The sequence below is a fragment of the Phycodurus eques genome, chromosome 1 (genome assembly GCF_024500275.1).
Source record: "Phycodurus eques isolate BA_2022a chromosome 1, UOR_Pequ_1.1, whole genome shotgun sequence".
Taxonomy (NCBI): domain Eukaryota; kingdom Metazoa; phylum Chordata; class Actinopteri; order Syngnathiformes; family Syngnathidae; genus Phycodurus; species Phycodurus eques.
The window spans coordinates 28,420,369-28,528,236 of record NC_084525.1 but is presented as its reverse complement, the minus strand read 5'-3'; the positions used below and the strand labels follow the sequence as shown (position 1 = coordinate 28,528,236).

The following is a 107,868-nucleotide window of genomic DNA, read 5'->3' as shown; positions in this document are numbered from 1 at the left end:
GGGCTTTTCGGGCCGCACCCAAATAAATCGCCCGTTTCTTCCGACTAAACCTTTTTTCCCCCCTCACCCTGGGATCCCACCAACAGCATCATGTGTTCCCAAAACATGGTACACTAGTAAGGCTAGATTTGTAATAATTGAATAAGCATGAGGTTTCCTCTCTGGGCAGACTTCCTACGAAATGTTGGAGTTCTTCATCCCCAAGTTGTTTGATGAGCTTGAGGTTGGGGTTCAGCATAAGCAACAGTTCTTCCACCCCAAACTCATCCACTGTTTTTGACCTTGCTTTGCAAAACAGCCTTGCAAGATGTTCCACCACATGGACGCTTGTAAGAGAAGGCCTCTTAAAGGTTAATTCATCGACTAACCCTCTTGTTATGTTCCAGGTTAAATTGACTGGTTTCAATTTTGAAAATCCAGACAAAATAATGCGCATATTTGTATGTTGTTTCCTTATAATTTAAATATTTTTACATTTTAGTGTTTCATTGAAAGAAATATATCAGCAATTATAATAATTTCAAAATAATGTTCCTGTTATCTCCTGTTATGTTAGGGCTCCAATTTACTGAAGTAGAATAAAACTTCTGTTGGTCTTTTTTTTTTTTTCCCCCTTCTATTTTTTTTTTTTGCATTATTCAATTAAAAATATTTTTACATTTTAGTGGTTTATGTACAAAAATATGTAAATGATAATTTTTTGAAAGTTTTTCACTCAACCTAATGCTATGTTGTGGGTCAAATTGACAAAAAAAGAATTTGAATACAAAAGTAAAAGTTAAGATCAAACTATTTAGCCTGTTCTGCTGGACTTTTCCCCTTTTGTCTGTTGGAATAAAAATGTAAAAATGTTTTTTTTATGGTGTTGTTCATATATATATATATCTGTGTGTGTGTGTGTGTGTGTGTGTGCGTTATTTCTGCTATTTTAAAGATTATTTGCCATTTTTTTGAATTAGTTGAACAACTTTTCACCTCACCTCAAAGAAAACTATCATTTGCAGTTGTGTTTCTTTTTTTTCATTCACTTTGTTAAACAGACTTTGATTGGTCAGAAGTGATCCAAGGTGTGTCAATACGAAACGTAACAAAAGAAATACACCGTTTTTCTTGAAAGATGTTACTATAAAAATAAGAACAAATGTCACCAGTATGGAGTAAATAACTATGTTATCAGGGGAATTCTTAGAAACAACATCAAAAAATGTGGCTTTTAAACAATTTTGGCCCACTTCTTGGTTAAATTTGTCACTCGTGTTTATTAAAAATAGAATATGAAATTTATACATTATTTGGTTGGGGAGTTCTCTATACTTATTTGGTGATTATTATTGGTTTTTTTTTTAATAATTGAAAAATAATCCATTCAAGGTATGCCAAATTGATTATATCGATGATTTTCCATCCTTTTATTGCATATGACTGTTTGACATATGTCAATGGCTTGTTTGTCAATTGCTTGTTTGAATAAAGTATTTTGAAAATGACGATATCAATTGTTGGTCATTTAAGAAGTCCGGCTCAATTCTGTAAACATTTTGGGCTCATATTTAAAGTCAGATAATGACGTCAAATCAGAACGCGACTTGACATTGCAGCAAGTTGTCCACGTGCGTCACGTGATAGGCGTGTGTGCGTGTGTTTTCAGAAGTGCAAGCTCGCCCTTATCTGTAGCGCGCGCACGCACACACTTAACATTAACATCTGTTATCTGACAATTATCATATACATTAGTCAACACCTGTTTCTCCTAACCTGCTTTCATTAGGACGACAATAGCCGACAAGACCATGTCAAAAGGGACACTTTGTTTACCCCGCAAATCGTACGAATAATTAGAATACAACACGCATGTGCAGCATATTTATGCCCTTCAATAATGTCACGTCATGCAAAAGGCACTTCGATGCATAATTGATTGACATGCAGCGATGTGGACCCCCCCGCCCCCCTTTTCTTTTTCTTCCCCCCCCCCCACCCGGCTGCGACGTACCAAAAAGCCTTTGCCTGCATGATTTATATATTTGGGGTGTGGTTAATTATGTTATGCTGCAAATACAGATATATTTTGTGTCATATTCCATTATAAATATATAGTCTACCTTTCCAAAAATCTTTGTCATTTTTATTTGGACTGTGTTTTATAGTTGAATTCTTATTATTTTATTTATTTTTTTACTATCCGTCCATCCATTTTCGGTACCGCTTTTACTCACTTGGGTCTAGTTTGTCTTAGTGAAGAAGAAAAAAAGTCCAATTTAATTTGAATTACAAAATACATATACACAAAAAAGAACACGTATTACAATTAATTGTATTACTGTAACTGTCAAATGTCACTACGATAATGCTTTCTGTTTACTTTCCACGGATTGGTAGAGAAACAGATAGAAAGAGAGTTTTTCAAAATGTCCATGCTACAAGCCAAAAATTGCACTTATTCATTAGAATAACTGACGTATAGATTTTTGTTGTCCAGTGGATGCGGAGAGACGATTAAAAACAAACAAACAAATGCAACGATAACGTCACAAATAATATTTCTGAATGAAATGTTGACCTTTTCCTGCACATTTCTACAAAAGTTGAATGAGCGCATCTAAACACTAAAAGGAACAGCAGAGCTTTGCTAGGATTTAGTGAAAGCTTGACCTGTCAGTCAACACCAGTTGTGCCCCCCTCCTTCACCCCAAGGTCCTCCTCCTCCTCCTCGCCCCCACCCCCAGGCAGCTGGCTGGATATAAGCCCAGACGGTTCCGGCAGCAGCCCCACTACCTTTCTTCGCGACTCATCGGCGCTCAGCACGCAGGGAAACATGCCCGCCACGCCACCAGACTTCGGAGGCTTCTTCGTGGACCGGAACTTGGGGATGATGGCCATGGGGGCCCCCGGCCCAGGTCCCGGCTATCTGGGGGCCCAGCAGCGGCAGGATCTCGGGCTCCCCGTCACCTACTCGGGACTGCACGGATACAACTTGCTCCCCTTGGCGGCCCACCAACACCACCACAGACACGTCACACACATGGTGAGCGCTCTTAGGATAAAGTAGAAATTTCACATATTAGCACTTTGCTATTCATATTTCTGCCAACTTTAACTTGTACTTCATGACAATACTTTTTCAATTTTCACCTGTACCTGACTTATTATAGAAGCCATCCCACCAATCGCAGGGCACATAGAAACAAACAACCATGTACACTTACGGGCAATTGAGAGTCATCAATGAAGCTACCGTGCATGTTTTTGGGATGTGGGAGGAAACCGGAGTACCCGGAGAAAACCCAAGCAGGCACGGGGAGGCCGGATTTGAACCCGGATCCTCAGAACTGCGAGGCAGATGCGCTAACCAGTCGACCGCCGTACTGCCTTATTTCTAGCAACTTCCCTCCACGTACACGTATACGTTTCCCCCAAACCAGCTTTGTTATTCGTTACAACAAAATGACTTTTAAAACCCATTTCACTGACTAATGCTTAAGAACATTTGATAGCAGAAAATTCCTTTTTGACACGACAAATGTCAGACTTTGACTCAAATAGGTCAAGTTGGCCTTTTAATAAGAGGGGAAGTGCCCTGAGACAACTTTGTTTGTGATTTGGCGCTATATCAATCAAATTGAATTCAAATTGAAATCACCACGGTGACTGACTAACTTCGACCAAAGTTATTTTCTGTTAAGATAATTGTACTGTTATCCAAGTACTATCGCTCTCAGGTAAGACTGATGGCGAGTTTGTCTGATCCATTATGATTTGCAACTTTTCCCTCACATTTACGGTAGTACTGCTTTAGTAAATGTACGCAGAAAAGGCACACGATATGAGGTCCAATTGCACATATTGGGGACTCCCCCACGTGATGCAACTCAGCCAATTGAATTCAAGATGATTTATTAGTCCAACTCAATACGGGGCAGGTGCTCCTTAACTCCTCCGGCAGCAACGTAACCCCGAGTTTGGACTTAAGTCGCAATACGTGGCAGTTGATCACTAACAATGAAGCCAGAAGTATTGTAGATTTTTGGGAGACTTGTAGCTTATGAATGAAAATCAACTAAATCAACACAGTAAAACTGTTCTGGCATGAAAAGGATACAGATTTTCCATTCTGGTTGACCTAACAGCCGAACAGGTCAAAAACAAAAACTAATTCTTATGCCCGCTTTATTTGTAACCCTGAAACGTTTTATGTCAAACAGTTGTACGACCTCTTGTCAAATAGAATGCAAAGCCTTTATTGTCATTGTATGGTTTAGTGGGGTACAACTCAAGTTTGTTTTATTCAAGAATTAAAAAAAAACTGAATATGAAAATAAAGAATATCATTAAAACAATATTAAACAAGTATATATTATGAGAATGCAGAATACCATGCTATTATATAAACTTTCTTATGACACAACGAAGTACATTTTACAACGAGGATTCACAAAGTGTTTCACATAGTTATTGAATACGTTCCTAAATATATCAAATTAAGAAACAATATTTTACATCTTATGGTTAGTACCAGTGAAACAGAAATCTCTCTCTCTCTCTCTCTCTCTCCATATATATATATATATATATATATATATACAGTATATTTATTTGTGTGTAAATGTATTACGTTTTATATAAAATAAAAGTAAAAACAATCTCGTCATCCTGGAATGCATGCCTCAAACAAACTGTCCACTGAAGAGGCAAAAAAAAAAAAAAAATGCATTCCATAGGACACGTAGAGTATGTAGTACCTTTTAAAAGGTTGCCCACTGGCTAAATTGTTGATCGGTCAAACTGGGGGCAATATATTTTCTAGGTTTTATGCTCGTCGTGTTGGACACCAATATGGAAACGTTCACAAGGATAGACGTGTTTGCAGAAATTGTTCAGTTTTTGGCCATGTTGAATCCCCCAAAATAGGCATTTGTTTTTCCATCTCACTGATAATCACAATAGTAAAAATTGCGATCATATTCAGTGAACCCCCTCTATAGGAACAGGGAGCGAGCCCTGCCTCGAAAACGTAAGCGTAATTGCACACCAAAGGTTTATCATACCCTACAGATGCCACAAAATGGTGGCAAAGAACTACTTTTGCCAAAATGAAGCTCCTCAACTAAATTTTACATACTTAGTTCCTCGGAACCAAGATGCCCATAGGATGGCAGCAAAGCAATACTTTTATTTATTTGGGGTCGGCACAAAAACAGCGAAAAGGGAAGATAGGTTCAAAACAAAATCTGCAAATATGTGATTTGCGAATGCCAAAGGGCAAATACGCGGGGTCTTCACTTTACGAAGACATCAGGCGTTCCCCCCCTTTGATGCATTTCGGGTTCGGCCACGTGTCGCCAACTTTGCCTCTCATTCCCAGGGCAACACCTTTGACCTGAAGACCGCCATCTCCCCCTACCACCATGCGCTGCTGGCCCGCGGGGGTCCCTTCTTCCCACCCTACCGGCCCGGCCCCGCGGAGGAGCCCGGGCGCGGGGGCGCCAAGGTGGCCACTCGCGAGAGCACGGGGGCGCTGAAGGCCTGGCTGGGCGAGCACCTGAAGAACCCGTACCCCACCAAGGGCGAGAAGGTCATGCTGGCCATCATCACCAAGATGAGCCTGACGCAGGTCTCCACCTGGTTCGCCAACGCGCGCCGCCGTCTCAAGAAGGAGAACCGTGTCAGCTGGGCCTCATCCAGGTCCAAGTCTGACGAGGAGGACGAGGAGCAGGAGAGCGAGGACGAAGAGGAGGAGGAGGAGGAGGAGGGGGAGGGGGAGGGGCCCCTGAGGAGGAGCCACGCCCGGGAGGAGACGGAGCGGCCGGCCGGCGAGAGCTCGCCGGGGAACGCGGCGGACGTGTGCGTGACGTCGCGGGACAGGGGCGAGGGAGCGCACGGGCGGGCCCATCACACGCCATCCCCTCCGCAGAGCAAAGACACTCCGAAGCCCAAAATCTGGTCGCTGGCCGAGACCGCCACATCGGAGACGGTGAAGAAACCAGCGCAGCACGAGTACCAGTCGGCAGGGAGGATGTGGGCCGAGTGGGCCTCCAGAGGCGCGCTTCTGGTGCCCGCCTGCTACACTGCCCACGAAATCCACTAACGACACCCCCCACCCTCCGAAACCCTCAGACATTGTCCACTATTGATGCACTTTAACCTCTCAGACGACAGGGATCCGAGTTCAACCCTGGAAATCTGTTTCCACACCAAAGATGTTTGAAATGTAAATAAATGTAGATGTATTTTTCCAACAAACCTGTAAATTATATTTCCTTTGTTCTACTGACGAAGGAATATTTTTACTTAAATAAAACCAGATTTACGGGAAACAAATCTGATTCGCCTTCTTTTTATTCAGATCTCATTTCTCATTTAGGAGAAGAAATTAGGTCTGCGCATTCTAATGAGATTCAATACAACTGATTAACAAATGTTACCTTTAAAGAGTACACTATATATATATATATATATATATATATTTATTTTTTTAAATAATACAAGTTGAAAGTCCCTTATGAGTACCACCACTTTTGAGATTTTGGAGATACGAGCCGTCGCTCGGTCGACATTTTGCTTTGTTTTACAAGAAAAAAATGAATTGACCAGTCAGCCGCAGTCACTCCGCCACTAGCGAACTTCACAACTTGTGGCCACTATCAGTTGTGAACGTGCACTTAACTGTTGTGTTTGGTGCTCGCATTTTCAGATTTTTTTTGTACAGGTATTTTTGCCATGTCTTTTTTTCTAACCTTGGGTCCAATGAAAGTGAGTGCTGAGAAAAGGACGCAGACGATGTCCGCTGAACTCAACTTTGAAATCACAGCAAAACATGAGCAAGGAGTGAGTGTGGAGCGCACGATACTGAAAAAAAAAGTAGGAGTCGCTTTCATGCCGGCCAAAGGCGTTACAAGTGGGGGAATAAAGTAGGAATTGACTTGAAAAGTTTTTTTTCTTCACATTCTATTTGAATGTTATTACTGCATGCTTTATACAGGACAATACTGCATGCGCAGTATTTTCTTGTTTCAAACCTTCCAAAAATGTTTTGCGTTTTAAGGGGCAGGAATAGATTCATGGCATTTCCATTCATCTTCATGGAGAAGTTGATTTGAGTCCCTCAAATTTCTTTCTTTTTTTAAAAATATTTTTCGATAACAAAATAAAATGCCGGCAACAGTGCCAGAAGGGTAAACTGTATGCTTAGTAGCTATAGTTTGTTTCATGTTGAGAGCATATTTTCTAATCTATTCCAGTGCTAAATCATTGTCTTTATATTACTGCATTATTGTTTTATTAGTACAATATATATTATGTATTTCATTTGATCGTCAATAAGCTGTCCAAACTAATATCATTTTTAGTATAGAAACAGCTCTCGGGGTAATTCAGTCCAGTTGTACACCACTGCAAACGACAACCACAATAGTCAACAGATTGTGAAATGAATAAACCCCAAAGTGAGCTTTATTACCTACGGAAAAGCATTGGATGCGGACATTGTATTAGATATTATTAAATTGTGTCGGTGTCTATTTGATGAATAAAGTTGGATGTCATTCTTAATTTAAAAAGTATTTGTCCCGAATATCCATGTCAAAGTGATCTCAGAAAATGAGATGACAAGATTACCTCATTTTATTTGAAATCCTGTGAATGGAGTTTGACGTCAAAGGTTTCTCTCTCCAGGGTGAATTACTTTCATTTTTCTTTCCCGTGTAAATTCCTCAATCCATTCGGGGCACAATGTAGAACCCTGCAAATTGTCCCCTTGTCTCGATTAGCTCTCGTTGCCAGAAGACAAAACAAACTGATGGGCAATTGTCTACTCCCAACAGTTTGCACTGCAGTTTAGTTCTGTTGCAACGCTCCATCGCTAAAGTGGAACCTCTGGCGACCTCTTGTGGCCACGGGCATTGACTACAACACAGCCCGGAATCCGTCCATCCATTTTCTACAGCGCTTGCCTATATTCGGGTCACAGCTGAACAGTTTAAGGTGGGGCACACCCTGGACTGGTCGCCAGTCATTTGGAAGAAGACGGGACATTTGAAAGAAGATTTAAGGTTTAACCTGGCTAATAATCAAGGACGTATTGTTGAAGTGATACTACTTCACTGAGAGACTAAGATCTATGTACATCAGGGAGGAGCTAAGTTTAGCCTGGGTTGGTCGAGGACGTTACAGAGTCTTTGTTGCATGTTCATGTACCGACACACATTTCTTTCTCTCCCAAATTCAAATAGTTTGTAATCCATTTGCTTTTAAGGGTCATGTTGGAAGAAGAGTTTGAAAATATATTCAAGTGTTTTGGGATCATAGTTTGGAGTATATTTACAGTTTAACCTCTAAATATAGGCACTTCTGAACATTTTTACGGTGCACAGCATCAAGTTTTGATTATTTTACATGGACAGATTAGCATTATCTTTTGATAAGCGGCACATACTCGATCGATCGATGAAGTTGTTGACACGGTGGAGGTAGTGTCGTGTATGAGGTGCTGGCCCAATGAAAACGCTTGAGATGACGCTTACTTTTCTGTCAGGTCTGCTCGCTCCATCCCAGGTTGTTATGGTAACAAAATCTATAATTGCCATTGGCCCAGCATTATGTGTCATGCGGTGTTCAGTTAAATGAGAAAAGGCCACTCTCTTAAATGGGTTAATTTCAGCAAGTCAAGAAACGTGGTGTTTAAAGTATTTATAAAATTCTATCTTTGGGTATTTTTGAATGAAAGCATGTCAGAGACATGTTATTTAGACACCTGGGAACTTTTTAAAAATGCGATAAAAACGGCATAATCGGTCCCTCTAAAGGAGACAATTGAAATATTTAGAATACAGAAATACTGTAAATATCATTTTGTTGAGGTAACATGCAACAAAAAAAGAAATTAACACAAAGGCCTCTTTATACTCCCGCGGTTGCGTAGCCGACAACGCCTGCATTGCATCACGTGACCGACGAATTGCCCCGCGCAGCACCTCTGCCTAGCTTGCCGCGCACATGACAAAACTAGTTGCTGCGCGTCGAACGCCGCGGAGATCCTCTCTCGTGATTGGTCCGTTTTAGTCGCATGCTGTGATGACGTACTCAGCGTGCCACTTGGATCTATGCCGCCGCCTTCTCGATCGATTTTGCAGCATAATCAAACGTATCATCTGGTCATCTCGTTCCATTTGTTCCAGCAGACACTGTTCCACGGTCGCCATTGTTGTTGCTTTGTTCCTTGTTCCGGAAAGGAAAGTAAAAACAACTACCGGAAATGGCCCAAAAAAATGCAGAGGAAACTCCACCCTGTGGCGTCCTAGCCAATACCAGCCGTAGCGACACCCTCGACTTGGAGGTGAACTGCAGTACATTTTCATAACTGCGTGCGTGGGTTGCGCTCCAGTATAAAGGCAAACTACGCACCGGGTAGCTGTAGTGACGTCAGCGCGGTTGCTGTCAGTGCGAGTATAAAGAAGCCTTAACATTCTTAATCGTCAGGCAAGTGTGAAAATAAATTAACTAGTCTTTTTATTAACATTTAACTATGAACCCTCTTTCACGTCTTGCAAAATTCGCGAATAACATGGAATGGCCTTTGCCTTTAACACGGAATGCAGTGATGGATGTTGTGGCAAACTTTCACAAAGTGACACGTAATCTTGCGGCCAAGACAGTTCGATGACGGTGGGAGACGTGAGGGTCGGGTGTTCAACTGAGAGTCTATGCACGCACGTCAGTTGTTAAATTGTACACCCCTGCTTTCCGCGCTCACACAGCCGCCGTCCCACCTCTGCTACGCTGCTGATACTCCCTCTGAAGGTGTTTGATGGACGGTTCAGTAACCTATAGAGACAAACCACGGCATTGAAAAAAATCAAGGTGGTCATAAAGTGGACGCAGGTGGTTGTTCAGGGCCATGTGCAGAATTAGGCGCCACACGGCAGAGCGCTCAGCAAGATATTTCATTCGTCACAGTCATGCTTTGTGATTCCTGACGGGAGAGCACTTCTGCTTTCCCGTTCTCCTGCGTCACATAGTTGCCTTTATCGGTGAATAGTAAATCTCCCGGGGCCGCCTGACTGGGACTGTCCTCGTTCTCCTCTGGCTCCCCCGTGCCGCCGCTGCCGGTGTCCTCCAGCGACGCTTGCGCTACAGGCGACACGGCCTCTTCGTCGACGCTGTCAGGGATTAGCGACGTGATGAGCACCTTTCTGGGGGGGTCTTTGTCATGTCGCACACACTCCTCAATGCAGCCCTGAGGACACAAAGATAAATGACATACTGGACTGTACTTGGGTTTTGGTTATAAAATAGCCTCCTCCAAATTCACGAAACATAAGTTATGGTCCAACTTTCCATCCAGTTTCTATACCGCTTATCCTCATGAGGGTTGCTGGTCTCTTGAAGCTTATCCCAGCTGACATTGGGAGCACACCCTGCTATTCACTAGCGTAAACTCGCTACCTTATCTTAGCTTAGCATACAGTTTGGTGGTCATGGAAACGGGCCAACTCTTCATAAGGATTTTATTATTATTATTATTATTATTACTACATGGATGGCACGCAATAAAAGTCCATCCGTCCATCCGTTTTCTGAGCCACTTCTCCTCACGTGGGTCGCGGGCGTGCTGGAGCCTATCCCAGCTGTCATCGGGCAGGAGGCGGGGTACACCCTGAACTGGTTGCCAGCCAATCGCAGGGCACTGAATACAGGTACAGGTATGGCGGCACGGTGGCCTCACTGTTCTGAGAGCCCGGGTTCAAATCCAGCCTCACCTTTGTGGAGTTTGCATGTTCTCCCCGTGCCTGCGTGGGTTTTCTCCAGGTACTCCAGCTTTCCTCCCACATCCCCAAAACAGGTCAATTGAAGACTCTAAATTGCCTGTAGGTGTGAATGTGAGCGCGAACGGTTGTTTGTCTATATGTGCCCTGGCGACCAGTTCAGGGCCGAGGACTCGGGTTCAAATATGGCTGGCGACCAGTTCAGGGTGTACTCCACCTCTCGCCCAGAGTCAGCTGGGATAGGCTCCAGCACGCCCGTGACCCTAGTGAGAATAAGCGGCAAAGAAAATGGATGGATGGACGGATGTACTGGTATGAACAGTAGTTTCATGCATTGAAGATGAAGAGATTCTTTGGTTTGTTGTTGTGTAATCATGACAGGTGAAAACAGACTAGAAACAATACAAATGATTTACCTTTCCCTTGGAATCTTCTTCTTTGCCTAACACAAACAAGAACAGGACAACATGTTATAATATCTTTGATCGGACAATTACATTAAGTCAGAAACAAAGTCGACTTAAGAAGACTGGCCCGTGTGAGGACTGAACCAACGACCTTCGGATTCTAAGACTGACATGCTACCAACTGCACTAAGGCACAACATTGAAGCCCAAACTCTCAAGAGAGAGGTGGGAGGGACCACAGGATGCTACGACAAAATCCACCTTTTCAGGAACGGGAAATGCATGGTCCTAATGACTACAGCATTTACCACCATCCTTATGCCCCTCATTGTTGTACTCGACACTTTGCGAGCCATGAACTTCACACTCCCTACTTTAGCGCACCCCTTTTGTGATGGAATGTAGACATGTAGAGAGACAATGTTGGCTTTATAACGGCTGTGTGGCCCAATGCATAAGGCGTCTTGACTTTCAATCAGACGATTGAGCGTTTGAGTCTCTTCGTGGTCACATTTAGTGCTTTGTGAAATCATTCCAGAACGGAATTACTTTGATGTTAATGATCTGATCACCATGTGATCAGAGGCTTCAGAGCCAACTCCTGAGAGGTGAAGCTGTACCCAGGGAATCCTGAGTCCCTGAGGTTGTGGGTTCAAATCTTCAAATCTTGACCCTGGGTGGGCATCTATACTGACTCCCCCCCTGCTCTCGCTTACATTGCCTGGTTATTATGCCTTTTTTTGTGATTTGCTTTACCACACAGTAACAATATCAATTGGTGCAGTTGAATGGGTAATATAACACATTTATTCACTAGAAGGCTGAAAAATACTTTAAATACATATGAAATACAATGAAGTGCAAAACAGGCAAAAAATAAATGCTTTCCACAATAACCTGCAACTACTTATTTTGTAAGTAGTATAAGTTTGTTAGTCCTGCAACTACTTATTTTGTAAGTAGTTGCAGGACTAACAAACTTATTTTGGACTAACAAACTAAAGGTAGCAAATATAGGCCAACAGTAATGTAACTAAGCCTTATCCTTCACTCTTCGAATATTATTGTGCGTGGTAACCAGAAGTGGGTAGGAACGTGCTACATTTACTCAATTTCATTGACTCAAGTAACTTCGGATAAATTGTACTTTTCAGAGAAGTTTTAATGCAACGTGCTTTTTACTTTGACTTGACTATTTATGTTAAGAAGAAACAGTACTTTTACTCCGTTACAATGATCTACACTACATGCCGTTCGCAACTTTCATTCATCAATTATTGCTTGGGTGATCTATTTGTCTAGATTACAACTTCTGCATTTGGCGCTGTTCAACCAGTCCAATGTAACTTCAGTTTGACCTCAGTTCACCAATCAAACGGCACAAAGCGGTCACATGACCGCACACAGTCTTTTATTGGGCTTTGCAGGACTGCCAAAGTGAGAAAAACAAATCTGTGGCGCGTGACTCGTGTTTGCATTTCAGACTAGGAAAAACAAAAGCACAATGAAGCAGTATAGTTTTGTGACTGCCCAAACGTAGATATTTCATCCCACTTCTAACTTGAGAAAACACATTGCGGTAAGTTGGAGATGTTTTTGTTTTTCTTTCTCAGTCGCTTTCCCTCGCACATGCATGCACGCACGCATGCTAACTACAGTGCCAACCATATCTATTAAAAGGCCTATTCTTTATCAATAAATCTGGTCAACCAGCAGCGTCTTCATTTAGTAATTTCAGTAAACGCACATAATGTTTCTGTAAGTGCAAGTCCAATTTGGCAGACAGGTTTGCGCCAGGCTGGGCGTTTTGGTGCAGCAAGGGTGTGTGTCCTTGGAGATGCGTCCAGCGGAGTGACGTCAATCTAAACTTACCCCGGCTCTGACCACATCTAAATAATGGCACACTAAGTAGACCGCCGGTCTAACGTGATTTTGGATAAGGTGACTGGGGCACAGGCAGGCAGAAGCTGAGCTCCGTGGACATATTTAAGTCGCCAGCGATTATTACCAGCTCATTCTGGATTTAATAAGGATACCAGCTCAGAATGTCTGTTGGCACACCGGCCAGCAGTGAAAGTAGGGAAAGTAGTTTATGTTTATGAAAGTAGGGATCATTGCGTTAAACTGTTCACCATTTCAGTTGTCCGGATTTCTGGGGCGTGGCTAAAACAAAGCCCAGGTACACACTTGGGTTTTCTGGCATGAGCTGGCCCTCCCCCACTATATACAGTACACACTTAGCGTCTTCATTGCATCAGTGGCTATGCGGCGCAATTGCGAGTTACTTACTGGCCAATTTCTACCACTACATTGTGCAGTTAGCTAGCAGCCTATGCCTACACGCTGAAAAACGCATCTTCCCTGGACAGAACAGCTCGGTGTCATAAATTTAATTCCTAAGTGTTATGTGTTTTGTGATATTCTGGCTACCGTACCGTATTGAAACGCAATGCATTGTGGGCTTCTAACTAGCATGATGTGCTCAAACGTCTCGAGACTTCGCCACAGGCTGAAAACATACGCCTTTGTGTTTAATAAATGGTTAATTTTCCCTGAAACGTCTCTGTTATGTCAACCCACACACAATGTCAAGCGAGGGAGCGCCGGATTATACGACACCGCCGCCACCAGTTGCCAGCGTCCAGAAGCAGGCGTCCAGAAGCCTGTTAGCCCGCGAGCTATAGCGGCTCGTACCAAGTCGTGGCAAAGAAAATCCTCGCAACGACTAGGTGGAATATATTCCAGGCACTGGGGGCTTTAAGCGTGTATATTTTCTCATGGAGTAGTGATTATCCACCCCGCGCCACAGTAATCAAACAGACGAGCACGCAGTTGCAGGCTGAAGTCTCCGTTGTGGCCCAACGAATAGATTTCATTCCGCGAGCCGGAATATGTTGCAGTGGGATGACGTGTAAATGTTGCTCAATGAGGCTGCGTGGCATAACAGATAATGTCTGAAAAGCTGAAATCAAAAGCAGCTAAGCCTGTACCTCTTGAGAACCAAATCTTGATTGCAGCTATTAGCAGGATCCCGATCGCAAGTAAAACCACACATGCGATGACGACATGCTGCCGCTGGTTCTTCTCTGCAACACAGTAACAACACTTATTTAAACAGTGCAACTGTAGTAATTCACAAATGAAAATAAGTATATGCAACAATGAAGAGTTAGATCAAGAAAATGTAATCAAATACATTGAAAAAGGTATCATTTAGCCCAGTTAATCTCAAAATGTGGTTCACTGGCTCGCTCTTGGGCTAAGAAAAATAATTATTGAGTTAAATACAAAATAAAATCCATTTAAAACATGAAATACAAGAAAAATGATAGAATGATTGAACACATCAAATTGGATATTTTGAATTATATACGTTAAGCCTTTTAAAAAGTTTGCATGTGCATTTAAAACCATTAGCCAGATTAGAGGAAGCAGCCCAAGTACAATTCAGTTGTATTTGACTTTTAAGAACAATCCATTTGCATTGAATCTTTAAAAATGTTTTGTTTTTAAACATGTATTTAGGTTCAACTTTTATATAACTTTTAATGTGGAAGTGTTAATGTGCACACTGTGCATCATGTTACTGTGGCTTACAATAATACTAAATACTAAAACCTGTGCCTTGTGTTTTTTGATGAACACTTATTATGGTCATGATATATATACAGTATCAGACTGTAGCGTAGAGACTATAATATGATATTCTTTAAAGTTTGTGTACGTCTAAGAAACCACAGAAACCACACAAGGTGACGTGACTGATCGCGGAGCGGCACATGGAAGTCTCACATCCGGCCCGTGCCCTCAACTTACCACATACAACGTCAGAGTGGTCTGATCCTCTTTGACCGATAGCGTATCCGCTCTCACACCTGGAAAGAATGGTGGCGTGCTAAATGATAACTGGACAGTTTTATTTAAAATACCAGACACAATAAGAGAACATAACAGTACGTTTGCATGTACACATTCGTCAAACTACCGCTAAAATACAGCAAAAAAAACATTTTTTTCTTAGCTATGGAGCAACCTAGGCTCACCAGACATGCTCTTTTATTGGAAATTTCATATGCTTTTTAAAAACAATTTTAGTTGTAAAACGATTTCTATAATATAACATGGATCATTTTACACTTGAGACTATGTGAGTCCCGGCACGCACATGTCCTTGAAACAATGAGTCCGAGCCCTGGAACAATGAGTCCCTGCAATTTATCATCACGGAATACAGATACAGTAATCCTCCGCAACGTAACAGTTCTTGCTTTGTGGTCCCGCTATATTGCAGATTTCTATTACAGTTGTTACTCTATCTTTTATACTGTTTGTAAAATATGTTTGTTATCTATTGCTCTTGATCTCTCTCTCAATATATATTATATGTGTTTGCCACGATGGCAAATTTTTTAGAACAATATATTTTCCCAAAAATGTTAATGATAAACGATAGTTTTTTTTAAATGCCACTGATATAACAATAGAGCATAATAAAGAATTGTACAAATGATGACCTGGTAATCAAACATATGAGCACAACTGTGGACTGTTGTCTCATTGACTAAATAAACACAATAAGAGCATTTCACAAAAAGAGCAAGTAAATAAAAAGGGAAAGTTATACGTGTTCAAATAAAATGCTTAGCCACAATAAAAAATAAAGTTTTAGGTTCCCCATTTATAGTGACCTCTGTATGTCGCCACGATCAAGCGAGCCATTGCGAGCTGTTTAGCTCCTTAGCTAGTTAGCTCAAGGGATAGCGAACTTAATAAATAGTTAACTTTCCCTAAAGTCTCCCAAGTGTGTGCATCTATGGAGCCAAAGCTGTTCCGCCAGCGGCTAGCAGTGTCGTGAGCGGCGTGCCGGGTGTTACCACAACAATGAAAATGTATCGAGTCCGAGAAAAAATATTGTGCCCATTGTATTTATGGAACGAGAACCCGCCCGACTCGACCTCTGATTGGTTAGCACCAAGGCAAGACTCGTACTTTTAGTGGATAATGATTCGCTGAAGCACTTCAGCAACACACACATACGGTGGGTAAGCAAGACGCAGATTGACCAAGCTTTCTGCGTCCCTGCTCATTTTTTTGCATCCCAGACGAGGGGCACACATCAAACGAGATCCCTGATATAATACTTCTATCCATCCATTATCCCAGCTGACATTGGGCAAGAGGCCCCGCACACCCTGGACTGGTCGCCGGTCAGTCGCACATATTGAAAAACAACCATTCATTCAAACCTATGGACAATTTAGAGTCTTCGATAAACCTAACACACATTTATTTGAAATGCAGGACGAAGCCGAGGTAAACGGAGAAAACACACGCACGCGCAGGGTGAACATGAACATATCTTTGTCCACATAGTACATATACTCTGTACTAAATAAAAATGTTTTATAAAAACATGCAATATACTAACTTGGTCCATGTAATACAGCTGCTGTCCCACGAGCTCCGGTTGGAAAATGAGCCTTCAGGACATTTGTGGCACACTGTGTCATGGGTTTGATTCCCTGGCAACAAAAAAGGAGATGGAGTGCAAAATGACAAGAAGAACTGATTTTGTTAAGTGCAAATGGTAAAGGTGCCACACCTTTAATGAGCACCCCCCATCTGGGCTCACAAGACATGTGCGGTACACAGGTGAGGCACACGTCACTGGAGCAGTGGAATCCCAGTTCACACATGCAGGTGCTTTTTTCGGTTTTGCTCCTCTGCTCCGCAACCTGAAAGTTTTTATCTAGAAGAAAACAAAAACAGTGAAATTTAGCACCAGTGAATAAATCAAAGCTGTGATGGATGTGAGGTGAAGACATCTCACTCGGGTCGCAGTACGGCTGACGTTTACACTTGTCTTCCGTCGTGTATGTATCCTGATACTCGTTGTCGTTGCATTGGAGGCATTGAGGAGCTGCGCATGTGCCCCATTTAGCCATGCTAGTGCCTGAAAACATGTTTATGTTGTGAAAAGGTACCCTCAGTCATGTTAAAGATAACTTAAAGGTTTCAGATACAGTATGCACTTCTTCACATTATTGCTGCTGAAAGAAAATTGCTGAGCCTGAAGACTGTTACCGTAGCTTGTTGGTCACCTGTACCGTTTCAGTCTTCCTTTTAGGCAACTTTTGACATTTTTTGGCATTATTCTTGTCCTTTGTGCGTATCTATGTGTGTACACATTTTTTACATAAAAATGGTAGGTAATAGTGGTTTACCTGGATGACACATTTGGCAGCACTGTCCACTGAGTTTGTATTGAGTCAGAGGGTCACACGGTGGCTGAGCTGCAATATTTACCTGGACAACAAAATGTAAGACTTCATCACTTCAATTAAGAACAAACGGGTAAATTGTATAGAATTATAGATTGCAAATGAACAAGGGTTTCAAATTTCTGAATGTCGCAGAATGAACTGGTTTAAAATACGCAGAAAAAAAAGGAATGCTCCGTTACTGACTCTTTTTCATTATGATCGTTTTATATTTCTGGCCTACAATTGTTTTTCATACAATCATTTACCATAATTATGACTTTATTACAGCATTAGCATAGGTGAGTAACAGACTACAGCAGGGTTCACCAACCCTTTGACACTAAGAGGTACTTCTTGGGTATTGATTAAGGCGAAGCACTACAAGGTTGATACACACTTTTAAAATAAAACATGTTTTCAAACCATACATTTAACAATATGTTATTATTAAAAAATAATGATATTCATCGACGTGAAGACAAACTTTTCCTCAAAAATTATCAATGATTTAACAATGTAAGACACAGATGTATATCAAAAGGCCATACAAAATTTCTAAAATCTCTGCATTTGTAACCGCATAACATCTACTTAGTACAATGAATATGTAGTTCAATGTAAAATCACGAGTTAACTTTCATTGGGCAGGGTTCGCGCTGCGCGTGTGCCACCTCGCCAATGGTGAAATGAAACAGGACGTGGCGAAGCGAATATTGCCCACGTGAGCCATGCTGGCGAATCAAAATTGCCTGCGCCAAAACTCAAAAGCCCATCCTGACAAAAGATAAAGTGAGCACGCTCATTCTGCCGTGTGTGAACGGTGTTAGTAGTTGAGTCGTGTCACACTCCACTTTATCTCTATACTCGGCTGACACTGACAGCAGTGCTATTGCTACTTGCAAGATGATCATTACACAGTATTACATTTTTACAAGGTATGAAGTTAAATCAATATGTCAATATTCTACTGCTTCACAGTTCTGAGGACTCGGGTTCAAATCCAGTCTCGCCTGTGTGGAATGTGCATGTTCTCCCCGTCCCTGCGTGGGTTTTCTCCGGGTACTCCGGTTTCCTCCCACATTCCAAAAACATGCATGGTTGGTTAATTGAAGACTCTAAATTGCCTGTAGGTGTGAATCTGAGTGAGAAAACGGTTTGTTTCTATGTGCCCTGTGAGTGGTTGGCGACAGGTTCAGGGTGTAGCTCAGAAAATGGATGGATGGATGGAAATATCCATCCATTTTCTGTACCGCTTTATCCTCACTAGGGTCGCGGACATGCTGGAGCCTATGCCAGCTATCTCCGGGCGAGAGGCGTGGTACACCCAGAACTGGTCGCCAGCCAATCGCAGGGCACATATAAACAAACAACCGTTCGCACTCACAGTCAAACCTATGGGAAATTTAGAGTCTTCAATCAACCTACCATGCATGGTTTTGGGATGTGGGAGGAAACCGGAGTACCCGGAGAAAACCCACCCAGGCACGGGGAGAAAATGCAAACTCCACACAAGCGGGGCTGGGATCTGAACCCCAGTCCTCAGAACTGTGAGGCAGATGTGCTAACCAGTCGAACACCGTGCCGCCCAATTACTATCACTTATGTGTAATTGACAGATTACCAAATTGAATAAAAAAAAAAAAATACTATTAACTGCAATTAGAGATGTTAGAAAATGTCCTCCATGACGCAACAAGCATCATGTTTTTATTGATTTTTGGTGAATATTTTGGACAATTTATTGCTTTTTGGTGAAAAGTAAGTAGTGGACTCTCATTGCCAACTACTACTACAATCAGAATGAGAATTTATTTTTTTTATTGCTTTTTAGTGACTTCACCAAAAGCCTCGGCCGTGTAACTTGTAGACGGTCCCTGGCGAATGTCAGGCGAACATCAAACGTCCGGCTAACTTTCTCTCGCTGCCGTCAACCGAGGAGCCCTTGTATTAGTACAGTAAATAGGTAACACTGTACACTACTATGAAACCGCAGGGGCCCAAACCATGCTGTGAAAACGAAAGTGAACGTAAAAGCGTTGGTGTTTGGAAATAATCATCTTTTTTTTTTAAACACCTTTTTTTTCCGGTGACAACATGTCGTGTGGTGTCCAGTGTTAATGAACACTCACCGGAGCTGCCCACAGCAAGGTCATCATGGTCACCGTCACCACCGTCGTCATCGTCAGGCGAGGACGAGACCTCTCTGAGTGTCTCTCTCTGCCACAAGGCAGCTGCTGGCTTGCCGAGGTCGAGGTCTCCCTTTAAGAGGGAGGAGGAGGACGAGGAGGAGGAGGAGTTTGGGGGACTTTCCTCTGCACTGACCAATTTGTGACCATTTCCCGGAAGACATTTACATTTCTTCTCTAACTAGGGAAACATGCATTCATTCATTCAAATAACAACAATAACTTACAAAATACGATTGCGTTTGAATGCTGAAAAGCCGAAGGGCACTGAAATGCTGTGGAATTAACTACATTGTTGAAATGGAGCATGTGATACTTGGAATGGTTTGAGATGATCAATCAGAATCAGTATCAGAATCATCTTCATTTGCCGAGTATGTCCAAAACACACAAGGAATTTGTCTCCGGGAGTTGGAGCCGCTCTAGTACAACAGACAGTCAATTTACAGAACACTTTGGAGACATAAAGACATTGACAAAAAACAATTGTGCAAAAAGATGCAGAGTCCTCGAGCACTTAGAGCAGTTCGAATGACTAATATTGCAACAGAAAGAAATGTGGAAGAAGTCGGTAAATATGTAAAATATGTTTTGGGTTGGGATTTGTGTGTGTGTGTGAAAATGTAGGAATTGGGGAACACTTCCCAAGATGTCTTGAATCAGCTAAACAGTTTGACGTTGGAATGGTTTGAATCAATCAAGCTTTGTGGAAGGAGGAGATAAATGTGTAATGTTGCTCTCAATATGTGAATTTTACTGTGAAAATGTGCAAATTTTGGGAATGGGGATAGTTTCCAAGATGTCTTTAATAGTAACACATTTTATTTGGAGGGGCCTTTCAGGGCAGTCGAGGTCACTTTGCAGTCCACTAATAAAAAAAATGACAATTAGCATATTTTCATTACCGTCCATTTTTTTATGGCGCTTGTTTTCATTGTCCTCCTGACTGGTCGTCGGCCAATCACAGGGCAGATTAAGACACATCTGTGGACAAGAGTTTCAGTTAACCTAAGTAATCATGTTTTGGGACTCTGTTGGAAGCAAAAAAAAAAAAAAAAAAGCAAGCACGAGATCTGAACCTCAAAACTCACAACTGTGAGGTAGATGTGCTCATCATGAAGCAAGTGTTTCCCAACCTTTACTGAGCCGAGGCACATTTTGTACCCTCAAAAATTCTCATGGCACCAAAAGTCACAAAGGTTGCTAAGACACATTGATTATGCACCCTCTGGCATCTAGTCAAAGAGCATTTCATTGTTCTGCCTGTCACTATGTGTCACTGGCATAGATAGTTGAATAAAGATAGCGTACATTCGTCATGAATATTCTACCAATTAAGTGAAATTGAATAATTTCCTGCGGCACACCTGATGATATCCCACAGTACACTAGTGTGCCATGGTACAGTGCCTGGGGATCTTTGCACTCGGCCACCGTGCTGCAGTTAGCAATCCTATAAAAATAAAAATAACAACACACCGAGCAACATGACCAAACGCCACTCAACTGTCACGCAATGAGTCGGGTTCGGCAGCTAATTATATGTATATAATTATTATTTAAAAATTATAATTAAAAAAACAATATATATATATGAATATATGGTGTTGAGCGGCACGGTGGACGACTGGTTAGAGCGTCAGCCTCCCAGTTCTGAGGACCAGGGTTCAAACCCCGGTCCCGCCTGTGTGGAGTTTGCATGTTCTCCCCGTGCCTGTGTGGGTTTTCTCCGGGCACTCCGCTTTCCTCCCACATCCCAAAAACATGCATTCATTGGAGACTCTAAATTGCCCGTAGGTGTGAATGTGAGTGCGAATGGTTGTTTGTTTGTATGTGCCCTGCGATTGGCTGGCAACCCGTTCAGGGTGTACCCCGATGACAGCTGGGATAGGCTCCAGCACGCCCGCGACCCTAGCGAGGAGAAACGGCTCCGAAAATGGATGGATGGATATGGTGTTGAAAAATAATACTTAAGCATATTTATAATTTCATATCTACCCGTGGCTAAAATGCAAAGCATGGAGAGTATCTGTTGCCGAAATACACGAGTGGAAGCAAGAATTGCTCTTGGCAGAGCCTCTCAAATATCCATACTCTCACCTTTCTCTCACCTTTATTTCTCGGGCGTTTTCTCTCTTTGTATTATCATAATATTGCTACAACGGCCAAGGCAATCCACTTCTTCCTGAACAATCACGCCGTGCTGTTTGTGGTTCAATAAAAAATAATACAGTAGTATGTGGTGCCTCAAAACATTGCTTCTGAATAAGAAAACTAGGATTTGCAGTTTCTGTGTTGCAGTATGTGCCAGATTCAATCAGCAGATGTGCGGGTGTGAGTCGCCAACTGTATTTTTTCACATTTGTCCAGTTCAGGCGCATTTGTCTGTGTTGCTCGGTGTGCAACTCCAAAGATGAAGTATGCAGGCCATCAAAGAACATACATTTTTAAAAAGGACTTCAAATTGTGGAAACATGGAAAATCTCAGAGTGATTGGTGAGGTCCATACCTCTGGACCCAAATGTGGATAAACAGGCTGGAAGTACAATGAGGAAGAAGAGTGCACAGCCTCAAAAATAGTGTTATGTATGAATTACACAGTTGTCATATAGGGGGCCCCTGGAATTCAACCAGATACCTCTTGATCCACAGTCAAACACTCTACCACTGAGCTACACCCCCACAGGAAAGGTCCACCCATTAAAACAATTCCTACGTTTATGATCAAGCTACCAATTAACAGTTAATCAAGTGCAGTACCATGTCACAAAAGCTGAAGTCGTGGTACTGTTGTGCTTGACCACACCTCTGTAGCACACCAAAACTGCTAAGGAATTCCCCCGTACAATTCTCATGCTGGGATTTCCCACAAAAGGGATTTGAGAGTCTCTGGTGTCCCCAGAGATACCATTCTGGATTCAAAAACAAAACAAAAAATCCCTTTCATGATTGGTTAAAAAAAACAAAAACAAAACCTCACCTGATTTCATTTGAATGCCTACAGGGCCGAATGCAATGCACCTCCAGTGAAAAATCCTCCAAAGCAGAAGGCCACACATTAAACAAAAGACAGCAATGGCAGACATCTTTCTTCTTGACACATGGCTCTTTATTACAAGAAAAAGAAGACACGCTTTGCTTTTAGCTACTTCCCATTCTAGGAGTGATCATTTTCTACCCAGCAAACAACACACTTCACTGTGCCTAGCTTCGACCTTTGGGTACCCTTCCACTGCCAAAACGTGGCACATTGTAAATACTAAATATATAATATTATATTATCTACACTATATAACACACACACACATATATAATACATCATACTACTTATGAGAACATGAAGTCATGTGCCTTTAAATCACTTTCCCCCAAAGCAGCATGCTTTGCTTTTTCTTTGGCTTTTTTTTATTCCAAAAGAAGCAGCAGCTGTACCAAACAGTATCAGATTCAAAGCTGTATGACTCCAGCCTCATCGTCATATTGTATAGCCCGCTCAGTTCTTTAATGACTATCAAAACGTGTCATTTGTTGCATTAATTTAGCCGTTTTTCTTCCTAAAATTGGTTGATTAAAATGGATGTATCAATAGTTTTTGTTCATTTATCTCATTAAATAATTGGTTGATTAATAATAATTAGTTATAACGCAAATGAATAAAAAACAGTTTTACAGTTTTAAATATACATTTTAACTTTTTTTATATTGTTTATACATTCATCTACAACTGACATGGCCCATCTGTCCATTCAAATATTCAAATGTGGCCTTTGAGGACCAATGTTTACCCACCCCTGTCCTACACTGACCTACTATTAACAGTGGTTAACTTACTTTTGCATTTGTATCACCTTTGCTCAACTTTTGTTTTGTAATGGCAACAGTTTGACAAGTTTGATCTTTTTTCCCCCCCAGTTTTTCCTAGAAAAAATAAATTATCAAAGGAAAAAAACGGTGCCATGTAGTGGATCTAGTACAATGCTAATTCTACCGCAGAGTCACCAGTAAGTTAGCAAATTCAATTCGTAACCTGAGGTTCCAGTGTAATAGAACATTAAGTGTTGTCACTGATGGTGTAGTGGTAAATCTGCCCGACATTGGTGCATGCAGCATCGGTTCAGTTCCCACTCAATGATGATGTTAACATGAAAGGTTGTCTGTCTTTATACAGCATGTGCCCTGTGCCCTGCAACTGACTGGTGATCTTTCGCCTGATGTCAGTTGGGACAAGCTCCAGGTTCCCACAGCCCCAAATAAGATAAGCGGTATAGAAAATTGATGAGCCATTATGCTTTCACCTATTGAATATGCTACTTACATTAACATCTGCTTGGTTAACTGCATTCATAATTGATATTACATTTATTGTCTCGCTCATATTGTACCTAATAGCTAGATGCTCTCCTGTGTTACATTGTGTGCAATTTTTATTCCTCTTTGTTATCACTGGTAGTTGTTAAAACACAAAAAAGCAGAAGAAAAAGAAAGAAACTAAAAGCATTCCTGTTGAGAGCCAAATTCTCAAAACATTATCTGCCTTGGGTGATGTTAGCACGTGACTATACTGTAGTTTCACCTCCACGTTTAGTTTCACCTTTTTACCTATATTTTTTTCCAGAAATATTGTACACGTTTTGGGGCATTTGACTTTTGTGGTTCCAATTAGTCATATAAATGAACCAACTCAAATTCTGTGATTTGTTGGTATTTCACAAGCCATGCTATAAAGGCAAAGGGCTGGGGATAGTTGCAATGAAACATTTGGTTCCAGTTCCCCGTTGCTCCATCTTCCTCATTTCAAACCGCCCTATTGGAGTACATATCCCACCCGAATGATGATGTCAATGTGGTGGAGTGTGTCACTGCTTGATGCGGCCGCACACTTGTGCAGACGTGCGCGCCCCGAGGAGAAAGCTGAAAGGTAAGCAGGGAGAGGTGGGGCCTTAGTCAGGCCTGACATACCTACAAGTACTGGAACCTGAGCTGAAGTGGGCGGGGAACTGCCACACACACATACACAATACGACAACAGATGGACTTTTTTTTAGGAGCAGATCGGTGCCGGAAAAGAACCAAACAACTCCACTGCAGTTTCGAGGTGCACTCGATTTGAAGAGGAATTCTGAGAATGCCGAGTTTAGGAGCAAAGAAGAAGGACAATGTGTCCAGAATGGAGAGATTCATTGAGGATTTGCCACAGGTGAGAGACCACTTGTGTGTTGGGACGAGAAAGATTATGTTAAGCAGCACTTGTTCAAAGTGTATTTATACCACTTCTATATGTTCTTCTATATGTGCCCGTGCGATCAGGGCGCATATAGACAAGCAACTATTCACAATTACATTCACACCTCTACAGGCAAATGTGCTAACCATAACATCACTGTGCTGCACTCGGACTAAAACCAGACTAAATAATTTCCTTAAACCTTTTTGCGAGGGGTGGTACATCAGGCCGAAAGAGGAAGCAATTCAATTTTGGTGATGATCTGGAAACAGAAATTTATTTTCCATTTTTGGATGTTACAGTCCACTTCCATCTGGTCTAAGTCTTAACCATCAGACTCACTTTTAATATTTATTTAAATGTATGCGTAATAAACAGGCTTGGGGACTAACAGAATACATGCAACAGAATTATGTAACCAGAATGCCCCCTCCTGCCCCCCCAGAAAAGGTTACTGTATTAGAGTTACTATTGCATTTATTTTTACTGCATTACAGCGACTGAAAAAAAACTTTTAATCAGATTACAAGTACAACTATTTTTAAAAATCAGATTTTTTTTTGCAGGATTACAATTTTAATGTGCAGAGAGGCTGGTTGTTGGTTTTGAGCTGCAACTTTTTTTTAGAGTTAGCAGCGCATCACTGTGTCATAAGTTGGAAGGCAGGCGTGCTATTGATATTGAATTTATTTTGTCACAGTTTGTGTAGGAGTAATCCAAAAATAATTGAAAGTAATCAAGTTACATTACTTGGATATTGTGGAACTTGGATTACGTTACTGCATATATGTATTTTTTAAAACAGGTAACTAGTAACTGTATCGCAATACATTTTTAAAGTAACCCCCCCCCCCCCCCCCCCACAACCCTGGTGATAAATATAAACATATTAAAAACATATTTAACATGTTTTCATACAACATTGTGGAGGGTAAATTTGCATATGACTTGATCAGAAACAAAGATTTTTCTGTGATGAATTGAAATGCCAAATGTAAATTCATGGATAAGGCAGATCTTCTGACATTACAGAGATTTAAAATTTTCATACAGGTATGAAGAAAAGTGCACAAGAAAACTTTAAGTAAAACTACTCACCCTGAAGATGGATAGTAGTGGTGTGCTATTCTGCATATTTTGCTATCGATCCAATACCAAGCAAACCTTGATTCGGTTGTGATGATTTGTGATTTCAGCTGAGCAATGAGATGCAGCTGAGCATCATGAACAAGGTGAAGACTGGAGAGTTGTCCATCGACGACGCTCTGGACCTGGCCAGGAAGGACCGGGGCCAGTTAACCAAACTACATCGTGCCCCTGAGGAGGTCAGAATATTTTATCTAAGACCACATCCAATTCATACCTTCTTTATGCTGACCTGAGGTCACGATGCTATCATCCCATGATGGCAACTGTATTGCTCACAGTTACTATCAGGGATATTTGCATGATATCTGGGATTTGCCATGTTAATTGATGATGTATTTACAAGTATACACTCCATTCATCTAAACTGTCATCCCCTTTCATACCTTGCAATGAAAAAAAGTATCCATATCGCACACACTTTTCATCCGATCTGGCCAAGTTTGAGCTATTTAAGAAGAATGGGCAAAAATGTCTGGATGTGCAAAGCCGGTAGAGAAATACCCCGAAAGACTTGCAGGTCTAATTCCAGCGAAAGGTGGCTCTACAAAGTATTGACACAGGGGGGGATGAATACAAATGCACACCACATTTTTCAGATTTTTAGTTTTCTTAAAATTTTGCAAACTATGCACAGTATAATTTCTGTTCCAGTTTACAATCATGAGCTACTTCGTGTTGATCGATCACATAAAATCTCAATTAAAAACATTTAGGTTTGTGCTTGTAAAATGGCAAAATGTGAAAAAGTTGAACACTTTTTCAAGTAGGTGAGCTGGGTACATATAGAAAATGCGCAGGAATTAGTCCCCTACTGTTACTACATGAACACATTAATTTCTTCCTTTGAAATTTCTGTTCAGCGACATCTCAGTTTTCATGTGCAATATCTGAGTGTCATTTCATTTTCCTGTTTGAATATCATTGCTCTCGAGTGAACACCTTGTGGGTCCACTTCACAATGACTTTGACTTTGTAATATAATGAAATTTTCCATGTTCTCTTGCATCAGCTGTTATAAACATTCAGCTATATAACCAATGAAAAATGTTTTTTTTTTTAAAGTGCATCCGTTGACCGCCAGAATTATTCTCCCAAAACCTTCACTCAAGAGCCGATCGCTATCACTTTGCTGTAATGAGCCAAGTGCCAACAACCTTGGATAAAAACAGTCATGTTAAAAATGTATTTTGAGGAGATGATTGAAGATGGAGTTATGCACCAGTAGTGTAGTTGTGCATGCTGCTTATTTTTCGGCAGAGGGTGTGGGTTCGAATCCCGGTAAGTGATCCCATACCCATCCAGTGAGTTGCGTCAGGGCGTCTGGCATAAAAACTGTGCCTCACAAACTATGGGAATAATTTGCTATGGCGACCCCTGATTGGACAAGAAGAAATGCACAACATTAACAAAAAGCTTGAAGAACTGTTTTCAAGAATGCTGTAAATCCATTTGGATCACTCTGAGAAAAAAAAATGCATTTGCGCAAAACTGCAAATTTTACCAATCAATTTGATCATGTCAAAAGAATTTACCGGCTCAGATGGAACATGTTCAGTAAAGAATCATATTCTCTTCCAAATAGAATGCCATGTCTGTATAGATTATTTTAAATTTTGCATTTATTGAATTCTGGAAAAGGGATCTTAATTTGGTCCATGCAGGTGAAAATGGGGTGGGGAATAAACGATGAACTCTGAATTAATGGGCTTTCAATGTAACATATCAGCTTTATTGGCTATATTGCTATATGCTGAAAGGAACATGAACAGCTATTGAGACATTCCAGACAAATTTGCTTCAACATTTTAAATAATTAAACAAACAACATATTTTTAGGTTTGTGAAAAGATAGATTGAAGTTTCCGGTGCAAAAGTCCATCTGATAATACTCGATTGATGGTGTATTTTACGCAATGTTTCGTGTTAAAAAACTATTTTTATTGATCTAAAATGTGACATACACAGTCGTCAGCAATGGACGATGATGGGTATGTTCAAATCACTCAGTCAGACATTTGGTAGCTAATTTGTTTTTGACAGGCAACAACCACAAAATCGACTTGTTTTGAAAATGGTGATACTATCAGGTAGTGCTGGGCGATATATCGAGAAGCTCGGTTTGATCGATATTTTATTCATGCTTGATATGGAAAAAGGGGATCACCAATTTTATTTTCTATACTTTTCGTTATTCCGTGAGACTTCCGCCAACATGGAGGCGAAGATGCTCGCAACTAGCGTGCCATAAATAAATACTCCGAAAAAAGGGCACGTCTATCATTTGGAAAAAAATGTCGCAAGCAAAACCGTGTATAAAAGGTGTTACGAAGAAGACAGGCATAGCCGTGTAAAATCACCTGAGGATGAAGCATGTTATTGAGTGCGATGCATGTATCACGTTAAAGAGAGCCGCAACTCCATGCTGATCCTGTAACGTAAACAGAACAACAATGGAGAGCGTAGCGATCGTGGTGGAAGTTGAAGCGCTTGTGTTTTTGTGTTCGCTCTGTGAACGGGGGGTCGGAAGGTCACAAGATAGTTGTTTGTTGATCATAGACAAGATAGAAAGTGTTCACGGGATTTGTTTACATTAGCATTAGCAGCTACTAGCTAGCTCCGTTGCGTGAGCCACCGCCGATCACGCAAATAGTTTGACAGTAGGTCGGCCATTGATGTCTGAGCTAGCTGTTCCGGACAGTTGGGTTTGCACTGTGTGGCATTCTCAAAAATGATTCTTGTATTTATTTTTGTATTTGCTTAATTTACAGATCACCGCATTGTATTTGTTCCACATGAAGTCACGTTTCGTCTTCGTGTCTTTTTCTTCTTCTTAAATTCCGGCAAACTGGGCATGTTTAATTGCATCGGTGCCACCTAATTTTTAAGTGATGACGACCTGCAACAGCGCCAAACCCTTAGAAATACATTCAAATAACAAATATTGAAGCCATAATATATTAACGATTACAACTGTAGAGTAATTAGTATGTTGCGCAATTGAACAGTATGCAGAATTATTTTTATCTTATTACATAACATACTGCAAAAACTGTCCCCTGGTAATGTTCTAGACATAATTTTAAAAGATTAAAATTCAGACAAGTGAAGTTCTGGAAGTGAATTTCAATAGGTTGGCAGCTCTGCAGTCATAGCCATAAATGCAATTTTGATAATTTCTTCCGGTGTTTCGGTTTTCGGCCTTGGGTTTCTCATTTTCGTTTTTTTGTTTTTGTTTGTATTTTCATTTCAAGTATTTTCATTTCAGTGCATCGGTAATTTTGAGATTATTATATTTTGGAATACCTGCAGGGAAAAGTAATTTATTTCTTTTTGATGTGTATAATTGTTCAATAAACCTTCTGCTTTATCATGTAAATCAATTATGTCTGGTCCAGTTTTTTATATTTATAAACTTTAATACAATAAACATCGAGTTGGATCGAATATCGAAATTAGGGGAAACATTTAGGCCATATCGCCCAGCACTACTGTCAGGCATTTTGTCATCTATTCATCTCTTCTTGAATGTATTCAATATTTATTATGTTGGGGCTATCCACACAGGAACAGCTTCCGTCACAGTACAACTTCAGTGTGCACAAGCATGGACGCTACAGGTGGAAGAAGCGGGTTTTTCAGGTCCGTCCGTCCGTCCATCTATCTATCTATCTATCTATCTATCTATCTATCTATCTATCTATCTATCTATCTATCTATCTATCTATCTATCTATCTATCTATCTATCTATCTATCTATCTATCTATCTATCTATCTATCTATCTATCTATCTATCTATCTATCTATCTATCTATCTATCTATCTATCTATCTATCTATCTATCTATCTATCTATCTATCTATCTATCTATCTATCTATCTATCTATCTATCTATCTATCTATCTGTCTGTCTCTCTGTCTGTCTGTCTGTCTGTCCGTCCGTCCGTCCATCCATCCATCCAGATGGATTTCAACACCAAAATGCTGTGCACCATTGAGAAAGGCATCGTCAAGCGCCAACTTCCCTTCGCCATCGTCAAGAGTTGTGATGATGGAGTTGGTTCTAGATTTTCTATTTCGTTCAAAGGCCACCATGATTATGAGCTGGAGGCCACTTCAGTGGACGACAAGCACAAGGTTGAATCTCTACACGATTAAGTTCATACCCACATTTTTGCTGTCTCTCCATTATCATGTGTGCTTCCTTTGCTCCAGATCATGCAGCTTGTAAACCAGATAATTTACAGGAACATCTACAGTCATGCTGAGGGGGGTAGTGCAGGGACACACCAGCAGCCTCAAGCATCGCAAACCCTCCGGGAAGGTGTCCTTATGCTGCACAGGGGCGGACTGGCATCATTCCGATGGGTCAAGTACAAACATTTTGTTCTGGGTCATTTACGTTACTTCCGTCTTGGATATCTGGTTTGTTCCAGAATGAACTTCCACATTAAAAATCCTATTCATTGTTTCTTGATTTGGGCGGCACGGTGAACCACTGGTTAGCACACCTGCCTCACAGTTCTGAGGACCGGGGTTCAAATCCCGGCCCCGCCTGTGTGGAGTTTGCATGTTCTCCCCGTGCCTGCGTGGGTTTTCTCCAGTTTCCTCCCACATTTCTAAAACACGCAGGGTAGGTTAATTGAGGACTCTAAATTGCCTGTAGGTGTGAATGCTCTGGGACTGTTTTGTTGCTTCAGGCACATGAATATTGATATTTTGCAGAATATCATCAAGAAGTCAGCTGCCGTTCTAGGATCAGGTAGTTGCTCAGTTTTCTAACAAGAGAATGTCTCTAAAAATCGGTCCAAATTTCTTTAAATTACACCAAAACCAATCCTTTTGACTTTAGCTATAAACGTGGACACACACAACGATGAGTATTATGCCTGTCAGAATCTACCGTAATTGTTTCATTTTGCTGTCTCCAATTCACCTGAGTTCATCCTCCAAAGACTACTACGCAGGGAACTTGTTTACAACATGTGATAAGTAGCCACACTTTTACTTTTCACGTGCTTTAGTAGGTGCTGCTGTTTTGGTGAGCAATGGACTTCAGTTGCGCTCTTGAATTGACTAATGTGTGTGTGTGTGTATGTGTGTGTGTGTGTGCGTACGTGTGTCTTTGAACAATAGTCTCGATGATCTACTATCCATTTTTTATATATTTAAGTGAGGCATCTATTTCTCTAAAGTGGATAATGCACCAGTTAAGAAAAAGGCAACTAATTGGGGCACACTGTCTATTGGAGGAACGGCCATAATTTGATATTCTAGATACCACACTTGCTGCCAAACACATGATCTCCTCCACTGTCATTCCAGATATGAGGTTCAGCTGCACCCTGGCCAGTTAACACTCGGGGCCCTTTAGTCACCGAGGCGACGGCGAGCTGATGTCCTCGAAGCCCGTAAGCGTTGTGATCCATCTGTCGGATGGCGACACCAAAGTACAGAAACCTCACAGCATCGATACCTTCACGCTTGTCACTCGCAAAAATGAATACCAGTGAGTGAACCTCACCATGATAACATGATGATGAATGAATCCAATACCACAGGAGAATCGATCAGAATAATCTTTTTGTGAAATCCGATAATTGAACCTTTATTGACTTTGGGTGTATGGGACCAATGGGGCTGAAATCAGGCCCGATTATTGGTATGTGTGCACCCCACTTGACAAAGCAAGAACACAAAAGCTTATAATAGGACACGTGACTCAGAATCTTGCAGGGATGCTGCATTGTTATATGCGACAAATAATGAATTTTGTAAATGTTTCACGCAGATTTTCACTTACATTAAAATACAATATCACTATATCCCAGGAGATTTATAGTCAGTCCAGGAGCAAAATGACATGCTTGTTTGTAACTTTTCTATTTTGAAAATGTTTTCTGGGAGAAAAACCTTCTTTCCTCCAAGTGGGATAGATTACTAATTAACCACGGCACACCTGAAGAGCGCTCACGGCACACTAATCTAAGAATCACCACACTTGGGACATAACAGTACCTGACAATTACTACGATATGCCGTGATGCACTTTCACAAGCAATTTTCGAAGGAAGTGACATTCCTATCTATATCAAACACCTCTCAACAATATATTCCATCAAAGCAGTACAAAGGATAAGGACAGTGTGGCTTGCTGGTTTATTACAGCTTCAGAGTGCCCCCATCGTGTCAGCCACTTCCTGGTACTGTCCAGACGGAGCGCGATGCCTGGGTCCAGGCCATTCACAAGGTGTGTTCGGACTGGAGAAGAAAGTCCAAGAGTGAACGCATGCTTGAGGTCAACGAGAGCCTCCGACATCTAAGCATAGCAGAAGACATAGGAGAGGACATCAACGGCTCTGATGTCGAGTCCGCTGGTGAGGATGTTTATGAAGACCCAAATTCAGCTGGCGACATGAATCCAAATCCCCCCCAAGAAGTTCCAAAGCAGACCGCCCCCGATGCTACCCCCTCCCACCTTGGCCCACCACCCTCTAGCAGAGGGCATCCTCACCGGCATACAGCAGGCTCGGTAGGGGACAAAGTACCTTGCACCAAGGACATCCCGCCACCCCCACCTTTACCTCTCGATTTCAAGATCGGTCCACGAAAGACCACACCACATCACACCAAGGCTTTCCACTGGGACCTCGTTGGTACTGATAAGGTACCACACCACATAACCCATGTATTCTACATCAAATAATTGGGATTTAAACATCCAGTGGAACCGATAAGGTCAAGCACAATTTCTCTGTCGTCCTTATACTAGTCACAGCCACCAGGTGGCATATTTCCAAGGTATATGGGCATTGTTATGATATGCTATCATGTATCGTCATTAATTATCTGGTACAGGGTTATTATTTTTGTAATGTGTCCATTTCTCCTACAGTTTTTTGTTGTTGTTGTTGTTGTTGTTGTTTCTCTGCAGATTGTAAAATCATTTTGGGGGAAAGGAAGCCAACAACACGTTGAAGTTGACACAACGCGTTTGGACATGCAATTTTCTGTTGAAAACGCGGGGTCCTTTGGAGCACCGGAACCCAGCAGTGCACAACACATCATGCTCAACCAAAAGATTGCACACAACTTCAGTAAGTAACCACTCATAATGAGATTTATTGCAAATTCCAAAAAGAGGGCAAGTATGGGAAGGCTTGGGTCGCTGTTTCTAAAAACATGAATTGTTGATTAAAGACGAAATTGTATTTGACATTCACAAAGACACGTGTTATCTTAGTTAACGGCTAAATTGTCATTAACATTTACAAGAATGCATCCATCAGCTTTGGCAAAAAATCTGAATTTCTTTAAAGTTTTAAAAAAACATGTACAGTATATGATTCATTGAAGACTTAAATTGTCTCTGATATTTACAAAAATGTGTTTGTTGGCTTCCAAAATCACGTATGTTCGGTAATTGAAGACTGGGATTTACAAAAATGTGAATGTTGACTTTGTTGGAGACTAAATTGTCTTTGTTTACAAAAACATGTAGGTTCAGTGAAATACCGACTTGTCTTTGATATTCACATACATGCAGACTTGAATGAAAACTAAATTATCTTTAATATTTACTGAATTAGGGGCGGAACGGTGACGACTTGTTAGCACATCTGCCTCACAGTTCTAAGGACCGGGGTTCAAATCCCAGCCCCGCCTGTGTAGAGTTTGCATGTTCTCCCTGTGCCTGCGTGGGTTTTCTCCGGGCACTCCGGTTTCCTCCCACATCCTCAAAACATGCATAGTAGGTTGATTGACTCTAAATTGCCCTTAGGTGTGAATGTGTGCGCGAATGGTTATTTGTTTCTATGTGCCCCCCGACTGGCTGGCGACAAGTTCAGGGTGTACCCCGCCTCTCGCCCGAAGATAGCTGGGATAGGCTCCAGCACGCCCGCGGCCTTTGTGAGGATAAATCGGTACAGAAAATCGATGGATGGATTTACTGAATTACAAAATTTTATTTGTCTCCAAAAACTCATTGAAAATGCATTGAAAATCCCTGTTGTGAAAGTTGCCTGTTTTGAGGGGACTGGCCTCATGCAAATAAGCCACTATTCTTCAACCCACATTTCGGAACAATGACAACCAGGGGTGACTGGTGGCTACGAGCTCAAGCCCTGAGTCTGGGGAAAAAAAAAAAAAAAAAAGGTGTGTGACACATCCCCAAGCCCTCAGGTACAGTGGGTACCTCAAGAAAGTGACTACAACCTTCAAATTTGTGTAAATATTTCATTATCTTTTCATGGGACAACAGTGAAGAAATGACACTTAGCTACAATGTCAAGTAGTAACTGTACCGCTTGTAGAACAGTGTAAATTTATTGTCCCCTCAAAGTAACTCAACACACAGCCAATAATGTCTTAATGTGTGATTGGGGAGGAGGTGTGTTCTTATCTCAGACCCTCATACAGACAGGTCACTGGAAGTTCAATATGGCACCTCAGGGCAAATAATTCTCTAGGATCTGAAAGATAGTATTGTTGCTCTAAATCAAGACGGACAAGGCGATAAGAAGATTGCCAACACACAGTCAGGCCGAAATCTGAACGGCTTGCTCAAAGACACATTTCCCGATGTAGACAACTCACAAAAATATATTTAAATGTGCAATTTTACACATTAATGGCTAGCCAGGGACCCCAGAGATCCAAATATGTGAGCACAAGCAAATCATGTTTCACTACTTTTTGAAGCTGATAGATACTGTTTCTCAACTTGGCCTGCAGGCTGCAGTGTGTTACCACCTTCTTTAGTGCTTTTCCAGAAGTGGGCCATATTGTTTTTCCTTTTCAAAAGCTTTTCTCTTCTGATTAACTGAAGGTACGCTGCTCGTATATTTCAAGAGCACAGTGAGGGGAGAACATTTCACAAGCTTCCCCTCACCAAGTCCTTCAAGTGGCTCAGGCACAGAGATCTGGTTGTGGGCGGCGGCTTGCTAAATCAGCGTGAATGTGCAGGCGGGCAACATAATTACAGTCCACATATTTATGAAATATGGATGTAGAATGTGCTACGTAGCTCTGGTTCCCTTAGAATCCTCAAATTCTCTGGCAAAAACCTGGAAATGTTGTTCCGGGTAACCAGCCTCGGCCATGTAAATACATAATACAGACATATACAGTACTGTATAATATTTATTCCAATCTTATGGTTATGTTCTGCCCTGCAATTGGCTGGCAACCAGTTCAGGGAGGACCTCTCCTGGACCAGCAACACCTCATCACTGGCCAAGAGAGCTCACCAGCGTCTCGACCCACTTCATGTGCTCATTCTACAGAGGGACCATAGTGCCCTCTGCCCGATGATAGCTGGGATAGGCTCCAGCACTCCCGCGACCCTTGTGAGGATAAGCGGCTCAGAAAATGGATGGATGGTTATGTTCATTACAACTAAATGGAAGAAAAAAACATGTTACTTTTTGGAGATGTAAAAATACACCCAAACTCCTCCAGGAGTCAAGTTTCATCGATGCAAACATCTTTAATAGGATTCTTTCCCTTTCTGCCTCTTGGCTTTATTTTTATTTTTTGTGCGAGGCTTTTCCAGGCTTTTGCCACAGACTCTTTCAGTTGTTGTTTGACTTGGGTGGTTAGTCAAGTCACTTTGTAAACAGCTCAATTTGAGTTTAATCAGACCATAGGACCTGTCTCCTGAAATGAAGGTCTTCATTCCTGTGTGAATTTACAAACTATGACCTGTCTTTTCTTTTTTAAGTCTTTCTTTTGGAGTAATTGTTTCTTCCTGACAGAGTGGCCTTTCAGCCCATGACATACTCTTATTAGCGTCAGTCAGCATCTTCACAAGGTCTTTTGCTTTTGTTCTTGGGTTGATAGGCACAGTTTGGACCAAAGCTCGTATATTTCTGGAACACAGAACCTGTCTCCTTCCTGAGCGGTCAGATGGCTGTACATTCCCATGGTGTTTATAACTTGCGTATAATTGTTTGAACAGATGAACGTGCTACCTTCAGGCATCTGGAAATTGCACCTAAGGATCAACCAGACTTGTGCAAGTCTACAATTCTGTTCCTGATAGCGCATCTAATTTCTTTTGACTGTCCCATGATGATTTACAAGGAAGCAGTGTGTTTCAGGTGTGTCTCGCTCAAATACATCCAAAGGTGTGTCTCTAATTAACTCAAATGTCGTCAATACCAGAAATTACCAAAGAAATGACATCATTATCTGGGTTTTCCCAAATTGATGAAGGCATAGTAATCTTACTGTGTGTTAACTTCTGACTTTGAAGAAAGTAATGGATAATTGCCTAAAATCTTCTCATTATTCTGGTGTTTAACAAATATAAATCATTTTGGTAATCCTAATTACAACAATAACGAGTTTAGTCTGATTTCATGTCAAGATAGTGAGAAAAAAGCGTCTTTTTATATAGTATATGTAGACATCTGGTTTCAACTGTACATAGACATTTTTTATATCTATTTTTTTGTAACCTCATCTTTGAATGAAAGGGCTGATCTGTCCGCTTTTAAAATCCAATGTTTGCCCACCCCAGCACAATATTATATATGGAGAATGTAAACACACATGTAGTTTTAGGTTGGAAATCATGAATATTAGCTGGTATCAGCTCTAGGGTGGGGAGGCGCAGCCCCCCCCCTTTTCGCTGTGGTCTTCTAGCCGGGCCGGGTCCACAGGGGTCTAACCTCTTACTTCATACACTCTGCACATTTGTATTATTCATACTGTCCATATTTCACACATTGGACACATTCACATCTCATTCAGGGTCCCCTGAGGGCCTGGCATGAGGAATGATGAGGCGGACGCTGGGCAGGGTACTGGCACATCTGTGCTGGTCTCCGGTCTGGTCACCCCCCTTCTCTGTCCTGCCTGACCTCCAGTTTTTATGCATCATACACCCGTCAGTGGGGGGAGGGCAGTGCTGGGCTGGGGAGGACATTCGGCCAGGTGTTTTGGCCCGTCATGCCTTTCCCCCGTGGATTTTTAATGCACCACATACAGTACATTCGCACATCCTTTGGGAAGCTAGTTGACCTGGTTGGGGGTGACGGTTGCGGGTCATCATTGCCCCGTGAGCGTTTCACCTCACCCCCACCAGTCTCCCCAATTTTAATGCATGACACCCCATCACACACGACCACGGTACAGGGATAATGGTTGGCAGTCGGGGACCTGGTAACCATGGTAATAGTGTGGGTGGTGGTTCTTCATATTTCTCTGGCTTGACACGATTTGACTGTCGTAATGTTACTTGTGGTCCAATATCTAGACTGTGTAACTGTTGTTCTGCTTTGGTTCACACGCCTATTCCCCTTGTCCATTCTCTCTCTCCGTCTGTCCCCTAAAACACTTTTCTGTCCGGCTGTATTTTCAATAAACATCAGAATAATTAAAAAAGTATTTCAAACGCCCCTGCTGCAGAGCAAAATTGTTACAGCATAAAAGGCATACAGATCCACAATTCTGTATGGCCATGAAGCTGAACATGACAGGTAAAAAAAAAAAGGAACTCATGACTTCTTTGCTCACTTTGAGGCACACAACAGCACCCCTGCACACAAGACTCCACCCCCTCCTGGTGACCAAGTGCTGACACTGACCCGGGACAGCGTGAAAAGATCTCTCGATAGGATCAACACACGAAAAGATAACATACCTGGTCGTGTTGCGAGGGACTGTGCAGCTGAACTCACAGATGCCTCCTTGAGTCATGGTGTTGTCCCCACGTGCTTCAAAGCCACCACCATCATCCCGGTCGCAAAGAAGTTGTCTCCCTCCTTCCTCAATGACTACGGTGCGGTAGCTCTCACTCCCATCTTGATGAAGTGCTTCGAGCGGCTCGTCATGTACCACATCAAGTACTTCCCCTCCACCCCTCTTTGGACCTCCGGTCAATCGATGACGCTGTCTCCAACGCCCTCCACTCTGCCCTCACACATCTGGACTGTAAGGACTCATGTCAGACTGCTGTTCATAGACCTCAGCTCAGTATTCAATACCATTATCCCGCAACAACTTATCTACAAAATGGACCAGCTGGGGCTCAACACTTCGATACGCAACTGCCTGCTGGACTTTCTGACAGGGAGACCACAGGCAGTATGGGTCAGCAGCAACACATCCAGCACCGTCACTCTGAACATGGGGGCCCCTCAAGGTTGTGTGTTGAGTCCCCTTCTCTTCACCCTGCACACCGACATACAGCTCCAACCTCTTCATCAAGTTCACAGACAACACAACTGTGGTGGGTCTCATCAGCAACGGGGACGAGACAGACTACATGAGTGAGGTGAGCCGCCTGGCCGGGTGGTGCTCGGACAACAATCTCTCCCTAAATGTGGAAAAAACCAAGGAGATTGTTGTGGTTTTCAGGAAAGCGCACCCCCTAGCATGCTCCCCTGAACATCAATGGTGCTGTGGTAGAGAGAGTGCGCAGCACAAAGTTCCTGGGACTGCACATCACAGAGGACCTCTCCTGGACCAGCAACACCTCATCACTGGCCAAGAAAGCTCACCAGTGTCTCTACTTCCTGCGCAAGCTGAGAAAAGCCAGAGCCCCGACCCCCATCATGTGCTCGTTCTACAGAGGGACCATAGAGAGCATCTTGACCAACTGCATCACTGTGTGGCACGGAGCCTGCACCGCATCCTGCCGCAAGACTGTCCACCGCATAGGGAGGGCAGCTGAGAAGGTCATTGGAACCTCTCTTCCCTCCCTGCAGGACATTTACAGCACCCGCCTCACCCACAAATTCTTCCGCATAGCGGGGGATGCCACCCATCACACGTCACACAGCCTCTTTGGTCTGCTGCCATCAGGCAGGAGACTGCGGAGTATGCGGGACAGGACTAGCCGACTCAAAGACAGTTTTATTCTGGCTGTCAGGCAATCTGAACTCTCTGGCCGCTCTGCCCCCTCTACCTCTTCTAGTCATCTGCCCACCTGAACTCTGACGCCCCACAAACATGTAGTCACACACACACACACACACACACACACACACGCGCACATGCACGCACGCACACACACACACACACAGACACACACACACACCAGACTCAGGGTCGCACCAGCCACTTTAGCAGCATTGGGGTTTTGCAGCATTGGGGTTTTGTCATCTAATTTATAAATGTCTTATTTGCCTTGGTTCTCTGACCTTGACTATGTTGCACACGTCACCTTCATTCAATTAATACTTTTTACACTGTATATACCATAGTTTTATTTAGCTTTTTATATTGATGCTATTATTTATTTTGATGATGTTACTTTTGTAGCACCGCAGGCCCTTGAGTACCGTAATTTCAATCCTCTTTATGTGTTACGCATGTTGAAGAATTGACAATAAAAGCACCTTGTACCTTGTGAAGCACAACCGTTCACTGGTGAACCTCTGATTTAACAATTTTCTGATATATTTTTTCCAGAGATTGCAAATAATGCATAACGGTTAAGGGTTCGAATCATGTGCAAAAAAGGAACTAACTACACTACAAGACCTCGGATCTTCTTGGATTTGGATATTGTTATTCTTTTGTGCTGTTACTGTTCAATTGGTTACTGTAAGACTCGATTTTTACCAATTGCAGGACGAAAAATATTTCATTCATTCATTCATTTTCCGGACGGCTTATCCTCACTAGGGTCGCGGGTGTGCTAGAGCCTATCCCACTTGACTCTGGGTGAGAGGCGGGCTACACCCTGAACTAGTTGGCAGCCAATCGCAGGGCACATATAAACAAACAACCATTCGCACTCACATTGACACCAGTCTTCAATCAACCTACCACACATGTTTTTGGGATGTGGGAGGAAACCGCAGTACCCGGAGAAAACCCACGCAGGCACTGGGAGAACATGGAAACGCCACACAGGCGAGGCCGGACCTGAACCCAGGTCCTCAGAACTGTGAGGTGTCCACCGTGCCACCTAATAATATTCACAAACCGCAATTCCAAGGAAGTTGGGACATTGTGTAAAAAACAAATAAAAACAGAAAACAATGATTTGCAAATCTTTTTCAACTATATTCAATTAAATACACTACAAAGACAAGATATTTAATGTTCAACTGATGAACGTTATGAAGGTTTTGCAAATATCCTCTCTTTTTGGAACATTCCACTGGTGAGTATCATGATTGGGTATAAAAGGAGTATACCCGAAAGGCTGAGTTGTTCACAAGCAACGATGGGGCGAGGTTCACCACTTTGTGAACAACTGCTTGAGCCAATAGTCCAACAGTTTAAGAACCGCGTTTCTCAACGTACAATTCGCAAGGTAGGTATTTTATTATCCACAGTCCATAATATCATTGAACTATTCAGAGAAGCTGGAGAAATCTCTGCAAATAAGCGGAAAGGCCAAAAACCAACATTGAATGCATGAATTTCTACTGCTTCACCGGGCAGATTTAATCTCAATGAACAGGAAAAAAAAAAAACACCTAATAGGAACACCATTTAAGAGTGTATGAATACAGTATGTATTTTATATTTAAGTATGCTGCCTAATCAGTAGTGGCCACTTAAGAGTATACCTCTAAGCCCTACTCAGTCAAGTCTTGTTTAACACTCACGTCGTCACTAGAAAGGACAGCATTGATTCACATTTTGAATGCTCTTTTTTTTTCTTTTTTTAAAGCATAATGTGTCCCCAAAATTTTTTTATGTATTTATGACTGCTCAGTAATTGATGTGGTCGGGGTTTGTCACGGAAACAAAAGTGAAGTTAGAGTGGAACATCTAAAGGTCGAGCACAATCCATTCTGGGATGGCGATTAATGTAAAACAACAACAACAACAACATTTTAACAACCTGAATTAATGGAAACAGAAATAATCTCTTCCAGAGTCAGGTCAAACAGTCGCTATCATAAAACCTTTTACAAAGTAATAGTTTCACATTCTTAAGAGCAATAAATGTGTTGAAATAATTGAACAAATATTAATATTAAGATAAAGATAAAACATGAAAACATTCTTAACTTCAGACACCCCGCTTTTAACACATACTGTATAACTTCTTTTGGACAAAGTGTTGCAAAAAAGCCAAAGAACCAACATACAACACAGACAGTTAATGCTTTGATGTTCACTGGACTCAACTTTTGAAAGGTACCTCAGGGTACCTCGTTCACACCCTCATAGATTATGACGTTTTGTTTAACATATCCTTATAAATATATGTTTTATTATGTTATGGATTTGATAATATGAGCAATATCGCCATTTTGTGTTTTTTTTCTTCTGTTTTCTTTTATTACCGCTTAATAATTCATTCATTCAATAATCATTGTAAAAAAAATGAAATAAATATTTAATAAATGAGCCCTGATTCCCACGCATGACGTTTTTGATGGTGACGGATGAACATGTGACAGCAAAAATGTTGACTTGCTAGATGTTTTACATTTGCTGAAAAAGTCTTGAAGCACTTGACACTCGTACGCCGCTGCGTTGGAATTTTGTTTAAAAACAAAACAAATCGACCTGACGGTGCAAATGTGTGCGTTTCCCTGAGGTGTTTGGAAGAAGGGAGGCGTAATTAGGCTGCAGACGTTTTGTCTTTTTATTTCGAGTCATTCCATGAAAGGACAAGACAAAAAAAATAAGAAATCAGCCGGGACTCACATTGTCGACTCTCTTGTTCGTGCAGACATTTTCCTCAAAAGTTTTGCGGTGCAGCCTGCAGAGCTGAAGGACAAGCTGTTCGTCATTAACGAGGAGGACGGAGGCCTGTCTGACGAGCACATTACCTCGCTGAGGAGGTATGACTTTTTGAGGCCCCAACCTGCTCATTTGTATTCCTTTCTCGTTGAGATGAGAGACGAGTCGATCTTTGCGCCCCACTCAGCGAATAGAGGAAGCGGTGCATTTCACCCATTGGCTTTCAGTGGTGTCCTATTTCAACTTAAAGAAGGTCTTCATGCTATCATTGTGACACTGAAACAAGTGAGAGGCATGATAAGTTGTTTTATTGATTTTAGCTGACCAAACATTTTTGAAAACAGAAAGTAAATAATATGGCACAGTCAGACAATAAAGCTCTCAGATCACACATTATCTTTCATTATCTTTTCTATGGAAAATATTGTGTGGTTGAACTCTTGAGTCATCTATTTTCTACACCGCTCAGCCTGTTCGGGATCACAAGTGAGCTGGAGTCTCTCCCAGTTGAATTATCGGGCTACACGCATACCGGCTTTTAACATCTTAACTGATTTTTTTAAATGTAACGCCAACACAAGATGAGGAAAAACTCAGTATGTGTGCCTGTTGTACTCAGGATGACCAACACAGCACACCACACCACAATGTCTCTCGTCGTACCAAGACTAACCTGTGAAAGATAGCATAGCGCCACATGGCGTAACTGCTGGAAAATACAAAGAAGAAGAAAGAGTAGTTGCAGAAGAAGAACTAGAAGAATCTCGGCAAACTGCTTATCTGGTAACTACCTTGTGGCTGCAAACTCTTCTCCTTGTCATTTCTATCGTGGTTAATGACTCAACACAACCAGTTGCTCCTCTATTTCTGTCTGGTAACAGTTCGTGGAGTGGATGTTGACCAAACACATAAGGAGATGAGGGAGGAAAAATCACACATAATATAACATACCCCACAGCACAGGATCATTGCTCAGGATAATTATTCACAGACATTTGAGAATCGCGCCTTTGTCGACAGTCGTGTTAACACGGAGTCTTGCATTCTGATTAGAATCGGGTTAGAAGACCAAACCGAATAAGAATGCCTCAGCTAGACATCTCCATCAGAATAATCAGGCTGAAACTGAATGGAATTTTATTCGGTTGCACAGCGGTAGAACATCCCTTTCCCTTAACCGATCAAAAGTCATGTAAAGGGTTCAATGCGCACAGTCAGTCTGCGCATGTTCTGCTTTAGAGTAAATTTGCAGTGCCGTCATCGTTTATGCATTGAAAAATATGGCGGCTTCCAAACAGAGCACGTATGCGACGTGGAGCTTATTTTTAAATACTTTAAATACTAACTTGTTTTTATCAAGCTGTTGCTTTAATAAGTGTTCAAAGAACAATTGCAACTACTGTGCTAAACGGACGACTGAGTTCCACCTTGAAAACTTACGTGATGTGAATATAGAGCCGCTCATGTCACACGTCTGTAATACGGGTGTTCCTCATTAAATGTAATGGCCCATGTAAACACCAGATCGGAATAGATCACGTCACATCTTCAATCGGAATGAAAAATATAAACCAAGCTCAATTGCAAGGGAGGAAAAATGCTCAAATTTGACTTGATTCTTGCTATGGTTTACCGCTTTAGGTCACTTATCAGTGGGTGATAGACCCTTTTCAGGTGAAAGCAATCACTTTCAGAGCATATATGTACCTCCACTACCTGTATTGGCCAATGGAAGAAGATGTAAAAAAAAAGAAAAGAAAAAAAGAAGAATTAAAGGTGAAATGATCGATCTTAGCAATAATAATTGAAAGGCAGAGGTGCGCATTGGTGCAGCAGTTCGTCTGCCCCCAGTGACAAGAGCATAATTAATTATTTTGTTTTTAACACGTGGCAAAGTGTGTGATATAATAGATTTCAGTCCAACTCTCTGACAATAACAATTCAACTGCATCGCGAGACAGACTGAGGAAAGCAGAGACGAGCAAAACAATACACACAGTGTGGCTGTATTCTCTCATTGAATACTACTAGTGTTAAGGCCAGCAAAAAATGCCACACCAGTCTACGTAGGTTAAACTGCAGAAGCCACATCTGAAGCACTATTGGGAGTCACGGCTCAGTATGGCTACGGCAATCAAGACAGGCTGCAAATGTGTCCTCTTCTGCATGCGCAGGGTTCCCATACTAAAGAGCAGATGGCAGAACCTTTTACCAGAGCAATGTGGTAATAAAATTTTTATCCCAGGATATTTGTGGAGACGGAAACTATTGACATGCCCTCTGGAAGGTCAGGTGAAAGTGGCTTCCTACTTGCAGTTAACTCACTGGATTAGGATGCTGACCCCCCCTGGAGGGCACCCAGTGATCTAATGTACTGTGGAGGGGAAGGATTTTATTTATTCTATGAAAACATAATATATATTTTAATGGGCCACTGTGTGTGCCTCAGGAATACAATCTTAAAAAGAAGCTCTCCCAACAGGTGCTGCAATATTAATGTCCGGTGGCGCTCCGGAGGCACGAGGCGGTCTCATGAAAAAGTCAATGCATTTGGTTTGGAGTTCAGAAACAAATGACAGAAAGGAGCACGAGCAAGGATTAAAGTCAATGCAGGCACTAAATGGCTCCACCGAGGCTGGAGAGGAACACCCGGTTTGAAAGTGTATGAAAACGGTCAACATGTGGACGTACCGTTAGGTCTCGAAGTGTTTGGACTGTAACAGAGTTCTATGATTTTTGCCTCTATACTCCACCGCAATAGATTTCAAATAGACCGATTAAGATGTGATTGAAGTTAATTTGATAATTTAGGAATAAAATCCACTCTATGCAGGGTATTACCATTTTTTAGGGTGTTTGGAATGATTGTAAGAATCAGCATGATCGTTTTTAATCCTAGGAGGAAGATACAATGCAGTCAATGACTGCAATGTCAATGACGTGCTGCCTGTTTGTGGAATTTGCTGCCTTCACTTTTGCCTCCATTGAGTGATAATCATGCTCGTCTATTGCGATAAGGCCATTGACTTCAAATTCCGAGGCAGTTTCATAGTATGTTCAATGTCACCATCCATCAATACTTCTGTCAGCAGTCACACCACTGATAAACACTCATGAACTCGTGATTTGCAATGATGTTAAATACCTCTGATGGTCCCCTGAAAATCAAGAGTCTGCTTATGGCTTTAATCTGAGGTGGGTAGAGTCGCCAAATATTGTACTCAAGTAAGAGTACTGTTACATAAGAATAATATGACTCAAGTAAAAGTAAAATAAAGTCCTCCAAATAATCACTTCAGTAACAGTAAGAAAGTAATCCGTGAAAAAACGACTCAAGTAATGAGTGACTATTGAATAACTACTGGTTCATTTTTGTTTAAATCAGAGCGTGAATGTCAAATAAAATAAAAAATAACTCAAATATTTTTTGAGTTCATCATTATCTGAATTGCAAATTCAGATAATGATGAACAATATCACTTAAGATAAAACATAATAGATAAAATCTTTATAAAATATATATATATAAAATACATGAAGGCAAATTCAGCTCCAACAAATGGTCTTATACTATATTGTTTCTACTTGTTAAACAGCCCAATACTGTAGGCTCACCAGGCAGATTACAAAAACAGGAACAAGGCTGCAGTGGATGTAAAAAGTCTATCCACACCTGTTCAAATGCCAGGTTTTTGTGTTGTAAAAGAATTTTGACCAAGATAAATCATTTTCAAACTTTTTCCATCATTAATGTGACCTATAATTTGCACAATTCAACTGATTTATTTTTGTGTCTTTTTGAGAGGGGAGGTGAAAATAAACAACTGAAATAAACTTGAATATAATTGACTTGGACTTGATGTTTAACTTCCTGACTTCTCGGCCAGGTCACCATTTCAAAAAAAATGTTCTGTTTTAACTGGTCTCATACCTGGTTAAATAATGTTTAAATAAAATAACTAAAAATAAAAAAAGGGGGACCAACACCCCAGTCTGCCAATCCAGAGGCACTGTCCCCGATGTCCACGCGATGTTACAGAGGCGTGTTAACCAGGACAGCCCTACAACATCCAGAGCCTTGAGGAACTCCGGGCGAATTGGTCCCGTGTTGGTCCCCCTTTTTAAGAAGGGGGACCAACACGTGGAGGGTGTGTTCCAACTACAGGGGGATCACACTCCTCAGCCTCCCTGCTAAGGTCTATTCAGGGGTGCTGGAGAGGAGGGTCCATCGGGAAGTCGAATCTCAGATTCAGGAGGAGCAGTGTGGTTTTCATCCTGACCGTGGAACAGTGGACCAGCTCCACACCCTTGGCAGGGTCCTTTGACCGTGTCCCTCGGGGGTTCCTGTAAGGTGATGCTTCGGGAGTATGGGGTACCGAACCCCCTGATACGGGCTGTTCGGTCCCTGTACGACCGGAGTCAAAGTTTGGTCCGCATATCCGGCAGTAAGTCGGACTCGTTCCCGGTGAGAGTTGGACTCCGCCAAGGCTTCCCTTTGTCACCGATTCTTTTCATAACTTTTATGGATAGAATTTCTTGGCGCAGCCGAGGCGTAGATGGGGTCTGGTTTGGGGGCCTCAGTATTGCATCTCTGCTTTTTGCAGATGATGTGGTTCTGTTGGCTTCATCAAGCCATGACCTCCAACTCTCCCTAGAGCAGTTCGCAGCTGAGTGTGAAGCGGCTGGGATGAGAATCAGCACCTCCAAATATGAGACCATGGTCCTCAGTCGGAAAAGGGTGGCGTGCCCTCTCCAGGTCGGGGATGAGATCCTTCCCCAAGTGGAGCAGTTCAAGTATCTTGGAGTCTTGTTCATGAATGGGGGAAGAATAGAACGGGGGATCGACAGACGGATCGTTGTAGCATCTGCAGTGATGCTACAACGATCTGCAGTCAATCCGTTGTGGTAAAGAAGGAGCTAAGCCGAAAGGCGAAGCTCTCGATTTACCGGTTGATCTAGGTTCCTTCCCTCATCCATGGTCAGGAGTTGTGGGTCGTGACCGAAAGAACGAGATCCTGGATACAAGCGGACGAAATTAGTTTACTTCGCAGGGCGTCCGGGGTCTCCCTTAGAGATAGGGTGAGAACCACAGGTATCCGGGAGGATCTCAGAGTAGAGCCGCTGCTCCTCCACATCGAGAGGAGCCAGATGAGGTGGCTGGGGCATCTGATTCGGATGCCTCCCGGACGCCTCCCTGGTGAGGTGTTCCGGGCACGTCCCCCGGGCAAGACCCAGGACACGCTGGAGAGACTACATCCTTCGGCTGGCCTGGGAACGCCTCCGGATCCCCCCGCAAGAGTTGGATGAAGTGGCTGGGGAGAGGGAAGTCTGGGTGTCCTTGCTAAATCTACTGCGCCCGCGACCCGACCTCAGATAAGCGGTAGAAAATGGATGTATGGATGGAACTAAAAATAAATCAGGTTGCACAAGGAAGCACTCCCTCCTGTAACTCACATGTGGCTGTGTTCAGAACAGATCACATTCAAACTCATGTCCGGTGGGAGTCCACACACACACACGCACACACGCGCTCGAACACACACACACGTCACCATTTCAATTTTTAAGTGGGGGAACAACAACACATGGGGCCTTACAAAAACATGATTTGCTTTATCCACTAAAATGAATGAATGAAGAAGCTGTTTGCTGACCAAACTTATTAATAAATGTGTGTGTGTGTGTGTGTGTGTGTGTGTGTGTGTGTGAGAGAGAGAGAGAGAGAGAGAGAGAACAAGATGCATGGTTTACAGTTACTTGTGACCATAAAATAGTGCTAATGTTGCCATATGCAGAGCCAAAACAACAGCAAAAACATCTGTCACTTACCGCTGGTCTTTTCTCAAGTTAGAAGTGGGCTGAAATATCCAAGTTTGGGCAGTGACAAAACTACGTTAAAGCTGTTGTTTTTCATCATTTGTAATGTAAACATGAGTCACGACTCACTCTGATTGGTCCGTGACGACCAATAGAAAACCTTGTTTGCGAACATGTGACTTTCTTGTGTCGTTTGATTGGTGACCTTGAGTCAAACAGCACCGTGGTAATCACGGTGGATTGGACCAACAGCGCATGATGCAGAAGTCGCAAACGCAAGTCCAAAAATAGATCGCGGACACAATTATTGACAAATGAACGTTGCAAGCGGCATGTAGATTATTGTAATGGAGTAAAAGTACTGTTTCTTAAAATAAATACTTAAGTAAAAGTAAAACGTATGTTTCATTAAAACTACTCTGACAAGTACAATTCATCCAAAATGTTACTTGAGTAAATGTAACGTGTTCCTACCCACCTCTGGCTATAATTCCTGTACGGTAAATGCTGCAGTATATTTTTGTTTTTAAGTTAAAGTTGGAGTCTACGCTTCAATCACATCTTGATGATTTTTTTTTTCCAGATCCATCATGGTGGTGTACAAAGGCAAGCTCAAACTACGAAGATTAAAACTACTCTTTGTCCAAATACTTAAGTTTATATTAGGTCCAAAACCAACTCTATGTAAAGAAGGATCATTATGTAAAGCGGGTAAAAACATACCAACTTGCAACATTTTAACAAATTTCAAAACGTAGAGACCACACACTACTGGTGTGGGATACTGCATATTTTGGTATTGATCCGATACCGAGTCAGTACAGGCCCAATATGGATAATTTTCAGTAATTAAGGTAAATGCATCATCGAATTGCTAAATCTCAATTAATTGTCATGATCTTTCAGTGTTTTTGAGATCTTTTCTTTTTTATTATTAAATAATTCAAACCCAGGACAGAAAGACGACAATGTTTATCAGAATCAGAATCATCTTTATTTGCCAAGTATGCCCTAAAAACCCACAAGGAATTTGTCTCCGGTAGTTGGAGCCGCTCTAGTACGACAACAGACAGTCAATTGACAGAGAACACTTTTGAGACATAAAGACATTGACAAAAAAAACAGTCACTGAACAATAAAGGGTTGCTAGTTATCTGGTAATGCCGGTAAATTTGGGACAATTTTGACAATTATTGGCAAATAAAAACATTGATATCTTCAAAATAAACATAATTTCTGACCTCCTCTCTCTGTTTCTGTACAGTTTTCTTTTGCATGATTTTTCATGTACTTATATAAATTTGTGGTGTTACCACTGTATTTTATAGCCTTTTTACAAATTGTATACCTTGCTGTTGTATAATTTTCGACCTGAACATATAGCCACACAGCGCTCCTCTTCCTCTCTACCATCCTTCTGCACCGTATGCCTGTGGATGCATGCGTTGTGTATGTGCTGGTGGGCGGGCTTGTTTGTTTGCGCTGCTAAGTCATGTGACGGCACAACATCGAAACACAAGAGGGGTAGGATGAGCAAAGTGTGCCTGCTCCGCCCTGAGACAGAAACGGCGAGTTCGGGGACCGGGCTGTCGCCTGTTTGACAAAGCGGCAGCAGTGCATAAAAGGGTGAAACCGAAAGTATGGTATCGATCTCATCAGGTTGGTATCAATCTGATATTGATACCGACTTCGTATCGATACTATTGATATTTGGATCCCACCACTACCCGACACACGACGAGGAAACAAATCAGCAAGTGTGTTCTTACTGCTGTTGTACTTGAGATGACCAACACAACATACAACACACATAATAATATCTCCATTCACATCACAGTCACAGAGTCTGGCTTCAGCCGTGGATTTGTGATTATGATTATGATTATTATTATCTACCCATTCGTCTATTTTCCGTACCGCTTATCCTCAATAGGGCCGCGGGCGCACTGGAGCCTATCCCAGCTATCTTCGGGCGAGAGGCGGGGTACACTCTGGGGGATACATCACAGGGCACATAAACAAACAACCATTCGTGCTCACATTCACACCGATGGACAATTTACCGTTCTTCAATTAACCGAGCATGCATGTTTTGGGGATATGGGAGGAAACCAGAGTACCTGGAGAAAACCCAATGCAGGCACGGGAGGGACATGCAAACTCCACACAGGCGAGGCTGGATTTGAACCCAGGTCCTCAGAACCGTGAGGCTGCCCACGGTTCAGTTCGTATCTTGTTTTTTTGGTCATAGTTTTCGGTTTGGTTCGGAACATGCTGACTCTAAGTAAAATCAATTATGTGTATCCCACTTTAGTCTGCACAAGGACTGGTCTTTTGGTTTTTAGCATTCTAATGATATCTAATACGAGAGCTTTGTGAAAAATTATATTTGTGGATGTTCCATTTTTTTTTTATTGTGGTCATCATCCACACTCCTGGTGAAACTTTATAAAATTATGTCTAAATATATTTTTTAAATAATGATGTCTAAATATATTTTTTAAATAATGATGTCTAAATATTTTGTCGGATTTGAAGGAAAAGTAGCATTTGCATCATTTGTGCTTGTAACATTTGAAGCTGAAATGTCAAAGGTTGTGCATTAGAAAAGCACCTCTTTATAGGACAAACATCTCCATTTGGTCACTTAAGTCAAAACGGATGCCACAACCAGTTGCACTCACATTCACACCTACGGGCAATTTAGAGTTGTCAACTAACCTAGCATGCATGTTTTTGGGATGTGGGAGGAAACTGGAGTGCCCGGAGAAAACCCACACAGGCACGGGGAGAACATGCAAACTCCACACAGGCGGGGTCGGGGATTGAACCCCGGTCCTCAGAACTGTGAGGCAGACGCTCTAGCCAGTCGGTCGCCGGGGGATGGTACTAATAAAATGAATAATTGAAAAGAAAAGAACAGTAAGATGGTGTATCATCCTGTTTCTAGAATAGGAATTCAAAGGGGACATATTTAACAGGTTCAGTTGCAGTGGTGTGCATCGAGCGTGAGTTGTCACTTAACATATTGGCAACCAAGCTTTTGCAGGTGTGACTGTAGCATTCTGCATCCAACGGGACTGATAATGTGTATTCAAATCTCACAGGTATGTTCCCACTCTGGAGGATGTGGAGATGTATAAATCCTACAAAGGACCAGTGAGTGAACTGCACATTGTGGACCAGTACATGATGGAGGTAGAGATTTTACCTCTTGTGATACCCACCTTGAGATTTAACACACTTCAATCCAATTAACATTATGCTCACTCTGTCAAGATGCCTTCTTACAAAACATCCACTTATCACCCACCAGACATCTGACCTGTGTGTGCGTGCAGGTGTGTGCGTGCGTGTGTGTGTGCGTGTGCGCGAGATGAAAAGCACAAACATCCCACAATGCCTTTCATAAAGTCAGACACGAGGGACTGAATATGCAAGACGAGGGCGTCATCGCCTGTGCAACATAACGAGTCTTGTCTTCAGGCGAATGTGACCTGTGACAAGCTGCAGACACGCCACTAGAATAGAACATTCCAATCACTCTTTACTGTGTGTTACTGACTAAAGCACATATTGGAATAGTTCACAATGGCAGCTGATTAAAAAGAAAGAAAGAAAACACCTCAGATTAGAAGGTAACCGCTCACTAGAGCACATGAGTAATTATGATTGTAGTTGAACAGCAGGCTTGCTTTTTAAATAAATCCTTATCATTTCAAGCACCGTACTTTTTAGAGGATTTTCAGTTGCGCAGTTAAGATGTCTAACTGATAACAACCTTTTCTTTGTTTTTCTAAAAAAAACCAATCACGTACATTGACAAGATGCCCCGTTCACACAGACCTGTAAAAAAACTGAAAATACTGTAATATGCATGCAGTCCTTGGCGATGTCACTTTGTGAACAAACACGATTTAATACATCCTTCATCGAGTAAAGAACTAAAATCATTCAGCTTGTTAATCAAATGAGCTTTTTTCCTTTCATAAAATGTCCCCTTTGCTTGTGAATACTGAGAGATGAGCAAGCAATACTGACCTAACATTTGCTTTTTCTGACACGACACATATACTATAAAAAGTGAATGAATTTGCTCGGTTTAAAGACGCAACAATAGCAATTAGTACCTTTCTGGGACGTGGACGAGAAATACAGTTTTAGACAGCTGACTCTCATTCGTGTCAGTACAAAAGTGTAATTCCTCTAGATATGGTATCTCAGTGCTGACAAGATGCTGTCTCACCATAACAATCCCCAACGTACCAGGATAAATCTATATAAATTGAATTCTCGTACAGTATTGGGGATTTGAGACAGTACAAAGGGTGACAAATAATACTAATTGATTTGGCTGTTTGCTTACATAATAGCGTTTTGGACCAAGAATACACAAATATGAGAAAAATAAAGTTTTCCTTTTTACTTTTTTCCCCCAAAAACGGCAGCACGGTTGTTTAGTGGTTAGTATGGGGTTTGCATGCATGTTCTTCCTGTGCTTGCGTGGGTTTTCTCCGGGACCTCCGGCTTTCTCCCACATTCCGAAAACATGGACGCTAGGTTAATTGAAGACTCTAAATTCTCCATAGGTGTGAATGTTAGTGGGAATGGAAGTTTGTGCATATGTGCCCTGCAATTGGCTGACAACCAGTCTATCTCTTGCCCCAAGTCAGCTAAGAAACGCTCCAGCACACCTGCGACCCTAATGAGGACAGCGCCATAGAAAATGAATGGAAGGTTTTGTTTTTGTTTTTGTTTTCATGTAAATTCGTTTTAGCAATGTTGGCATCTGTATGAGAATTTATTTATTTGTTTCTACTAGGCTGTCACTTGAACTCTTATCATTCCTCCTGTGTTGCAGATGTGCGACATTCCATACCTGAGCACACAACTAGAACTGCTCCTGACCCTGAGAGAGCTTCCCATCAGCATGAGAGACCTGCAGCCTGTGAGTGCACTGACCCAGAAAAAAGGTCAAATCCTTGTTTCCATGTGTGTCGCATCCCTAAAAGCTCCCATCACAATAACTGCTATTAATGGACCAAAAGCTCTTTGCCTGTCCTTTGAATCTTTATCTTTTCCTTATTTTTGATTAGTATGCATCTTTCAGACAGAATGCACTTTAAGACAACTCTTGATGTGATGGAGAGCAACGAAAAAGGATCTTAATCATATCAAATTTGTTCTTTGTTCAGTAGATGTTGCAAAGAATTCAAAGAACACAATTTAACTTGATTCGGGAAACATCCAATTCTCTATGAAGACAAATGAATGAAGAGAGTTCCAAACAAAATAAGCAAATACAGTTTTTAGTGTTTTTGCTCAAATGAGGATCAATATTTCATCATTAGCCAGTGTGACTCTCTTACACAGGATCTTTGTTTATTGGCTTTAGAGACTGCAGGCTGTGAAGTTATTGAAGTCAGACAGCAACACCTCACAACTCTTATTCTACTCTTTTATTTTTCATTCTTCCCAAACTTATTTTTCATTTCATCTGTCTCACAATGAAGACAAACAGTGGTGCTGTATCAAACTCAACAAAGACACAAAAGCTTGTTCGGCTGGCCTTTCATTCTACTACCTGGTTGTAATTTAAGCGGAATACACGCATGCCGATTTTTGACATCTTCATGCTAGTTTTACAATATGTTCCCAGTGGACACAGCGATGACGTTTCAGACCGCCATGTGCAAAACATCTCTGGTCAGATTTTTAAACTGTCCAAAAATTTGCCACTGCAGTCATGGTACTGATGTGGAACCTAGTCGGCTGGAGTAAAATAGGATGAACGCAACCAAACTTGACAGTATGTGATGAAGCATAACAAAACCTGGAGGCGGTGTGAAGTGGGATGGGAGGCATATACTGCATATTTCCCGTCCTTTCAAGTTTTGTTACATTCTCGTGCGTGCGTTTTGCCGCCATTTTGTCACGGTTCTCATGACAAGCTAGGGTCTATAGTCGTTGTTTCGTCACATAATCACGGTGCGTCCTACTACGGTTAGACATTGCTTGTGCCGTCTGGGAGCAGGTCTGAAGCCTGGTGTGGCAGGGGAGCTTCATTCGAGTCTGCCGATATGCTGTGATTCAGTGTCATATTGCAGTCCTCCGCTTTTTGCAATCTGCCTCTAACTGGTGGTAATAATGTCCGCTTAGTTACGACACTTCATCACTTCACTCGTTATAGCAAACACACAAAAAACATTAAAATTCCCTCAGAAGTTGCATATGAATATTGAGAGATGCTTTTGCTGACCTGAAATGGTAAATAAAGAAATTAAATGACAGCGATGCTGGTTAATACATCACAGCATAGTGTAGCAAGACCGCCGACACATGCAAATATGCCATCTAGTGGTTGTGAGCAGTCGATAACATAACATAACAAAGTACAGTATATTTATTGTGACTGGTTTAAGTTTGAAATAAACCAAATTTGGAGCCCCATCTATCTGTGTGCAACAACCTGAGGAGAGAAAATGGTGAAGTGGCCACCTGCGAGATGTTTCTCAGCAGCTGGTGGGAGCTGCTGAGAAACGCTGCCAGGATGACACGTCTGACTTCACATCCTGGACCTGGCATCTGCTAAAGTGTTGTACGGGGGAGAGGGAACGAGAGAGAGAAAAAAGTATCACCTGTTGTGCCTTTCACATTCAAATGTGAACCACCAACTTCTTAATGACTGATGGAAATTCGAGATGATGAGATCCATTACCAGGGCTACCATTGACAGAGGTTGCGTCAAGCAACGTAGTCTTCCATCCATCCCTCCATTTTCTGAGCCGCTTCTCCTCACTAGGGTCGCGGGGCTGCTGGAGCCTATCCCAGCTGTCATGGGCCAGGAGGCGGGGGACACCCTGAACGGGTTGCCAGCCAATCGCAGGGCACATAGGAACAAACAACCATTTGCACTCACAGTCATGCCTGCGGGCAATTTAGAGTCTCCAATTCATGCATGTTTTTGGGATGTGGGAGGAAACTGGAGTCCCTAGAGAAAACCCACGCAGGCACGGGGAGAACATGCAAACTCCACACAGGCGGGGCCGGGGATTGAACCCGGGTCCTCAGAACTGTGAGGCTGACGCTCTAACCAGTCGTCCACCGTGCCGCCCAACGTAGTCTTGAATAGTATAATAACATACAGTAGAGTGAACCCCCACTATATCGCAGCCAGTGTTGTTACCGAGCCTTTCTGTTTTCGCCATGTTTATATTATAGACCTGTGGTAGCCTTAGTCAGTTTTTGGCCTTTTGTAAGTTTGTTGTGAGCTTGTAGGCTGTTCCACCTGTCTCGGACAAGGCCAAATACAATATTTTAAATTCCAGCTTTTATTCAAAAGTACTTTGAAGGTCAGCAGAGGCAGCTGACATGTGCATGCACTCCATGGTTATTTCCTATGACTTACTGTTTAGAAACATGGTCACAGACGAGCACCACTGATCAACTCAAGTTTATTTCTATCGTACTTTTCATTCATTTCAAATGCTACACAAAGTGCTTTCCAGAGATAAAAATAGATAATTAAAATACCAAGAAATATACAAGAACCTGCCCCTCCCATCCCAACAGGAAAGCGAAACTCATCCACACGAACACCCACACGTACACGCACACAGCACATATCGATTAATAATGTAGAGAGGTGGCACTGATAATTCAAAGTCAATCAGTACTAAATAATACTCAGTATCTGTATAAACAAACACTGAAAATACTTGACAAGAAATCAAACATTTATTTTCAAGCATTTCATTATTGCCCATTATTGAATAAATATAATTTAGGTCGGGAAAACATAATTTAATATGTGGATGTATGTCTAATGTATAAGATAATATACCTATATGGCTTGACTTCTCCTTGTTTGGTTAACAAGAATAACTGCACATCAATTTACAAAAGGTGCAGTAAGTTTGTAGTACTAAGAGTGGAACTCCATCCCATTAAAAACCCAGTGAAGTAATCTTCGTTTTTTTTTTTTTAAATACATGAACTCATTCACTGCCATTAGCGGATGTTGAATTCAAATATCCATGTTAACATGACGGACTGGCAGTGATTAAATATGTTTGAAGACATGTGCAAAGACTAAGTACAATTTAGTATTGAATTGCTGAGATATTGCATTAAATTCATTTTAAATTCACTTTCTAAATTGTTCGGATTATGCAACCAGGCCTTTGCCATGAGTCCGCCCTCCCCCACTACATAAGTACCAAGCGCCCTTTTTCCATGCAGTGACTATGCGGTGCAATTGCTACTTCCTTAGAGATAACAACTTGGCCCATTTCTACCACTACAGCATGCATTCGGCCATCAAGCGATGCCAACAACCTCAAAAAAATGTATCTTCCCTGAAGTGTTATGTGTTGTTTGGGCTACAGTGTCTCCCATTTGCGGCTATGCATGGTGCTTGGAGAAAGGCTGTGGCAAACCCGACGGATCCGCCGCCCCACGCTAGCCCGCCAGCGGCCAGTTAGTAGCCAGTGGTCTGACACACAGGTGTCGGGGCCCGTCCAACTCGTGACAGTCACGCCCTGTGCAGGCCGGGAAAGATAACTGTGACTAGCTCGCGAGCTAACGAGCTAGCGGGCCAGCGAGCTCGCCCATATGGCGTCGGCTCATCCGATGTCGCCGCCTCACTTGGTTTTGTATCATGTGTTTATCCACATAAAGCCTGTGTGAGCCGCACAGAGCCACAGACCTGTACTGGGTTGACAAATGATGGTTCCGTGGAGCGCATTCACGTCACGGTCACAGCTCTGCAGCTGGAGGGCGGGCTCTATTTTTCATGGGTTTGGTGCCTCATTTTACTGTGTATACTTGGGGATTTTCTTTTTTTATTCATTAAAAATTGGCAGTCCTGTTAACAATACTCCTCTCTGTGGTGTGTCAAATTTACAAGACATGTACAAAAAAATAAATGTATTAAACCGGACCAGATCAAATTGTTTTATATTATAAAACAGAACATTTATTCAACAACTATAAACATCACAAAGAAAAGAATAAGTTTTCCCTACAGGTATTTCAAAATATAATGATCTCAAAATATGAGAAGGCAGCATAGCAACATGACCTGATTGTTCTGGTCCAACGTCCTAGAATTTAAGGCATCTTTAAGTCCTTGCGCAATTTTCTCACCAGTATGATCTTCAGGTGCATAGCTTGTCTGGTAAACGGGTACTTCTAAGTTACCAATCTGTGATCTGTTACTGCGAGACTTAAAAAAGAAAAAGAAAAAAAAAAGGCGTTTCACAGCCGAAACACTTTCTCCCTGACATTATTGTAAAGTTCCTGCAATGCTTCCTCTGCAAAATATTTCCTGCTGGGCAACTCGTATCTGGGATCCAATGTTTTCATCAGCTTTTTGAATCCATCTTTTTCCACTGTATGAATAGGAATCATGGCCAATGGCTACAGTATATAGAATGAGATTGTTGACGTTCCCTCCCTCCATTTGGTGCTCCACCTCTCATAACGTGAGGAGCTGAACATGGATCAGAACAGACGTTACGTGCTCTTTTTTGGGGACTATTTGTGGCTGGCTCGTCACGAGCGTCTTCTCCTCTACGTTGTCTCCGCGCAACGAGAGCTGCCAAGGAAGTCTCGCGAAACAACGAAATCTCGTGGAGTAGCAAGAAGTATACAAAATCAAATCGATTAATTTCTCCTTATTGAGCGTTGATAAAATATAGATCGAATTGAGCTTCACGATATATCATCCAGCACTCAGTTTTACTGTCAGACTGATTTTTATTTTATGTAATGTGCGTGCTTTCTATGTGTGTGCTTTTGCTATTGCATAGTTCGGTGGATGTCTAACAATACAGTGCAATGTTGTTATAACCCATTTTTCTATTAACAATAACATTCCTGATTTAATTATTTAGTTAGTTTTTTTATGTCTTGTTTTATGAGCCTGCATGTTACATGTTTCAAATAGTACACGGTTAGACATTTCATAGGGGGTTTCCAGTAACTTAAATTACTGGAAAACTCTGTGTGGCATCAACCAAAATCCCATGATGCAGTGGGAACTGTAGTTAATTACTGTATAATCACATTAAAGTACTTTACTGTATAGTACAGTGCTGTGAAAAAGTATTGATCAAATTAAAATTCTCAAATTCTTATATTTTTGTCTAGTTTCCCCACTTTAATGTTTAAGAAAAAAATAAAAAAAATAAAAATCGCACTCACATTGTGGGAGGAAACCGGAGTACCCGGAGAAAACCCATGCAGGCACAGGAAGAACATGCAAACTCCACACAGGCGAGGGCGGATTTTAACCCGAGTCCTCTTACTGCCTTAAAAAAGTAGTCCATTGACTTTAAATCATTTCCTATGTATGGTATATTATTCCTTTGTTACATTATTTTTCTCGCAACACCCCTTGTTGAGCCTGCTCCTTCTTTTCTTTCACACAAAAAAGACAAAAGACAAATAAAAGCAAAACATGCTCAGGCTTACTGAGCTGATGCCTCATGTGAAAGTTAAGTTTTTAACCTTTACAGGCTTACCTTAGGGGTATTTGACTTTAGGGGCACCACTGTATATAAAATAGCCCCATATCAGCTCCTCTGTGGAAGTATGCTCATCTCTAAGCAAGATGTTTTTTGTGTGTGGAAAATAAGACAACATAAGTGTATGGTGGCGGCATATTGGTGCTGGCTGGTGCGGAGGCTTTGTTAATGACGAGAATTCCCACATCATCCATTTCGTCTCCGCCAAAGAGCTCATTGGCAAAACCGAAACAGTCCTACTTTCACTTCTGCCTCGTGCTTGTTAAACCGAGAGATTGTGTATTTTTCCATAGGGATATTAGCACTTGACACAATTACATACCAACGAATCATCTCACCCAACAACACAGGCCTGATTATTCATCTCATTGGGTCAAATGAGGTGGTGTTTAGAATGTAAAAAAAAAAACATCACTATAGCCCAGAGTTATTTTGGCCCTTTTACTTACATTCAAAGCATGTTTGTTGTGTGGGGCTATTAATTCAAGCAAAAATAATAAACTCGACTCTGTGTTTGTCTTGCAGCTGATTGGCCAGAAGATTGCAATGTGCACGCAGCTGCACACCTGCAAGTCATTCGTTTCCGTGCTGGAGTACACGCTGGCCATCGGCAATTACCTCAATGAGAACGCCGGAAAGGAAAAGGCCAAGGGATTCCGCCTCTCATCCTTAGCTAAAGTACGACACCACTGTTGGCTGACTTGAGCTGTGGCGCAGCGCTTAAAGGACGTCGCTCATTGACACAACAGGGCTTCTCTTCATTTTGACTCTCGGCTTTCCTGCTGCAGCCGCTTAAGTTCATTCAGGTCTCTGAATGAACTTAATGTAACCGTCTCTGATGGTTACATTTTCAAGAGTGATCGCTTTGTACCTCAAACTCACAAACAGAATGAACATTTACACAGTCTAGTCACTCTAGTCTATTGCATACCATAGAATAGCACAGCCTAGCATTAGTTAGGGCATCATAGTGACATTCATTGCATGCCAATGGCATAGCATAGCTGTAGCTGTCATTTTAGAAATATCAACAGCATATCTAAGAGTAGCATTGCGTACCATAACTGACCATCGCATATATACAGTATCCTTCAGTTCGCAAAGCCAAGTTGATAGCACAGGAATAGCATAGAAAATATCAAGCATTACAAATGTATTAATTGAAGAAATTTGGAGGAAAGTACTCACACTCTGGACTTAAAGCTAGGTTCAGTATTACAAAAACAGGAACTCTCGCTTTAAGGACAGCCAGTTGGGAAAAAGATGGATTTTACAGAAGAGGTCATTGTTCTAAATTCCCTATTATTGCTATGTTTTGTGCATGCATTGCTCGGACGTTGCTGAACTTTGTTAATCTTACATCCGGCATCTGTTGGGCAGCTAAGGGCTCCTGGTGAAGATGTATGGATTTTGGTTACGCCAGATGGCTTTTATTGCTTTCAGAATCAGAATTAGAATCATCTTTACTTGCCAGGGATGTCAAAAACACACAAGGAATTTGTTTCTGGTCGTTGGAGCCGCTCTAGTACGACAACAGACAGCCATTTTGACAAAAAATGCTTTTGAGACATAAAAACATAAAACACACTACGGAGAGTAACTGAGCAATGAAAGGTTACCGGAAATGTGCTCATGCTTATACAATTTTTTGGGGGATAATTGTGCAAATGATGCAGAGTCCTCGAGCAATTTAAAGCAGTGGAAATTACTAATAGAGCAATAGTCTGGTACAGTGACCATTGAGCAAATGGCGCAGAGACTTCAAGAAATGTAAGCATTGATCAATAGTGCCTATCTGAGGGAAGGAGCTGCCATAGGTGGTGACCAGGATGTGGAGGGTCCAAGAGGATTTTGCATGTGCTTGTCTTGGTTCTGGCAGCGTGCAAGTCCTCAAGGGTGGGTAGGGAGGTACCAACGAATTTTTCGGCACACCTGATTTTCCGTTGCAGTCAGAGTTTGTCCTTTTTTTGTGGCCGCACCAAACCAGACTGTGATGGATTAACATAGGACTGATTCGATGACTGCTGTGTAGAACTGCCTCAACAGCTCCTTTGGCAGGCCGTGCTTCCTCAGAAGCCGCAGGAAGTACATCCACTTCAAGTCCTGCGAGACTGTAGTTCCCAGGAATTTGAAGTTCTCAACGGTTGGCATAGGGTAGTTGGACGGATCCTTTCTGAAGTCCACGATCATTTCTACAGTCTTGAGCGTGTTCAGCTCCAGGTTGTTTTCGACTGCACCACAGCTCCAGCCTCTCCACTTCCTGTCGATACGCAGACTCGTCACCGTCTTTGATCACTGTGGTGTTGTCTGTAAACTTCAGGAGTTTGACAGCCGGGTGTGTTGAGGTGCAGTCGTTCGTGTAGAGAGAGAAGAGCAGCAGTGAGAGGACACATCTTTGGGGCGCCAAAGTGCGTGTAAATGAGGTGGTGTCCCTCAGCCTCACCTGCTCTGTCCTGCCTGTCAGGAAGCTGTGAATCTACTGGCAGATGGCAGAAGCTTGGAGGAGAGGAGTTCGGGGATGATGTTATTGAAACACCTTTATCATCGAAGCCTGTTTGCATTTGTGAAGCAAAGTTATCAGGCAGAAATATCCCAGGCAGTACAATAAAGACAGAGTGAGCCATTCCCTATTATTGCTGTATTTGTGCATGCATTGTTTGGTGTGTGCATTTAACATAAAGCACCTTGTCTGGCAGCCAAGCGGTCCTCGGAAAGAGGTTTCATTCATTCGCAGCAATTATTATTGTTTCATTTACACAGTAATTATTGTGTGATAATTTTCTGCTACAGAAATGCAAAATAATATGTTTAGTGAGCCTTTTCCAAAAGACAAGGGGCCACGCTGCGTCCGTTGCTAGGTATGATGGGTAATTTCTGTGCCATCATTTCCGCTACGTCATTTCCGGTGCACCACCAGGTGGGCCAGCACGGGAAATGAATCGGGCATTCACTAAAAAAATAAACAAACAAACAAACAAAAAAACAAGTTCTGAAAAATACAGCAAGATCTTAGAGGAGCTGGTAGGCTTAATCAGCATTGTGTCATCTCCTCTTGTTATGGCATCGGTGAAAAGGATTTTAGTTACATACTGCAGGTTTAAGTAGTAGTACAGATAAATGTGTAAAAAAAATACGCTTAATTAGAAACACTGATTCAACTCCCCGAGTAAATGTAAAAAAAAAACTGACTGAAATTTACTTATCGGCAAGTTAAAAGTACAATACTATTTTGATAACTTGGCACAGTGAGAAAAATAGTTCACTACACACAATTTTCCCTTTTTTGTGCATATCATGTAATAGTAAACCATAAACATACGTATGTCATAGTATGAATTACCACATAATAGCAGACAAATATCAAGAGCATTGCAATGGCATACCAAACATCCATCCATCCATTCATTTTCTGAGCCGCTTATCCTCACAAGGGTCGCGGGAGTGCTGGAGCCTATGCCAGCTATCATCGGGCAGGAGGCGGGGTGCACCCTGAACTGGTTGCCAGCCAATCGCAGGGCACATATAAACAAACAACCATTCGCACTCACATTCACACCTTCGGGCAATTTAGAGTCTTCAATTAACCTACCATGCCTGTTTTTGGGATGTGGGAGGAAGCTGGAGTGCCCGGAGAAAACCCACGCAGGCACGGGGAGAACATGCAAACTCCACACAGTCGGGGCCGGGGATTGAACCCTGGTCCTCAGAACTGTGAGGCAGACGCTCTAACCAGTCGTCCACCGTGCCGCATACCAAACATAACAATATAAATATCAAAAGACTAGCATAGTGTTGCTTAGCATATTTTAGAAAGTATCGCTCAAAATAATTTGTCATATTATTTGTGAAAGAGTACAGCACATCAAATCCTAAAATAGTGAATTAATGGTGTAACATATCAATAACAGTATGGCATAGAATATATACCATAATATAATTGAACTTAGCCTTTAAAGCCTGGCGTAGCATAGTAATGGTATTTCAACAGCATAGCAGAAAACTGAATATTATGGCATAAAATAGCATTGTACAAATGAGGTTTCTGCATCATTGCTGGAAATAGTATAGCACACAAATAGAATAGTATCACACCAGAGTTGTAAGTTGTTAAAGGTAGCAATTGATGTGTTTTTGCCCTGCTACTCTCAATGAGAAATTGAAATGCACAAAGGGTATCTAGCGTATGTGTTTCTCTTAAAAGTCTAAATTGCTTTGAGCTCTTGTAGCAGTTGGACATACAGGCGTAACTGTTCCGAATTAAATTTGAACCACTGTTGTGTGCAAGTGTCCCCACCGGGAGGCTTTAAGAGCCTGTGTGTGGGGCCCACACCTAAAATGTCCTCAACCCGCTTTAATGAAGCAGAGCCCTTCCGTTCCCTTCTGAGGTGTGGTCTGGTTGAGCTATTACGTTGCAATAGACTCTTTTTAAATGAATGCCTGAATATACTGAAAGATAAAGGCATCGATGATGGTTTTACACTCACTGGCCTAACATTTGCTGAGACCTGTATGACCTCGGGGGATTGGGCGTTAGAAAATGAGCATTATTATCTTTGTAAAGGCCGATATCTTTAACTTGTATTGTCTCATTATGAAATGAGACAACATTGCTCATCTTTGCAATAAAACCAAAGCTACAATCATTGATGAATTAACAGTAAAGTCTTAGCAAAGCAGACTTCTGTGATTGCTTTTTCCAACATATTTGCATTCTACTTGATATAGAAGTGTTCACCTTTTTCAGCTGGTACTTTATTTTCATGAAGAAAATCCAATTTAAACCTTAGCTGGAGAAGAAAAAAAAACTCCTTGTAGGAATTAATTGAATCTTTGCATTGACAGTCTCCACTGTCTGGCCTTCACACGTAGGAACTCTTAAGAATAAACCTACACACACACACACACACACAACGACATTCATTCAACCTTCCCTGGATGTAAGGTATTTTGGTTAAAAAAGGTAGTGTGCTCATGGAATTGTTTTTTGTGTGTTTTCCGTCCACAGCTGTCACAGCTTCGTGGAAGAGAACGGACTTTCAGCTTGCTCCATGCCCTTGTGGAGCAGATTATGTTGCATGAGCCATTCTTGGCCAACTTTACCAACGAGTTGGCGGAATTTGAAGCGGTCCCAGGAGGTATTTATGTTCCAACGTTTGAGCAAAGATGAAAAAAAATTTTTGGTCATAGCTTTCAAACAGCTTTCTCTATACATATCTTAGCTTCTGTCAAAGGCCTAACCGCTGAGGTAGACGGTGAGTACTATAGGAGAATTTCATGAGGTTCCAGAGCCCAGGTTCCCCAGCCCAATAATTATGTATGTATGTGTGTGTGCGTGTGTGTGTGTGTGTGTGTGTGTGTGTGTGTGTTAGTCCTGAAAAATGAACTGCAGAAAGTCATCCAGTATGGAAAAGCCTCCAAGAAGAGACATGTTGGAGGACATCATGCACACTTCAGCAAAGACCTGAAGGTAAGATTAAAAACTGATGCTAATATTTAGAAGTTTATAATACTGTAGCCACTTTGTGAGTTGGTAAAAATTTGGAGCTACGTCAGTAACACAAAGGTAGCCAGATGGCAGGTGGTACAATGATAGGTAAGTGCCATGAAGGCACATGTTCACGGAGTAGGCAGAGTATGTTAGTAGGTAGGTAGCATGACAGTCGTTTAGTAACTGTGCTGTCCCTTGAAGTTTGGCGGGTTCGTCATGGGTAAGAGAACCGATAGATAACTCCCAGGTAGGAACAGTGCATCTGGAAAGTATTCACACTTAGCTTTTTCCATATTTTGTTATGATACAGCTGGGGTTGTCTCTATCGAATATTTTTAGAATCGATAATTCTTTTGGAAAAGTGTTAATCATTGTTTTCTAAAGTCAAAGCTGATGTTTGCAAATGTCTTAGTTTGATTAAACATCAAGCCAATCAGTCTGATTTGAAGGAGGACTTCAGAAAGAAGAGAATAATTACTGCTGAAAGGCTGAAATAAGAATATTTGGACAATTTTAAGTAAAAAAAAAAAAAGTCTATCAATGATTAATTGACTATCAAAACAGGCGCCGATTAATTTCATCATCGACTAGCTGTCGATTAATCAATTGATTGTTGCAGCTCTAAATACAACCTTATTTCAAGTTGGATTAAAAAAAATCCCCCTCAAACGTCTAGTGTGGAGCATGCGATCAGTGGGTAGAATAATAGTAGCTCCTGTGTATGCAATTTGGTAAGAGGTCAGTGGCACAAGTAAACCTAGTGGTAGTTTGTAAGAAGCACAAAATACGTTAGGGAGGTGACATGATGGTAAACAAATGGGTTAGTAGATGATTAGGGAACAGAAATGTAGACGGAAGTTAGTTCAGCTAGTAGGTAGGGAAAGAATGTGGGGTGGTTAGTTGGTAGGTTGCTGCAATGCACCTCAATGTTAAGTGGGTATCAAGTAGTGAGTAGAAAAGTAGAGGTTGGCTAGCAAGAAGGTTGGTAGATCAGTAGAATGGTGGCGAGTAGGTAGGTAAGTCGTTTGAAGGTAGGTGTATACAATAGGTATTATGTTGTTGATCAGTAGATTGGCGGTGAGTAGGTAGGTAAGTAGCTTGAAGGTGATAAGAAGGTAGTAGGTTAATGGACTTGTGTATTCGTGGAGAGGAGGTAGCTAGGTGGTAGTTTGGTGGTTGAGTAGATTGGTGGTGAGTACTTACTGTGGGGAAGTACGGTAATTTGAAGAGAGGTATGTACATGTTGGTTGTAGGTTGGTAGGTCAGTGGATTGATGGCGAGTAGGTATCACATATCATGAAGGTAGGCATGGACAGTGCCGTGAAAAAGTATTGCTTTTTCACACAGGGCCAGGTAGCTTTGAATAGTTTTTTTTCTTTAATACATAAAATCATCATTAAAAAACTGCATTTTATGTTTGCTTGAGTTATCTTTGTCTGATATTTATATTTGTGCCATGCAGAAATATAAGAATTCAAGAGGAGACCAATACTTTTTCATGGTACTGTAGATAGTAGGTTGGAAGGTCAGTAGATTGGTGGTGAGTAGGTAGGTAAGTAGCTTGAAAGTAATTATGTAGTTAGTAGATCAGTATATTAGGAGTAGGTTTGGTCAGTAGATGGGTGATGAGTAGGTACAGTAGGTGGTGATGTCAGTATGTAGCTAGTAGATACGCCAACAGCTATAACAAGGACAGTTTGTTTGCATGTGAAGTTAATTAGCTGAGCTCATTCACCAACCACGACTCAGCAGTATGAACACGGCATACTAAAAAGGACTTTTCTGAAAGAATAATTAGAGACGAGCACAGACTGCCTGATTGAAAATTCACTTACCTGCACTCCAATGTCTTTTTATTCCCCAGGCGGCAGTGGAGAAATACAACGCAGATCTTTTGGCCTTGATTAAGTCTTGTGAGGAGATGAAGAAGCTATACTCTGGCATCTTGGTAATCCCTGATTTAAATGGGCTCGAAGCAGATATCCGTGTTTTGTTATAAATACATTAAATATGTTTTAAGATGGCGGCACAGTGGTAGACTGGTTAGCACATCTGACACACAGTTCTGACGACCGGGGTTAAAAATCCGCATAAGCACACAAGTCAACGTATCGTCATTGTCATTGTCATTGTTGGTGACATTATGTCATTATGTCACCAACAATGAGGGTACGTTGACTTGTGTGCTTATTCTTATGATTATAGTCCACATTAACCATTCAATTTGGAAGTTGAGCCTCCTAACGTGCTTTTACATCGTATCAGCTATCACCCACTCAGTATGTTTGATTGCTTTTGGTGGATCCATTCGACACGCCCATAGCGTCTGAGAGCTGAGAGGTGGCTCTTATTAATCAAGTTTTGAAACCTGATTTTATATACTTAGTGATTTTTTTATTCATTCAAATTTAGCAGGCTTGTTAACATTACTCTTCTATGTGGTGTGTTGAATTTATATAAATTTTTTTGGGCCTGCTTAGCGCTATTTTAATATTTCAGAACAATCTTTTTATTGACGACTTGCTCTATTCTCCTGTAGTGTCAAATTTGTAATCATCTCTGCTATTATAACCAGCTGTTTAGTAAGGGGATAGTGGCAGTATGGTGTTTTGACTTCTAAGCTTTATTCATTCCGTGGCCACGCTCGTAACTCATATCACTCCTATCTCAAATCAAACTTCCCCATTGAAATGAAAGAAAATGCCATGAATCAATTCCAGTCCCAGAAAAAAGAACATTTTGTTACATGATTTTAATAAAGAAAAATAGCACTGTACTGTATTTCATATAAAATTTCCTGCTTAATAGTAATCGGCCGGAACGTTGGACGACTGGTTAGCCCATCTGCCTCACAGTTCTGGGGACCGAGGTTCAAATGCCGGCCCCGCCTGTGTGAAGTTTGCATGTTCGCCAAGTGCCTGGGTGGGTTTTCTCCAGGCACTCCAGTTTCCCCCCACATCCCAAAAACATGCGTGGTAGGTTGATTAGAGACTCTGAATTGCCCGTTGGTGTGAATGTGAGTGCTAATGGTTGTTTGTCTCTATGTGCCCTGCGATTGGCTGGCGACTAGTTTAGGGTGTACCCCGCCTCCCGCCCGAAGATGGCTGGGATAGGCTCCAGCAACCCGCGACCCTAGTGAGGATAAGCGGTACAGAAAATGGATGGATGGAGGATAGTAATCATAAAACTATCCAAGCCCGGTAAATTCAAACAGTCGCAAGCTTGGGTTGATACTATCCCACTCCAGTCCTGTCATAATCAACTACTGACTGAATTCTGGGACCATAGGGTTCTACTATTTATTTATGCAAAAACCACATCACCATAATCCAAAATTCTTTAGAGTAGTGATTCCCAACCAAGGGGCTGTGGCACCTTAATAAAAACAGGTGTGCCATGGGAAATTATCCAATTTCAATTAATTGGTCTGAACATTATTTATTTTCCACAAATAGTGTATCTTTGTTCATCTATGCCAATTAAATGTTATTCCAGGTGCTGGCAGAAGGTACATAAATGTCCTGTGAATCCAATTTTTGTGACTTTGGTTGTGCCGTAACATTTTTTTCTCACTTAAATATCTACCTTGGCGCAATAAAGATTGGGAAACACTGCCTTATGCCTAGATCAGACTGCCGGATTATAGCCCCGATATTGGCCCAATTAGCTATCGCAGCAGACTTCCTAGATCGGCCCCGACATACTTTGTCAGGAACTACAAATTTTCCTGTAGTGTGACATAATCCACGACCAACGATTTGGCCCTACGATAGCCCTACGATGCAAAAATTAAGTCTAGCATGTTTGATTTGTTTTATCTTCCAGTGTAGTGTGACATATCACCGACAACTCTCCGACAGCACACCTTGACATCGACCAATGGGATTGCATATTGTGACCTATGCATCGCTTCCCGTGCTTGCCGTTGTCAACATTTATTAACGCTCACAAACCAATGTTTACCGAGGCTTTACAGCATGATTTGAGAGAACGCTGGCATGTTTACTTACAACCGTTAGTACTAGCACTAGCTTGCTATGCTACATAATGTTTTGTTGCCTGCCTGCGAGCCGTATTGTATCAAAAGTATGTGAACATACCTCAAGCAATCCTTTCATGAACGTGCTCTCCTGAGCTCCGGTGATGACAGCCACACGTTTTTCCTAATTTTGTTCTTTTTTTCCTCCGACAGAATACATTGGCGCGCACTGTTGTTGTCGTTGCCATGGTAACGAGTCTATCCATTCTTGTTGACCGATGACATGTTCTCTGGTTCCGCCTCTCCAACAGTGTTTGATTTGACAAGATAAAGCCCAGTGATCGTAAAAGACGGGATACGGTGGTATCGGAATACATGTCGTGTAGTTTTGCCGCTGTCCGCCCGAGATACGCTAGATTGTATGCCAGTGGTCCAACATAGTGCAATTGTCAAAGAACAAATTTGTCTTGTAGTCTGATCCAGGCATAAGAGTTAGTAGTATGGGATCAACATTGCTTGGTGGAAGTAATAAAGGACATTTCTTTGCCATCTAGCATCGTATTTTTTTTTATGTCCGAACAGCTCAAGTTCACGTTCTAATGCTTTTGTGTGTGTGTCCCCCCCCCCCCCCCCCCACCCCAAAGAACCGACCCAATCTTTAAGAAAAACCCTTCACATGCTCCCTATCCATCTCTATTGAAAGCCCACATGTGCTCACCAATGGCTCTCAGTGCAGCGCTATGATGGAATGAGCGCTAGGAGAGCAGATAATTGGGTTATAGGAAGCCAAAATTAGATTGCTCTGTTTCGCCACAGCTCATGCTCGAGTGAGCGACGAGAGACCGGAATGAGTGCAGCCTCTGATGTTTTGTCTCCCCGTGTTAAAATCCTCCTCCTTAAGTCAAGATTCTTAGTGATTGTACTTATTATTTAGTCATATGGTTGTGCCGCTGCCAAGAAAGTTAGCCTCTGGGGCAAGAAGGGTCTTGTCCTGGCTGCTCCATCAAATGGCGCTGTGGTGAAAACAAAATAGTCACTGTAGAGTAATGAGTAATGCTCTGTCATTTTCTCTTAAATTTAGGATTGTTTTGTTGGTTTTACATTTTAATCTTATCTGGTCTAACTACTTTCATGACTTTTAACAATATTACAATGTTACTGAAAACCAGTTGCAGCGCATTTCGTACTAGGGCCTTCAGTGAGTTGATATAGAGTATACCAAATGTTTTGTGTGTGTGTCTTTTGGTCTAGTGTTGTATAGTGTAACTGCGATTGGCTGGCGACCAGTTCAGGGTGTACCCCGCCTCTCGCCCGAAGATAGTTGGGATAGGCTCCAGCACGCCCGCGACCCTAGTGAGGAGAAGCAGCTCAGAAGATGGATGGATGGATGGATGTATAGTGTAATGTAATCCAGTGCGGTGTTGTGTAATGCGATGTAACACAAAGCCACTGCAGGGCCATCGTGAGCGATGATGGGGGCTGGCTGCTGCAGACCACCAAGGGGGCTGGAAAAAAGACTCGCATTACTTAATAATATTTAGTCTCATCTTATCCCAAGGGCAGATGATGTTTAATGATTACCTTGACTAGTCAAGATGTTCGATCTGTGAAACATTGTGGCCGCTTTTAATACGTTGAGGCGAGTAAACAGAGTGGGATTGCGGAGAGACACTGTGCAATGTAAGCAGGCTTTTGTGTTTCATGGAAGTATTCATACATCTTCACATACAGTATATCATTGCAGGGAGAGACGCACACAAACTTAGTCCCATATCCACAAATGCAGTTCTGTATATACACATAGGGGCGGCTGTAGTTCTGTAGGTAGAACGGGTCGCTGGTTCAACTCCTGGCTCTGACTGTCCTCATGTCGAAGAGTCCTTGGGGAAGACACTGAACCCTCATTTGCTCGCAGTGGCCTGGCAGCTCCTTGCACGGCAGCAGCTGCCCATTGGTGTATGAATGGGTAAATGTGAGGCCTTGGGGACTGTGACTATGTTGATATTTTATATCACTGTAATGGCGTAGATAAAAAGCTCTATATAAGTGCAATCCATTTACCATATTGTACAGTATATGAAATCATGTGGACATATTGACACACAAAGGCAGACTGTATACTGTATGTAAGCATACACGAGGCTCTTGCTAATTTGACGACTTTCTCGCTAAATCTGGTGACTTTCCAACTCCTCTTAGCGACTTTTTTTTCTCAAAAGCGACCAGCGACAAATCCAGCGACTTTTTCAGATGTTTTGGAGACATGAAAGCACGTATCACTCTGCAGTTAATGAGCTCAACAAACAGTGAGAGGCTCACGGCAGCACCCGCTCCTCCTCTTGTGAACGTTCACCGTCTCACTCAGTGGAGTAAAGGAGAAGCTGCGATAAAAAAAAAAGAAGAAAAAATTAAAATAAAAAAATGGCTCACAAAACCGCGACTCGGTCCCAGTCCCATCGTTCATGTTGATGAGCCAGTCAAACGTATTTTGATCAAATTCGATACTCTTAACATTTATAAATGCAGAACAAAATTTATTTAAATTTAAAGAAAACAAATTATATAGAATAATACAATAAAACAACTTATATACAATTATACGTAGCATTTTTCAAAAGTCACTTTTTATCTCTCCTACAACGTTATTTCTCTCTCGTACAGGGTCCATTTAAATCGATTATGCAAACTCAACACAGGAAGGTCAGTGCCAAGATGACAGTCAGGCAGACACTTGTCCACCGTAATAATATATAAATATGTACAAAATAATAATTGAAAATGTGGACTCTTTAAAACACAGCGCACCTTTTTACTTTGTGTCAGTCCACCTGAGATAAGCTTTGGCTCAGAAAGACTGGCAGCACTACTGGGTGTTGCTGTTACATGGCTTTCGCTTTGGATGGTAGGAGAAGGTCAGGGGCATTCAATGTTTTGGACTGTGCTGCTTCTGTGCACACAAAGATTCTTCCAGCGTCTCGGAATCTTTTGGTGATTTTATTTTAATGTGCTTCTGTCATTTTTGTATAACTTGGGTAAGACCATTTCTTCATCTTGCAGAGAGTTTGCAAGTCGTGGCTGATTGTCATGGCAACCTTTATATAAACTTATATATATAAAATTATGTTTAATATGTCAATTTTTTGGCCGACTGGTTTTGCACATCTGCCTCACAGTTCTGAGGACCGGGGTTCAAATTCGGCCTAGCGTGTGTGATGTTTGCATGTTCTCCCCGTGCCTGCGTGGGTTTTCTCCGGGTACTCCGGTTTCGTCCCACATCCCAAAAACATGCGTGGGAGGTTAACTGAAGACTCTAAATTGCCCATACGCGTGAATGTGAGTGTGAATGGATGTTTGTTTCTCTGTGCCCTGCGATTGGCTGGCAACCAGTTCAGGGTGTACCCCGCTTCTCGCCCGAAGATAGCTGGGATAGGCTCCAGCACACCCACGACCCTAGTGCGGATAAGCAGTACAGAAAATGGATGGATGGATGTCAACTTTGTGATGCCTGAGGGAGAGAACAGAAATTAAATGTCATGTTATTTCATATTTGTTCAAGTAGTTTAAAAAAATTCAGAAGCTGACAGCAGCACTCGCGCCAGCATGCGGCACGTGGATTAGGCCACTTAACCCCCATCAACCTTTAAAAAGTTTGGAAATCTGTGTTGGTGACCCCTAACCATCCAGCTGAACATTAAGTAAGCTATCCATGTCCAAGTCAGTGTTCAAGCACACCAGAGGAGCAGTTGGCATGCTGTAGCACTTTATGAGGTCATTAATTCAAACAACCTGTGTTAAGAACAAACATGCGGCACTCGGGTACTGCTGCCCTAATTAGGCTAAACTGCACTCACTAATTGTGAAGTAATTGTTCTGGCTCCAAGTATGTGCGTGTGTCCTTGCAAGCAAGTTACCGTGTGTGTTTTCTCTTTCTGCAAGGTGAAGTTTGGAGAGATGGCCGACCAGGACTCTCAGGAGCTCTTTGGCTTCATCTGTCAGTTCATCCACGACTTCAAGAGGGCCCGCGCTGATGTTATGTAGATGCCAATGGACATTAGAATTCATTACTGACATGACAAGAATATAAACGCTGTGCTTTCTATTCCCATTTCCATGAGTTTTAGTCAACAATGTTAGATTACATACACGCAAAACAAACAGTGGACCCTCAAACAAAACAAATTTCTCAAAGGAAATATAAATAATCTGTTTCAGGGTCTAACCATAAAACCTTGATGAGCAGTACTAACAATATTTTAATTAACATAAAGGCAATACAAATGTGCAGAGGGAGATTAATGCTTGTATCTGGGAGGTAATTCGCTTCACAATAAGACTAAATGCATCTCCCTTTTCTGTGTACATTCCTGTTCTTCTTCTTGGTGACAAAAAACAAAACAACAACAGAAAAACATGGAGTGTCATATTTGTGTTTGTTTATCCATTCGTTTGTTAGTTAGCAGAATTCTTCCTGGTTCTTGGATGATGATGAACAGATGGGCAGTGCCATTGTGATTCTGGGGTGATGCCATTGTGACTCAAATGGTGAAAAAGTAAATTCCTATATTTGCACCTTTTGTCTAGATCCTCACCGAAATGTAATGTCTTCTTCCTTGATGCAAGCACCGCCCCTTTGCAAATTTTAGTATTTTATTTGTAATCTTGCTATTTGTCCATTTATCATGTACTATGTTACTATGTCAACATGACTGAAAACTAAACTTAAACAACAAAGCTAGTGTTGGGCGAATACTTTTGCACACTACTGTATGGCTTTGTTTCAAAGAAGGAATAATTTAAATTCATGCAAAAATAAATGTTTACCATTTTGGGGGACTATACTGTTTAGTGGCCATTTTGCCCTTTGGGAAAGTGGGGCAGTGCCCTACCAAATCCAGTAGATGGCTTTGTGGGGTGTGGATAAATAGATTGTATTGGGAGTCGTATGAATAAAAGTCTGTATGAATAAACATTTTCCCTATATAAATATTTTTGGGAGTAATTTGACTGTCTGATTGTTTTCCCCAACTGTCATGGCCCTTCATCTACTGTGCACTGCAGCGGAGACCTCTGCTCCAAGTTGCCAATAGAGACCAGCTGAGTGGGCGTAAAAAAAAAAGAGTGAATCCCAGTATTTTTGTTGATGTACAAACCGCAATTGCAAGAACGTTTGGACGTTGTGTAAAATGTAAACAAAACCAGAATACAATTATATGCAAATCATTTTCAACCTACATTGAATTGAATACACTGCAAAGACAAGATATTTAATGTTCAAAATGATGAAGTATGTTTTTTTCTGCAAATTTTCACACATTTTGAATTTGATGCCTGTAACACATTCCCAAAAAGGCGGGGCATATTTACCACTGTGTTACAACACCTTTCCTTTTATCAACACTCAATAAGCATTTGGGAACTTTGTTGAAGCTTTGTAGGTGGAATTCTTTCCCATTCTTGCTTGATGAACAATTTAAGTTGCTCAACCGTCCGGGGTCTCAGTTGTCGTATTTTGTTCTTCTTAATGTGCCACACATATTTAATAGGAGATAGGTCTAGACTGCTGGCAGGCCAGTCTAGCACTCGCACTCTTTTACTATGAATCCACACTGTTGTAATTCGTGTGGAATGTGGCTTGGCATTGTCTTGCTGAAATAACTAGGGATGTCCCTGAAAAAGACATAGCTTGGATGGCAGCATGTTCGTCCAAAACATGTATGTACCTTTCAGCATTAATGGTGCCTTCAAAGATGTTCAAGTTACCCATGCGATGGGCACCTACCCACCCCCATACCATGACAGATGCAGGCTTTTGAACTTTGCCCTGATAACAATCAAGATGGTCCTTTTCCTCTTTGGCCCAGATAATACGATGTCCATGATTTCGATCTGAAATGTGGACTCCTCAGACAGCAACACATTTTCCCACTTTGCTTCAGTCCATCTCAGATGAGCTCGGGCCCAGAAATGTTGTTTATATATGGCTTTCGCTTTGCAAGGTAGAGTTTTAACTTACATGTGTAAATGTAGCGACAAATTGTGTTAACTGACAATGGTTTTCTGAAGTGTTTCTGGGCAACATCCTTGACCCAATGTTTTTAATGCAGTGCCGCCTGAGGGATCGAAGGTCACGGGCATTCGATGTTGGTTTGCCGCTTACAGTATGTGCAGAGATTTCTTCAGCTCATCTGAGTATTTCAATGATATTATGGACTGTAGATGATAAAATCCCTAAATTCCTTGCAATTGTATGTTGGGGAACATTGTCCTTAAAGTGTTGGACTCTTTGCTCACGCAGTGGTGAACCTCACCCCATCCCTGCTTGTGAACAACTGAGCCTTTCGGGTATGCTCCTTTTATACCCAATCATTGTTTCCAATTAACCTGTTCACCTGTGGAATGTTCCAAACAGGTGTATGAGAATTAAATAACTAATAACTTTTACACAATGTTCCAACTACAATGGAATTGGGGTTTGTAGAACAACTCTATATTAAACAGGAATGACCTGTTCGTATAGCTAAATTCGGAGCGAGAGGGGCAGTGCCAACCCAGACCAAGCAGATCCCGTTGTAGTGAAAATTTGCAAATGAATGCATAAAATGAAGCTCCTGGGTTGAAACCAAATCACTAAAGTAATAAAACATATGACAAACATGCATATCAGCATAGTCTTATGTCATGGCCGTGAAGTGAGTGCGCGTTTGCCCTACGGAAGCCATGTGACTCCAAACACCTGATGTGAGCTGAGTTACACATACAGTATTAATGCAATACTAATGGTCGACTAGAGAACCCCAGAGATGACTTGTTTTATCTTTTATGTTGCATGTGTTACAGTATAACACTTGCAAGGCACCTAAATTGTAACTTAGTAAATTGCAATCTGGCGTGCACAAGATACTTAAGGTGGGAGTGAACCATACCTCGCCTCCTAATTAATCCTTGGAACTGAAGTACACAGAAGAGCTACACGTAAGATTTATTAATATTTTACCTGTCTGTGTGCGATAAACTCTCACGTGATCTAATCGAGGAAGGATGAAGAGGAGCGTTGGCTTGTTACGGTAAAGTGCACCTGTTCCTTACGGTGGGGGGAGGGGAGAAGGGATTCCATTTTTGGGAAACCTCATTTTATTTTAGGGGGGCGCTGAACATTGGTTTTAGGGGGGGGGGGGGGGGGCTATGACAATAAAACTTCACCAGAAACACATCCTACCAAATAATTTAAGGGGGTCTTCAGCCCCTGTGACAAGTGAGCAGGAAAGTGAGTTGACCGTGGACTTCCCAGCACGCCTGGCAGCATTTGCGAAATTGTTGTCAATAATGCCAATTGCATTTTAGTGTTGCGTTGAACAAAATCCGCGGAACCAGTTGACAAGCGAAGGTTCATCCGAGAGCCTGCCTTCCGTCAAATGTATTCACGTGGTGCGCTCGCTGAAGAGGCGCTGCGCGCGACGTGGGTTGGGCGTACCTGGCCATTGTTAATGAATGTCTAGTGAGAGAGGGTGGCCGCAGCATTCGGGCGCGCAATCCTGCAGCACCAGAGAGCAAATCTCTTCAGCCCCGAGCGTGGAGAGGACGCGCGCTGTCAGTGGCGGTGGGAGCCAACATTGACGCTTGCTTGATTAAGGACGCGCTCAGGCGTGGGAATTTGACGGCGTGCGCGATGAGGGTGTCTCTCGTGGACGCGGCGCACGTGCGGACCCGCTAGCGGACAAGGCGCGGACATGCGGGTGTTGGGCTGGAGCGTGCTGTGGGCTCTGGCTGCGGCCCTGCGAGCCCAGAACGACACGGAGCCCGTCGTGCTGGAGGGCAAGTGTCTGGTGGTGTGCGACTCCAACCCGGCCGCCGACTGGCGGACGTCCAACTCGCCGCTCGGCATCTCGGTGCGCGCCGCCAACTCCAAGGTGGCTTTCTCGGCGGTGAGGAGCAACAACCACGAACCCTCCGAGATGAGCAACAAAACCAGGATCATCTACTTCGACCAGGTCCTCAACCTCCGTGTGTTATGGCTCACAACAACAGTTCCCGTGATTTTGACTTTGTCACTGTCTGGCTTGTTCGTGCTAGTGTCATGTAACGCGCGCGTGTGTGTGTGTGTGTGTGTGGAGGGGGCGGGGGGGAATTCCATCCTGCACAACACCTGTAGATCAACCAGACATCCTCATGGTACTTCACCCAACAATACAGAATTTTTTTTTTTTTGGAGGCATGAGGTCCTTCCAATATGCTTGCTTTTATTACGAAAAACAAGTCAAGATGTAAACTGCCACAGGTAGTGGCGACTATGGGGGTTGGAGTCAATCCATGCATCCATCCGTCCATTTTCTATAGCGCTTGTCAGTCATTTGGGTTGTGGGTCAGCTGGATCCGGGGGTACGCCCTGGACTGGTCGACAATCAGTAAACCAATGATCAATTAATAAGATGGTGTTTTTGTTTTGTTTTTTTGTTTGTTTCAGTACTCGAAAGATGGTTGTTCCCGATACATACAGATTTCCCCAATGGAAATACTGGAAGTCACACTAATCTGTTCCTTTATTAAAGGCAATGTTTAAAAGTAGCATTTGAATATTCGTCATTGTCATACACGTGTGAAAATAAGTTTATCTCTCTTCATAGTAAAAGGTTAAAACAATGAAGCTTACATTTGAGGACAAGCAACATCGCATATTGTGACTTACTGCTTTGAACGTGAGCCTGCCGAGGATTTTCGCCGTCTATAGTGTTCTTCTCTTAACACTCCTCCAAGTGTACCTTTATCCAAGGAAAAAGCAAAACACAAAGAGTTAATTCTTTGATACTCACTGAACTGAGGTCTCACGTGACATTCCGCACAATGGAACACCAAAGTTTTGCATGACGTTTGAGACACCTTCATCCATAAAATGTTGTTTAACGTAAGGTTCCAAGTATTTAACAATACGACTCAGGGTTGGGCACTAAAACAAGTTTCGTTGGTACAACAGTTCTTACAATCATCTAACAAGTAAACAAAAAAGGTCAAGTTATTGATGCACTCATTTCCCCAGCCTGGGCAACCTCACTCCATTCACTTTACACCCATGTTTTGCAGGTACAGTATCTATACAAGTGGAATTTTAAACTGCAAACAAATTACAATCAATGAATTTCTATGTGACTGACAAATTATGATGAAAAAATCTCAAGCCTGTAGGATCCTTATACAGCAGATGCAGTATAAAGCAGCAGATGATCAAACCATCCAATCATTTAGGAAACCATAGAAAGTTGGACTGTGAGTTTATGTTGTCTTCTGTCTATCTTCTCTTGTAGGTTCTCGTAAATATTGGAAACTTCTTCACATTTGAGTCCGTCTTTTTGTCCCCAAGAAAAGGAGTCTACAGTTTTAACTTCCATGTCATTAAAGTGTACCAGAGTCAGACCATACAGGTATGTCGTCCCCCCCACCCCCAACCTTTAGGCTTGATTCACATGGAATGATTCAAATAAAACAATGTAGAATTTTTGGAATGGGACATCTTCAGATCGGAATCTTCCAATGCGAGTGCAGTCTAAAGGGGCTGATGTCTCAATGCGAGCGTCATGTCATGAAATACAATGCAATTAAATATAAAAATGTAAATCAGAGGCGTGTCCATTCTGGGTGTAATGATTAGTTTTAGCAACGATTCGATTCATATCACGATTCGTGGTTGCCGATTCAATTTAATTTACAACGATACGATCAAAACAATTCAGTGGCTGGAAACCGAATCAGTAACTTTTTAGACAAAAATTCATCCAGTGTGACTGAAATAAATACCTCCATACTGGACAGTACAGGTGAAATTTCCTAGATTTCTGTTGTTTCTTATAAGGGTATCAGGTAAAATAAATTCTGGTCTTGAAATATAAATATTCAAATTGACCGGTTTAAATTGTGAAAAGAAATGCATAATATTAGTATTATTTATGTATTAGTGTTTACTTTTATGTTGTCACTAGCCATTGCTGATGCTTGTGGAGTGAATTACAGTACGTGCAATTTGGGCATCCGCACATGCGAGTTTATAAACACGGCCATATCGCAGTATGTCTCACTTGAAATGGACATGGAACTGGACAGTCAAAAACATTGGAAACAGACAGGAAATAAGAATTGGACACCAAATAAATGTCGTGGCCTACTAAGTAGGTTTCTGAATAAAAGTGAGATTCGTGAAACATTTTGAGACTGCAGGGAAAGCTGGTCCTACTCAGAATACAGTGGAATATTGCGTGCACACTAACTGAAGGTTGAATGTTGATAGGTGAATGAAAATGACCTCAGACGACAACTATATACAATACTGTACAGTGCTTAACGAAGGTATTAGACCATCTGTCAGAAAAACAAGTAGAGACCATCGACTGTAACATTATCGAGTGGTTTCATCCGGACTCTTTCAATTTCAGTGAGCAGGTCACCGTTTTGAACAGGAAGGAGGAGTTTCAAACCCAATTCATCTTTTTACACCTACATTTGAGCGGCATGTTTTACGTTACACATTGAATGAGCCCCCAAAATCTGCAGATGTTTTTACAGTTGTTTAATTGCCTAACTTTGACAGGTGAACCTAATGTTAAATGGGAGGCCTGTCATCTCAGCCTTTCGCGGGGGACAAGGATGTAACCCGCGAGGCTGCCACAAACGGAGTTCTGCTCTATCTGGAAAAGGAGGACAAAGTCTACCTGAAATTGGAGAAGGGCAACCTGGTCGGGGGATGGCAGTACTCGACATTTTCTGGCTTTCTCGTCTTTCCGCTGTGAAAATTAAGAAAAGAACAACAGTTTGTAAATTGACTGACTCTTCTTTCGTGATGTGTCATTGCTGTATAAAACAAAACATGATTGCCAATGCAGCATCCCAAAACAGGTTTTTGATGTTGCTTTGTTTAACGTGATCTCATCAATCAGCTGCTCTCAGAGAGAAGTGTTCAACGTCCTGAAGCACTTTGTTGTCCTGACAGCTGTTGCATTCAGGTGTATCTGCTGCCTTTTTGCTGCCTTTTGATTTGTTGCCATAACCCATTTGATATGGTATTTGCTTTCAATGTAACAAATCTTGGAAACATATCATCGCTGCCCGATTGAAAAAAAAACACCTACTGTATGTCCACTTTATGACAACAGCTTTTATTTTTTTTGCATACCCTATGTACAGTATATAAATGAATGTCCAAGGGTCCTCTGTTATTTGAAACGGCATGTCTAAACTGATGAAAAAATATGTTGTCTCTAATGCAGTGATTTCCAACCTATGGAGCCAAGGCACATATGTTACAATTGAAAAATCTCACAGCACACCAACAAACAAAAATGTCACAAAAAGTGGATACATTAATTACTGTATGTACTCCTGCCATCTAATCGAAAGGCATTTATTTGTTCCGTCTGTCATCTATCCCTCACTGGCATAAATAGATGAACAAAGATACCATATTTTTTGGAGCAATTAGATAGAATGTTATTATTTCCCACGGCACACCTGAAGAGCGCTCACGGCACACTGATGTGCCTCGACGCACTGGTTGGGAATCACTTCCTCTACTGACAAGAAATGTTCATCAACTCACATGCATTGCAACCTCCAAAGTTGAACGCCCCTGAGGTTGTGCACTTCGGAATGGAACCAGATTACGGGGTTAAGATACGGCTCTATATTCACATAAAGACTTGGCAGTTTCAACCACTCTCATGCATGATGTCACGCAAGACATCAACATATTGGGCAAGTGCAGCGAATGTCAGTGAATTAACGCAGCATGTGTTAGGTTTTTTGGTTGCTTTTTTCGCAACACTGATTCCAAAAGAAGGAGAAGCCTCTACAAGGTGTGTTAAGAGAATGTGAGACGAGAAGAAGAATAGACAGACATCCCGGTTTTTACGACAAAGTTCCATTTCTACAGCATTGACGTTAACCTAAATTTTTACGTTGGTTGAATGTGAAAAAACTCTTGTAGGCCATGAATATAAAACAATCAAATGAAAAACAGTAAGTATGGCGGTAACATTCAATAAGTTGGAAAGAAAATCATACAGATTCATGCCTTTTTTGTTCAAAGCACCGGACATTGCTTCGTCAGTCTGGTGTGGTCATTAACATTATAGGTCTCATTCAGCGCGGCGTCTTCTTTTATGCGCTTCGCAAACTATGTAACTGCGCACTGTTTGTAAGCTCGAAATGTCGTATGTTGGACTCGGGACAGTCAGAAACCGAGCTTCCCCATGTGTACAGGAAGTCCACTGAAGTAGGCCCCAGCCGGACTCACGATCAAAGCAGTAAGACTCGAGTGTCACCAGGCACGCTGCCGCTAGTCAGCAAAGTGAAGACAGCATTGTTTGTTTTATGTTTCAAGATCAGTAACTTCATTTTGTACTTGCATGACAATTAAGAATGTGGAAAGGTCAGTAAACAAGTTCAATGCCTTCATCATTAAACGTAAGACTTGATTGTTTTATTTGTTTTCACGTGTTATCATTAACAGTGGCAGACTTTTCTTTACACTTGCATGACAGTTGAGAATGTCTTAAAACATTGCATGTACAGTCAATAAAGGTTTGATGATGGTGACGGTTTGACAATGGAACAGACTATCCATCCATCCATCCATTTTCTGAGCCGCTTCTCCTCACTGGGGTCGCGGGCGTGCTGGAGCCTATCCCAGCTGTCATCGGGCAGGAGGCGGGGTACACCCTGAACTGGTTGCCAGCCAATCGCAGGGCACATAGGAACAAACAGCCATTCGCACTCACAGTCATGCCTATGGGCAATTTAGAGTCTCCAATTAATGCATGTTTTTGGGATGTGGGAGGAAACCGGAGTGCCCGGAGAAAACCCACACAGGCACGGGGAGGACATGCAAACTCCACACAGGCGGGGCCGGGGATTGAACCCGGGTCCTCACAACTGTGAGGCTGACGCTCTAACCAGTCGGGCCACCGTGCCGTCTGGAACAGACTATTTCTACAAAATAGTTTCAGATTCTGAACAAATCGGCGTTCAACCTCAGAGGCTCCATTGTACATTAAAAAGTGCACGTCCTTGTTTTTGTTTGTCAGAATGCAGATGGTTAATTCCTTGCCTAAGAAAAATAAACGCGTTGCACTAATCATGGGCATTGGCGGCAACATTTTGCTGAGTTGAGGCCAATTAATCCTCACGTTAAAATAATGTGTCTCAATGAGCCTTAGAATTATGTTGATTCGAGTCAAAATTATCACCATAAAGGTTTGACGACTTTGCAAACTTTAAGGCTGCCGCACACCGAGCGACGTGGCTGAACCCGACTGCACTGTCGCGCAAAGTGCGTGGTTTGCCAACTGTTTTCATGGCCACTGGTTTTGCCACCATTCAAAATGTGAATCGCCGGCACACACCGTCACAACGTCTCAGATAACAGCCAGTCAAAATGCACATAAGCATTCGCTCACACTAAAAATAGATTTCCAGGTTTAAAGCTAGAGAGACGGCGAAAGGCCGCTGCGCTGTCCAAAGACAAATAATTGAAGTATATAAAGCATCAAATAATGTGTTTTACATTAGTACTTGACTATATTCATAATGTATAAGGTGCCTGTGGATGAAAAAGTGAAGCTTGTGGCCAAAATGTACGCAAGCCGTAAATACCGTACCTCGCTCGATCCGTTCAAATGAATGGAGTCGGCGAGCCTCTTTTAAAATACCCACCTTCGCACTTTTATTCTCGTCCACGTCTGCTTTCTTTGCCAACCTGTTTCTTCCTTAAGAATCAATCTATCTTTTTATGGTTCAAGAAATGTGATAAAGTACAATATACTGAATATACAGAATCAAACGCCTACACAGGCTTGCTGTTCAGGGCGTCCATATAGCCAGTCGTTCAATGTGTATTTTTACGCGATGATCCGGTCCAATCGGGTTCAACCGCATCGTGCAGTGTCTCGGCAGGCCTTGGGGCACACGCAGTTACTTTGATACTCACAAGAAATAAAAATGGGTGTATACAAGTCATAACAGCCCATTTGATGGAGAAACCTAAACTGTTTTTTTGTTTGTTCGTTTTTTAAAACAAAAGTTCATTTTTCTCTTCCAGACACGACAAAAATTCGATTTAAGTCTGCTCAAAATGTTTGCCAAAATTAAATGTATTCCTGTAGCATATAGTGATGAAAATAAAGATTTACATTTGCGCTAATTGTGGTGTGTTTTATAAAACACATATGGACATACATGGATGCTACTCATTTGCTTGATCTGGTTGAAGTTGAAGGAGGCTCTCATTCAAGCACTTTGACAGGAATCGTCTCCTTTTTGGCCGTTACAGTTCATTATTTTAGAGTTTCTCTTCATATTGAAGGGTAACTCGCCCAGGGTGTTTTAAAGCGGCTTTTACTGACAAAACTAAGACCAAAAAGCCATCAGCCAAAGCCACACAGACAATCGTAGTATTTGAATGCATGAGTGTTGGATGTCAGTGTAGGTACTTTGACATAGCAACTTGTGTTGCTGTTGTTGTTTCATTGACACTAAAGCGTGGTACACACATGCTTGAGAAACACGAGTTGAATTTTTTTTTGGGTGATATCAGCAGTTCATTTTTAAAATCAAGAAGTTATTGACGCTTTTCTTCATGTCATCGCCTAAGCAGACGCTACAGTATTTTGTCTTACTTTTCAGTGTTACAGGAGGGCGAATGCGTCTTCAGATGGGTGCGAATTGACCATATTTAAGGATAGACTTGCATATTTTGCATTTTATTTAAGTTGACTGTGCTAGCGATTTCATTTTTAGTCAAATATTGCCACACCCTTGAGACACCGCTGCTAGTTTGTTGTCCTGACCGACGACCTGTTGATTTCAGGCGTCCACGGAGTTACTAAATCTTTTCACCTCCAATGAGGAAATCTGTGGCAGGTGCCATAACTATAGAGTGTTACCTTGAGTTTATTTCATTCCATGACCGCACTCTCTCTCTCACACTCCCACACTTGCTCTACGCCCACCTCCCAACAGGGTGTCTGTCTCTGTGAGTCTCTCGTTAGCAGTTACGTTTCACAATCTTTTGTTTTACATGTCTTCTGATAACACCTGCACTCCACCGTACAAACACACAGTAACAACATTTGCATCCCACATGACGTGCAGTTCTTTTTTTAAACAATGTTATGTGTTTTAAGGTGACCTGCTGTTGTGTAAACCTCCACTTTCCAATCGCGTGAATCGCTCACGTCTTCTACAGAATACGCTTCATCGCTGTATCTCCGTAACTTCTCCGGCGTAATAGAGTTCTTGTCCACCTCTTCAAATTGTTTTAAACACCCTTGGCTGGTGTTATTGTATTTTTTTCTGTGTGATGTTAATTGTTAGCACGTGTGGCTGTGGTATTTTCCATTGTATGCTTGATGGAGGCTATGGGGTTGTTTTCAATACACAACGTAAACTCCAACTAGTAGTATCAACAGCCTCTTTATTATTATCCATCCATCCATTTTCTGAGCCGCTTCTCCTCACTCGGGTCGCGGGCGTGCTGGAGCCTATCCCAGCTGTCATGGGCCAGGAGGCGGGGGACACCCTGAACTGGTTGCCAGCCAATCGCAGGGCACATACAAACAAACAACCATTTGCACTCATAGTCATGCCTATGGGCAATTTAGAGTCGCCAATTAATGTATGTTTTTGGGATGTGGGAGGAAACCGGAGTGCCCGGAGAAAACCCACGCAGGCACGGGGAGAACATGCAAACTCCACAAAGGCGGGGCCGGGGATTGAACCCAGGTCCTCAGAACTGTGAGGCTGACGCTCTACCCAGTCGCCCACCGTGCCGCTCTTTTTTAAAAAATTATTATTATTATTATTATCATTATTATTATTATTATTATTATTATTATTATTATTATTATTATTATTATTGTTGTTGTTGTTGTTGTTGTTATTATTATTATTATTATTATTATTTTTATTATTATTATTATTATTATTTTAGAATATTTAATTTATATCAGCAAAAGTGCTGCTTATTATGAAGTGAGTGGATCCAACTGCCGCCATACAACAATCGTATCTTAAGTTTGGGCATGAAAGTTAAGAAGGTCCTTTGATGGCTCGTATCTAGAAAACCTACAACCTGCTCAACAAATATTTAATTGAATACACTACAAAGACAAAAATATGTAATGTTCAAACTGATAAACTTTATTGTTTTTAGTAAATAATTATTAACTAAAAATTTGATGGCTGCAACACGTTCCAAAAAAGCTGCGACAGGTGGCAAAATAGAGGTGGCATAAGGTGGCATAATATCATCAAAAGGTTCAGAGAATCTGAAGAAATCACTGCATGTAAGCGGCAAGGCCGAAAACCAACATTGAATGCCCGTGACCTTCGATCCCTCAGGCGACACTGCATCAAAAACCGACATCAATGTGTAAAGAATATCACCACATGTGCTCAGGAACACCTCATAAAACCAATGTCAATAAATACAGTTTGGCGCTACATCTGTAAGTGTAACTTGAAACTCTACTATGCAAAGCAAAAGCCATTTATCAACAACACCCAGAAACGCCGCCGGCATCTCTGGGCCCGAGCTCATCTAAGATGGACTGATGAAAAGTGGAAAAGTGTTCGGTGGTCCGGCGAGTCCACATTTCAAATTGTTTTTGGAAATTGTGGACGTCGTGTCCTCAGGGCCAAAGAAGAAAAGAACCATCCGGACTGTTATGGACGCAGAGGTCCCAGGTGGAGACAGGCTTGAGCAACGAGACGTGGAATGTGGGATGAATCTTTGGGGATTGTGGCAGTTTTAACTGGACGGAAGTGGGATTAATGAGTTTGGTGATGGGAAAAGGACCAATGAAGCGTGGAGCGATATTACGGGACTCTGTTTGAAGGGGAAGGTTGTGGGAAGAGAGCCAGACGAATTGACCCACCTTGTATTTGGGCGTCGGGGAGCGATGACGGTCCTGAGCTGCTTGTTGGTTCTCTTTGGAGATCTTAAAAATAATGCAGCAAATCCAGCCAGGTCTGAGAAGAAATTACTCACTTTTACGATATGTGAAGTCACCTGCTGCATGATGAGGTTTAGTTGGTGAGTTGGTAGCCTAACTTGGCCACATGTTTGGTTAAGCACGGAGCAATACTATTGGCTATTCGTATCGGCTATCAAAACATGGTCAAATGCAATCTCTCAAAGTCTATTGACCAAGTCTCAAACAAAGAAAATTTATTTTGAGATATGTATCTTTATTGTTTAATCTCCCAGCCCTAACTAAGCCATATTTTGATGGATCGTCGTAGCCCCAGCACAGTGAGACTGCGATGCCCACGAAGCACACCGCCTACAAGCTGGGCCACCAGTGCCTTCCAACGGTTTGCGACCGACTTTCTTGTGCAGCTCACGCCAGCGGCTAAGCTCAATTGACCTGAGAAAGTATCAAATCAGTTCATTAAGTGATTCCATTCACTTTCACTCAAAAGATTTGGTTGTTTAAATGCGTCATTCGAACAACACGAACAACACAACACTAATCGAGCCCCCGCTACTATCCGAAAGAAAATGCAAAATGCTTGGTATGCAAATGCACACTAACACACAAAAATCTTTACACGCTTTAAATATTGCAGTGCACATGCGCACCTAGCACCAATTATATGTAATCCTGGTGATAACAAGCATTCTTGTGAGTTCATTAAACAAAGAAAGGATTAAAAAAGGAAAGAAAGAACGAGAAGATCTTCAAATGAATGCTGTTGGATTGACATGTCTGTTTTGTTCCAATGCTCGCAATGTTTCCTACGTGATTTACATTCACCACTTACATTATATTTCATCAGCAGTTTTTAACATTTGGGGAATAACAGCTAAAAGCTAAATGAACATTCCTAATGACACAACCTAAAAAAGCAAACCTTTCATTGAAAGCTTATCTCCACACTGGATTTAACTGCGACAGATAAGAGAGACTCTTTGGGGGTTTGGATCTCATCGTTTGAACTTGTGCTTCTTTCGTAAGGTTTTATCATATCACACAGACGTTCCACTGAGTGCAATATTGTACTTTTCCTTTACAAATATATTTTGTTTTGTTCTCCCTGTTGGAACAATTATTTGAGAAGATTGTAAGAAAAGTCCACTTTGGGTCAAAGATACTTCCACACAAAACACTTTTTGATTTACTTGACCGTTCTAATAATTTTACTCAGAATTAGCTGAATTTAATTTCTAAAATGGGGTACACACATACTGACTTTTAACATCTTAACAGATTTTTTTTAGGGATCGGGAGATCTCCCACACATGACAAAGAAAAACTCGCCCTGTATGTTCTTACTGCTGTTACAGTGTGTGGTGTACTCAAGATAACCAACACAGCACACCACACGCCTAACGATATCTCCACCGATTAACATGAGTCTCCTCCGCCAACCAGATGTCTGTCGTAGTACTACTGTAAGTCTGACCTGTGAGAGGCAGCGTGGTACCACAGGACATCTACACTGACAGAAAGTACAAAGGAGAAGAAAGAGTAGTAGTAGTAGTAGTAGTAGTAGTAGTAGTAGAAGTAGTAGTAGTAGTAGTTGTTGTAGAAGAAGAAGAAGAACCTAGGAACCTGTTAGCTTATCTGGCTCGTATCTAGAAAACTTACAACCTGTTAGCTTATCTGGTAACTACATTGTGGCTACAAACTCTTGTCCTTTTATTGTGGTGAATGACTTGCGAGTCACGTTCTACAAACACTCAACACAACCAGATGTTCCTCCATTTGTGTCTAAGCGCTAGGTTGATTCCTAATTGGATATTACTCCGTTCACAATACAATAACGGAATATATGGTTCCCCGCACATTACCACACATTAGGATTTGCAACCGTTTAACAGTTACGATGTCTGGCGAGACCGTTTTCCCCGCACAACTCGGAGGATATAATCATTCCTAACACACCTCACATCACAGGATAATCATTTAGGATAATCTTTTAGAGACATCCAAAAATTGGGCCTTTGCTGGCTTTGATTGGAAGATGGTACCCGAATTGGGCCTGATTATTGATATGTGTGTACAGGGCCATAACCCAGATTTTAGAAATACGGAGGTCATAATTGGGGCGATCCGACTGTAAGGTTTCAGCGAGCGTGGAAATGTGCAAACTGATTCCATTAATGTTTTAACATAAGCAAAGTTTCAAAGATGATTTTTAACCGAGAATGTAAAAGGGTGTCATCCAAGACAAGATATTTAACATGAAAAGTTTTCCACAAGAAAAGGTATATTTGTCACTGATTTAAAACTGCTTCAAATCATGCATGATGCCTGCACTGATGTTACCTTTTTGATTAAAGGATAAAACTATTCTGTGATAGCCAGAGGCATCCAAGCACCTTAGCACTTTGACTGAATATAGGGCTCTGTGTTTATGAACATGTATCATGAGAAAATACACTGGCTGTTTGCCTAATGAGAGGTCTATATTTTTAGTGGCCACTTGGGGGAAAAAGATGAATATTTTTAAGCGCATTAAAATTGCAATGTTTGATTTTTATAGACTTATTTGGACCCTCTGCATTACATAACAATTGCAAGCAGAACTGATTTCTTCTCCCAGACATTTGTAGAACCATAAAATCACATAGTGACTATTATGGGGTGACAATTTTGAATGAAAGGCACATAATTTTGCAGAAAGTCTTGTATTATCATTCAATCTCATGATGAAACAAAAGGTCCCCTTTAACTTTAATTTGATATCATAAACAATAATTATTGTATAAGTACCATTAATTGGGCCTGTTACTGAGTTGATAACTAACTAAATTACTCACCCTCATTTAAAAATTTCTCTTTTTGCTGTACGGTTGATGGAATTTGAATCGTCCTTTATATTACCCACATCATTTAATCTATATATCCATCCATTTTCTGAGCCGCTTCTCCTCACGTGGATCGCGGGCGTGCTGGAGCCTATCCCAGCTGTCATCGGGCAGGAGGCGGGGTACACCCTGAACTGGTTGCCAGCCAATCGCAGGGCACATAGGAACAAACAACCATTCGCACTCACAATCATGCCTACGGGGAATTTAGAGTCTCCAATTAATGCATGTTTTTGGGATGTGGGAGGAAACCGGAGTTCCCGCAAAAAACCCACAGAGGCACGGGGAGAACATGCAAACTCCACAGAGGCGGGGCCTGGGATTGAACCCGGGTCCTCAGAACTGTGAGGCTGACGCTCTAACCAGTCGGGCCACCATGCCGCCTAAAAGGACAAGGACAAGGACAAGGACAAGGACAAGGACAAGGACAAGGACAAGGACAAGGACAAGGACAAGGACAAGGACAAGGACAAGGACAAGGACAAGGAGGGGTTGGGGTTCGGGCGGGCATCGATCCGGCGACCCCGACACGCCGAGCGAGCGCCCCTACCGCCTGAGCTAACTCCTCCCCCTCATTTAAGCTATATTAATTTTTTTTTTTCTAAAAAGACAATTTTTTTAGTTGCCATGTTGCCATAGTTGCCATGTGCATTATGGATAACAAAATTTATTTTAGAGATTGCTCATGAAGTATCTTAGACACTATTCAAGATGGCAGCATCATATGCTGATTAGTGGATGTTTGAGGAACACAATTTACTGGTAAAAGACTGCCTATTCAATCACTGAATGGGTTATCCAAAACAGTAATTCTCAAAAACATGGTGGTGGGATATATCACGCACCAATATTTTATGAAGAAAACATTATTTCTATGCTGTGTAAATGCCTGAAAAATGATTTTGGGGGGAAAAAAACTATGGTGTGGGAAGTATAAAGTATGACTATCATTTAATGCTACATTGACAAAGGTATGTACTGTATAGGTCAGGACCTGGGACACTTGTGAACGCGAAAATATGTAAACCAAATACTTCTTGTCTAGGCCAGCTAGTGAATTTTATAGCTAAGGAATCCAACTCTTCTTGAGCTTGGTTTTTGACTTTCACCTGTGAATCATCCTCGTCATTTTGTTCTTCCTCTGACCATCTCTTTCTTTTTAACACTAGCTTCACAGTAGTATCATCAGTAGATGCAGTCCAAGAACGGCATAGCTTCACAAAAATGCTCAGCATGTATTATAAATAAAGTTAGCTAACATCGGTCAACATGATTTATCTTCCCTCTGCTTTCAATGGCCACCAAAGGACTCTCGTCAAGTAAGGATGTTCTGCTCGAGCCCGTGTGCTCGAATCTAATTCGACCAAATGAAGCGGAGGAGTGGTGATGCAGTGTTTCGACACTTGGTACACACATGCTGAAAATCATGTGATCGCTGCGAACATTGTAACTATCGCAATGTATTCCGGGAACGAGCACATGCAAATTTTCCGGGTGTTGAGCTAAAATACACCCTGCCAAAAACTGCGACTAGAAGCTTCCCTTGGCCTCTCAGGGTCAGTTTGGTGCGATGCATGCATGGAGCTACACGTGACTGTAAGCTTAAAAAAAGGAGTAGAAGAAGAACGTCATGATAGACATTTATGCAATGTTTTTTTTCACAGGTTAGAAAGAATATATGCCTGTGAGTATTGTTATATTAACTGTCTGTAAACTCCAAATGGGGTGTCATTAAACAGCTTAAAATACGCTCAGGAAGAGCAGAAGAACATACGTCATATGCTTTACAACGCAGGAACTTGCATGCATAACCCGCACCGCGGCACTTTAGTCATTTTTCTTCGATTATATCGTTTATGTATTATAACAAGAAACCTGGATATAATATCCAGCATTTTTTCTATCCATTTTCTGAACTGCTTCTCCTCACGAGGATCGTGGGCGTGCTGAAGCCTACCCCAGCTATCTTCGGGCGAGAGGCGAGGTACATCCTCAACTGTTCGCCAGTCAATCGCAGGGCACATGCAAACAAACCACCATTCGCACACACATTCACACCTACGGACAATTTAGACTCTTCAATTAACCTACCATGCATGTTTTTGGGATGTGAGAGGAAACCGGAGTACCCGGAGAAAACCCACACAGGCACGGCCGGGATTTGAAACCCGGTCCTCAGAACTGTGAGGCAGATGTGCTAACCAGTGGTCACCGTTCCAGCATTTTTTTATTTGATTCAATTCATTTCATTATTTTTTTTCTATTTAAAGTCCCGTGGATATTTTCTTCTGCCCCAAACTACAAATTTGAGAATCAATAAGAGAATCGATAAAGAATCGAATCGTTAAGCAGCATCGAAAATGGAATCGGAAGAGTAAAAATCTTATCAATTCCCATCCCTAATCACTAATAACGCTGAAACGACCATTTGTAGGCTGTTAATGTGGCGTCACAGTTCAATTAAAGCTACTGACGTTAGTTTGTTAGTATGCTTTGTACAGTATTTACTGTATATCAGTGTCCTGTGTGGGAATACATGTAAAAGTGAAATTCTGTACTGCCTAGGCTGTAATGTAATGTGACTGCAGCAGTCTGCCTGGAGCAGACACAGTGGATGTACAGAATAGAAAACATTTCCTTTCTTTTTTTTCCACTGAGGAAGAAATAACAAGGTCATGACCTCAAAGTCCTCAAGTGTAATGTGTTTTGTGTTATTTGGGCAGTAGTGTACAGTGAAGGCCTTCAGAGCCTTCTCTGCTGGCCTAAAAGTTACAACTTAATCACAGTATTAGTCATTGTTAATATTTATTGTAATATATATATATATATATATATATATATATATATATATATAATGTAATGTAATAAAAATATATGTAATATAGTGATGCGCTTTCCAATAGAAGTTGCACTGAGATGATTCACTTGTTATATAATAATCATTAGGAAGGATTTTAAGCACTTAATCTAGCTCAGGAAATAGGAGAATGAGCCAGCCACTCGGCATGACAACCGAGCTGTGATTATCGCTTCGCTCATTGATAAAGGCAGCAGCTAGCTAGCTGCAAGAACTAATGTGAAGTGCAGGACACGTTGACCATCAACACTTCAAAAGGATAATAGCCTTCAATTTGGTGTCGAACAGCGCCACCTGACATTCTCTTCCACGATGTGCCACTACCCCGCATTTCTCGAAGCGGGGGGGCAACAAACCACTAACACCGCTCGCACACACCAGATTGAGCGCTCACTTTAAATTTGATCAGGCAAGGCTTTTGATGCATGCGAAATGTGGGCAATATTCGTGTCGCTACATCCCGTCTTTTACGCCATGCCATTACTAACCTTAGAATGTTTTAAAAGTAACGAGCTAATTTTCAAAATGTAAGGAGTATAAAGTACAGATATTTGTGTTAAAAAGTAAGGAGTAAAAGTAAAAAATCGTACAGATACCAGAAAAATCTATTTAAGTACAGTAATGCAGTATTTGTACTTTGTTACTCGACACCTCTGTAACATTTCACTTTAAATTGTTTGATCAAAGCATTCTTTTAATTAGCCAAAGCTGTCTGCAATTGGTCTGTAAACAGGCATGTACAGTATATTTAGTCATTTACAGTTTGCAATTCACGTCAGAATCAGAAACCTCTTTATTTGCCAAGTATATTAATATATACATACAGTATAATGCCTGTGCGCTAAAACTGCCCTTTTTGCAGCTGGAAAACCAGAAATCTCCCATTGTGGGACTACAAAAGGCTTGGTCTATTCTATTCTAAATCCCTTGACAGTCTAGGAATGCTTCAGGACTCGTCTGCGCCTAGCTGGGCGTGTCGGTGCAGCGAGACTGTGCACTTGGAGATGCTCTTGGCGGAGTGAGATTTTGGTGTCAGAAAGTCCATCTACATGTACGCCTACTGGGACTAAGTCTAACTTTTGGCGCATGATATTTTTACGTTATTTTGGTGAATTTGGGCACATACAGGCAAGACAGACACGTCACGATGCAGTGAGGAATCCTGGTTAAAGTACGCCATTTTAAACTAAAAAGCAGAATTTGGCAACAGTTTTTTTTCCCAGAGGGAACCGAGTGGAAACACTGTAATATGAATGCCTGGCCAATAGTTGGCAATGTCACTTTAAAAAGAAACACTGAACACGTGCACAACACCTGTGTGCCTTCACAGGTCTTCTGCAAGGCTTGAAGTGTCGTGAGCGACATCACCAAATGGTTTGTAAGTATACACAGTTCTGAATAAAATTAAGAGACCACCGCAAAACTATCAGTTTCTTTAAATCTGCTATTTATAGGTTTATGTTTGAGTATAATTAAAACACTTTCATTTTATAAACTACTGACAACATAACTCCGCAAAACAAATAGTCTTTTAGAGCATTTCTTTTCAGAAAATGAAATATGGTCAAAATACCCCCCAAAAAAGGTCAATTGTTCTAAGTGTCTCTTCTTCTTTTGTATTTTTTAGATGTGCGCTGTTCCGCTTGATTGCGTCCACAAGGTAACATAACACCCCTTGAAGTGAAGTGTAAATAAGCATTAGTAAGAGCGGGATGCAGTCTAATGAGCAAACACACAGTGGCTCATGATGATGTGTTGCCATGCATCTCATCAATCTGCTCAGCACCCATGAAACAAGAGAAAACTTTATTGAAAATCCCGTTTTCCCCACGACCGCTAAACGGAACAAAACAAATATCTGCTCTGGGGCAATAAAATATGTCCCTGACCCACCCAGCATCTCTTCCTTAGCAACCATCACTAGGCACTGTGTGGCCTGTCAGGGAGCGTTATTTTTTATTTATTTTTTAATGTTTTAATTTTTTTTTTTTTTAATCTGAACAAAACAAGTACACATCACCCTGACACAACTTGAACTCTATATTGATAGCGCTCATGGATGTTTTCACACAATTATGTTGAGATTTATTGCAAAAAATGTCAGACTTGTGTAGCGTACATCTCATGCTTAAGGCGGTGATGTTATATATATATATATATATATATATATATATATATATATATATATATATATTTAAGTCTGGAAGGCTAACTTGCCGAGCACAGGTTTTTTTTTTTTTTTTTAAATGACAGTTTTTATTCACTGTGTGATACACAGTATGGAATAGAGATTTAAAAGAAAAAAACAAACAAAAAAAACTGTGCAAAAATAGTACTGCACAAGGAAGAGAAATTAATGAATTATACTGCAGACAGGACATTATTAAAGTGCTGATTACAGTTATTTGTGCAGCTACAGATGTCGAACTAAGTTTGACGTTGTTGCCTCACTGTCCGTAATGCTTGACCTGCATGATTTGCATACTGAGACTCGTTTTTTGTTTACCACCTCATAACTTTTGTACCAGAACAACACTATTTTTGGTATCACTATTTAACCTTCTTTTTCTTCTCATTTTTCAAACTGGCATATTCAATAATTACCATTTCTTGTTTGGTATTTGGTCTACAACTTGATTGGATGCTGTCGGATCAAAACGTGATCGAACTTGATTGGATGCGTGCCTGCAACTCACACACATATACATAAATGTGCAGAGAGAGCGAGAGCGAGAGAGAGAGAGAAGTGCAGTGTGTTCGTTTGTTTGTTTTGGTGAAAGTGGCAAGTCTTTCAATTCAAAGGGGTGAAGTCGTGAATCATTGCCGTTCAAGTTGCGAGTCTTGTAACAGCTTGTCGAGTCTAAAGTCATCAAATTCATGAATCAAGTCTGACTCGAGTCCAAGTCATGTGACTCGAGTCCACACCTCTGGTGTTGGTGCCAGTATCAGAAGCTCCAGCTGATAAACTAACACTTCTCTGTGTGACCAGCGACACTGCAGCTCTGCTTTAGCTTTTGGCTTTGACATCACAGTGCTTTGTCCAATCCTATCATTGCTTAAAAGTGGCAAATCTTCGCCCAGGTAATCGGAACTGCTTGCTTCGCAGGGCACTTATAAACAAGCATCCGCACTCAAATTCACACCTACGGGCAATTTAGAGTCTTCAATCAACCTATCATGCATGTTTTTGGGATGTGGGAGGAAATAACCGGAGAAAACCCACACAGGCACGGGTAGAACATGCAAACTCCACACAGGTGGGGCCGGGATTTGAAACCCAGTCCTCAGAACTGTGAGGCGCACGTGCTATCCAGTCGTCAATATATACCTGCCTGTTTTCCAAAATATGTAAAAAAAATTCACAATTTCCATAGTAAAAAGATTACCTTAACATCACACAAATGTAAAAATAGCTCCAGTTTTTTTTCTTATCAATGATAAAGCACACAACAAAGGCATAATGCAGAGGTGATTTGCACCTTTTTTCACCTTTTTAATTGTCAGAAATAAATGTGTGTTTTTTTTTTTTAAACAATTCCTTATGGTAAAGCCATTTTCATTTCTTCTTAAGGTAACTGGAGCCTAACCCAGAGAGAGACAGGGTACACCCTGGACTGGTTGCCAGGCATCTAGACAAGCAATCACTCACAGCTATGGACCGAATAGTCTTCAGTGAACCATGTTTTTGGGTTGTGGGAGGAAGAAAACCCATGTAGTCATGAGAGAAGGATCCAAAGTCCTTACAGATGATGTTCCAACAGAGACTCAATCCCGGATCCCCTGTTTGTGAGGCAGACGCGCTGTCATCATAAAATACAACAACACACAAAATAGAAAGAGCCTGGATTAAGCCTTTTTTTGGGAAATTACAGGAAATTCTAAATTCTACCTTGATCTTCGATAACAAGTTACTTTTTTTTGGTCATGTTTCTTAAAATTTAATTATCATTTAATATCAAAAGGGATCTAATCTACCGTTCTGCTCATCCTTGCCGACGTCATGATGCTAACTAAGAGTGACATCCCAGCTTTCAGCATAAACCCCGCCCCCCTACCGAATTTTACCTTTGCATGGTTCTGTGAGCGAGTTGCATTATATCAAGTTGACGCTAGCATGCACGTCATGGTGACATTGAGCCGCCGTTGTCTCATCTGTGGTGAAGGATAGGGGTGGTCTACTTCCTGTCAAGGCAGCTCCTATAAAAATAAGTGCATAAGTGACTTGATTGACAATGACGGCATTTTTCATGTGGAGGTGAATGGAAGAGGTATTACCTACCAAGACCTACAGAAAGAGCAAGAGGAGTTTGATGTACGTCCTTAAATGAACCAACATGTCTGCGTGGAGGCTCAAGGCCAAGGTGCCAGCAAAAATCGCACAAAAACAGTTTAGCAAGAAATATACAAGAACCCGCCCCTCCCATCTCCACATATAAACGCAAAACACACCCAGATGAACACACACACATACACTTGCATGTACGCACGCGCACAGCTCATATTAATATTAACAGTGTAGAGACATGACAAGGCACTGAGGACCCTGGGTGAAGAAAGACAACCTGTGGGAGCCATCCACACTGAGGGGTGCCACAGAGGATGCCGCCACAGAGACCACGATGACCTTCATTTCTAAATAAATAATTAAGAAATCAGTTGAAAACTAAACCAAACAGGTGAGTTTTGTGCCGCTTTTTAAAAACATCAGTCTCCGCGGTCCTGATGCCCTCTGGCAGTCTATGCCAAAGGTGCGGGCCATAGTTGCAGAATGCAGCCTCTCCAGACGTTTTTGTTCTTCTTGATATGATAAAAGCATAGATATGATGGCCCAAGACCAGTTTAGACATTTGAAAACTAGTAAAAGGACCTTAAAGTGGCACGAAGCAGAAATTCGGGTTTCATTTCTAAATACATTAAATATGTTTGAAGTGCTGAAACCATTTGCAAAGACAATAATATAGTGCTGAATTGTTGAGCTAAAACTTAAGCATCCTTCTCACCATTTGAATTGTCCTGATTTTGTGGGCGGGGCTAAAACACAGCCCCGTGACATCACGGGCCTGGGGCGTATACTTTCTAATGCGAGTTCCCTCCTCCACTATATAAGGACAGAGACGTCGTTTGGTTTGGCTATGCTGCCCAGTTGGGAGTTAGCTTCCATAACAAGGCCCATTTAGCACTCCAGTGTGCAGTTAGCAAGCCAACGATGGCTACGCTCTGAAAATGCATCTTTGCTGGATGCCTCAACTTACAGAACAGTTCAGTGATGTTTTTTAAGCTCCCCAAAAAAATGAGGAAAAACAAAAACTTACTTATTTTTCTAATTACAGTCCACAAGTTAAGCCTCCTAACGTGATTTTACATCATATAAGCTATCACCCCCTCAGTATGTTTGTTTCTTTTCGGCGCATCCATTTGACACGCCCACAGCATCTGAGAGCTGAGAGGCGACCCTTATTATTCAAGTTTTAAAGCCTGATTTTATATGCTTAGCGATTTTTTTGAATTATTCATTCAAATTTGGCAGGCTTGTTTACATTACTGTGGTGTGTTGAATTTACATGACATTTTTTGGGCCTGTTTAGTGTCACTTTAAAATCAATCCTAAAACACACAGGGAGTCAATGCAGTGATCTTAAAACCGGTCTAATGTATTCCACTCAAAAAGTGGATCTTTTGGTTCCACTTAGATAGTAAGTGGTTTTGCTTTTGCTTTCGGGTGGATTTGTATTCTTCTCGGACTCCCCAATTTCCCACGGGACATTTAAAGGTTCTTTTAGTAACTGAGAGAAGCCTTCTTGGCCTCACCCCTAGCTGATATTGTGACACCATATTAACCCTTGCACAAACTCAGGTCCTGTCTGTACTGCAACTACAACTACAAGGTGTCACTCCGGGTCCTCTGCCCTTGTCTATGGAACAGCCTAATGGGGTAACTCTTGGATGCAGAGAGCACAATATTTTGATGCCTATACCTATCCCTTTATCTTAGTTAAGTTTTAACTAATCTATTTAGCATTTTATTTACATTTTTAAGTTACTCCAGTGAGCTACCCGTACTTTTTATTTATTGGTTTCGTTTATTTATTTTTGTTTTTGGACTCCTCTGTCTCTGTGGCTATGAGCTGCAAGTGACTCCTGCTGCTGGCCCTCCTCGATGGCGCTTCCTCACTCCACTCTGTTCTTAACAATATCTCAGCAGCCATATCATGTCTATTAATCATCTGTTAACACTATAACATATGGCACGGGGGGTGTGAGATGGCCCGTGTATGTGGGGAAAAATATTGCTGTGGTTAAAAGGGATTTGTCTTTTACCAGTTGTGTGAAGCACTTTGCGTCTTTCAAGCAGGAAAGGTGCTGCTTAAAATAAAGTAGTGTTTGATTGATTGAATGATTGAAGTCAAAAGCATCTGACAATCTCATCAATAAGATAAGTAAAATACAATTTGATGGTCAGCAGGCCTCGCAACAATCTTTTTGGTAGAGCTGATCTTTTTTTTTTTTTTTTTTTTTGTAATATATTTTACTGAATGGGCGGCACGGTGGACGACTGGTTGGAGTGTCAGCCTCACAGTTCTGAGGACCCGGGTTCGATCCCCGGCCACGCCTGTGTGGAGTTTGCATGTTCTCCCCGTGCCTGCGTGGGTTTTCTCCGGGCACTCCGGTTTCCTCCCACATCCCAAAAACATGCATTGATTGGAGACTCTAAAATTGCCTGTAGGTGTGACTGTGAGTGCGAATGGTTGTTTGTTTGTATGTGCCCTGCGATTGGCTGGCAACCAGTTCAGGGTGTACCCCGCCTCCTGCCCGATGAGAGCTGGGATAGGCTCCAGCACGCCCGCGACCCTAGTGAGGAGAAGCGGCTCAGAAAATGGATGGATAGATGGATGGATTTTACTGAATACAGTGATTCCTTGAGATACAACTGCCTTGACTTATGTTTTTTTTTTAAGATACAATCCTACACGTTGGGTCTTTTAGGCACATTTCAGCATCTGGAGTTCAGAGTACAGTAGCTGAACCAGTACTTCTTTTTTTTACATTAGTTTGTACTTCTACTTAAGTACAGCGTGAGAGTACTTTTGCCACCTCTGCAGAGGGGACTAAAATATCCTGCCAAGGCCAAACTGCAAAGAAAATTTGTGTAGCGCCATCCACATTTTTGCTCGTCTGTGGGTATTGTAAGAAATTGGATTGGATGGATAATACAACTTTCTGAAAAGTGAAAATGAATCATTGATTCACATCATTCTGTAGAATTTGACTTTTAACAAAAACCATTCAGTGAAACGGGAAGAGTTTGACATGCATCCTAAATGAGCCAACACGCGCACCTGCTGAACAAACTCATTTGGCGAAATCTTTAAATGTGCATTTAAACAGGGTCAAAGCAGTCATTGTGTTGCCTTGCGCCAGCAGCAGGCTCCTCCACATGATCAGCTTGTTGAACGCCAATTGACCTCAGGCTCATTAGATGGCGGCGTGAGGTCACAGGTGACGCATGAAACATGATTAGCACACAAAGAAGTGTTTTAAACCTTGTGACAAACAGAGACATTGTAAGATGTTGAAGATAATAATACAAGAAAATACATTAAACTGACAGTATATTGCCTTATTCCTGAGAATTCGAGGCTGTTTTGTTTATTTACTCAACTGCAGATGGGGCAAAGCAAATACTGTTGGGTTGTTGGCATCTTATCTATTAGTGAGTTGAGCTTTTTGTATATATATTGTATAATACTATTTTATTTAGGAAATATGATTGATTGGGTATGCATGGTGAGAATTGTAATTTATTTTCACCAAAATAAGGTCTTACCAAAGGGTACACACATGCCAATAGCAATTGTAAATTTGAAATACAAACCCCAGTTCCAAATAAGTAAGAACGTTGTGTAAATTGGAAATAAAAACAAAATGCAATGATTTGAAAATCCTTTTCAACCTATATAAAATTGCAGTGGCGGGAAGTGCATTTGGGACCTGGGCCTTAAGTGGAGATTTAAGTGACCTAATGAAGCCCTTATTACCACCACTACAACATCGCAACTTTACAAAATATAGAAAAACGGAATATAACAATGATTGGCATTACAGAGAGAGAGAGAGAGAGAGAGAGAGAGAGAGAGAGAGAGAGAGAGAGAGAGAGAGAGAGACTTTATTATTCATCATTTTTTATTTGGCCGCAATTGCTACACGGCATCTTTCAGTACTTAATGTTGAATGAAACACTAATAACAGGGAGGTACTGGCTATTGCTAACAGGGCACTTGTGTACTTTTGTGTCTACTCACTTGTCATGAAAGCACACAGCCAAACAAATTCAGAATCCTGTACACACACAATCTTCTACCAATGCATCACGGGTTTTGCTCCTCCAGCCACTGTGACATTACCACCCACGCACAAATCATGTGACAGCTCAAATAACAAGAATGCACAAATGGACATGAAACTAAAAAAATGCTTAAGGTAGCAAATTGAATAGATTAACCCCTTCTAGGGCCCTCATGAAAATACAAATAAAAAATGTGTGTGACTTCTCCTTTACTTCAGTTTTTCCTTTGACTACAACTCCTCTTTTCGGCTATACATGTTTAGTTGTGTCAGTGTGATTTGCTAAGAGAAAGTACACTTTACAAAGCAAATCGTTGTATAGTGACAATAAAAGGATGTTCTCTTCTATTCTAGTCTATCAAAACCATGTTAAGCCAGCAACATTTAAGCAACAAACACAGCACTTCCGGTAGACACAATTATTTTGAAATTGAAAATTGCACCACTTCTGGTGGTTCACTTGAACACCACATATGCGCAAGCAAAAAAAAATTAGACTCCTCAAACAACATTACACACATGCATACAAAATGAACTTTGAAGTTCAAAGCAGTTAAATGATAAATACTTACATAAATGACTTTGTGGTCATGTACAGTCTCACTGGAGACACGAGATCAGACAGCCACCGGCACGTGACTGCAGAGGAGACAATTGAGGAAGTGGTGGATTCGACTTGCCCCAGCGTATAGTCGCCCTCACAGCTCACAATCAACGTTTGTCTAATAACTTCACAAAAACATCTATCCATCCATCCATCCATCCATCCATCCATCCATTTTCAACACTGCTTATCCTGGTTAGGGTCACAGGGGTGCTGGAGCCTATCCCAGCTGACTTTGGGCGGGAGGCGGCGTACACCCTGAACCGGTCGCCAGCCAATCGCAGGGCACATAGAAAAAAATAACCATTTGCACTCACATTCACACCTACGGGCAATTTAGAGTCTTCAATCAACCTGCCACACATGTTTTTGGGATGTGGGAGGAAACCGGAGTGCCCGGAGAAAACCCACCCAGGTACTGGGAGAACATTAAAACTCCACACAGGCGGGGCCGGGATTTGAACCCCTGTCCTCAGAACTGTGAGGCAGACCAGTCGTCCACCGTGCCTGCCAGCCCTGTTTATTGAATCTAAAATGCGAAAATAAACAGCCATTACCACTGTGAGTAAGTGGCATTGAAGGACTGTGTCATGGTCTGTGTTTTGGTTTGGATTGTGTTTGGTGCTCATTTCGTTCTTGTGTCCACCTGTTCTCGTCAACCTTCTACCTTGTGTCGGCCAATCAGGTCCCTCCAGCCACTCGCGTCTTGTGCAGGTGTTCCTCGATGTCTCGTCAATTTGTTTGTATTTAGTTCCCTGGTTTCTTTCAGTTCTTGTCAGTTCATTGTCACAGGTTGTAGTCGCCAGTAGTGTCGCTCAGTTATTTCACGAGTCATGTCTTGTTTCCAGTTTATTCAAGTGTTTCTTTGTTACTTTGATTATCAGTTTTGGGATTTTGTCTAGTCAGCTTTTTCCATGATCCTTGTTTGCCTTTGTTTTGCTTCCCTGCCCTTGGGTCCTCCATGTTTTGCTTTGCCTTAAATAAAAACCTACGTGACAGACTGCTGGAAATGAATATACACACACACACACACACACACACACACACACACACACACATATAAATAAATAAATAAATTAATTAATAATATATACAGGGTCTCCTAAAAGACACAATAGACTTCCTTTTTTTGTTCAAAAGCTTCAAGTTGAAGATTGTGATGCTTAATAAACTAAAGTCGGTACAAATAAAGCTTAAAAATTCAGCAGGGGGAAATTGCTCCCAGCCATAGGATCTCTCTTTCACACAAAGTTGGCTTTTCAAACTTTCTGATTTGTTGATTAGTATCTGCACGTATTGAATCCTCTTTCACTCCAGGGTAAACGAAGACATTCTCTGTTCATAGCAATGGTGTTTAAATTAGAAAAACACATCACAAGCTACAGCGGGGGTGTCAAACAAACGGTTTGGTGGTTAAATCTGGCCTGCAGAGGAATTTGAATGTGAAAAAATACTGGAGTGACCCTGCAGTTATGTATTGTGTTAAGAAATCTATAATAGCTTGTCTGTGAGGCTGTGAATGTGTATAGGCTGAATCCTGACTTGGGATTGGATAGGAAGCACTGGCATTTAACAGATATTTTTTATGATTAAAAAAAATAATATATATTTTTTAAATTTCCAATTGAAAATGGTTAGAATGAATAAAATACAGGTTCTCAATATGTGTATAATTCATTCTTTCTATTTTCAAAATGTGCAATGCATTGGAAAAACAAACCTCAGAGGTCATGACTGCAGCTGTTTTCGGTGTTCTCAGCATGAATTTGAGGATGAGGTGAGGGGAGTTGCTGAGTTTGCTCGGAGGCCATATTAGAGGGAAACTTTGGGCCGACTCGGCAGGAATGACAAAGCCCCAACAATGATGCTGCTGAGAGGATGTGATCCTCTTTTTCTGTCTTCTGGCCTCATGCGTGCACTCTTGATCATTCAGTTCCTCATTACAACTCACTGTTGTTGTTGTTGTGTGCTGTGTGTCACTATTGTATTCTGTCACATTACTACAGTAGAAACTCAAGTCGCACGCCAAGTTGTTGGTCATTCCAGAATTGGAGATGTTCTGTCCTCCCCATGAAATTTCAAATACTCCATGCATAAAACATGCATTTGCTGTGTAACCTATAGTTGTTCTGAAACAAAAAGTAACGATAACTGTAGTACAAATGATTCCTAAAATTAGAGCTGAACGATTGATCAAATTCAAACCGACAGCGCAATGTAGCAGAATCCAATTTTCAAATCACAAAGGCTGTGATTTGAAAACAAAACAAACAAACAAAAGTTATATGAAGCACGGTAAGTGGACTCACATTCAAAGCAGTAAGACTCTAGTGTCACCATATGCATCATCACTTCTTATCAAAGTTAAGGGAGACGTTTTCATGAAATGTTATTTGGCGGGAATGTGGATTAACAGTTTATATTTTCAAATAGTTAGCATTACATTCAAATTTTAAACTAGTAAAATTGTTATTACCGTATACTATTCGTGACCTTTGAGAGATGAAAGAGTGACAAACAGAGTAAGGAAAAGATGCGAAGCATAAACGAAGAAGACGCTACTCAGTCAGAAAAGAAGACATAGATCTGTTTACACTACCAATGTGACAAGATTTGCTGAGCCCGGTTGGAATAGCCACTTCAACTTGAGTACAACCCACCAAGAACTTTGAAAATCGAATGATAGGTTCCAGAGAAATGTTGTTTTTGTTGTGGGGGAAAAAAATGGCCTTTTAGGGGAACGTTTTTGTGTTACTGATTGTGTGGTTGTTGATTTGTCTAACTTGACTGCAGGCAGCAAGGGTTCAGTGACGATGTGAATGTGAGTGTGAATGGTTCTCTGTCTTAATGTGGCCTGCAACTGCCTGGCGACCAGTCCAGGCTGTAATCAGCCTTTTGCCCACAAACCTAAACCAGATAAGCAGTACAGAAAATGGATGGGCAGATGGTATGGATTTACAAAGTATGGAAGAAGCTAGGTAACACATACAGAATATTGGACCATGCTTTCCAGCTAGCCTGCTTCTACTTAGCCTGCTGGCTACCTAGCTACTCTAGTTTCACATTGTGTTGGATCAACTTTCTCCTATTAAATCTAGAGTGAGAGTGTGAATAGTTGTTTGTCTATACAGTATGTGACCTGTGATTGCAGGGTTGGCAGTGGGTCATGAAACTTCCGCCAATGTGGCTAAACAGTTCAAAAACACAGAGGCCGGCGTGAAAAATAAGGCGCCTCTATCTGGTCCAGTCGATTGTGAAGTGACGCTCTGACAAGCGTAGTACACCGTAGCATATTCAGTCAGCCAATCAGTGTATTTCTTTAGACGTACACGCATGGTCACATGGGTTGCGTATACACTCAAATGAGAAAGTGAAGCGCTGTAGCAGCCTGACTAAGCAGCTTGGATTCGTATAGACGACACAAAACTACATTTTAAGCACAACAGCTCATTATTTTATGCCGAGACAAGGCCACGATGATTCCAATTCACTTGCCCGTGAGTATTTTTGACTTGCCACGGGCAACTGGGAATTGGTAAACTGTTAGTCCTGCCTAAATGTTATGATGAATTGATAGGAAGAACACATCTTTATTTTTCCGATTGTAATGTAAAAAGAAAACTCTTCAATCACAGTAAAATATTGACTTATTGATCTAACTTCATGCCTTGTAAAAATGTATTACTGTATAATGATGCTCTTGCCAGTAGCAGTTGCACTGCTGTCAGTGTCAGCCGAGTATGGAGATAAAGTGGAGAGTGACACAAGTGACACTTTTAATTACCAAGAAAGCAGTTTAAATGGTATACTAAATAAAATCTTGATTCATGTTCTTATCTATTACATTAAAAGTATTAAAATTGATTCACTTGTTATTTGAAAATCCTCAAGAAGTTGAAGATAAACATTCATATTCTAAATCTTTAGCTGTAAATATTAGTAAGCTAACTTCAGCTGTCAGATGTAACAGATTTCAAAAGCAGGACAAAGTGGTCTAAATTACGTAAGGGGGAGGGGGGAGGCCGTGACAATGTTTGCCGTGGATCCCCAAATGACGAGCTAGTTACTTACGGCCCTGGTTACAGCCAGCTTGGCATGACAACCAAAGTGGGAATTAGCGGCTCGTGTCGTGCATTGATGAAGAAGGCAGCTAGCTAGCTGGGCGAACTAATGTGAATTGCAGGACACATTGACCGTCACAGTGCGGTAATAAATATGAATGATTCAATTCAGCGCCAAGTGACTTGTCTTCCCCGTTGCGCCGCTCCTCACAGCTGGGAACGCCTGTGAGCCTGAGTGCTTAGCCAGCCTCGGCTGGACGGCGGATTGAAGCATTCTACGAAGCGGGGTAAGAAAAAACGAAACTATCAACACCGTACACAACTTCACACACGGCAGAATGAGCACGCTCACTTTAACCTTTATCAGGAAGGGCTTTTGAGTTTTGCTTCGCCAGCTTGGCGAACGTGGGGCAATATCCACTTCGCCGCATGATGTTTCAGTTAGCCATTGGCGAGGTGGAGAACGGGCGACGCGAACCCTAGATAGGTTGGCAACCAGTCCGGGGTTTACCCCGCCTCTTTCCCAGTCAGAAAAGATAGACTTCACTATACCTATGAAGCTGTTGAGAATAAGCATATATGGAAAAATGAATGAATTGAAAATAAAACATGTTTTCACTGATGGTATAGTGGTTCCCTGTGTGTGGGTTCATTTCCCAGTTGAAGCTTGCTTGGAGCTGGAGCCTATGCCAGCTGACTTGGGTGAAAGGTAGTCTAAACCCTGGACTGGTCACCAGTCAATCACTAAGCACATATACAGACTTACTCCCCATTCACACCGTCATTTAGTGGTTAAATGATATAGAAAATGGCGGCACGGTAGGCGACTGGTTAGAGCGTCTGCCTCACAGTTCTGAGGACCGGGGTTCAATCCCCGGCCCCGCCTGTGTGGAGTTTGCATGTTCTCCCCGTGCCTGCGTGGGTTTTCTCCGAGTTTCCTCCCACATCCCAAAAACATGCGTGGTAGGTTATTTGACAACTCTAAATTGGCCGTAGGTGTGAATGTGAGTGCAAATGGTTGTTTGTTTGTATGTGCCCTGCGATTGGCTGGCAACCAGTTCAGGGTGTACCCCGCCTCCTGCCCGATGACAGCTGGGATAGGCTCCAGCACGCCCGCGACCCTAGTGAGGAGAAGCGGCTCAGAAAATGGATGGATGGATGGATGGATGATATAGAAAATGGAGGGATTGATAAAAAGTGTTGCTTTCAGAGCATGGTTTATATTTATGTTTACATTTTCTGACGTCCAGCAGATGACAAATGATAAATTCTGTTCATACTGTCAAGAACAATTACAAAGACCTTCATGTCACTCGTGTCATTTAATTGTCTCACCAGAGTTTTTATTTGCATCTAATCTTGCAAAATTGAGGTGAGCAATCACCGAGGGCTTTGAATAGAGAACAGTCTGTTTCTTCATCAACATGGTGGATTCTCGCTGGGCCCGTCAGTGTCTCCAGTTATTATTAGTTTTGACACACACAAAAAAAAAGCCTCATTAAGAAATCATAGTTGGATATTTAAAAAAAATATATTTTGCGTTTCCCGGAGGAAGGAGAGCATGGCATTCTTGCAGTGGCTGCCAACATGTGTGATTGTTCCCGAAGAGTTGATCTTCATCAACAGTCGCTGGTTGGCCACGCCCTTTTTGTCCATTTTGTATTAGCTCTTATTTATGCCATACAATTGGAATGGAAACATTTGCAAAGCCTCTACACAGACGCAAGTCAAATGCTGTGTGTTTAATATGCAAAAGCATAGAGAAGGACAAAAACAAGTATCAATATTCAGTCAGCAGCACAGAAACAGTACCTGGGTAGTTTTATAATGAATAAAAGACAACAAAAGCCAGAGGTGAGTATAAACAAAAACAGCTGGACGTGAAAAATCAAAGACGTCCAACTATGGAGACCCACCGGCAGACATCATGGGTTCAATGTGTCACACTAACTGAATGCATTTGTTCTTTCCTTTGTGTTATTACATTTCTTATAAACTGTAGTTAGTGGTGACTTTGTTCAAGTCAAGGCGTTAGATGGTGTCATAGTCCGTCTTTGAAAGATACATTTTATATTCACTCAGAACTTTACAACTCTGTCTCCATTTGTCTTTTGACCGAGCATTTTGTTGGTATTACACAGCAATATCAATGGGATACTGTGAGAATTTGTGGGATTCCACAGAAGATCCTGAACCTCATTGACCAGGGGGTTCGCAAACTGTTTTGATTGGGGTACCCATTACAGTGAAGGAACTTTTGCAAGGGTCCCCTCATAGCCTTTAATGCCAATTAAACATAACAACCATGTTTACCTCTAAACGGCCTAGGAATATAAATGTTGCCTGTTTTCAAGACAAAAAAAGTTGGAATGTTCTGATAACAAATTCATATTTTTAGGGGGAAAAAAAGTTGTTAGCTTACGAGAACAAAGTTGTATTCTTCCAAGATAGAGTCTGAATTTTAAGATATTAAAAACAAAGTCAAATGTTAGTAACTATGTAAAACTATAACTTTATTCTTGTAATGTTGTGCTTTTTATTCTGAAAAATCTTTATTCTTTAAAAAATATGTTTTCCTCACCAAACTATGCCTTTAGTTCGAAACCCCCCCCCCCAAAAAACTGACTTTATTCATGCAGGGATGTCATATTTATGTGATGATACATTATTTCACAATCATAGTCATAGTCGTATGATTACTGCATTGAATATATGCCAAAAAGCAGCGTGCTTGCTTTATATCCCAAACCAAATGCATGAATGGTAGTATGTCTGCAATAATTCCTGCCCACTCGCTCCCACCTTCCCTCCCTCACTCGCCAGCTCACATGCATACACGCACACACGCACGCATACACACAAAGACAAAGTTTACCAATTGGATTTTTGAGCTGAGGTTTGATGAGAGTATGCCTTCTTCCTGTATGTTTTGTCAAACTGGGAGTATTTTGATCCAGCAGAAACACACTATATGGGGGAGTATTTCGACCGGTGCCCATTCCACTCACAGGAAATGAACAAGGACAGATATGTATCCCACCAGATATATAAAGGATACGTTCCAGTAATCTAGAGTAAAAAAGCACAGTGCGATTTCTGGTCCATTCTGAGTTCCAAATTAAACAAATGGAGCACGGTATACATCAAAACAATCGCAATCTGAAACTTGCACAAACATTAAGAAAAGTCACATGCAGTCATGCGATTCATATTCAAAATCATTCAGTTTCATCCATCCATTTTGTATACTGCTGGTCCTGTTCGACTTCAGGAGAAAGGCAGACCTCCCTGGACTGGTTACCAGTCAATCACAGGGCACAATCTGTGTAGAGGGAGACACCCATTCATAATCCCGTTAACACCATCACTGAATGGGAACTGAACCTACTCTGCCTGCACCCAAGTCAGACGAGTGAACCACTACACCATCAGCGAGCCACTTTCATACACTTTAAACATACACAACATCCTCATCCAACACACTCCCAATCACGTAAACAAGAGACACACAGCAACAAATGAAATCAAACCTATTGAGACCCTCGCACACACAATCACATGAATAAAAACTCTGCTCTATTATTCATTTGTTTGCCATCAGTTCTAATGTTGGTATTTTCACAGTATACGCTGACCTAAATGCACAGCGTCATACTCCATTCTTGATCCTCTTTGTATGCCTGCCGTGCACACACACATGCACACACGCACACACACACACACACACACACACACACACACACACACACACACTGTTCTCTCAGCTCCAAAGAATTTTAAACCTCCCAATGTCCTGACATTATTGCATTTTTCATTGGTATTTTAAGCAAAGAGTTGTGAGGTCTTAGAAGACGGCTGGCATTAATTCTTCTGAAGTAGACGGATTCAACTTCTCCCTGCAAAGAGGCTTAACACAAAGTTCTCCCACACCTCCAAATGACTGAACTTCACTTTTCTCACATATTTGAGTGGCCCCAAGAACAATAGACCATGTGACTGGCGCTATTTAATGTCTAATCATTTGTAGAGCAGAGAGGCTCCGGACATCAACATATTGGGAGTAAGCAATTAGTAGCTTATAGCTGTTACTGAAGACTTTACACCTCAGATGACCTGTGAGTTCCTATCATAGCAAGAGTCCGTGCCATTCGCTGTAGAGCCAACATGGAGATGCTAATTGCTGAATTTTTTTCTTTTTTTTAAATCTCCAGTCTGATCGACTATTGTAATGCCCTGCTTTCTGGTCTTCCTAAAAGGACCATTTCAGGCTTACAGTTAACCGGTACTACAGAATTCGCCAGCACGTGTCCTGACAAAGACCAGAAGGTGGGAGCACATTGCACCAATTTTAAAATCACTGCATTGGCTCCCCGTGTGTTTCAGGATAGATTTTAAGGTTCTTTTGCTGGTTTTTAAGTGTCCTAATGGCCTTCTCGTCTCTCAGAGCTGCTTTTACCCTATGAACACTCATGGGCCCTGAGGTCCTCCGGGTCTAGCCTATTATTCTGAAAGTCAGGACACACACATACGGTGAGGCATCGTTCCGGTTTCACGGCCCCCGTCTGTGGAACAGCCTGTCGGAGCACCTCAGGGCTGCAGAGAACGCTCATGTTTTTAAGAGCAGGCACAAGACCCACCTTTTTAATTAATTTTTTTATTCATATTTCATTTACCTTTTGACTTAAACTATT

At 41.7% G+C, this 107,868-nt stretch overlaps 5 protein-coding genes and 1 long non-coding RNA gene across 9 annotated transcripts; 4 read left to right on the top strand and 2 right to left on the bottom strand.

The window, feature by feature from the left end:
- The first annotated feature begins 2,791 nt into the window (after nucleotides 1-2,791).
- irx7 (iroquois homeobox 7) lies at nucleotides 2,792-6,297 on the top strand. Its single transcript, XM_061698070.1, has 2 exons — nucleotides 2,792-3,025; nucleotides 5,363-6,297. The coding sequence occupies exons 1-2, from the start codon at nucleotides 2,816-2,818 to the stop codon at nucleotides 6,083-6,085; spliced, it is 933 nt and encodes a 310-aa protein (XP_061554054.1). The 5' UTR covers nucleotides 2,792-2,815; the 3' UTR covers nucleotides 6,086-6,297.
- A 2,257-nt stretch (nucleotides 6,298-8,554) lies between these two features.
- On the bottom strand, nucleotides 8,555-19,669 carry cd40 (CD40 molecule, TNF receptor superfamily member 5). Its single transcript, XM_061697951.1, has 9 exons — nucleotides 19,560-19,669; nucleotides 17,392-17,473; nucleotides 16,998-17,120; nucleotides 16,770-16,916; nucleotides 16,596-16,689; nucleotides 14,984-15,042; nucleotides 14,158-14,253; nucleotides 11,177-11,202; nucleotides 8,555-10,231 (listed from the first exon to the last, which is right to left on the bottom strand). Exons 1-9 carry the CDS (start codon nucleotides 19,608-19,610, stop codon nucleotides 9,926-9,928), a joined length of 984 nt encoding a protein of 327 aa, XP_061553935.1. The 5' UTR covers nucleotides 19,611-19,669; the 3' UTR covers nucleotides 8,555-9,925.
- Nucleotides 19,670-24,493: 4,824 nt separating this feature from the next.
- On the top strand, nucleotides 24,494-31,405 carry LOC133407792 (uncharacterized). Of its 4 annotated transcripts, XM_061686068.1 has the most exons (7): nucleotides 24,494-24,534; nucleotides 24,662-24,813; nucleotides 26,037-26,165; nucleotides 29,554-29,628; nucleotides 29,951-30,124; nucleotides 30,203-30,360; nucleotides 31,313-31,405. In XM_061686068.1, exons 2-7 carry the CDS (start codon nucleotides 24,742-24,744, stop codon nucleotides 31,359-31,361), a joined length of 657 nt encoding a protein of 218 aa, XP_061542052.1. In that variant the 5' UTR covers nucleotides 24,494-24,534; nucleotides 24,662-24,741; the 3' UTR covers nucleotides 31,362-31,405. The 4 variants fall into 4 exon arrangements, with proteins under 4 accessions (XP_061542052.1, XP_061542043.1, XP_061542026.1 ...); XM_061686059.1 differs by lacking the exon at nucleotides 31,313-31,405 and having other exon boundaries at nucleotides 29,560-29,628; nucleotides 30,203-30,501; XM_061686042.1 differs by lacking the exon at nucleotides 31,313-31,405 and having other exon boundaries at nucleotides 30,203-30,501.
- Nucleotides 31,384-72,402, top strand: LOC133407785 (uncharacterized). The gene is made up of 12 exons (XM_061686030.1): nucleotides 31,384-31,496; nucleotides 32,156-32,654; nucleotides 32,922-33,084; nucleotides 41,637-41,748; nucleotides 50,572-50,662; nucleotides 52,326-52,412; nucleotides 58,519-58,671; nucleotides 62,999-63,128; nucleotides 63,213-63,245; nucleotides 63,363-63,460; nucleotides 65,346-65,429; nucleotides 71,397-72,402. Exons 1-12 carry the CDS (start codon nucleotides 31,384-31,386, stop codon nucleotides 71,496-71,498), a joined length of 1,665 nt encoding a protein of 554 aa, XP_061542014.1. The 3' UTR covers nucleotides 71,499-72,402.
- Nucleotides 71,336-99,198, bottom strand: LOC133407821 (uncharacterized). The gene is made up of 4 exons (XR_009769216.1): nucleotides 99,085-99,198; nucleotides 78,155-78,226; nucleotides 76,144-76,216; nucleotides 71,336-71,484 (listed from the first exon to the last, which is right to left on the bottom strand). It is a non-coding gene; the product is annotated as an uncharacterized LOC133407821 (long non-coding RNA).
- Nucleotides 74,915-78,313, top strand: cbln4 (cerebellin 4 precursor). The gene is given in 4 exon segments (XM_061686081.1): nucleotides 74,915-75,448; nucleotides 76,757-76,873; nucleotides 78,034-78,072; nucleotides 78,074-78,313. Coding segments are annotated over 4 exon segments (576 nt in total). The 5' UTR covers nucleotides 74,915-75,187; the 3' UTR covers nucleotides 78,233-78,313.
- Nucleotides 99,199-107,868: the final 8,670 nt, after the last annotated feature.

Coding starts and splice junctions, on each gene's coding strand:
- irx7 (XM_061698070.1), top strand. CDS start 2,816: ATGCCCGCCACGCCACCAGACTTCGGAGGCTTCTTCGTGGACCGGAAC. Junction 3,026..5,362: donor ACAGACACGTCACACACATG/GTGAGCGCTCTT, acceptor TCTCATTCCCAG/GGCAACACCTTTGACCTGAA.
- cd40 (XM_061697951.1), bottom strand. CDS start 19,610: ATGACGACGGTGGTGACGGTGACCATGATGACCTTGCTGTGGGCAGCT. Junction 14,254..14,983: donor CCACTCTGACGTTGTATGTG/GTAAGTTGAGGG, acceptor ACTGTGTTGCAG/AGAAGAACCAGCGGCAGCAT. Junction 11,203..14,157: donor CAAGATTTGGTTCTCAAGAG/GTACAGGCTTAG, acceptor TGTTTGTGTTAG/GCAAAGAAGAAGATTCCAAG.
- LOC133407792 (XM_061686042.1), top strand. CDS start 24,742: ATGCCGAGTTTAGGAGCAAAGAAGAAGGACAATGTGTCCAGAATGGAG. Junction 26,166..29,553: donor TACATCGTGCCCCTGAGGAG/GTCAGAATATTT, acceptor CTATCCACACAG/GAACAGCTTCCGTCACAGTA. Junction 29,629..29,950: donor GGAAGAAGCGGGTTTTTCAG/GTCCGTCCGTCC, acceptor CCATCCATCCAG/ATGGATTTCAACACCAAAAT.
- LOC133407785 (XM_061686030.1), top strand. CDS start 31,384: ATGTCCTCGAAGCCCGTAAGCGTTGTGATCCATCTGTCGGATGGCGAC. Junction 31,497..32,155: donor ACTCGCAAAAATGAATACCA/GTGAGTGAACCT, acceptor GGTTTATTACAG/CTTCAGAGTGCCCCCATCGT. Junction 63,461..65,345: donor ACTTCAGCAAAGACCTGAAG/GTAAGATTAAAA, acceptor TTTATTCCCCAG/GCGGCAGTGGAGAAATACAA.